This window comes from Coregonus clupeaformis, unplaced genomic scaffold (genome assembly GCF_020615455.1).
Source record: "Coregonus clupeaformis isolate EN_2021a unplaced genomic scaffold, ASM2061545v1 scaf1080, whole genome shotgun sequence".
Classification (NCBI taxonomy): Eukaryota; Metazoa; Chordata; class Actinopteri; order Salmoniformes; family Salmonidae; genus Coregonus; species Coregonus clupeaformis.
The window spans coordinates 1-131,006 of record NW_025534534.1 but is presented as its reverse complement, the minus strand read 5'-3'; the positions used below and the strand labels follow the sequence as shown (position 1 = coordinate 131,006).

Genomic DNA, 131,006 nt, shown 5'->3' with positions numbered 1-131,006 from the left:
CTGCAGAGAGCTGGGACCAAAGTAACAAAGCCTACCATCAGTAACACACTACGCCGCCAGGGACTCAAATCCTGCAGTGCCAGACGTGTCCCCCTGCTTAAGCCAGTACATGTCCATGCCCGTCTGAAGTTTGCTAGAGTGCATTTGGATGATCCAGAAGAGGATTGGGAGAATGTCATATGGTCAGATGAAACCAAAATAGAACTTTTTGGTAAAAACTCAACTCGTCGTGTTTGGAGGACAAAGAATGCTGAGTTGCATCCAAAGAACACCATGCTTTGGGGCTGTTTTTCTGCAAAGGGACCAGGACGACTGATCCGTGTAAAGGAAAGAATGAATGGGGCCATGTATCGTGAGATTTTGAGTGAAAACCTCCTTCCATCAGCAAGGGCATTGAAGATGAAACGTGGCTGGGTCTTTCAGCATGACAATGATCCCAAACACACCGCCCGGGCAACGAAGGAGTGGCTTCGTAAGAAGCATTTCAAGGTCCTGGAGTGGCCTAGCCAGTCTCCAGATCTCAACCCCATAGAAAATCTTTGGAGGGAGTTGAAAGTCCGTGTTGCCCAGCGACAGCCCCAAAACATCACTGCTCTAGAGGAGATCTGCATGGAGGAATGGGCCAAAATACCAGCAACAGTGTGTGAAAACGTTTGACCTGTGTCATTTCCAACAAAGGGTATATAACAAAGTATTGAGAAACTTTTGTTATTGACCAAATACTTATTTTCCACCATAATTTGCAATTAAATTCATAAAAAATCCTACAATGTGATTTTCTGGATTTTTTTTCCTCATTTTGTCTGTCATAGTTGACGTGTACCTATGATGAAAAGTACAGGCCTCTCTCATCTTTTTAAGTGGGAGAACTTGCACAATTGGTGGCTGACTAAATACTTTTTTTCCCCACTGTATATCAGCATGTCAGAACTGTAACTGCATTTTTTATCAACGATTTAATGAAAACTTCTGTATCTTGTTGAAAACATATTTTGATGTTTTGATTGTATGCCAAAGTAAATGGCGGCATATTTAGAAAAACAAATAAATGGAAAATGCCACCTAATGTTCTATTCTCCTTTCATATTATACCGAACAAAGATATAAACCTAACATGTAAAATGTTGGTCCCATGGTTCATGAGCTGCGCCCCTGCCCAGTCGTGAAATCCATAGATTAGGGCCTAATTTATTAATTTCAATTGACAGATTTCCTTATATGAGCTGTAACTCAGTAAAATCTTTGAAATTGTTGCATGACGCATTTATATTTTTGTTCAGTATAGTTGTTCGATATCTACCAGCCAGAGGGTAACCTTTATTCTGCACCTTTTGAGGACAGAATTTGCCTATTTTAAGACTTGTTTAATTTCTCAAGACACGCAGCTCTTTACTATTCAGTATGTGCCATGGGATCTTTAAGTCAACTGTGCAATAAGCACATTTTTTTTATTATCCACCTTTAAAAATAGCTTGTTCCCGTCACTGGGATACAGAGTAGTGATGGGTCATGCGCACAAGCATCGGCTCTGAGAGCCGGCTCTTTGTAGTGAATCAGAAGAGCCGGCTCGCATCGAGTGAGAGCCGGCTCCCAGTTTTTTGCCCATTCGCTGCTTAGGTTTCACTTTCACAGAGGTCTGTTATGATTGGCCAGCATGGCGACCAGCATGCGGCATTCACGTGAGAATTAAGGATGTGTAAACAGAGAGGGGGCGGGGCAGACACACCACTTGACTCCACTGCAAGTGAAGAGAGAGACAGAGCGGACTGAGGAGCGTGTGTGCGTCTTGCATTGTCGTGTCGTTTAACTATGAGTGACACTAGAAAGCGAAGCAGCATCTGGCTGCAGTTTAAAGATATTGGGAACAAGAAAGCAGAGTGCCTTCACTGCAAAACGAAGGTCACTATAAGAGCAGGTTCCACCACAAACCTGCATAGACATACAAGAACTGTCCATCCTACAGTGCAGTTAGAGGAGAGAGGGCAAGCCAGCTCACCATCTACTGATCCTGGTGTGTCTCATACCAGAACAACAGCTGCTGTAACGTCTACTGCCATCCCCATGCGTGCAAGTATAACCTCTCCTACTGCAACTGATGTGATGGAGGGGAGACTATGTATTGTTGCCACATCAGTTCCTTCTGAGAGAATCTTCTCCAAAACAGGGCAGATACTCACGGAGAGGCGAAATCGTATCAGGCCTATCAGCCCATCCAAGCTGAGGCATCTGATCTTCCTGAATGCCAACCTGCCCTGAGGACTAATGCTGTTTGCTGGAGTTTGGTTCTGGTTTTGATTCTGTTCTGTGGATTTGTTTGAAGTTTATTGTTAATTTGTGCAATAAAAAAGTTTAATTGAAATAAACAAATGTAAGAGTGGTTTTGTCACAGAATAAATGCACAGAATTAGGCATTATAAGGTCTCTCATAAAAACACTGAAAGCAAAAGGGTTTTCAACACATAAACCATGATTTTTTTTCAAAGTTAAGGTAAAATATAGGCTACAAAAGATCCTAAATAAAGAGCCGTTCGGGAGTCGAAAGAGCCGGCTCTTCTTTGGGAGCCGAGTCAAAAGAGCCGGCTCTCAGAAAAGAGCCGAACTTCCCATCATTAATACAGAGATTTTGTTTGACCACAATTAACACTGCCTACATATTGGCTGTGTTCGAGCGCATCAAATCAGTGATGCATTGTTAGTCAATTCAGACTAATTCTAAACCCTAACTTCATGTCCACCTCCCAGTTCAACCCTAACCCTAGCCTTAATCCTAACCCTAGCTTTATGTCCGCACCCTGGCTCAACCATAACCCTAGCTATGACTTTATGTTCAACCCTAATCTTGGTATATCATATTTTTATCCTACTTTTCTCTTTGGACGTGTAAGGTGCTGGAGTTCGGCTCCGCCTAGCTCTCCCTTTGACCCAAAATGCAGGAGCCTGTCCTGTTAGCTCCGGCCCAAATAACCACTGGCTGTAATGCAGATTCCTTCCAGTGGGTGGCATTGAAACACTTGACGGTTGATCATCACACTTGCACAGTTTACACATTGTTACAATGTTAGGATGCAGTTGTTACGTGGTGTCACAGAAGCTTGATCATTTTATAGACAGCTCATTGGTCTGATCATACATTAGGCCATTTGTTGATTCACATTAGTCTTTCAAGCAATCTGTAACTTTCAAGTAACTAACTTTCAAGTTCCCTCTACAAATTTTACAACCTTCACTTGGTAAAGCAGATAACTAGACGTAGATGCCAACTTATTACAAGCTTCTACTTCCCTTCTCTGTTTGTTTGCATCTCAAGTGAGTCAGTGGTGCAAATAATTATGCACGTTATGCATTAAATGTTGAGGTTTAGGCATTAACATAAGCGCTGTGATACACACTACTAGTTCCACAGATGAGAGCGCCAGCTGTTTCGGACGACTGTGTGATCACGCTCTCCATCCACAGATGACTCAATCGCACTCCACACTGCCCTTTCCCACCTGGACAAAAGGAATACCTATGTGAGAATGCTGTTCATGCTGACTACAGCTCAGTGTTCAACACCATAGTGACCACAAAGCTAATCACTAAGATAAGGACCCTGGGACTAAACACCTCCCTCTGCAACTGGATCCTGGACTTCCTGACGGGCTGCCCCCTGCCACGCTGATCCTCAACACTGGGGCCCCTCCTGTACTCCCTGTTCACCCACGACTGCATGGCCAAGCACAACTCCAACACCATCATTATGTTTACTGACTACACAACGGTGGTAGGCCTGATCACCGACAACGATGAGACAGCCTATAGGGAGGTCAGAGACCTGGTAGTGTGGTGCCAGGACAACAACCTGTCGCTCAACATGAGCAAGACAAAGGAGCTGATCGGGGACTACAGGAAAAGGAAAGCCGAACACGCCCCCATTCACATCAACGGGGTTGTAGACAACACCTTTTCCCCCTCAGGAGACTGAAAAGATTTGGCATAGGTCCCCAGGTCCTCAAAGTGTTCTACAGCTGCACCATCGAGAGCATCCTGACCGGTTGCATCACCGCCTGGTATGGCAACTGCGCGGCATCCAACCGTAAGGCGCTACAGAGGGTAGTGCGTACGGCCCAGTACATCACTGGGGCCAAGCTTCCTGCCATCCAGGACCTATATGCTTGGCAGTGTCAGAGGAAGGTCCAAAAAATTGTCAAAGACTACAGTCACCCAAGTCATAGACTGTTCTCTCTGCTACCGCACGGCAAGCGGTACCAGATCGCCAAGTCTAGGTCCAAAAGGCTCCTTAACAGCTTCTACCCCAAAGCCATAAGCCTGCTGAACAATTAATCAAAAGGCCACCCAGACTATTTACGTTGACCCCCCCCATTGACACTGCTGCTACTCGCTGTTTATTATCTATGCGTAGTCACTTTTCCCCTACCTACATGTACAAATTACCTTATTTTATTTTCAACTTTAGTTTATTTAGTAAATATTTAACTCTATTTCTTGAACTGCATTGTTGGTTAAGGGCTTGTAAGTAAGCATTTCACGGTAAGGTCTACACCTGTTGTATTCAGCGCTTGTGACAAATAAGATCGGATTTGATTTGAATAAGCTAAGAAGCTTTAAAATCTGTTCTCGGCAGTCAACACAAGTAAGTGAATGGAAAGCCTCCCCTTTAAAGCAGGCAGGGCCCATTCATATGATTCAGCTTAACCACAACTGTCCTGTTTTCCCCAACCCCCAAAGTGCTGGCCGAAGGGTCATGTGGTAGGTCACACTATTCAGGCCAGTCTTTTGGACGCTGCTGGGGTCGGTGAGGATGGGTCTGTATGGGAGCAGGATGACACTGGGCTTATCCAATAGCAGAAGCCCCCCCCCCCCCTTTATTTCATTGATCTGGCCCCAGAGCTCGACCTCCGTCCATGTGCAGCTCTATCTTCACTCCACCCCCAAACAGTGTCATGTTGGCAGGTGCCCAAAACCAATTCTTAATCGAACACCCTCAAGAGACCACCCCCCCCCCCCCGTGAGCGGTCACCATAAATTAGGCTGCATATTCACTTTCACATGCTATGTAAGAGCAGAAGCCATAAGGTTAGCTTGGGCCACAAACAAACATTTTTCTTTCTAATACAATGATTTGTCAGGACACTACTGAAGTATATCTCTATGCAGCCTACTGGGTGTTAAAAGGTTGTCATGATGGATCACATGGTTGTAGTAATATCACATAAGAGGATCATAGTATGTCCACATTGATTGTTCAGATCAACAAACAATATTAGGCTGTGATTTTAGTTATTACACAGTCATAAGGCACTATACATTGTAAATTAATGTGTGTTCAAAATTAGCAGATCTTCAATTATAAAAAAAAATTCCAGTGAAAAATCATAAGTCCTTGCACTTGCATTTTCATTTGAAATATTTCACGAGTTCAGTTATATTTCCTAAAGTAGCCATTGCATTTCCACTCCATGTTTTGTATCACCACTTTTACACCTTAACTTTCATCAATTTTCTCTGTGTTGAAGTGCACACCTTGATCCTTGACTGTGAGAATCAGCTTTTGGTTTGGTTATATTTTGTGCTGGGGGATTCTCAAGGAAACAACAGCTGGGCCTCGACCCTGCTGCTGAATGAGAGTCCGGAGCGGGGGAGGAAGGTCAAACTCACTCCATAATAAAACATGGACACTGGATCAATATCTGCATTTTCTGCATTTATGCAGCAGCTGTCCTGCTCCTACCAATGCTTTGTGGTAATTGCTGAGCCCAGTTCTCAGTGGTAGAGAGTGCCTCATTTCCATAAACAGTTTTTTCTCCTCCAGAGTGACCATTTGCAGTGCAGTTGCCCTCTTTGACATGGAGTGACTATTACCGGCCCACATATGTTGAAGCAAACACAAATGAATCTCTCTCTTTACCCATATGCCTTAATAAAGGTCTATGTGACCGAAACATTTTAATTTGTCAATTGTTTAATTATGAAAGTATTTTCAGTGTGTGAGTCCTTCTACCAGTTCTCTATCTCCATGTCATCACTTCAAAGTGGGAACATTAGTCAAGATGTTTTATGGACAATTTTCTCAACACCTTCTTTCCGTTGGTCAAGTGTCCCTGAGTTGTCTTGATTGCATCATACTGGTGTTGGAATAGAGCCGTGTCCTTGAGAGCCATTAAAAATAAATGCATGGTGTAAATAGTATATGGCATTGGCAACTGATAGTTTGTAAGGCCAATATGCCAAGAGCTTTTAAAAGCTTTAAGATGTCCATAAGTGTCTGTGCATTACGCAATGGAGGTTGCTTTTGTAATGACACTTCAGAGTTATGTTGTGGGATTACTCAATAATCAAGTTACTAAATGATTGAGACTAACTGGGAATTGTTATGATGCTCTGTCAACCTAAACACTTATGATAGGTAAGTATCCTCTTTTCCTCTTCCACTGTTCATCTTCTTCTGTCAGTTTGTTCTCTAACTGCGGCTATTAGCAGTCTAAACTGCAGCTCATTTGTGTTAGAATACAGCCTCGTCATTGAGGGGCATTAAAGATAAATGCATGCTTGGAAGACAACATGATAACTCACCTTGTCAGGTGTAAAATATGTTATCTTGCTTATAATCATCATGATTTGTTGGACCAATAACCTTTTGGTTATACAGTATCTGAAATTAAATGCAATACCTTGGATGGAGTGGGAATTTGATCTATAGTCCAGCTAGCTGGTAGACGATGTTTCTGAGTATGTGAATGGACTTTTGAATAGACAATTGTTGGAACAGCCTAGGGATCCCTAATATAATAAACACACACTAAGCCAACAATATAACACATTGCCCTGGTTCTTTTTACAGACAGCATGAGAAATGATTTCTTGCAAATCCAAACTATTCACATGAACTACAACTCCAAAGCCATTTCCACACAAACTTTTCCTGAGGAACTGATGCTTCCCAGGAATTACATTCTGAGTAAGCAGTAGACCCTAGTCACACCTTGCACATGAACAACTGTGAGCTTCATGGTGGGTTTCCTCTAGTCATCATTCAGCACTGCACTCAGGCCATGATAGCTGTGCATAATGCTCCCCAGACCTATGAGGGCATGTGGATCATATTTAATGATACTCAATCATGTTCCTTGGTTGAAACTCTATATCCTTCTTTATACATGTGTCTATGTCCATGTGCATTATCATTCTAATTCCCACGCCTCTTAGTTATCATTGAATTATCATTGATCCTGATGAGTCATCAAAGGAAAGGTCTGCTCCATGTTTCCAAAAGGCATAAGGGAAATGAATAAAACTATATGCATTAATCACACAGATGTGTTGTATGCATTAACTTTCGTGTATTAACTTTGCACTAATACCAGTAACACCTGACCAAATTTTACCTGCTATGGCACTCATAAAAAAATAGAATTGATCAGATGTTGGCCTGTGTATTAATTAGCCGACTGATGGTGGCGGAGGAACTCTCCCATACATTTCCCCCATGAATTACTCAACCGTAGAACGCAGCAATGGGTGGGGTGATGTCCATCTGCTCCGAGAAAAAAAGTAATCCCTGCTGTGATCAGGAGCGCAGTCACTTTCCTCTTAGATTAGCACGTAGTTCGACTGGAGGTAGGGGCTGAGAGAGTTAGTATGCGAGAACAATTTGAATAGATGGAGTATTTTAAAAGGAAATTATATCAGCGCTTGCTGTTTTTTGCGTTTTTTCTTCCAATCTCAGGTAAGAAAGGTAATATTTTGTTTGAGTTTATGTAAAATTGAAATTATAGTGACTGGTTTAGTGGGGGGGGAATACCGAACTGGACATCGGATGTGTGACCATACTCATGCTCCTATACTAATAGGGTTTGCTATTTACACTGAAAAATAGTAAGTTAGTTGAAGTGTTCTGTACTAACGAATATTCAATATTGAAGTGTTTAGCCAATAGCCTATGTTGCGACTTCTATAGCTGAGTGGACGCACTGCCAGTGCCCGGAGTTTAGGGGGCAACGAAATGGCCACGATGACCACTGACTGCTTCGACTATTGCCCGATGTAGGCTATACATTTAGATAAGCACAGAACCTATACAAGTTTATGTTTGATTTTTGCTTTTGTCTCGAGTTACACGATAACCCGGGTTTCTGCATGAATTTGTATACGTGCAGCACAACACAGCAATCAGATACACGTGGATTGTACAATATTGCCAGCCCTGCTTTGAGATATTGATAAACGCGAAAACATATAGGTTAGCTATTCCCTACTCATGTTCGCTTCATTCAGTACATAAAAATGAATTATTATATCAATAGAAAAACTGGCTACTGATTTTCTTTCCATAAATAATCCACTTTGACAGTTAACATAGGCAATTAACAATTAATATAATGTTGTGTAAATTGCTGTTTGAAGTAGCTACTCTGAACATGGTGATCAGCTCAATGTTTAAAAAAATATATATAATCTACATTTAAATTGATTTCCAACAATTTAATTAGTGATTTTTTTATTCTAGTAGCCTACATCAAACCTTTTTGACAGCTTGTATTTTTCCCCTTAAGCAAATGTGTAGGCCAATTTGATTATCAAAGTGCATGTGGTATTTCAGAAATATATATAGTAGGCTATACTCTCCTATAATTTAAATAGGACATGCTTTCATCTATTCATTTACCTCATCTTAAGCGTTGGAGCATAGAGGGTCCTAGAGCTCAGATGGAACTTGGCCAGATCAAGTATAGTGTTTGTTTATTTGAGAATATAGAACGTGTTATGTGAAGTCTTATACTGCTGAACATGGCTCAAAACATGTGAATTCTGATAAACCAAAGGAAGGCTACAAGGTTTGCAGTCTAAAGTGTTAAATGAAATGGTAATAAGCTATTTGCATACAAAAGGCACGTAAAATGATTGTGTGAAGGTAGTGTGAATCCCATAGTTTCACAATAAATGAGGAATTGTTTAACATGAAACGATTAGTAGCCAACAGAGCCATTAACATTTCCATTAGGACATTAGACGTGTATAGCCATCACATTTGATTTGGAAAATTATAAAGGCTTTTGCTTCCTGTCTGGATTGTAACTTTTTTACAGCTGGGAGTCTTATCATTGAAAGGGGAGCTACTTATGAATTTCATGCTGGTGGTGCAATAAAACATTTGTGACTGAATGGAGCCATGGAATCAGTGACGTCACAGCTTTATGAGACATGAGTAACAGGATTAAATTGGAGCAGAAAGAAATCAAATAGGAGTACTATACCTCAGTACAATGAGAGCTGCTGTTGGATGGGATCCAAGCCCCTCTCTGTAGGCACTATGATGTTAACATGCTTTCAAGTTTAGATCCTACCAATGCAATATGCCTATGGAAAACGTAGAATAGTTGTAAGCCCTTGCCTAGTATTGTCGCTAATTTCATCACATTGCTTCTTCTCCCACTCCAGCCAGGCACTGACTCTGTTCTCTTCTCTTCCCCACAGGTGTTTTATGTTTTAGTGAGTTATTTTTTATCAAGGAGCCCCACGATGTTACTGTCATGCGGAAGGATGCCGTTATATTGGACTGTCAAGCGCACGGAGAGTCGCCTATTGCCATCAGGTGGCTTAAAAATGGAGTAAAAGTTGCAGAGAACGACCGCATCTACATTCTCTCCAACGGCTCCCTTTATATTTCGGAGGTGGAGAGTAGGAGAGGAGACAAATCAGATGAAGGGTTTTACCAGTGCCTCGCTCAGAACAAGTATGGAGCCATCCTGAGCCAGAAAGTCTGTCTTACAATCGCAAGTAAGTATCATACTGGAGTTGTGTATAGGCATCACATGGAATAATGGATAGTTTATGCAGGGCCTCCAACCTTTGGGCCACAGAAGATGGACCTCCTAATATGTCTCATTGTACATAATTGGTCATGTTTGTACCTGGTCATGGGAACATCCTAAACACAGTAGAAAAGTAGACAACATTGGATGTACATGGCATGTGTACATGGTGACTTAAGATAAGTAACATAAACCATCCACGTTCTCTTTCGAATCTCTTAGTTACTGTGTAGTTACATATAATTACAATTTAATGTAACTGCATGGGATCTGTGTGCCCTACACTGAGGATGTTATGTCATAGCAATAATAATAATAATATGCCATTTAGCAGACGCTTTTATCCAAAGCGACTTACAGTCATGTGTGCATACATTTTTATGTATGGGTGGTCCCGGGGATCGAACCCACTACCCTGGCGTTACAAGCGCCATGCTCTACCAATTGAGCTACAGAGGACCACAATGAAGTGATCCACATGACAGGACAACAGATACTATGCCCCTCGAAATAACATTTACTTGATGAACAGAGGAACTCCTGTGTTTTCATCTTGAAAGCATGGTAATGATATCCACTTTAGAGGTGAGCTTAGTACAAGCCCCGCACTATCAGCACAAGTTCTTAACTTCTTAGCAGGTATACAACTGGACAAAAGGTTTGATGTACACTCTTAGAAAAAAGGGTTCCAAAAAGGTTCTTCGGCTGTCCCCATAGGAGAACCCTTTTTGGTTCCAGGTAGAACCCATTTTGGCTCCAGGTAGAACCCTTTTGGGTTCCATGTAGAACCCTCACTGGAAAGGGTTCTACATGGAACCCAAATGGGTTCATCAAAGGGTTCTCCTATGGGCACCTTTTTTTCTAAGAGTGTAGAGCCACAATCTCTGTGTTGAAATGATAATTAAACAAAGTGAGAGATCTTACTTGTAGTTATCTGCTAAAATGTTTGAAGCTGACATAGTCATTGGGGAGTAGATAGAGACTTTACACTCTTAACAGGCATAAAATAGGCCTTTCCCACCTCTGAAATCAAGGGAAAAAGGGTATTTCTCTCATCACCAGCAGGGTGCTATCATTTTCTATGTAGTCTGGTGCGTCTAATCTCTCTTCTTTCTTCGCCAGTGTAATGCCCAATGTTGCGTTTTGGGCATTCCGGTTCTCTAATCCACCTAATAGCTGAGGAAGGGAAGGCATTGGATGCTTCAGTGGTGGCATTGGGGGGAGGGGGGTACAGCCTTCAAAGTTCGAGGCCTGAAGCCAAAAAGATACTCTGAGTGGAGGAGAATATGTCCATTGGTGTGTAAATGAGGGAGATGCAGGTTTGAAAGGTTAGGAGCTGTCCAGGATGCCGGTTACACCAGTGCTAAAGAGCAGATGACCCTTATTCACTGGACTGGGCTTTCATGTCGTTGCTCCATGATCACTGGGGAATTGTTCTTTTGGAATGCTTTTTTTTCTCCCAGTGGCACGTATATGAGCCTGCTGCCTATTCTTTTAAAGGGCCAGTGGAGCTGCTCTTTAGGGACCCTGTTCCCGGGTGACACCACCCCCCAGGCCATATTTTTTGCTGTGCTTCTTTTGCACAAAAGAATGTGTCTTTTTTTCCCTCCCTTGCATTCCCTTTCACAGGGAAACCTGAGGTTTTACGTGGCACTTAAGACAGAAAATGGCCCCTCCATGCACTCGTCCAAGAATATTGTGATTGTCTCTAATTCGAATTGTACATGGAAAAGTTAAGTCCTGATACATGTCAAATTGGGCAGGATTGTTGTGAAATGATTTAGTTGTGAAATTGTTCAAATTTACCACTGTGAGGTTCCTGAAGAGCCCACCGGTTGGAATACTATTCTTTAGGAGCACATCTCCTGTCTGATATGATCCTGACAATCCACTGACAAGTAGATGTTGAGAGACAACAATGTGTCTGTCCTGGTTCAGTTCCCTAAGCTGAATTCTACTGAAGACCTCTAAAACAAACAGACACCATTGATAACATTTTTGCTTTCCAGATAGGCCTAGATTTATATGTAAAAGATAAAAAGTTACAATTTTTTTTATTTTTGGGCCTTTACAAGCACTTTTGAAATTACTATCAGGGTAATCTCTTGTGGACAGATCTACGTAAACATAACCGATACCGTAGAATCTGTGGGGAAGGAATGGGAATCATTCCGGTTCCGCTCCTCGTTCTAGCATCTCTTGATCCCTTCTCTTAACATGTATGGACCCAAAACTTAATCGAGCAGCTGACCAATTACTTTAGTTCTGGGTTAACCGAGATTACTATCAAGACAATTGAGTGCAATACAACATCAATCTTTTTTTGTTTTGGAAGATGCCACACAGACTTGTAGATGCTATACCAATAAAATACAGAGTTAATGAGCCTAGATTTGCATGAGGTCCATGAAAACAGTGACTGCCTTAAAGCCACTAAAACTACTCTGACCCTCTCACATGCTATACAGCCAGTTTCAGCCCGGTATTACAGTGGCCTGTGTCCTTACTGTGATTTTTACAGGATGCTATGTTTGTAGTTTTATTAATTGAGAGGGTTTTCTGTTTTATATTATGAACTTAAGAGGTGATAAAGGCTGCCAGCGGAGTTTACAGGCTTGTTTTAAAGGGACACTTAGACCTGCTTGACGGTCTATCTGGAAGCTCATAAAATTTGCACGTACCTGAGAAATGCTCAGTGGTAGAAAACAAAGGTGGCAGCGGGGGTTGTCGAGAATCACACACACACACACACACACACACACACACACACACACACACACACAAATGTGAATTTGCCGTTCCCTCATACCACAGCCTTTCCTTGACTGTCTAAATGGCCTAACTTTATTGCATGGCCAGCCAGTGAGGCAGAGGCTAGTGGTCTCCTCACTATGATTTTCTGCTCTGCTACTCTGAAGAATTCATGAAAAGCTTTTCACTCTGGCCTTCTTTGTCCGCCTTGCCCCAAACTGCCCCCTGACTAAAATGAGTTATTTGGGGGGCATTTGTATGTCCAGAGATCAATGGTTAGGACAGCTGGGCCTATTCACCGCTGGAAGGGTAATTATGAGAATGGCACTGCAGAGTTTGATTAAACTTTTTTAATTTAGATTTTGTTTTTGGAAATCAAAATCTAATTTGATTATCCTAACTTCAATTATGCTTTTTCAATCAACTCTTTTTAAAGTTGAGAAAGTGACTTTTTGTAAATGATATCACTTTCCGACATGGCCTATTTGTTTTAACATACAGTGTATCCTTAGGTCTTAAGATGCTTTTTATTTATGTTACTGTGCCCTAGGTGGGGTTTATGACGCCCCTGTTTGCATTGAAAAAACACTCCTCATTGAATGCTGTGAAAAGATTTCAGAGTGAGCGTTACTATGGCTCAGGGAGCTTTTCATGTGCATCCTTCACCAGGAAGATTGATAGTGCAACATGTGGGGACCTTTTGCACCTTCTGCCCAGAGGCTCTTCTCACCTCTGGCCTTAAAAGATATCCCTCATTATCAGTCATGCTGCCAAGTCCTTTCTGACTCTGGCCTTTAGAAAGACAGTGGCATTATTTAACAAAAAATAACAACAAATTGAGTTTATTGTTTTATGTTATAAATGTGGGAAGACCATCCCTAACACCATCTTAGGCTAGTTCTGTTTTAAGATCTGGTTTCTACAATTTGAAAATCCCTTTGTCCTCGGAGCAGATGCTCCCACTTTGAAGCCAGGACTTCCTTTTTTACCTGGTATTTTTCTGAACAAGTAAATGTTACAGTGTTGAGTCAGAGAGAATGATTTAAGTCGACCATTACAGGCAGGAAATGGAGGGTTTGAGAAACATTCAATGTCAGTTGCCCTGAGGGAAACGATGAGAGGGGATTGTGTCTTGATCAACGGCCATGTGACTTGGTAGCTAACCACATGAGTGCTGTCAATAGGCCTCCTCAAAATGATGGGGTTCTCCGTAGAGACATGGTCTCGTGTATGATCCCTCCAGGCCTCCTATACCATGTTTCCAGAGGTTCACAGGGTGTTATGCAATACACATACATTGTAAAACCATATCCATGTCCTTGCCCATATCCTTATCCATCGGTTCCGATGCAAGGTCTTACCGTGAGAGTGCTGGGATGTTTTTAGTTGATTCGAAAATCAGCTCCCAGTTATGTTTTTTCGAGGTTACAAAACCAGTGGAGAGAATATATCTCGCTCATTGATGTCATAAGAGAGGATAGATAAGGATAGATAAATGTTTTTGCTGGTGACCAGCTTTACCTGTAATTTTACTGGTGACCAGCCTTCGCTGTGTTTTTGCTGGTGACCAGTCTTTGCTGTGTTTTGGACACACAGATCAGCTTGACCAGCTAAAACCAGCTTAGTCACCAATATACCAGCAACACCAGCATAAGCTGGTATGTGTCCAAAACACAGTGAAGACTGGTCACCAGTGTCCAAAACACAGCGAAGGCTGATCACCAGCAAAACCAGCTATACCATGCTGGCCAACCAGCATAACCAGCTAGACCATGCTGGCCAACCAGCATAACCAGCTAGACCATGCTGGTCAAACCAGCTTGACCAACATCTGACCAGCATAGACAAGCATGGACCAGCAAATATGCCATTTTTTTCCAACAGGGATTTGGGACCATTTTTGACTACCCCAATAAATGACAAGCATGTAGTGCAAAGACACTTTGCCTCTGGAGTAAGCATACAGAATACAGGTTTAAAAAAACTGAGTAAATGGTTGAAAAGATTCCTAATGCTGAACAGTTTACTAACTTCATATTGTGGTCCACAATAGAGCACCCAAATGACTATTCCACAGCATACTTTGTGACTCCAACAAAATGGTTGTTTGACCCCACCAGCTCTCTCCTTGTGTGACCACAACCCCAGTGTTTATTTTGGTTGTTAAGGAATGTATTAGACCTACAGAGGCTCTGCAGCATTAGGGTCACAATAAAGGAAAAGCAAACCTAAAGGCACAGTAATGGATTGACGTGAATGTTTGAAATAATTCTTTAAGAGGAATAAGTCTCTGAGCATGGCTTATTTTTTCCCTCATCTGCATCTGTGGGAGATGAATGGTTTCCATGGTTTCCTTGGACCGAAGTTCCAGAGGTCCAAGGTTTCTTTAGATTGCCCAATAGATGTTAGGTACTGAGAGTACTCACAATTTAAATCCTCCCTGCAATAATGCTAGACATTCCTTCTCATTTATCAATTACTTCAACAGTCCCCTATCAGTGTCCACCCAATCTATGTCTAGCCAAAAAATGTGTTATGCTTTCAAGATTTACTCCATTGGCACCATCTCCTATTGGATTTTGAGCACAAAGCCTTATTTTGTGGTGACTTGTTTTCATTTTAGAGAAACAAAGCATGACACGATAATTAAGTAGAAGACTGTACTGATTTGAAAATGGACTGTTTAAAACCAGCACTCTGATGAAGAGATCAGACACAATGAAAGCACTGTCTCTGGTGGGTGAAGGGCTGATGTTGAATGATTGGAGAACTTTGACACCAGATAAGAGATGGGAGGAGGGGGCAAGTGTCCCTCTCCTAACCCCACGCCCCCACTGCCCAGGGGACTTCGAGGTCACAGTGCTCATGGGGTATGTGCTTTGTTTGGCCTGGGCCAATGACCACTGGGCCCTCCAGCAGCCTGCTGCCCGGCCCAGCCCAGCCCAACTCGCCCGGCCAATGATTGATTTGTGGGGCTTTTCAGCATTGCATTCTTCCCCTCAGTTGCCAGGCTGAGCATTCTTTTTCAGGAGCCCTTATTATTTATTAAAGGGGGAGAAGACAAACGTGGTGTTGGGTCATTGAACATTATGAAGGAGCTCATCACTCAAGAGTTTCTTGGGTTCTGTTCCATTGGAGGCATTCAATTTGAAACTCAAGAAATAGCCTCCTTTAAAGCAACACAAGGAAACAAAGCAAATGATCGATTTGACAACAAGCTCCTTTTGTTTCCACTCAGAGTTAAGGTTACGAGGGAGAGAGACTAGCCTGAGCTATTCTTGTTACATTGTGTTAAATACATAGAACTCATTCTGATGTGTGATGCATTCCAATGTACAGAAAAAGACCCAAGCACTACATGACTTAAAATAGAGACAGACCTGGGTGTTCCTCTTATCTTAATGGATAGTTTCTGGTATTTTCTGGGATCCTACTTTTGACCTTTCATAAAATGTGGGCAGCAACCCAAGGCAGTGACCATTTACATGAAACCTCAACAGTTTGATATTTATTGCTTGCTTCCTAAACTGTTTCCTCATTCCCAGCATTAGGCCATTCATGGTTCATTTGCATAAGAAGTCATGAAAGGAGCAGTCCTCCCCACCCACTCACCCTCCCATGCTGAACCCTTCACTGCCCACTCTGTCCACAGCCCACGACACAGATCTGCTGTCCCTCATTTGAAATAATAGCATGAATCAATATCACTATACCAAACATTTGTCACATCATAGTAATTATCACTGAATGAAATGTTTCTGGAAATTGGTTGAAATGAAATGTTATGACTCTTGATGAGCCCTCTGACAGGTCTGATGACGTTGAACGCTTAAGTGGTTAAATGTTCTGTTGGGTTCAGTACGGAACTGTTCAGAACTGTCAGTATTAGGACCTTGAGGTCGAGGCCAAGGATTTTTGTTGAAGTCATAAATAGATGTCTCCTTCTTACTCTCTCTTGCAATGCTATTCAAAGAAAGCATCCTTCAGTCCTACTGTTTAACACTTGCAGTAATGTTATTTGTCCTGTCACTTATGACTCATAAGGGTGGGAGTTTTAAATACTCCCCTATACTTTAATTGATAACTGTAGATCTCCTTGTGGACATACTGCCTGCTAGTGTTATGAGTAGGGTCAAGAGTGTTTCCTGACCACATGACCTGACCAGGACCAACTCCAGTCCCTACCCATTCATGCGTAGTGAAGCTGCAGGCCTGGCCCAGGTCATCTGCAGGATTAGGGCCAGTGTTTCCACTCAATTGCTCTGCAGATCGCCTTAGACAAAGCTGCCAGAGCAGATCCCTGACCAGCCACTCTGGATCTGGCCTCAGTGCTCATCCACCTTGTTCCAATCAGGAGCGAGGAGAAGCCACACACGTAGCCAGGGCCTTGGAGTGGATAGAAAAGCTTCAGCGCTGTCTCCTGCTTGACCACTTACTGCGTTTGTCTACCACTGGGAACCAAGAGGCCTGGAGGAAATTAGTGCTGCAGAGCAGAGCGCAGCAGCAGCCATTGACCTGTTGACAGACGCCCTGGCTAAACTCTGAGCTCCTCTGCCCCTAAAGAACAAAACAAAAAAACATGGAATGTTTCTGAGTTACAGCTTAGAGAACAACAAAGTCAACCCCTGACCACAGAGGGATATATCTGAACGCACACATATACTGACTCTGCACACTATAAACATTTGCTTTACTATGAAGATATTAATAATAATATGCCATTTAGCAGACGCTTTTATCCAAAGCGACTTACAGTCATGTGTGCATACATTTTTACGTATGGGTGGTCCCGGGGATCGAACCCACTACCCTGGCGTTACAAGCGCCATGCTCTACCAATTGAGCTACAAAGGACCACCCATATGTATATTCTTTGCTTTTTATTATTAGTGGATTATTAATGCTCATTGGGCATGCTCAGTGGCTGTGTTGAACATTTCCATAACAATACCTCTCCATACAGCACGTATAGAACACATTCTTTCCACCACATTTTGAGAATTGTTTTAACCAACATAGTAGTGAGGTAGAATTTGTGCCTGCAGTGTGATCGTTCAAGCTATAGTAATTAGAAGAGAGCATACAACTACTCTGAATATTGGATTCCCATATGTTAAAGAGCATGTCCTCAGGGTGGGGTGGGAAGGGGGGGTTTGGGTTGATAACCCTGCACTTTGGCAGGACGTTTAGCTGGAGTGACCAGGGGGAAGGGGGACAGAGCTGGCCCCTGAAGTTTCTAAGGGAACCTTTGTCCGGGCTTGACCCGTCCACTGACCTGATGTTTGCTGAGCTTTTGGCTTCAGCAGGCCCGTCTGCCACTGGAAGACAAAGAGATTGGCCAGCTGGGAGGCAGGGCACTGAATAATTCTATAGTTTAGTTCGGACATTGGTGAAAGTGTTTTCAGTGGTCACTCACTGATTTTTTTGTTGCTGTCAAACTTGTTTCTGTTTCTTAGGATAAGGGTGCAAAGTCTGCATGCCGCAAAACCTTAGACAAGGTTTTAAATGGTCATTACTAATAATGGAACGCCCTTCATTATGTTTTGTGTTAGAGATGTGATTTATTGTGAATCACCACTTTGTTCATGATCAATAGTAACAGATTTGTTTTTGCAACTCCGCACCAGCCCCAACATCTCCCATCTGCACAGTAACTAAATGAAGAAAAGCATTATGCAAAGCATTGTTCTACTGTGCCAGTATGGAATGGCAGTGGACAGGGTTGAAGAGAAAGAGGATGTTAGTGGGGGCATTTCGTATCTGTAGGAAGGCAGAGTCCCCTCCCAGTTTTAGGAGGCTCTGAGTAATTGATTGGCAGTTTGCAGAGAGCCAGCAGGGGAGCATTAGCGTTGCAGCAGTGCTGGGGTGGCCTTGCAGGGCTCTGCCTGGATGGGCGGTGTGCCAGCCAGGATTTGTGGAGGTTGGAGGTCAGAGGTGGGGTCACTGCAAGGGGCAGATGGCCAGATCCTCTTTTTGTGCTGCTTGGAGCAGGCATTCACCCCCTCATTAGAAACAAGCTGGGCAAAACAGCCGGGTAAACAATACATTATTCAACCGATCGATTCTGCTTTTACATTTTAAGCTAGGTGGGTTTGATAGTTATATATTCTCTATGTGGTTGAATGAAATCATTAAGTAACAGAAACAAATTGTGAAAGGGGGAGAATAGTCAAGTCACCTTTTCATTCATGGAGGCCTTGCTCAATAACTGGACACCCAAAGCTCCAGGGGGGAGGTGCATATGATGAGCATTTACTGGCAATGCAGAGCATTTGATTCTTAATGTGTTTCAAAGGTCATCTGGAAGGTGACTGGAAGAGGTAAATGTGTCACGATCGTCTGAAGAAGCGGACCAATACGCAGCGCGTGGAGTGAACATGATGACTTTATTTATTTAAAGCAACCACGAAAAACAACAAATGACGATAGTGAAGTCCTCTGTAACACTGACAGAAACATGGAACATCTATCGGTGGCAGCTAGAATTCCGGAGACGACGAGCGCCGAAGCCTGCCCGAACAAGGAGGAGAGGCAGCCTCGGCCGAAACCGTGACAAAATGGGCAGACAGAGGTAGTTGAAGGTATAATCTAGTCCTTGTAGTGTGAGCCTCAGCTCATCTGCTTTAATATTTCATTTAGGAGCATTAGGTGCCGCCTCTGGCAACCATCATCACTCAAAGGAGACGGTCAATCGCGTATTTTGAGCAGCCACGGCAGTGACCACAGCTCGACAAGCCCTAGCAGAATTGATTTTAGACCGAGACTTAGTAGTTAATCAATAATCAATAAAGATCTCTCTGTTTGTCAATCCAGCATTTTTTGACTATTCAGAGAGACAGAGTATCTGGGAAGCTCATCCTCTCATGGCCCCAGGCCCCGGGCTACTGGGACGGATGCCTCCATGTTGCATTGCTGCTGTTGTGCAACACTTAGGAATGTGTTTGATGTTGATTAGAGGTTCCACATTTTGTTGCTCCGTGGGAGCGTGTTGCTGAGGGATGGGCCCCTGTATCCGTTCAATGACGCTCCCAATCCAATGCCTGCCTGCACTTCTCTCCACAGCAAATATTCCTCTGCAGAGGACTGCACTGGCCCTGATGCACAAGAGGCCTTACAGCTCACAACTCATTCAATTAAAAATGCCCAAAGCAAAGTGGCAAGGGGCTCAGTGAAAGGATAACTTTACACAAAGAAATGGGACTCTACAGCAACTGGTTGCACACAACCCATTAGAGAAGTTAGCCTTCCATTTGGAAGTCTAATACTAGAAGTAAAGTGCTCTGCAAATAAAAGTTCAAGGCAAAGTGGCGCAACTCTCTAAAACTGGTCAGGGTAGAGAATGTAGGTTATGGATCCCACATTAATTGGGTTCCTTTTGGCTTTGCCCATGAACGGTGCATGCCCTGCCCCTGGCCAGTGAAAAAAACGAGGAGGTCTTTACCTTGACATGTCAGAGGGTCAGCTGCGTTTAGGAGGGACAGAATTCCCCTTGCCGCCTTCCTAAAGACGACACAGAGTGGCTGTCAGAGTGCAGTGCGCTGATCAGGATTCACAGAGAGCCCAGTCTGGCAGTTAGGGCTTTCCCGCTGTTCAGCACCACAACACCTGGAAACCCAGGTTACGTCCAGCTATCCATCATGGCCGTTATAGAGGCCAGGACACAATCCAGTGTTTTTATGACAGGGTGGAGTTTACCTTTAGGCAAGGTTTCTGGAGAACAGTGCTTGAGATTTACGTTGCTTTTAAGTAGTACTCTGAGAAAGGTTTGCTAAGGATACAGCTAGAAGCACACCACCTGTGCTGTGTGCTGATTGTCAGTTAAATTTGTTGAGTGGTAATAGTTCATGTTCAATTATTCAGACAATGACTAAAGGTGCAAGATTGGGGTCCTCTCTGATGTCAGTGGCAACAGCTGTTCAATCAGAAACTATGAACCTTGCACCTAGTGAGGATTTGCCTCGCTTTAAATCTGAGCTCCTTGTAATCTTTGCACGGCTCCTCTTATGTTTTCATCATCTGTTGGCTCTTCCCACTCTCTCTTCTCCCCTGGCAAGCCTGCTGTGTTTGATGTGCGTTCAGGGTTTTTTGTGTGCAGAATGTAGAGAAGAGGGGTCATTTCTGTGATAAAGTTAGTGGGGGAGCCTCCAAAGGGAAACACTGAGGAGAGCATCTCACTGTTACTCTGGGCTAGCGAGATACAGTGAGGGAAAAAAGTATTTGATCCCCTGCTGATTTTGTACGTTTGCCCACTGACAAAGAAATGATTAGTCTATAATTTTAATGGTAGGTTTATTTGAACAGTGAGAGACAGAATAACAACAAAACAATCCAGAAAAATGCATGTAAAAAATGTTAGAAATGTATTTGCATTTTAATGAGGGAAATAAGTATTTGACCCCCTCTCAATCAGAAAGATTTCTGGCTCCCAGGTGTCTTTTATACAGGTAACAAACTGAGATTAGGAGCACACCGTTAAAGGGAGTACTCCTAATCTCAGTTTGTTACCTGTATAAAAGACACCTGTCCACAGAAGCAATCAATCAATCAGATTCCAAACTCTCCACCATGGCCAAGACCAAAGAGCTCTCCAAGGATGTCAGGGACAAGATTGTAGACCTACACAAGACTGGAATGGGCTACAAGACCATCGCCAAGCAGCTTGGTGAGAAGGTGACAACAGTTGGTGCGATTATTCGCAAATGGAAGAAACACAAAAGAACTGTCAATCTCCCTCGGCCTGGGGCTCCATACAAGATCTCACCTCGTGGAGTTGCAATGATCATGAGAACGGTGAGGAATCAGCCCAGAACTACACGGGAGGATCTTGTCAATGATCTCAAGGCAGCTGGGTCCATAGTCACCAAGAAAACAATTGGTAACACACTACGCTGTGAAGGACTGAAATCCTGCAGCGGCCGCAAGGTCCCCCTGCTCAAGAAAGCACATATACAGGGCCGTCTGAAGTTTGCCAATGAACATCTGAATGATTCAGAGGAGAACTGCGTGAAAGTGTTGTGGTCAGATGAGACCAAAATGGAGCTCTTTGGCATCAACTCAACTCGCCGTGTTTGGAGGAGGAGGAATGCTGCCTATGACCCCAAGAACACCATCCCCACCGTCAAACATGGAGGTGGAAACATTATGCTTTGGGGGTGTTTTTCTGCTAAGGGGACAGGACAACTTCACCGCATCAAAGGGACGATGGATGGGGCCATGTACCGTCAAATCTTGGGTGAGAACCTCCTTCCCTCAGCCAGGGCATTGGAAATGGGTCATGGATGGGTATTCCAGCATGACAATGACCCAAAACACACGATCAAGGCAACAAAGGAGTGGCTCAAGAAGGAGCACATTAAGGTCCTGGAGTGGCCTAGCCAGTCTCCAGACCTTAATCCCATAGAAAATCTGTGGAGGGAGCTGAAGGTTCGATTTGCCAAACGTCAGCCTCGAAACCTTAATGACTTGGAGAAGATCTGCAAAGAGGAGTGGGACAAAATCCCTCCTGAGATGTGTGCAAACCTGGTGGCCAACTACAAGAAACGTCGGACCTCTGTGATTGCCAACAAGGGTTTTGCCACCAAGTACTAAGTCATGTCTTGCAGAGGGGTCAAATACTTATTTCCCTCATTAAAATGCAAATCAATTTATAACATTTTTGACATGCGTTTTTCTGGATTTTGTTGTTGTTATTCTGTCCCTCACAGTTCAAATAAACCTACCATTAAAATTATAGACTGATCATTTCTTTGTCAGTGGGCAAACGTACAAAATCAGCAGGGGATCAAATACTTTTTTCCCTCACTGTAACTGAGCCAAGGGAGGGGGGGGGGAGTTGGATAGAGAGAGAGAGAGCCCTTAAATTGAAATTTAATTGAGAGAGAGAGCCCAGGAGAGATACTCTGATGCCCCTCTCCCCTCCCCTCAGACTGCCTCTTCATCTGTGAGTGCTGATGGCTCCTCGCCCCTTCAGCACAAACAGCATTGGATGTGTGCAGAGAGGTCAAAGAGCACTGCAGTCTGTTTGTTTACCCATTTCTTAAGTGGTGTGCATTGCATTCTGAAAACATGCAGCTGTTTTTAATCTGAAAACACATGTCACGTGTATCTTTGAATTATGTGATTCCTTTTTCTCTGAGTAATAAATGAGTGAAGAGGGTTTTGTGGTACTTGTTTTGGGTATTTCTGATGTAGTCTTCTTTATATAGTCATTCACTGATGTAGCCTAGTCCGTTGGTTGCACTGGGTCCCAGCTGTGCCAGGAGTGGTTTGATTTGTTTATGATAATTAAGTTGATGTTATCCAGCCCTGGGGCTTTTTGGTAAAGATTTTATTTATCTCAGTCCTTCCAAAAATTTGATTTAAATTGAGGTCTGTATCAAGAGCAGCAGCACCATCATTTATTGTAAAGTAACTGTCCAGTGTTTCCAGATTTCTATGAAATATGACGTATTATTAATTACAATATGAGTTAAATAGTTTTCCTTTCAAAAAATGGTGATTAAGTGTGTTAAAAAGCAGCTTTTCTGTGTTGGAATGGTGTGGGCGTGGGACACACTCTTTTCACGCCACTTCGATACAAAATGATTTTTTTCCTAACCCTAACCTTAACCCTTTTCCTAACCTTAACCTCAGTCTCCTTATCTGCTACGTTAATTATCCTAATCTGATGCGTAAATGCTCCTAAACTGCTATGAAAAAGTCACTTCGGTATCGAAGTGGCATGAAAAGAGTGTTTCCCGTGTGGGCGTACCCCAACAACAGAGTAGACTGCTGATTGGCCATCTCATCATTACATTTACATTTACGTCATTTAGCAGACGCTCTTATCCAGAGCGACTTACAAATAGGTGCATTCACCTTATAGCCAGTGGGATCACCACTTTACAATGTTATTTATTTATTTTTATTTTTTATTTTTTGGGTTGGGGTTTGGGTTGGGGTAAGGGGGGGGGTAGAAGGATTACTTTATCCTATCCCAGGTATTCCTTAAAGAGGTGGGGTTTCAAATGTCTCCGGAAGGTGGTGAGTGACTCCGCTGTCCTGGCGTCGTGAGGGAGCTTGTTCCACCATTGGGGTGCCAGAGCAGCGAACAGTTTTGACTGGGCTGAGCGGGAACTATGCTTCCGCAGAGGTAGGGGAGCCAGCAGGCCAGAGGTGGATGAACGCAATGCCCTCGTTTGGGTGTAGGGACTGATCAGAGCCATGAGGAAATAGAAAGCATTTTTGAAACGGTCTGTTTGAGATACAAATTTGATGTGGGGTTTTTTAAGTGTTTTTTCTCCAATTTATGCTTGGGCCACAAATACGAGTATAGGATCGTGAGTCAACACCATTATTCGGTTATGAGTTAACATAATATTAACTTTTAAAAGTGATATTTTCACTGGACAGTAACTTTAACAAACTATTGACCTGAGGCTTCATTAGTTGAGACGGGGGATGGGAGTGTGACACTCTGGCTCCACGGACCTTGATATTTGAGCCAGGGTTGTTTAGTTTCATTGTTTGGGGTGTATTTCTATGTTGGGGATTTCTGGTTGTGCATTTTCTATGTTTGGTTAATTGTTCTTGATTAGTCGTATGACTCCCAATCGGAGGTAACGAGTGTCAGCTGTCGGCTCGTTATCTCTGATTGGGAGCCATATTTATACTGTGTGAGTTCACTTTGTGTTGTGGGTTATTGTTTCTTTGTTGCTGTTTGTCGTATTTCAGTATAGAACTTTACGTATCGTCTTTTGTTGTTTTTCGTGGTTGCTTTGATTAATAAAGTCATCATGTTCACTCGCAACGCTGCGCATTGGTCCAATCCTTCAGACGAGCGTGACAGAATAACCCACCAAAAAAGGACCAAGCAGCGCGTCCAGGAGCAAGGGGTCTGGACACAGGAGTTATGGATGCCTCCTAAGGACTTTTGGACATGGGAGGAGATTCGGGCTGGAAAGGGTCCTTGGGCACAACCGGAGGAACATCATCGCCCTCGTGAAGAGCTGGAGGCAGCTGCAGCCGAGAGGAGGTGGTCTGAGGAGGAATATCACCGCCCTCGTGAAGAGCTGGAGGCAGCTGCAGCCGAGAGGAGGTGGTATGAAGAGGAAGCGCGGAGTCGAGGCTGGAAGCCCGTGGTTACTCCCCAAAAAATTTTTTGGGGGGCACATGGCTTGGGCGCCTGGGCAGCAGGAGGCTGCCACAGGGAGAAAAGGAGAGAAGGCTATCGGATTACGGGAGCCATTGGCGAGTAGAGGGAGGGAAGTTGTTGTGGCACGGCATGAGAGACTGAAGTGTGTTCCCAGTCTGGTCCGGTCCGTTCTTGATCCCCAGTTAAGGCCAGTGGTGGGTGTTCCCTGCACGGTCCGGCCTGTTCCTACTCCACGCACCAGGTCCACGATGTGCGTCGCCAGCCGGCCTGAACTGCCCGTCTGCCCAACGCCGTCTGAACTGCCCGTCTGCCCAACGCCGTCTGAACTGCCCGTCTGCCCAACGGCGCCTGAACTGCCCGTCTGCCCAACGGCGCCTGAACTGCCCGTCTGCCCAACGCCGTCTGAACTGTCCGTCTGCCCAACGCCGTCTGAACTGCCCGTCTGTACTGAGCCTGCAAAGCCGCCCGTCGGCCATGAGCCTTCAGAGCCGTCCGCCAGACCGGAGCCGCTAGAGCTCTCCGCCAGACAGGATCAGCCAGAGCCTTCCGCCAGACAGGATCAGCCAGAGCCTTCCGCCAGACAGGATCAGCCAGAGCCTTCCGCCAGACAGGAGCAGCCAGAGCCTTCCGCCAGACAGGAGCAGCCAGAGCCTTCCGCCAGACAGGATCAGCCAGAGCCTTCCGCCAGACAGGATCAGCCAGAGCCTTCCGCCAGCCATGAGCAGCCAGACCCGTCAGCCAGCCATGAGCAGCCAGATCCGTCAGCCAGCTATGAGCAGCCAGATCCGTCAGCCAGCCATGAGCAGCCAGATCCGTCAGCCAGCCATGAGCAGCCAGATCCGTCAGCCAGCCATGAGCAGCCAGATCCGTCAGCCAGCCATGAGCAACCAGACCCGTCAGCCAGCCATGAGCAGCCAGACCCGTCAGCCAGCCATGAGCAGCCAGATCCGTCAGCCAGCCATGAGCAGCCAGATCCGTCAGCCAGCCATGAGCAGCCAGATCCGTCAGCCAGCCATGAGCAGCCAGATCCGTCAGCCAGCCAGGATCCGCCAGATCCGTCAGCCAGCCAGGATCCGCCAGATCCGTCAGCCAGCCAGGATCCGCCAGAGCCGTCCAGCCAGGATCCGCCAGAGCCGTCCAGCAAGGATCCGCCAGAGCCGTCCAGCCAGGATCCGCCAGAGCCGTCCAGCCAGGATCCGCCAGAGCCGTCCAGCCAGGATCCGCCAGAGCCGTCCAGCCAGGATCCGCCAGAGCCGTCCAGCCTGGATCCGCCAGAGCCGTCCCGCCAGGATCCGCCAGAGCCGTCCCGCCAGGATCCGCCAGAGCCGTCCCGGCCAGGATCCGCCAGAGCCAGCCAGCCAGGATCCGCCATCTAGTCAGGTACTGCCCCTTAGTCCGGTACTGCCCCGTAGTCCGGTGCCGCCCCTTAATCCAGTGGGGTTTAGTTGGGGGGTGGTCATGAGGAAGGGAATACGGAAGCGGATAGTGACTAAGGTGGGGTGGGGACCACGACCTGGGCCAGAGCCGCCACCAGGGACAGACGCCCACCCAGACCCTCCCCGAGACTGTATGCTGGTGCGCCCGGAGGTCGCACCTTTAGGGGGGGGTAATGTGACACTCTGGCTCCACGGACCTTGATATTTGAGCCAGGGTTGTTTAGTTTCATTGTTTGGGGTGTATTTCTATGTTGGGGATTTCTGGTTGTGCATTTTCTATGTTTGGTTAATTGTTCTTGATTAGTCGTATGACTCCCAATCGGAGGTAACGAGTGTCAGCTGTCGGCTCGTTATCTCTGATTGGGAGCCATATTTATACTGTGTGAGTTCACTTTGTGTTGTGGGTTATTGTTTCTTTGTTGCTGTTTGTCGTATTTCAGTATAGAACTTTACGTATCGTCTTTTGTTGTTTTTCGTGGTTGCTTTGATTAATAAAGTCATCATGTTCACTCGCAACGCTGCGCATTGGTCCAATCCTTCAGACGAGCGTGACAGGGAGTGGATAGCAGTGGATGACTTTAATGACTTTTGGGTTTTTTATTGCTTAGTGACTGAAAAGGGGGGGGAAACATAATGTTCTAGATAATTTTTTATTAATCTTTTGAAACGATTAACAATCTATTCTAGACATTGAACTACTTGCAACATCATTCTTAACGGTGGATAAGGTTTAGGTGAAATCAGTAATGGGACACACACTGTGTACATTAGGTTTCTCATGGAGTTTAGTTTCCATACAGTTCAGGTGGTGTCTGACAACCAATCAGTTTCAGGGAAACCCAATCCAAGCAGGATGTTGCCGGACCTCTCCACCAATCATCACCGTCCGGCTGCACTCAGCAGGGCAACACTTTTAGATATATCTGTCATCAGGGGTCCTCTTTATCTCAGGGGGATTAAAGTATGGAATCAGTGGCAAATAATTTGTTGGTAACACTTGACTTAAAGGCAACAGTTATAATGATGGATTAATTGCTATAAGCATATGAGCCTTATAATATATATTGTCTCTCTAGGAATAGACCTACAGGTAGGCCTAATTAGGAATTAGATGCTGTGAAGAGGTAGCACGATTCCCAAAAGGACTGTGTGTCTGTGAGGGTTGGTTACATGTGATGTTGTCCTTTAATGCTACTGTTAGCATAGAGCAGTCCGTTTAGGTTCCCACTGGCTGGCCATTCATCTGGCCTGTCAAAGGCCTCACTTACAGTATCATCTTTCACTGACGGATCTTCCCTAACTCTGCTGCTCCATGAGGGGGAAATTAATCAATGATCTCAAACAAAATGGATCAAGCTTCCCCTCCTCCTCCACATGGCCTCATCACCATTTGTGGGCTTAATTATTAATTGTTAGATATTACTTGTTAGATATTACTGCACTGTTGGAGCTAGAAGCACAAGCATTTCGCTACACCCGCAATAACATCTGCTAAACACGTGAATGTGACCAATAAAATTTGATTTGATTTATTTGATTTGATTTGATTGTTCAAATATAAAGAGTTTTACAGCAAGCGTATGAAGTATTTTATTTAAGTTGAAGTATTTAAGTAGTCATTAGGTGGGCCACTAAAAGTTTGTGTGCACGGCACACATTTGACTGATTGACCTCTGCTCATGTGCGTAGATGTGCATTGTAGAGGAGCTAATTAATAAGATGGGCCTAGCGGAGATTTCCTCTGCTCTCTGATCTCCTCAGGGTTTATTGTGCTCCAGCCAGGATGAGCTGACAGGTACATGTAACATGCTGGTTTGTTTAGGTTAGTTAGGGCCTCGGGAACCCCGTCTGATATCCGATGTCTGGTGCTTGTATAACACCTCATCTGAGGGAGAACTGGAGCTTATGCATTTTCAAAGAAAAGGTGAGAGACAGGGCAAGGTTTTGTAAGGGGGAAAAAACAACAGCTGATTTCAATAGTGGACTAACCTACATCTCAGGGCAAAGGGGCTTCCTGTTACTTTGTCTTGATTACATTTACATTTTAGTCATTTAGCAGACGCTCTTATCCAGAGCGACTTACAGTTAGTGATTGCATACATTTTTTTCATTTTTTTCCCCCATACTGATGGCAATGCATCAACACATGAACTCTGTCTAGGCTGTAAGGAGAGGAGGTCAGGGAGATAATTTGTCTTGGAGGGGTAGGGTTGGATGGATTGTGGGGCTCTTCAGATCTTGCTGTCAACAGCCCTTATGATTATTCTTGGCAAATGTTCAATCTCAGTGCTAATGTACAGCATTTAGGTTGATTTGAATAGGATAGAGCTTTCTTGTTGGGACATGGCAGCTCATTGGCAAGTAGTTTCATGGACAATTATATGAATGAAGGGGATGGCAGTTGGGGTAGTGATCATTTCGGTATTATTGTGCACATAGATTTCCCTATTTTCAATGAAAATTCAAAGAATGAGGTTCAGCTTCACAGCACTGCATTCTCACTATCAGACAGAGACTGAAGTGGGATGGCCTTTGCTGAGGATAGGCTTTAGTGAGATGGTAACCTGAAAGTGAAGTAATTTATATTTATAAGATATGCCTGGTAGCTCAATATATTCCCTTATTTCCATAAATGTCATTGATTTCCATTTTAACTGAATAGTGCCCTTAAGTCCTAAGATACAGAGGCTTAGTTTGACTGATAGAAATACATTTAACCTTATCCACCAAGATGAGCTGCCGAGCAAGAGAGGATAGTGGGCCATGAACATACATTTTTGTGATGATTGGTCTTATAGATCTAAATGAGGGAAAATACAATATTAGAAACACATAATTTCACAGTTCTTGCTTTCTAATGGCTGCATTGCTAGTAATCATCTCTTTGGAAACATGTACTGTACATTAGAGAATGTGTCTACTCTTGTAGTACACAGTGTCTCACCGTTCCTTGTTTTGTTCTGTAGGTATCTCCCCCTTTATAAATCAGCCAACATCCATTGTAGTGACAGAAGGATCAGTCGCCCGTTTCACCTGCAAAGTCACTGCAAGCCCTCCTCCCATCATCACCTGGGAGTTCAATCGGGTCACATTACCCCTGGCAACTAAAAGGTATGCATTCTCATTATTTAATTATCATGCCATGTCATTAACTTTATCTTTAGAGGGTGTTTGAGAGTATTGTAGAAGTGTATTACGATTTTAAACTGTACTTGTCAGAGGGATAGAAATATCAGAGCTGTGTGCTCATCCACTAATATCTATGATGTCAATTGTATTGATTGTCTTTGTGTTCTTGTCTCTCCCAGAATCACAGTCTTGCCCAGCGGCGTTTTGCAGATCCACGGGGTGGAAAAAGGGGATGCTGGGAACTATCGTTGTGTGGCAACCAACATTGCTAACCGTCGCCGGAGTACAGAGGCAACCCTCACTGTCACTCCAGGTGGGCGATAGTGGAGAATTAGCACTCTTTTCAGATTTAAACATAATATATTCACAAGCATTGCATCAAACATTATAAGCCTAATAAAAGCCAAGTTATATTTATGTTGAGTAGTGAAGTGGGCACCCTGGTAAATCCTGTCTCCCCTCCACAGCTCCAAGCCCCAAACTGCCTCAGAGGCCTCGTATCATCGCCGGGCCCCAGAATGCCACTGTGTCCCTGCACCAAAGTGCCATCCTGGAATGCATGGCTACAGGGAACCCCCGACCTCTCATATCCTGGAGCCGAGCCGACAGCAAGTCCATCGATGTGTTCAACACCAAGGTGCTGGGCAATGGCAACCTCATCATCTCTGACATCAAACCCCAACACGGAGGAGTGTACATGTGCAGAGCCACTACCCCTGGCACGCGCAACTATACAATCGCCACAGCCAACATCACTGTGCTAGGTAAACACGTTAGTCGTCTGTGTAGAGCTGCTAAAAGTGTCAGTTGTTATTACAGACATCATTGTTGGTGTTTGTTACATCTAAGACGTTTCCCTTATCCAGCGCCTCCGTCCTTGGTGGAGTGGCCGGAGAGCCTGACCCGTCCACGTGCGGGCACGGCCCGCTTTGTGTGCCAGGCTGAGGGAGTTCCCCTGCCCCACATCACCTGGCTGAAGAATGGAGAGAAGGTCCACTCCAACGGACGCATCAAGATGTACAACAGGTCTGAGCTCTAACACCAGATCTACTCTAGCTAATATCTCTCTGCTCCTGTTTGTCTCCCTCGCTGTTGTTTATTTATATGATCATCCCATTGTTTTAGAAATCCCTGCCTCCTAACCACCAACCATATTGTATGTTCTGCTGTATGCTAATTGAAACAGAATCGCTAATTCCTTTACCCTACAGATAGTTGTCTTGGTTGACTGGAAACTCAGTCCCAATGAAAAATTCATCAGCCCTTCCCTACAGTAGAAAGGAAACTGAATAATTTACAAACGTGCTAATGGCATTTCAGTGGATTTCCCACTAATTTGCTGCCTCTGCTCTTACCACTGCCTTGGCTTGTTAACGGTTTCTGATTTGAAAGGGAATGATAGAGCTGGTAAGCGACGGGTTAAGTATTGGTAGGGGAAGCTGGAGGAGGGACAGAAGTCTAATATGGCCATCTGTGTGTTTTGTCCCACAGTAAACTGGTGATCAACCAGATCATCCCTGAGGATGATGCCATCTACCAGTGCCAGGTGGAGAATGAGCAGGGCTCTGTGCTGTCCATGGCCCGGCTCATAGTGGTGATGTCAGAGGACCGGCCCAGCGCGCCCAGGGACATCCGGGCTAACACTGTATCTAGCTCCGCCATCTTGCTGGCCTGGGAGAGGCCCCTGTACAACTCAGACAAAGTAATCGCCTACTCTGTGCACTACATGAAGGCTGAAGGTGAGATATGATGGCCAGCTCAGGGGGAGCCTCTTCTATGTCTTGTACCTTTTCAAACAGAAACTCTTTTTGATGTTGGCAGGAAATAGTTAATGTATTGGGGCATTCCATATGAATGGCCTTGGTAACCCCAGGAGTTAACAGTTAACACTGTTTAGAGTCCTGAATGCTCCCGCTTCCTCCTTGCCCCCAGAACGGAATGTGGGAGATTGACCATCTGTTGTTAATAGTTGGTCGCTGGGCAGAGGTCAAGGAAAATAATGATTACCGCAGCTTACTCTGTACAAACAGGACTGGCCTTCCATTGGCGATCTCTAGCCCTGTGCATGAGTTTTAAAGGTGCAGCACCCCCTACACTAGATGAGATGCAGGATAGACAGGAACCGTTCACGAGAATACAAGGGCTGCACTGTAGTCACTAAATCCCAGTCATTGACTGCTGGACCTTTATCTTTCCTGGGAACCTGTATTGTTGATGAAGAGGCACCAAGAGTCACATTCAAACAATGTAACAGTTCAGCACAAATGTTATCCAGTTCATTCAGGCACTGTTGTTCATTGCCGGCTATGGAATTCCATTGTATAGGCCAAATGTACAAAATCCATGCAGCAAAAGAAACACCTGCTAGGCTATGTAAGGATAAGGACATTAACGGAAGCAAGTTAGAAAATCTGCTCCTTTCTCCTTAAATAACTGCCGTCTGTCAAGGATTTGGTGCACTTGATTAAGATTACGTGACACATTCTGTCCGGTCCCAGAGAATGACTGGCCATTGAGATTGACAGGAGTGGTAGCACCGGAGCATTCTGCACCTGAGGTTTCAGACACAGAGCATTGGCACTAAATGGAGGTTCTAATGAAAGGAGGAACTAATTAGTCTGTGTGTTGGAATGTGCTAATCCAACAGAGGAGATTCTGTCAAGGCACTGGGACAGTGTGAGCTGGACTGGGAGGGAGGCTTTGTGTGTCTTTTCAGGGAGGTTTGCTGGGCCATTCAGGCCCCTGGACAAGGCCTTTTCTGTTTACTCTCAAGGATCTTGTTTTCCAGGTCAGAAATCAGGCCGAACGATTCAATACGTCCTGGCTACAAGGGAGTCTTTTGTGGGACCTTCCTAATCTGTGCTAATTAAACTGCTATTAGGCGTAGCCAGCAATGTGGGAAAATTGAATGCTGGAATTTGGCTTGAGCAATGTTGATGAAATTGTCTATAAAAGGGGAAGGAACCAGTTTGATTGAGTTGACACTTTTTTTTATATTGTCCATGCTGAATGGACCAGAAGCCCACTGTTAGAGACAGGTGTACAGCATATCTTTGTAAGAATCAGGCGCCTCAGACAAGGAGGTTCCTAAAGCCAAAGTGATTATGTTCTAATTGCTCTGCATACTGAGAGAAATCATTGAATGATGATTATGGGAAGTTATCAAAAGTTGTCTTTGTACTCAGAATGTATGCAAATCTTCATAGGCCCTTTTAGGCCCCTTTCCCCCTTTAGCGCCCTAAAGAGTTTGCATTGAAGGACCAGATCCCCTCTGAACTTGCCTGTACATGCAGCTTACAACAACTAGAACTCTGTGGGTGGTAATTGATTAAATGTGTGCCCTTTTCTTCCCTCAAACCAGGCTTGAACAACGAGGAATATCAGGTTGTCATTGGCAACGACACAACCCGGTACATTATTGATGACCTGGAGTCAGCGCGGAACTACACCTTCTACATCGTGGCCTACATGCCCATGGGAGCCAGCCGCATGTCGGACCATGTGTTCCAGCACACCCTGGAGGATGGTGAGGCCTCGTCGTTAGCTCCCACATACACAAACATACAGTCCACCCTGGCCTTTATCAGGCTGTAACCCAAGGGAACCAGAGGTCATGTGCAGCCATAACTGTCACCCCATGATGGATAAAAACACCCCCAGATGAATAGTAAAGAGAATGCTTCATATTGATCCTGTACTGCTTCTGTAAGGTCTTCTATCACTCTAATGGAGGACTCAGAGGATGTTTTCCAGTGTGTTTAAACTGTAATGAATAGGCTGTAGAGAGTGGGCAGTATTGTAGGTCCTGTAATGAATCTAGTGGGGCTGACCCCTGGCTGTCTAATTGGGGTCGTCTCTAAGAGGGCCGCCAGAGGAATAGGGGAGTCTAATAAGGAAGGATTAGATGGGGGACCACTCGGCTGGTTAAACATTAGTCAGGCTGATATTTAGAGATCAGGAATGACCCTCTCTTCTATAATCTAACTCCCCACAAGGGCCCTTCACAGTTCACACCACCCCATGAAATGTTTCTGCACTGTGCAACCGTGACCACCACTTATGATCAAGGAAAATTACATTTCTTACATATTCCACAGAAAATAACTGCTCTATTGTCCTTGACTAAGGGAACATCTGTCACATGATTGATACCAGTCTAAATCAGATCACATCTATTTATTGTGTACACTTTCAGACTAACTGAATAGATTTTCCAGTATGACTGAGTGTGATGCACAGTGAGCTGATTTGTGTCTCTGGGTTTATTCATTATAATCTCAGTAACTAGCTGTTACTTTAGCAACCACAACTCTTCCTTTGGTCCCCACCAAAACATGATACAAAACAACCATAAATAAAGACAGAAACCACAATACAGAGACAGTAACACAGTAATGAACAAGTTGGTGACTGTATAAGCCTCTACATGATGGCTCTGTCTCCCTCTCCACAGTGCCCCTGCGTGCCCCAGAGCTCAGCCTCACCAGCCGCAGCCCCACAGACATCCAGGTGTCCTGGCAGCCCCTTGCAGCCAAGCTAAGCCGCGGCCGGGTGTCGGCCTACCGCCTGTCCTATCGTACCAGCGCCGACCAGACCGTCACCCAGCTGGAGCTTCCTGGGGAGAAGACCCAGTATCTCCTGGAGGGCCTGCAGCCCGACACCATCTACCTCCTTCGTATCGCTGCAGCCACTAGTGTGGGATGGGGGGAACAGACAGCCTGGACCTCCCACCGCACCCCTAAGGCGTCCAGCGCCAAAGGTACTTACACGTGCTCCTCAGTAGTAGCGATAAGTTATTGGCTGCTCCCTGATGGTCCGATGCTTCAGGCATGCACATGATCAATTATTTTTCTGAAGTTAAACATGTGCTCTGTGTGTCCCAGTCTTATGACTAGGTTTCTGCGTGCACATATGATGTTTGTACAGATATGAGTACAACTGTATGACTTCTAATCAATCAAAGTCAAAAGACATGTAAACAAGAACAAGATAAGTAAGCCAAAACATCTTTGATGAACCGGAATTTCAACCTTAGATTTGTAAAGCTACCAGCCAGCCACATCACCAAAATAAACATGTAAGTCCTTACTTCCTCTACTGACTTATCATGCACACTAAAACCATCATGCCTTGCAGGCGCACAGTGAGAGCACACTTCCCTCTGCACATAGTCAATATAGGAGCAAAGAGGCTGGATTATCTCTAAACCTTTCTTCTTCCCAGTCCTCTGCCTAGTGTGTGAGAGAGAGCCATGAGAAGAGCTTGCTCTAATAATCCTGTTAAGGCATTGCGTTTGTTACTCCATGACCTTTGGCCCTCTCTGTCAGTAACATCGGAATGGCTTCAGTCATGGGTCATAAAAGAGAGGGACCCAGGCCTCCGGGTGGGAGGAAGAGTAGTGCTGTTTAGGGCTCCATCTAAGCCTTAGGGGTGGGGGAGGGGACTGCTGCCCCCTCTCTCTCTCTCTCTGTCCTTTGGAAACAAACAGGATCTTTTCTAGGATTCTCCCAGGATCATGTCGGCTGAATAGGTATTCTGTCAGTAGAACTGAGGACCTGGCTCATCTCTGCTAGTGTGTGTTTGTGCCTGGCTGTGTATCTGTGTGTCAGGCTGGGGCATGGTATGGATGGGCCTCTGGTTGGGGGCTGCAGGCTGGGAGCCTGTTATTTCCATCAGATAAAGCCAGTGAGCAGCTGGGTAGAGAGCATTCCTATTTTCAAGGAAGAAGACAAGCTACAGAGTCAACTTGCTCCCAGCCTGCCACCCTGCATCTCTTACAATATAATACTTTTTGGCGACTTTGCCCCTATTTGTCCAGCAAATTATTTCTGGGAAATCTAAATTAGCATGTTTCTGCCATGTTAAGTGGTTTACTCCTAATAATTTGGGTGTCCCAAACAAATTTGTTCCTGAACAAGTCCTTAATTTGTTCAGGACTAGCTAACCTTTCTTTATAAATAGTTTTAGACTGTCAATAGTAGCAAGGCTCTGAATGGTATCTGAATATGAAGCAAATTGAGCTTCTTGAACACAATGGTATGGCCATTGGGCTTAAGACAAAGAAGGCCTGATAGGGTAGCAGGGTTTGGGTGTGGGTGGGTTTCATATTCCCCCTTGACTTGGAACTATTTCAGATGAGCTGGTTAAAATAAAGACATCTGAATAAAAATGAATATTCATGCAGGTTGAGCTCTGTAAATAAGTAGTACACATGGCTCTGCTAAATGACTAAAAAAAATAAAAATAAAAAGACAGATTCTGTTTGAACCTTACCTCAGACCTGTACTCAATAAATAAAATAAAATGTTATTGGTCACATACACATATTTAGCAGATGTTATTGCGGGTGTAGCGCAATGCTTGTAATAAGAAATAACACACAAAAAAAACTAAATACTACAAAGTTGCTTAGGAGCTAGAAGCAGAGCTGCCATGTCTGTCGGCGCAATCTTCACAAAAATATATAACAAAATACTCTGATGTTTACTGTGACTCTAACCACAGATCTCTCTCTTCTTGTCTCCCCACAGTGACCTAACCACAGATCTCTCTCTCTTCTTGTCTCCCCACAGTGACTCTAACCACAGATCTCTCTCTCTTCTTGTCTCCCCACAGTGACTCTAACCACAGATCTCTCTCTCTTCTTGTCTCCCCACAGTGACTCTAATCACAGATCTCTCTCTTCTTGTCTCCCCACAGTGACTCTAACCACAGATCTCTCTCTCTTTTTGTCTCCCCACAGTGACTCTAACCACAGATCTCTCTCTCTTTTTGTCTCCCCACAGTGACTCTAACCACAGATCTCTCTCTTCTTGTCTCCCCACAGTGACCTAACCACAGATCTCTCTCTCTTTTTGTCTCCCCACAGTGACTCTAACCACAGATCTCTCTCTTTTTGTCTCCCCACAGTGATTCTAACCACAGATCTCTCTCTCTTCTTGTCTCCCCACAGTGACCTAACCACAGATCTCTCTCTCTTTTTGTCTCCCCACAGTGACTCTAACCACAGATCTCTCTCTCTTATTGTCTCCCCACAGTGACTCTAACCACAGATCTCTCTATCTTTTTGTCTCCCCACAATGACTCTAACCACAGATCTCTCTCTCTTTTTGTCTCCCCACAGTGACTGTAACCACAGATATCTCTCTCTTCGTGTCTCCCCACAGTGACTCTAACCACAGATCTCTCTCTTCTTCGTGTCTCCCCACAGTGACTCTAACCACAGATCTCTCTCTTCTTCGTGTCTCCCCACAGTGACTCTAACCACAGATCTCTCTCTTCTTCGTGTCTCCCCACAGTGACTCTAACCACAGATCTCTCTCTTCTTCGTGTCTCCCCACAGTGACTCTAACCACAGATCTCTCTCTTCTTCGTGTCTCCCCACAGTGACTCTAACCACAGATCTCTCTCTTCTTCGTGTCTCCCCACAGTGCCTCTGGCCCCTGAGCTACAGTTGGAGCCTCTGAATTGCACCACCATCATAGTGCGCTGGCAGCTGGCACCAGGAAACTCTGTCAGCGTCCAGGGCTACAGGCTGTTCTACCACGAGGAGAGCCAGGCTGAGAGTTCCCCCATCCAGCTGCGTGCCCAGGACAACAGGCACACAATTGGAGGCCTGGGTGAGTAGACCACACCTAGTACACCCTTCCTATGATGCAATTGTTGCTGATGACATTTGTCTTGATTTTGGATTTCAATTGTAAGATTAAGAATATGTTCTAGTCAATGCATGCTTACACATTGAAAGTGCAAGTCCTCCTTAAACTGGATTCGGATCAAAGATGCTCTTTGGTTTATTGACTAAAATGTCTGGTCGCTATCATCTGCCACTAGACTTCCATATTAGTAGACATAAATCAAGACCAGTCCCGGTAAGATCTTAAAAACATATTCTGTGTCCTCAGCAGGCATGTTTAAGGTATTTTTAGGATCAGAAAAGCCCATTAGTTTGGGAAGGACAAAGTATTTTCATGTGAGTTGTGGGGGCTCATGTCCAGAGGTCCAGAAAGGAGCCAACCCCCCCAATGACCTAACGGCCCCGGCCTGGGTTCCAATGTATGTCCCCCCAACAGCTTTAGAAATAGCTGCTAGCTGGGACTGAGGAAGGGGTGTTGGGCATATGCTGGTTCTCTGGCCTCTGGGTCAAATTCATTTTGCCACGTTGGAGAGTGTGGAAGGAAAGGGAGTCCCACACCACTGCAGTGGATAACTGACCATCTGTGGCCAGAGGAGGTCAGCCAGGTGGCCAGCAGCTGAATTTTGAATCAGGAAGCGAAGCTCTGGCACTAAACCAGGATTATAAAGCATAAAGAGGGGGGGTTAAATACAGTATGTGTCCCATTGTACCTTTTAGTTTTCTTGCTACAGTATGTGTTCTGTTTTGTCATGGAGTGGTCTTACTGTGAGGGGGGCGATAAATATGACTGCTGAAACTTCCTCCATTTTGGCAACAGCTGTTGTTTAGAATGACACAAGGCTACAGTAGTGAGTAGGTTTTAAAGTGCTGTACTTTATGAATATATTTGTTGTTTTGAATGGATAATAATTTTTCAATATAGAGTATTTTTATAAAGCTTGAGGTTAAACCTATTGGAAAGATAAGAGAAAGAACATATGAAGTCTGGCTTTGTGTGTACATTCTCCTTTTCCTCATGAACCACATTTCCGTCCTGGAATAATGAACATGGTTGACAAACAAGTTGTAGTAATGTGATATAGATAGATATCACCAAAACACACTTACTATGCCTTGGTTTTTCATTAGTTTCTCATTGAAACGGTTTAATGACCTCAATTGTGCTTGTTTGATAGAAGAGCTTGCAGAGGTGTATTCCAGGGCTGTCTTTAGAGGAGGGGGAAGCTGTTATTGTGGAGCAGATTTATGGTGTGTTTTATGACTGCTGTGAGCAGAGCTATTGGAGGAGCATTCACATCAAAGGCTTTCATTGTGTTAGGCTTTGAGGGCCACAAAAGAGACTTCATTGACCAAGAGTCAACCAAATTCAGCCCCTCACTACTGGTAACCAAGCTTTTAAAGGCTTTCTGCTAGTTTCTGTAAATACATATCCATGGAATGTGACATGTAGTATGACATGTTGAAGAGGAGGATGCATCACATTTATCTTCCCAAAGGTTTCCCCCCTCAGGGGAGAGACTTCCTGATGGAGAGGAGACACAGCAGTTTAATTTGTCACATATTACTGTCAGTGTCAGATAGGTTTTAGGTATGATTTCAGTGCCTGTCCATGGCACCACATTTTAACAACGTTGATTTCAGTTAGTGGAGAGTTAAACAGAGAAACAGCTTCAGATAGAAATACTGACTTGACTCAGTTTTCACTTCAGATATGCTTTGGTCAGTTTGGTGTGACATAGATAATAAAACATGAGAAGTGTAACATTAAGTCATTTTTTCTTTTTGTGGATGTGACCCACATCTCAAAACGGGGTATTTTAATTAAAACTGGGTATTCTCATCAATTTGGGTCTGCTTTAATGTCCATGTTTGCCCATAATTGAGTATTCCCTGTCTCGATTTGACCTCCCACGGACAGAACAACAGTGGAAAGGGCATTTCCCTATTGATATTGTTCACTGTTGTTTGAGTGGCAAACTATTACTTATGTCCCTTAATAAACTATCCTGATGAGAAGAGGTGGATGGCCCTTCAATTTGCTCTGCAACCAATCTGAGCAGACAGTCACAAAACAAGCATAAGCGGTGGGATACATATTGTGCCCAATATGACATTGTTTTCTCACTCTCACTTTTAATCAGTCTACTTACTATTGCATTGATGAAGTGTTTTATCCATTAGAAAACACTCTGGATACTTCTCATAACAAGATTATTTACCCTCCATGGCATGTCTGAAGTACAGAGCAAAATGGAGCTTCAATTAAAATGTTAATTGGATTTTATCCAGGATAAGGGAATACGCTGTAATGTCTCTGATAGTAATGCAATTAACAGAGGCTTTAACTTTAACTCTTTACTTCACCCAAGGACACTTGTGACAGTCACACGGGTTTGGAAACCACAACCACACACAGCCTAGAGAATGTGTTCGATCAGTCAGGGATTATGAATAACACCAATCTCACTGAGTGACTTGATAAGTATTTCAGATCTCTGGGATCTAAATTCACTTAGCTTTGATGTGGTAAAGACAACAAGCCAACCGTTACTGTATTATCGAGTCTAACAGAAAAAAAACATTAACATGGTTGGGTTATAAATCTGTAATAGAAACAGACCAGCTCTGCTCTGGCGATTACTAAATTATGTCTTAAGACCATTCCACATGACTGAAAGGACTCTCTAAGTGAGGAATGTGAGAGGTTGTAGCTCAGTGTATAAATGGACATGGTGTTGAAATACTGAGGTCCTCCCATTCATGTTTATTCTTCTTGTGACACAGTCAGGGTTGAAATACCTCCCATACCTGTTGGCACCAGGACTGTATGGTCTGTAGTAGATTTATCTCATAGCTTGGGGCCACCATGCCCATCGTGGAGTGGTCTTTTCTCTGGGAAAACGTTCATTATTGCATGCCTGGTGTCAGATAAAAGATAGATGGGTATTAGTGGGCCCACTACATCAATAAACTGTGTGTGTGTGTGTGTGTGTGTGTGTGTGTGTGTGTGTGTGTGTGTGTGTGTGTGTGTGTGTGTGTGTGTCAGAGGGAGATATACACTCCCCCTATGATATATGCTGTTGTGTGGATCAGTGTGGGAGTTGACATTTATGGCCCTGGCTCAGACCCTGCTTGCTGTGGCCTGGGGGGCCATTCTCAGGGCAGAACAAAGCCTTAGGGGCCTGCAGGATCTGCAAAACGGCTGTAAAAAATCAGGTGACCACAAACAGCTCAAGAATGTCCACTCAAATACAAACTGGCATCATAATTTATGGGGAGAGCAAAGCCTTGCAAGATTAACCCAATGGGAATGATTAACCCAATGGGAATGATGGGAAAATGAACCAGCTTCACTTTGGTGTGTCTTTACGCAATGGCAGTAAGGGTTAGGCAGATTGTGTATTATTCTGAGGAAATTAGTTTTTAACTTTTCTCAAGCAAAGTGAGTAAGGCACAACAAGTTTGAGTGATGTTAGTTTTTGTGATTGAGTGATATTAGTTTATGTGATATCAAAGAAGAAACATTTGGCCTTGAAGCCACACACAGGGTGATTATTGCCCATTATTATGTGGCAACTGAAGCATATCTTATGTTTGTGAGGGATTTGGTGTTGTTGAATGAGCCAGGGCTAATACACATTTCCTTTTGACCAGGGTTTATTGTGAGTGGCGGTTAGTGCAAGCATGGGTGACTCCATACAGAGGGGGAGGTTTGTGTGGACACCTTTTATCTTCAACCATGGAGATCCTTGATAACCTTACCCAAACCATGTGGAAAATGAACACTTCAATACATTTCCATGAAGTAAAATTCCATATTTTCTCCTAAATTGCTTACAGAAAACTTTTGCAAGTTTTTAATTTATTCTAGGTCAGAAAAACAATATTTGTAACAAAGTATAACCTTAGGACACTCCTAGGTTACAAAGAGCAGTTAAGCTGAACAATTGAGCTTGCCATATCTAATCATGCTTTCATTATATCGGCTATGAAATTGCCCATTGAAGAGTTCTGCTCTCTCTCTTCACCATTTCCTCCTATTGGCACTATTTATCATCATTTATTAAGTGGCTTTTTATTTTTGTCTCTTGGTGTTTTTCCCTCTTTTCTGCTCAGTTTCCCTGCTTGACCCTCCCCCGCTAAGAGCGGTGTCCATAACCCCTCCTTTGGCAGGATTTAGCTTGCCCAGATTCCATGTCAAAGTTCATGGCCCAGATGTCACAGCCTGCCCCCTCTCCCAGCCCCTCTCCTGCATAATTACGGCGGGCTCATTGTGCTGTGGACCTGGGCAGGGGTGGGACTGTGGGACCCTGACTGCTCCTTTTCAGAGATGGACACTGAGGCCGAACAAAAGCCCCTGGGTCTGTCCAAAGCCAGCCTGACTGTGGACACCACAGTGGACATGGGACAGGAGGAAGCTATGCTAGTGTACACTAATTTATTGTCTTTTACTAGAGAAAGTAAAGATATAGGAACCTCAAAAATATGTGCAGTTATTTTCCTGTTGTTGTTTTCAACAAACAACAACTCATTAGCATAACTACATGTTTTCTGTAATAAATGACTTCAGTAGCCTAGTCATTGACCCATCTATAATGTAGAAATATAAATAGAGAAGCTTCGTATTTTTATGCAATCAGTAATATTTCCGTTGATCTACTCTTTAGAGGATACTACATAGCTTCAAATACACTTTTAAGTCGTTTTTCTCCCCTCCTGCAAGTCACTTCTTTATCTTTCCCCATTAAGGCTTAGGGCACAGAGAAAGGGGAAGGATTCTGAGGGAGAAAAAAAAAGAGGCTCAACTCGTATTCCACACCCATGACCTCAGATTCCTTCTGAGTTGTATCTAGGCCTGACCTGCTGGCTCCATTGAGACTCCTCAGGGCTAGGGGTCTTAGTGGCTCAAACCACAGACTCTCCTCCTCCCCATCCCCCTGCCTCCCATGGCCCTGACTCCACCCCCTGGAACCTCCCGTAGCCTCAAGGCCCTCAGATCGATCCTAGAAAAAACACCGTTGTTTTAGCTCTTGGAGCATAGTAAACATGATGAGACGGTTGTTCAACAAAGTGGTTGGATTTTTCACAATGACTGTAATTGCTTTTTTGATATGTTCAACTCTTTTGAAGATATAGAACCTGCTCACCATTACAACATATATTTTCACATACATGCAGTGAATATGTCCCTCTAGCAGTTTGTCAGATGATCAACATGGGTTACCCTGGGGTTTAGATCATCTAATTTAAGGTTTCCAAACTCGGTCCTGGGGCCCCTCCTGGGTGCACGTTTTGTTTTTTTGCCGTAGCACTACACAGCTGATTCAAATAATCAAAGCTTGATGATAATTTGGAATCAGCTGTGTAGTGCTAGGGCAAAAATCTAAACAGGGGGCAGGACTTTTATTCATCTCTGTTGAGACATGACCACAGAAGCTGTTAGTAACATAGAACTCATAAATGACTGCTTCTGTGACTGGAACTGAGGATACGTAAAAATTTATGCACACATGACTGTAAGTCGCTTTGGATGAAAGTGTCTGCTAAATGGCATATTATTATTTATTTATTATTTATTATAGACGTGACCTCAGTTTGAATCCACACTCCTGTGCTCCTCTCAACATCTGTGTCCTGGAGCACAACCTAGTGGTCATGTTATACACTGCATTACTGTTCCATGGTGAAAGGGAAAGGGGGATACCTAGTCAGTTGTACAACTGAATGCATTGAACTGAAATGTGTCTTCCGCATTTAACCCAACCCCTCTGAATCAGAGGTGCGGGGGGCTGCCTTAATCGACATCCACATCTTCGGCACCCGGGGAACAGTGGGTTAACTGCCTTGCTCAGGGGCAGAACGACAGATTTTTACCTTGTCAGCTCGGGGATTCGATGCAGCAACCTTTCGGTTACTGTTGCTCACTATTCCACTGACTATAGTTTTGTTATTAGTACCTGTACTCTGTACATCTTCTTGTGAAGTACTGCAGTCTAACTATATAATTCTGTAAAGCATAGATTACTTTCTATACAGCCACCTGCACTTACCCACCCTCTTCAAAATCTGCTCCAGTTGGATAATGATGTCTCATCCCACAGCCTCTTACGTAGGCCTATGATGTGCTGTAAGATCTCATGTAAGGCTGTGCAGCAGTTCAGTTTCCTCTAGACTAGAGTATACTGTATTTCAGTGCTGTTTCAACAACTGACGACTGAAATGCAAATCAATATGTCCCACAGTGTTTTTCAAAATAAACGTATTGAATTAACACTCACAGATTGAAGATCATTTGCTCAGATTCCTCTGCATACTCTGTGGGTAATGATGGGTGACATACTTTGAAATATTGAAGAGCCTTGGAATTCCTAGGAGGCAGTAAGTCATTAGTTTGATAGATCCTCAGCTATTTCAGCCAGGTCCTCAAGGTTGCAGCAGGAGCTTCCTGTAATTGCCTGTGTAATGATATTTTAATACACTGCAGCCGGTTCACCCAATACAGTCATACTCTAGCTCAGACAATTTTTCTGGAATGAGTTATACTATTGTTACGAACAAGACAGGGTAATAACACATTAATATGATTAAAGTATTACCTTTCCAACCCCATCCTCCTCTTCTGAATATGTCATGCACAGTAACCTGGTTATTCCAGGATGACAAGAGATCATAGTCTAGGAGACAAATGAGGCAATCAAAGCAGATATGAAGTGAAACATTTGGATAGTGTTTGGCCTGAACTCTTTATCAGTGGCCTTTTGGGTACAGAGAGGACATTTGACTTAGCAGCGTTTGTTCTACCTGGGGTATGTAAGGCCACTGAATCTGGCCATGTGACTGACCGCTCTGTCTTTCCTAGGGGGGGGGGGGACCATTGTCCTGTGGTTTAACCCCCCTGTCCTGGAGCTGAATAGGACTGACCACTGGCCAGCAGCCCTGGGTGGGGGAAGGGCTCCCCTATTCTCCCTGAAAAGGCCCAGTGACAGAGTGATGGATAGAGGAGCACCTCTATTGTGTGCCCTGCTCCCAGCACTCTCTCCCCCACACAGCCAAACGCCAACCCTCACTGACCTCTCAGCCATGCTCTTTCTGTTCCAGCACCCTCACAGCCCACTGGTTGGAGAAATCACACAGCCTCTGGTTCAGTGTAATGCCCCCTAGTGGACAGACACACTCACTTCCACTTTAGATCACATTGCAAAAAAGGATACTATACCCATTGGCCTACAGTGAAAGATATGTAAATGTTGTAATTTTTTTAGACCCAAGGAAGAAGTACCATGTGAAGCTCCTGGCGTTCAGTTTCATAGGAGATGGCTACCAGGCAGACCAGACTATCAGCACCCCTGGATGTGTCTGTAAGTTCTTCACATAATGCAAGCAACCATTGTCTATAATGATAGATGAAAGCTATGATAATGATCGTTCTGATAGATGATAGTTCTGATAGATGATAGTTATCAATCCTTCGATGCATGAGTACCTCTAACATTGTTTTTTGTTTTTTCTGTGCGTGTCAGCGGTTCGTGATCGTATGGTGCCCCCTCCGCCACCCCCTCACCACGTGTATGCCAAGGCCAACAGCTCGTCTGCCGTGTTCCTCCACTGGGGGCGTCCAGCCTTCACCTCCAGCCAGACCGTCAACTACACCATCCGCTATAACCCTGTGGGCCTTCAGAACGCCTCCCTGGTGCTCTACCTGCAGACGTGAGGGTCCTATATAATACTTTCCTCTTCATACCCCATAGCACATAGTCATATAACTGGATAGAGGGTGCTTAGTATGGCCATATGACTCAGGGTAGCACTTAGTACGGGTTTAAGCATTTGCAGGTCAATGGCCAAAGTATTGGATCTGATTAATAATCTCCATATACAGTATATGTTCTAAATACATTTTTATCATTGTGGTTCTCCTCTACAGTACTGAGAAGAACATCCTGGTCCCGGACTTAGAGCCCAACACCAGGTATGAGTTTGCTGTCCGCCTGCACCTTGACCAGCTGTCCAGCCCCTGGAGCCCTGTGGTCTACCAGAGCACTCTGCCTGAAGGTGAGCACCAACATGGCTTCATACAGCAGCACATGCTGTATAGATGAGTAGAATATACTCTCAACCTTTTTGGGCTCCGATGGTATTTCCTAGCCTACTGAAATAGAATACTTACTGAAATTATTGTGCCTGTCTTAAGACTGCTTATTTGCCCAGGACTCTCGCATTCTGCAAACAAATCACAACTAGAGTGCAACCACTTGACAGAGCCTTGACAATGAGCTCTCATTTTCCCTCTAATGGGGATTTGCTCTTGAAAGGATTAGAAAAATACACACAGGAGCAAATTCATTGAACTGCACAGTACTCTATATGCTCAGTCTCCCACTGCATTATTACACATATCTACACATCTCTGTCGTAGCCGGCCGCGACCGGGAGACCCATGGGGCGGCGCACAATTGGCCCAGTGTTGTCCAGGGTAGGGGAGGGAATGGCCGGCAGGGATATAGCTCAGTTGGTAGAGCATGGCGTTTGCAACGCCAGGGTTGTGGGTTCGATTCACACGGGGGGCCAGTATGAAAACTGAAAAATAATGTATGCACTCACTAACTGTAAGTCGCTCTGGATAAGAGCGTCTACTAAAATGTAAATGTAATAATCAAGGGCCACAGCTTGTGAGATGTAGTTATCCTTTTTAGTGACATCAAAGAAGCTACTCTGATTGAAATGTTGCTTTGGTCTAGGCCCTGGTTCAGACTTTAATTTTCAGTATTCCTCAAAACTCATTACCAGTTACGAAGAGCAAATATTTTTTTATGACAGTTTTTATGACATTTAGCCTCAGGGGTAAAACTGTCATTTTTTCTTCCCCAGCACCTACTCTGCCACCGTCAAGTGTGAAAGTGACTCTGATCGAGGACGACACAGCGCTGGTGTCATGGAAACTTCCAGATGAACCCAACTTGGCGGTGACACGTTATACCATCCTCTACGCTTCCAGGAAGGCCTGGGTAGCTGGAGAGTGGAAGGTGCTGCAGAGAGAAGGTGAGCTGAAGAGAGAGTAAGAGAGAGTAAGAGAGAGTAAGAGAGAGTAAGAGAGAGAGAGAGAGAGAGAGAGAGAGAGAGAAAGGAGCCGCAGGCTAAACTGGGCTGAAGAGACAGAGAGCCCTGCCCCAGCTCCACACCATAAAGGCCATTGGAAATCAATTCATTTCATCCTCCGATCCATTTCTGTATTTGTCACTAATCATTGTGATCTCTGGTTGTTCCTAGATAACCCCCTCCTGTTGTCTTACCAATCAAAGGATGGATTCTATACTGGGAGCTTTGATTTAACACTGGGGGGGGAGAGTATGATCTGTCTTTGTGGCTTTAGGTCCAATATTATCATTCTCCTCTTCTAAGTGAGTGAAGTGAAGGACTTCAATCACTCAATATTGTAATCATTAAACCTGAAACACACTGGTCAAGAGCGCTGTAGTTACTATGGACTACTGCCATACAGTTAATGTGGCCATAGCAACACACATACATGTTTTCTGTACCCAAAGGCCTCACGTGTGGCAGTAAGTAATACTGTCCAGCTCCTGGGTAAAGAACACAGATTCTGGGTAGCATAGGCATAATTGAGAGCAGATGACTCCAGGAAATGTGAGGCATCTGATCTTTCCTTCTAAGCCACAGGTGAGGGGGTCAAAGGTGAGGCTGTTCACAAAGCCATCCTACCCTGCCCCAGCCCCCCACCACTGTAAATCAACCCTGTCACCCCAACCGTTACTGCTGGGACCTCAGTGGAGCTGGGTGGTACTGGGGGGGGTGTTAGATCCCCCTGATCCCTGACCCTCCGTCCTTTGCCTGACAATCTGGTCACAAATAGCCCTTCATATGCCTCAGGTTTTTTATGTGTGTTTTTTTCCACTGAGTTGTAAACCCCTGTTCTTCATGGGTCAGTTAAAAATGGGAGAGAGGAGCAAAAAAAGTCAGGCCTGACATATTTCCTCCAGTTCCACAGTTAATTTATTTAGAGATTAATTTGAACAGCTATGTTTAGGAACACATGGAGAATGACAACACCGCAGCGTGTTGAAACAATATTCCCATTTACATTTCCTTTTATTGCTGAGGCTCAAATGGGTTGACATAGGTCACTAATCACTTATTTCTCTGTGATAGGGAGCATCACCATGGCTCTCCTAGAGAACCTACAGCCGGGGAACATCTACCTGGTCAAGGTGTCTGCGTCCAACGATATGGGAGACGGGCCGTTTTCACACACCGTGGAACTGGCCGTGCAGAACGATGGCTCCACCTCCGGTCACATCCCCAGGCGCTCCCATGGCTCAGCTACAGGTTAGTGACTAATGTTGTGTGTACTTGGTCTTTCTTTCATTGACTTTCATGACAGGATTCCTCTTGTTGTCATCACTTGACCTACTAGATGTACTTCAAATTCAATAGCTTTGCCTGCAGCCTTGGCCTCCTGCTAAATTATTTACACTGTAATACATCTCTGTGAATGTCAGGGGAGGTGATTGTCAGCTTTATTGATTTTGATACACAGTGTGGAGATGTAGTACCCACACAGAGCCTATATAGAAGTGTATGACTTGTCTCCAGTGGCTGTCTCATCACTTGTGACAACTGTCTTGCAGTGTTCTCTGGTGGCTTCTACCACCTGGACCAGAAGTCGATGACAGGGATCATCGTGGGGGTTTGCATTGCACTGATCTGCATCATCATCTGTGCCTTCATCATTGTCTGCAGAGGCAAAAACAGGTAACAGATTCAGTGTGCTTTTTGTTTTTGTAATAGTTGTTGTAACTTGATATGAGATTACTTTTCTGACAGCCCAGTGGTTTGGATAGAATATTTCTATATTAATATTGTATGATTGTTTGACAGGAAATCGTCAGCTACTAAAGCCATCAGGCAGGGGGCTGGTCAGGTCCCCTCTGCTGCAGTCCACCTGGGTTCTGAGGGCCAGGCTGAGAATGCTGATGTCACGGAGCCAATGATGAGGGCAGACCACTTCATTGATGCCAAGGTAAGGGGATATGGCTCAGTTACGCCCTTCCTTTCCTCTAACATTTCCTATTGCATTATGTCTTCAAAGCACATTGAAAATAACCAATGTAGACAGATTCAGAGCATTGCGAATTTCATTTAATTTCCAGGGTGGAACAAATCTGATCATCAATAGCCTCGGACCAGTTTACCCAATCACTGAGAAGAAAAATAAGTGGTTTCCCTTCAGTAATCAGAAAAAACTGAATGTTAAGAAAAGCCAGGTAAGAAAGATAACAAACAAAAGTGTTCAAGTAATATAACATTACTTCAATAGAACATAATAGAGGTGAGACCAGCAGATATTCCTCCCTTTATCCATATTAATAACCTTCTTTGTTCACCCTTTCCTACTTACTCAGACCCAGAGGAAGAGCCATGGAATCTGCTCGTACCAGCCAGGAGTAACAGTGCTGTGCTACGAGGATGAGTCTCTGTCGTCACCCAACCAGCCCACCTCCCTGCAGGTCCTGTTTGGCCCACCTGTTGACACAGAGGGCTCCTCCAACAGCGAGGGCAGCCACGAGACAGGCGACTCGGGCCGTTACTCTCACGACGAGACAGAAATGACCAACCTGTCCTCTGGTCCCAGCAGCAACCCTGCGTCTCTGAGAGAGGAGGAGAGCGGGGGGTCAGGCTGCAGCCCTGCCCAGGAGAGTGAGGGGGAGCTGGGGGAGCAGTCTCACCTCGACCTGGAGATTGGAGACTCCATGGAGAAACCGTGCCACCATCACTACTATCAGGCCCCAGACAATTCCCAGCCTGCACTTTCTCTCTAGCAGTGTGTGTGACCTCCCATCAATCCCCCAACCCTAAACCCACTCCACTGTTCTAAAAGACAATGAGCAGAAATCCAAAAATCCAGGTCTTTGGAAGAACTAGGCTCTGGTTTGGGCTCTGGTGATTTCTATCAAAGAATCTTCTTCTAGTGAATGTGTACCTTTTTTCATTTTATTTTTATTCTAAATGTTTGATTGTATGTGTTTGAAAGAAAAATCTCACCCACCATGAATGTTTCAAGAGATTGTAAAAAATGTGAAATGTGACTGTTACATTTCTGACATTATTTAAGAGTTTATCACTGGAGCAAAGTGTAGAGTGAGCCCTTCTTTTGCTGATTATCTACCTCAGTTTACCTCTCGGTAAACTCCAACTATATATTTAATAATAACGACTTATACCTGAGTTATGTAAGGGGTCTCTTCCTTTATGTAACAACTGATACTTCCTGATGGCAATAATTTGTTTTTGCTAGGTAAGATTCGTCCTGTATTCATTTTCTTCCTTGTTTGTAATGAAGTACGGGATTGTAAGGGTACTGCAGATCTCACTTAAAGCTTTGTTATTTATTTTTTAAATCACAGGTTAATTTGACTATTTCTCAGGTTACTTTACAATAAGCTTTGAGTGTTTGGCTATGGTAGATTGAAGGCCAGTACAATTTACTACATAAGATGCTGAAATTCGATAAAAAGCCAGTATGACACAATGTACTTTTCAGGTTATCCATAGTAATAATGGTTAACAAATTATAATTTTTTGTTTTCTTTGTCAATGTGCAGTTGCCCTTGCAATTCCTGTTTTATACTACCTCTTTTTAAGCATTATTTTGTTGTGTTATTATTCTCCTAAACTCAGGGAACAAGGTTTAGTACATTTGAAAAGCCATGCATTGTGTAATGTACCATGGTTGACTGACAGGGTATCTTCTTAGTGCTGAACTGCTCATTGTAGAGGGTAGTTGCCATAGATCTGTTATGAATGTATCTCTAGAACAAGGTCAGTTACGGTTCAGAGCCTTGTGATGCCCTACTCACAGGTGGAAAAACCTTCTCAGTTTTAATTCAGTTGGAATTATGTGTCTGTGGTATGGCAGGCTATCCTTTGTTGGTTGATTTCTATCTTTTTGGTTATTTTGGGAAAGAACTTACCAAAAATGCTTGTGTCGACCTGTATCAATACAGCAGACCTTAAAAGCTTTATAAATGGCCTTAATGGGGAAAGAGTCCCTCAGATGTCGGAGATAAACAGAAAGGCTCCTATACCAAAGTCCGATCCATCTGAGGTCCAACTCTTTGACACATGGGGATGGGAGAAGTGTGAAGAATGATTGTTGAAAACCAAAAGCGTTAAATCAGTGCGATGGAAGTGAATGGAATGAACACCAAAAAAAACTTTTATCTCTAAAGATATCTATATTTTTGTCGCCTGTTATGTACTACTGAGTACAGATTCTAGTTACTTTTGTTCTTTAAGTAGTTGATACATTTTCATAGAGTAGAAAAATAAATTTAGCACTTGTCAGATTAGTTTGATTTGTTGATCACAGCCAATGTGCAGCGGTGACTGATGCTATCATACAAAATAATTGTTTGCTCCCTCAAGTTTGTTTTTGATCTCTCAGCGGGTCCCTGGGAAAATTACAATGATGAGGTTTTTCTCATGTATTAGACCAAAAATCAAATGCAGATCAGCTGAGATGCTGCTTCTAAGACAAAGCCTTGCACATGTGTGCCCCCGTTCTGTGACCAACTGAGTTGAGATGCGGGTTCTCTCTCAGAAAGTGCCCCCAGGATTTTGGGCCCTTGATAATGGTTAAAGTGACAATTATAATCAATGTCATGCACACTAACCAAATCATCCTATTATTGGTTTTCTTTAGAGCTTTACTGTTGCAACTAGATATGTGTACATTGTACGGGGAAATTATATGCAGAGCTATATACAGTATATTATATTGATTCTCATCCTACATTGCAACAGTATTTTCAATCAACAGTTTTCTGACTAATAGGATGACAGTTTGCATGAAGTGTGACACAATCAGTTTTACTTTCTTTTGAATGGCAAACAATGTATACCAAAGAATTCAGGTCACTGTTGCGCATTGGCAAGAGATCCATTTTAGACACATATCTTTGCATGATATTTTGTTATTTGATATGGTTCCAAAAGCTTTATCCCCATTTAGGTTTTGATTACTACATAATAAATGGGTGTCTATTAGACCACAAACCAAGATGAAAGTGGTACACCGTTAGTGCTTTTAAACATTCGTTGTTATTTGTCATTGAAGCAAAAAATAGACCGATTTTTCTACATTCTTTTTTACTTTTTCTCACTGGAGGAGATATTATATATTATCGTTATTTCAATGGGGTTTCGTATACCCCAGTTTTGAGAAAGTACCAACTGAATTTAGTTTTTCCTAGATGCCTAAAATGTATTAATCTTTGATACGAATGTGAATACCCCTTTAAACTGTTGTTGATGAGCATTAGTCTGAAAAGCTGTGTTAAAATGTCAAGTTCATATTGTATATGGAATATTTTAGTTGTTTTTTCTTTTTATTTACATGTGTAATCCTCTTTATTGTTATAATGCCCGGTGACTGCAATCCAACTCTCTGATAACAACTAAAAGCTGGAATAGTCTAGTTATTATTGAGCAGGTGCAGTAACAGTATTGTTTTTGTATTTTCAATTGTGATGGAGTAACCATAGGGTTCTCATTCTTATATATGTTTTCAGAATCAGAATGTTTGAGAGGGTTCTGCCTTCTCGTATTGGTTGTGAATGTCCAATAAGTGATATACCGTTGTCTACCTCAGGTTCCTCTTCCAGCTTTTGACAGAGATGTGATGGATGCTATAGTCAGAGGGGGTCAGTGTTATGCAAGAGATGGAAGAACGAGTCCTGTGTCTCTTAAATTTGAAGAGTTGTGTTCTCTCTTTGTTGAAATGTTTTTTTTTTTTCTGAACATGTGAATATAAAGGGATGAAGTGGAGGACTTGGTTTGAATCATCATTCTCTGGTGCTCTGAGTCCTCTTTTCTTCTGCAGTCACGTTTTTCTGTAAAGGCTGTGCTGCTGGCTTTAGCTGCAATGGTGGAGCGCTGTGGGTCATTTACAGTTAAACTCAGGGGAACCCACAGCTGCTCCACAGTTGTAGTGAGAGTCACTTTGGGACACAACATTGGGAGTCTGTGTAACCAATACACAGACTCTCGTTGTTGTGTTCCAAAGTTATAGTGAGAGCAGGCACAGGCCTTGAAATTGAATGTACCTTTTGTCATTATTTTGTGTTAATGTTTTGTTTTCCTTTTTTCTGTTGGCTCTTTGTCTTTGATCACAACACCAACTGCTTTTCTTCAAGGTATTCAGGGAAGCCTTGGTCCTTACTACAACTTTCTTCATGACAAAAATGTTATAGCCTACTTGTCCAATTAAAGTTAAAAATGATTTAAACAATAAATAATTTCGGAAAATTACTGATCCTGAGTTATATATACAGTGGGGAAAAAATGTATTTAGTCAGCCACCAATTGTGCAAGTTCTCCCACTTAAAAAGATGAGAGAGGCCTGTAATTTTCATCATAGGTACACGTCAACTATGACAGACAAAATGAGGAAAAAAAATCCTGAAAATCACATTGTAGGATTTTCTATGAATTTATTTGCAAATTATGGTGGAAAATAAGTATTTGGTCAATAACAAAAGTTTCTCAATACTTTGTTATATACCCTTTGTTGGCAATGACACAGGTCAAACGTTTTCTGTAAGTCTTCACAAGGTTGTCACACACTGTTGCTGGTATTTTGGCCCATTCCTCCATGCAGATCTCCTCTAGAGCAGTGATGTTTTGGGGCTGTCGCTGGAGCAACACAGACTTTCAACTCCCTCCAAAGATTTTCTATGGGGTTGAGATCTGGAGACTGGCTAGGCCACTCCAGGACCTTGAAATGCTTCGTACGAAGCCACTCCTTCGTTGCCCGGGTGGTGTGTTTGGGATCATTGTCATGCTGAAAGACCCAGCCACGTTTCATCTTCAATGCCCTTGCTGACGGAAGGAGGTTTTCACTCAAAATCTCACGATACATGGCCCCATTCATTCTTTCCTTTACACGGATCAGTCGTCCTGGTCCCTTTGCAGAAAAACAGCCCCAAAGCATGATGTTTCCACCCCCATGCTTCACAGTAGGTATGGTGTTCTTTGGATGCAACTCAGCATTCTTTGTCCTCCAAACACGACGAGTTGAGTTTTTACCAAAAAGTTATATTTTGGTTTCATATGACATTCTCCCAATCCTCTTCTGGATCATCCAAATGCACTCTAGCAAACTTCAGACGGGCCTGGACATGTACTGGCTTAAGCAGGGGGACACGTCTTGCACTGCAGGATTTGAGTCCCTGGCGGCGTAGTGTGTTACTGATGGTAGGCTTTGTTACTTTGGTCCCAGCTCTCTGCAGGTCATTCACTAGGTCCCCCCGTGTGGTTCTGGGATTTTTGCTCACCGTTCTTGTGATCATTTTGACCCCATGGGGTGAGATCTTGCGTGGAGCCCCAGATCGAGGGAGATTATCAGTGGTCTTGTATGTCTTCCATTTCCTAATAATTGCTCCCACAGTTGATTTCTTAAAACCAAGCTGCTTACCTATTGCAGATTCAGTCTTCCCAGCCTGGTGCAGGTCTACAATTTTGTTTCTGGTGTCCTTTGACAGCTCTTTGGTCTTGGCCATAGTGGAGTTTGGAGTGTGACTGTTTGAGGTTGTGAACAGGTGTATTTTATACTGATAACAAGTTCAAACAGGTGCCATTAATACAGGTAACAAGTGGAGGACAGAGGAGCCTCTTAAAGAAGAAGTTACAGGTCTGTGAGAGGCAGAAATCTTGCTTGTTTATAGGTGACCAAATACTTATTTTCCACCATAATTTGCAAATAAATTCATAAAAAATCCTACAATGTGATTTTCTGGATTTTTTTTTCTCAATTTGTCTGTCATAGTTGACGTGTACCTATGATGAAAATTACAGGCCTCTCTCATCTTTTTAAGTGGGAGAACTTGCACAATTGGTGGCTGACTAAATACTTTTTTTCCCCACTGTATATAAAATATATATATATATACACTTTCTTGCATGTATTGGTATGTCTGTTCTTATCGTTACTCTAATACAGTCTCTAATAGTTTTATAATAATACTCTAATATTTGTTTGTATTAGCAGTTTCTTATAATAACCTTCTTTGTAACTCACACATTTGCCATATTTGATCACACAATCCATATTTCCATGAATTTGTGTTTGCTATTAATTCTTGAAGGTGAACTTATTGTATCACGGAGTGTGGGGCATGGAAGGGACACATCAGGCTTACCTGGACGGTCCATGTACGTTTCGTCATTTTGATTTCTGAGTCAAAACAGAGAGTGGAAAAAACGTTTTTTGTTTTTGAATTTGACATGGAATAACGGAAAACAAATCACAAAAAAATAAAAAAAATAATCAGATTTCCATTATTTCTGTAGCAAACTTACCTAGATCTTCTGTCGACTTATGGTGTTTATTGACTAAGTACAAATTAACAGCAGTTACTGTAAATGGTTACCTATCTGGAACTTTGCGTAGCTAACATAGCTATTGCATACACCTACAACAATATCCAATTAAGCTATAGTCAGTGCTGATGTGTGGCTGTGTGTGTGTGTGTGAGTTCTGAATGTTCCCGCAGGAGAAAAGCACAGTATGGCATCTCAGCTAATCATCATGAACTTCATGTAGTTACATCAGCCAATAAAGTAAGTTAAAATAAGCCTTTTTATTGGTATGGGTATACTTCACCAACATCCTTTCCTGCTGACTGAAAGGCAGACGGATGCTATACTCTTCAGTTGTGAACACGGGGGGGTAGATCAGCTTTAATATTGCAGATAGATTGTACAGTGCCTTCATCCCCCTTGGCGTTTTACCTATTTTGTTGCATTACAACCTGTAATTTAAATGGATTTTTATTTGGATTTCATGTAATGGACATACACAAAATAGTCCAAATTGGTGAAGTTAAATAAAAAAAATAACTTGTTTCAAAAAATTCTAAAAAATGTATAATGGAAAAGTGGTGCGTGCATATGTATTCACCCCCTTTGCTATGAAGCCCCTGTAGTGTCGAGTCAATGCTGGTAATTATTGCTGTAACAAAGGAGTCCGCTCATACTGAACCTTTGATCATAAGTTTTATTCATATCACAAGATTCCAGCATAAGGTTACGGATGTCATGACCACCCGGAGAGCGGCGTCCCAGATTGCAATGGCCGCTCTAACCTCTTCTTCGTTTTTACCCAGTATATATAATCTTCCCAAGATATGGGTGGCTCCCTCTACTGTCCAATCCCCTGTCTACAACACACACTTCCTGTCTGTTGTATGTGGCGTCACACTAAAACATTCCCTCTTGACACTAAAATAAACATCCTCTCAGGTTCCACTTAAAACCATTAACAAAATCATAATCTTAATACACTACATATTCCCCCCTTCGAGACTAACTAAAAGTCACGAAAACAAAAAGAATAGGATTATGACAAGTAACAATTTATCTTATTGAGTATCTTTACCAATAAACCAAAACCATTTCCCTCTGGAGTGTAAATACCTTTCTATGAAATATGAACAAATCTTTATGAAGTGTGACTACATTACTATGAAATATGAACAAATCTTTATGGAGTGTGAGAGCGAAAAACCTGTCTGGCAGCCTTCTTTCCAAATATCCATCCATCAATCAAGACAGTAATATTCTCTCACGGTCCCTCTGCCCCAGGCAACCACCTAGGTACTCCAGATCAATTCATAAATCTTTATCAATGCATTTGAAACTATGATGCCATTAAATACACATGTAAGCCCCTGCAAACAAAATACTATCCAAAAAATATCCACACTAAGTCTGGTCGACCCATCGGACCCTACAGTGGATCTCTATCCCTGCCTAGACTCCCTGTCCCTAAGCATTCACGAAATAAACAAAAACATCTAAGATCCCCACATGTATTCAATAACATCAAATATCATTCTACAAAAAGTAATACCTAAGAATATGACACAAATTATGTATTACACATGCAAATATGTCTATATTTCATTGCAGACACTGGAATGTAGTCCACTACACTTCATCTCCTCAGCAGTGTCGATCCAATGCATCGTTGATGATGGAATCGGAACCTTTCCACACCTTCCTTGTTCCATCTCCTCCAGTCATTCTCCTTTCATATTGTCCCTTCATATTGTCCTTGTTTGAGTATTTCAATCTCTACATATTCCCCCAAATGCTTCTGGAAGAAAAGAAAAGACCAAACAATATATTTTGCAAAACAACACTTTCAAATTAAAACATCAATATCAACTAAGAATATAAAAAATGATATAAAATGATATATGAATCACATTTTCATATTTCCCCCCTTTGATTCATAACATCATACTAAAATCACACTAATATTGAAAAAAAAAATGAAAAATGATCAAATAATCCAAAAGGATATTTATCCATCAATACTCCATCCAGTCCCACTTGTCCCTCTTCATCCAGATCAGGAACCGTCAACAACGGCATCTGAGTGTTGTCTCCAGGCATCACAACTCCAACCTATCTCAATATCATAGCTTTCTCAAAGGTCAGTAACAAATTACAAAAGCAAAATATCACACACAGTGCTATCAAAACTGCTATTAAAATCTGAACCATCACTGCTCCCACTGGGCCTAACTGATCTTGCAACCAAGACTTCACTGACCATCCAGCTCCTTCAGATCTACCAAATGCATCCCTTATATTCTTCAATGCATCTATAACCCTTGTGATATTATCTGAACTATCTGGACTCAAAGTATAACTAATATTATCAATATGATCTTCCCAAATTTTACACCATACCATGGAAAAATCCCAGTCCCCACTTCTCTCCTAGACTTATCCTCCAATGGTAGGCTTCCCAGACTATGAAATGTCGCCATGTCTCTTTTCACCCTATTTCCAAACCTAGATTCAGATTTATCTGTGTCCGGTGCTACCCCTCTTTTAATGGTAAAAACCTCATATGGAAGCTTCAACGTTGACATGTAACAACATCCTGTCCATCCATAGGGTAAGAATATATATGCTTTATCACCACAAACCCACCAAATATCTCTAAAATTCCCAATAGTCACATTGCCAGGCAAAATCTGATCTTCCACCATCAAAGTCCTGCTGTTCTTACTAACGGGAACATAAAAAGTAACATTATATTTCTCATCTCTAACCTTATGTTCATGCTTACCCAAAGTCATCATATAATCATCACAATCTGATATTCCCATGAACATACCCTTTCCATCATATGTTTTATTAGAACAAAAACAACTTTTAGCCCTCACTGGTTTCACCTCCAATGCTTCAGGGTTCACTGTTAACTGATTTTCCTTCCCATCTAACAAATTCACATAGGGTAATTCATTTAACCAAGAACACCTAAACCTAGGCTTAAACAAATGTTTTGACCACGACATTATTTTATCTGTTAATGATTGTTGCTGATACAACAGCCATGACAAAGCAAAAGATTGACACGTACTTGATAGAGGTTGAGCGACCGTCTCTAAAATGGAACCCCACGTGCCTGGTGCTGGAATTCTCAACAGACATGGACCCTCAAGATTCCTCACTGATCTTACAGAATGAGTTAACTGTTGGAACCAAAGATTCCTACCTGCCCATTCATCTTTAATCTTCAAAACAGAAGAATCAAATCCATATGCCTTCCATTTAGTTTCTCTTTTCCCTAACGAGCGGTATTGATCAGATGTATCTTCTGATGTTATGTTGAAATCAAAGAACTCATCCTGTACCTCCATGATAGTATCTTGTACTATTTCAGATGAATCTATATTCTTCTCTACCACCATCTGCTCTCCTATTTTACCCCTATCCTTACTACCATTGACAGCACTCTCCATCCGTACCATAAACTCCTGAGTCACTCTTGCTACATCCTTTAATTTCAGAAAAGTTGTTGTTGGTGTCTGTGTCATACTTCCTACATTTGTTATCGCCGTCGTACCATTAATCCCTTTCAAAGTTACCCTTAAAGTAGTTGATTTAGTTGATGTATTAACACCCTTAACTACTTCTAGTGGGAAAGCTACCGATATCCTCTGTGTATTATTTACTGTTGGAGTGGCTACTGTAATATACTTCTCCTGAACTCCTTCGGTGACTGTGGAAGCTTCAACAGACTTTAACTCTTCCATTATAAGCGTCACTTTACGAATTACATAGCCTTTTAACCAATAATTCTTAACCGGAACAAATTTTAATGCTTGCACTAGATAAGTACACATATATTCTCCCTGATCTTTCTCTGTAACATTACGCAAAATAAGTGAACAATCACTCATAACCCTCTTCCACGTCATATCGTTGTACAAAATATACTTCCTTTGACTAGGGGGCACAGCTTCTACATCTGGTCCTGATAACAATACTTCTTCTCCATAATTATCTCTCCATGTGGGAGGAACGTCCCCTCCCCCACTCCATCTCTCACAGCTACAAGGAAGATGAGCTGTATCACCCATCCTAACCCTAATAACAGTCTTTTTCTCTAAAATTGGTGCTGGAGCTATTGGTTCCCTTGTAATCAAATGCGATATATTTATGGCTTTAATAACTATCAATGTTGAAAGAGTTAAATTGCTTCCCACTGTTGTTATAATAGACTGAAGTGTTGATGTCATTGGCGTTGTTTCATCTAGTTTCCCCAAAGCTTTGAACTCTTTACTTGTACTTCCATCTATCACCACTAGTGTCACTACATTCACTCTCTCTTCCTACTCTAAACCCTCACTTTCAAACTTTTGATTATAAAAAATACACCTACAATTACCTTGATCTTCCTGCTGGGAATTGTAAATATAGATACTCAATCAGCCTCAATCTTCTCTTATCATTCAGCAACGCATACTTTCTCAATGCATCTGCTCCTAACAGATCTAAACTCCTACCATATCTATCTTCCCACTAAACTCTAAAATGTCCTTCACCACTGTTCTCTTTCTCTTACTACTAACTTTGAAACTTAGCTTACTGTCCTAGAGTTCCTTCAATCTTAGTTTTCTTAACTTTTTTATCTAATCTTTTCTCCTAACTTTTAAAAAACTTCTTCCACTGATTTATTCACAAAATCCTTTACCACCAAATTTTTTAGAATATGTGATTGGGTAATCCCCACCTGCTTCTGACTTCTTTACACACAGACTTGGCAAACGATCAAACATCTTTTAGCCTAGTTTGAAATCTCTTTCCCCTCTTGGTGTAGGAATGTAACCAAGAATAACAGTCACCCCTTTTAACTTTATTTTTCAGACAGATTGTCTAATAGGCAGTCCAATAGATTGTCATAGGAAGGAGGACATTATCTTTTTAAGCAAATATGATTCCCAAAAACCCTACTCTTTTAAAATCTTCTACCAGACAGCCGTCTAGTGTACATCTTATTGTACAGTTCAATTTACACAATGCATCTCTTCCCAACAATGCAATAGGTATATGTTCTGATACCAGTATGTGTATTTTAATTTCTCTTTGATTTTTTATAGCAGATCTCAATTGGTTCCTTAAGAGTGATCAGCTGTTTTACCTTCTCAAATCCCTATCCTAATTAGTTAATTTTACATAGTGAGATGTTTAACCTCTTTAGGCTCAACACAGATAAAAGCTTTTCCACTATCACTTCTCCTAGTCCTTTTTATTTTCACTTCGATTGTTGGATATTTTTCTTCTCTAATCGGTGCTATCAGCTGACACCCCCCTTCGGATCTTCTAGGCACTCTAGAATCCTTGCTCCTTTAAGGGTTCACCTGTCCTCCAGATGATCTTCACTTGCTCCTTTATCTTCCTCAGAAATTCCCTCTTTCCAGAAACTATCTATGGATATGATAACAACTTTTACCTCTAGTTGTGGCTGATACAATTGCATTTGACCTTGTTCAGTTGAAGCTGTAGCAGTGATTGTTGATTTGATTCACTCTGATTCTTCATAACCAAAGCTTCTCTTTTCCTTCTTCTTCTCCCCCAGCTGTATTTGATTGAGTTTTCTGAGAGTTTCTTGGTCCTGTTCTTTCTGGTTGTGTTCCTTTTTTCTGTACAAATCCACTTGATGGGCTATATGATCTGTATTGACACCTTTTGTCATGCTTCCAAGTCCAACCACCTCTGCCAGTTTACTCCTTACTGGTGAGGGCAGTCCCATCTGCAATTTTGCTCTCAAAATTGACTGCTCAATTTGACTCACATCTGGATCATTTCCAGTAATATTTCTCCACACTTGATGAACTCTTGACACATAGGCTCTCGGATTTTCTTGTTGTCCTAGTGGGTCAATCAGAATGTTATCAGGATGCACATTTGTTGGAAATGTATCTTTCAATGCTCTCCACAGACGATTCCTACTTGCAGCCAACAATTCAGGGTCGTTCACTGCAGTCCCCACATATCTATTCAGTCCCGCTCTCTGAAAAATGTCTTCCATTCCTGGAATCCCCAGGAGATTAGCCAAAAGTCTCTTAATGTCTCCTATAGCAGACTGTGTTCCCACCGGTAATTTCTTCCAATTTTGAAATCCAAGGATAGGCTCCATCTTGAAGAGTAGGCAGCTTCTCAAGTATATCTGACATATCGGTACTTTGCAAAGGCTTATATTCTAAGTTTTGACCTCGAATGATCACCGGCATAATTTTCTTACTAGTGCCCTCTTTCATTGGCCTCAATGTATATTTTTTCTCAGATTCTTGGGATTCTTTTCTCAGCAGTTTCTTCTTCTGTATCTTCAGCTTATTGAGTTGTTCCTCCAGTTCTTTTACTTCTCCTAAACTATTCGCTTTATCCAGGCATGATACGCATCGGTCTATATCTCTTTCTATTTCTTCTGTGCTAGTCATTGCTGGATAAAATCCTCTTGAATATGAAGCACCTTTACTCTCCCACTCTTTATTGCTGTCTTCATCTTTACTTTTATCAGAACTCGAATCTCTTGTATTCTTCTTCTTCAAACATCCATCACCCCTTTTTTCCTCTCTTGCCAACCTCCGTCTGATCACAGGGTCATATCCACCCATGATCTCTTCTGAATCACTCTGATCATCATCATCATCATCATCATCATCAGGTTCCATTCTCCTGAACCTCATTCTACCCTTAGTTTCCAGACATCTCGGTTTTTTCTTACTTCTGGAGTTTGGAGTCATTTTTATGGTCGTTTCTGCTTGTCCTCTCTCTATTATTCGTTCATCTTCATCTCTGATGCAATAATCACCCTCCTGAACGATCACTGGAAGCTGAGGATAGACGTCCTTAAGCTCTACTTCTTCCTCATAAGGTGGGGGTATTTTTGCTGAATCCGTATGTGAGAAAGGTGTACTGACTTCTGCCATTAGTTTTTCTGTCGCCTTTCCTTGTTTTACCATTTTCTCTATACCTTTGTTTATTTTATCGCTGGCATCTTTTATCCGTTTTTGTCCTTCATTCTCAAACAGCTTAAGAACACCCAGCTCTCTTTGTCTATTTTCTTTACGTTGTTCCCTTTTTTTCCCTTTCTTTTGATCTGCTTTATGAATTGACAGAAGCACTTTCATTATGTTGATTACATCAGGGTTAAGAGTCCCTTCCACTGGCCATGGTTGTTCAACGTCAGGCCAACGTTTGTTCCATTTGCCGGATAACCTAGCAATACCATTAACTAAAGGATTACTATTTTGTACTATATCTGTAACGATCCCGGCTGTCTGAGTCGGGTCCTGTCTGGTGACTAGTTTTTCCTGTTCGTAATCTCCAGTTTCCCGAGGGTTCGGGAACGCTCCGGGGAGCGCTCTGGTTTTCCGCACCTGCATCCCATCAGCAATCTGCACACCTGGTCCTGATCATCACCCTTCTTAGGCTCTGGCCGAACATCCAGTTCCTGCCGGATCGTTAGCTATGAACAGTATGTTTGTCAGCGTGTCAGCCTCTGAGCCCTTAGTTAGTTTTGTTGTTTTGCACCTTGTTACTTGCTGTGTACTGACCTCCGTTTTTGTTCTGTCTGCAGTCTCTCACCCGGAGCCTTCACCCAACCTCTGCCTGATGGTCGGCGGCTGCCGAGCCAGTACCGGACCAACCACTGCACCCTCAACAACCCATCCACGCCACCCGCTCTGTTCCCTGGATTATTCAGCCTCACTCGGAATCTACTAAATAAACACTCACCTTTCTCTCAACGTACCTTGTCCTTGTCTGCTTCTGGGTTCTGGCATAGTAAACCGTGACAATATCAACAGGTGTAATTACCTTCATAGTCCTTATGTCCTTTTTCCCCATTGTAACAACTCTTTTATATTCCTTTATTGTGAATTATTTTATTATTTTAGAATATATAGCTTATAGTGTCCTCCCTTTAATTATTAATATAAACTAAAAAAAAAAATATTTATTTTATTTTTTAAATTATTTTATTTTCTTCTAAATAATAAAAATTAATCAATAAAAATATGAATATTCAAAAATAATTTTTTATTTTATTTTACTAATTTATCAATTAGTGGCTATCTTACCACCTCCAATCAGGAAAAGTACAGGAAAGTAGACAATTTCAGAGCAATCCAAAAAGAAAATACCTATAATCCAGCAACACTACAGTACTCATAAACCAATTATTTAATAAGCATCCAATTATCTTAATTTTACAGAATAATGTCAGTACTCGATTCCCAACACAACTCTAATCAAACCCACTCATGCACAGAAACTCCAAAATGCAATTTTTATTTTCATCAATTGATCAGTCTGTTGCCAAGTCCCTGCCAAATTGTCATAACATCAAATATCCTGTAGGGGAAGACTTTGTAAACAGAACAGCACTAGCCTGATTCTCTTTTGACTTGATCCTGTCGCAGCAGCCTCTTGTCGCGTCACACCCTGTCACATGATGTACACGTCAGCACTTCCGCTCTCTTCCTCTTACCGTCTCTCATATGACAGAAGAACAAAGAAACAGACAAGAATTTAGTAGTTTATGCAATCACTGAGCTACTTCAACCATTCAATATTCCTCCAGTCACATTCGCTCTAAGAATTAACTCAATAACATTTTTTATTTATTTATTTAATTATTTTTATTTTTAATCTGTCAACATCTCTCTCTCATTTATCAATTCAATAGGTCTCAAGAAAACAGTTTCATCTTCAAACAACAGCCGATGTAACAACCAGAATACACCATTAGACTCTAAATCTCTATGTATTTTGTTCCTTCGTTCATCTACGCCTCCCCCCTTGCACAGTGTAGCAGAGGAGTGACCTATGTACCCCTACGTCACTCTAGTGTCGTAAAATCACACGCATGCGCAGTACATTCATCACTACGATTTCACAGTGGAAGTAACTCTCTCTCAGCTCTCTTCACTCCAGACAACAGAATGTTAGCATTCTGCTATACCTCCTCTCTTTTCCCCTTATAGACAAACAATAACACTTAACAGAGCTCACAAAACATAGGGCACCAAACCCAAACTATCTAAACACACCTTTTGGTGGCTCGTCCCATTCCAATGGACCACCAAGGAAAAAATATTAAACATAACCCGCATCAAAATTGGCATGTAGCAAGAATTAGCATTTAGCATTAGCATTAGCATGAAGCATAATTAGCAGGCCACGTTTAGCATTTCTCCCTCCGCCGTGCCGTAAAATTTCTTTGTTTGCTAAATTTGTGCTACCACGAGATCCCTGTGGAATTGAAACGAGTGGTTACATCAATCAAACAATTCGTCAACTGTCAGCTGAGAGGTAACATACAATATCAATATACCACGGCCTCCAGTCCCCAGGACTCACCTAACTACACCTAACGCGTTATTAGGATTTTTGGCCCACCTTAGAGGTCTTTATAAAAGGGCTTCCGTTGATTCACGACGGTTCTAAGTTACATACATATGCCTAGGCCTTTCTTATTCCTCTCAATCGATTGTTCTTGAATTCTTATTCAAGCAAAATATCTCTATAGACACTCTATAGACACTCCCCCCTTTTGCGCTGTTTACCAGTGCAAAGAAATTTAGAATGGTTAGGCCAGACCCCTAGTCCACAGCAATAAAAGCAACACAAGCACACACCGGTCCCTTACGGTACATCTCCTGAGCGCACACCCAAAAGCTGACGAAGGAAACACACACAAGACCGTGAGAAATCTCACCTTAAGCCGGCGTCTTGAGCGAGAGTCACGTCGTTGCTCATGAATATAACACTGAAGAGACGCAGACCCGCCTCATCACTCGTCGCCAAATTTGTAGTGTCGAGTCAATGTTGCTAATTATGCTGTAACAAAGGAGTCCGCTCATACTGAACCTTTGATCATAAGTTTTATTCATATCACAAGATTCCAGCATAAGGTTACGGATGTCATGACCACCCGGAGAGCGGCGTCCCAGATTGCAATGGCCGCTCTAACCTCTTCTTCGTTTTTACCCAGTATATATAATCTTCCCAAGATATGGGTGGCTCCCTCTACTGTCCAATCCCCTGTCTACAACACACACTTCCTGTCTGTTGTATGTGGCGTCACACTAAAACATTCCCTCTTGACACTAAAATAAACATCCTCTCAGGTTCCACTTAAAACCATTAACAAAGTCATAATCTTAATACACTACACCCCTAAATAAGATCTGGTGCAACCAATTACCTTCAGAAGTCACATAATTAGTTAAATAAAGTCCACCTGTGTGCAATCTAAGTGTCACATGATCTCAGTTTATATCCACCTGTTCTGAAAGGCCCCAGAGTCTGCAACACCACTAAGCAAGGGGCACCACCAAGCAAGCAGCACCATGAAGACCAAGGAGCTCTCCAAACAGGTCAGGGACAAAGTTGTGGAGAAGTACAGATCAGGGTTGGGTTACAAAAAAATATCAGAAACGTCCCACGGAGCACCATTAAATCCATTTTTTTTAAATGGAAAGAATATGGCACCACAACAAACCTGCCAAGAGAGGGCCGCCCACCAAAACTCACGGACCAGGCAAGGAGGGCATTAATCAGAGAGGCAACAAAGAGACCAAAGATAACCCTGAAGGAGCTGCAAAGCTCCACAGCGGAGATTGGAGTATCTGTCCATAGGACCACTTTAAGCCGTACAATCCACAGAGCTGGGCTTTACGGAAGAGTGGCCAGAAAAAAGCCATTGCTTAAAGAAAAAAATAAGCAAACACGTTTGGTGTTCGCCAAAAGGCATGTGGGAGACTCCCCAAACATATGGAAGAAGGTACTCTGGTCAGATGAGAGTAAAATTGAGCTTTTTGGCCATCAAGGAAAACGCTATGTCTGGCACAAACCCAACACATTTTTGTCATTTAGCAGACGCTCTTATCCAGAGCGACTTACAGTTAGTGAGTGCATACATTTTTGTATTTCTTTTTCAACACCTCTCATCACCCCGAGAACACCATCCCCACAGTGAAGCATGGTGGTGGCAGCATCATGCTGTGGGGATGTTTTTCATCGGCAGAGACTGGAAAACTGGTCAGAATTGAAGGAATGATGGATGGCGCTAAATACTGGGAAATTCTTGAGGGAAACCTGTTTCAGTCTTCCAGAGATTTCAGACTAGGATGGAGGTTCACCTTCCAGCAGAACAATGACCCTAAGCATACTGCTAAAGCAACACTCGAGTGGTTTAAGGGGAAACATTGAAATGTCTTGGAATGGCCTAGTCAAAGCCCAGACCTCAATCCAATTGAGAATCTGTGGTATGACTTAAAGATTGCTGTACACCAGCGGAACCCATCCAACTTGAAGGAGCTGGAGCAGTTTTGCCTTGAAGAATGGGCAAAAATCCCAGTGGCTAGATGTGCCAAGCTTATAGAGACATACCCCAAGAGACTTGCAGCTGTAATTGCTGTAAAAGGTGGCTCTACAATGTATTGACTTTGGGGGGGTGAATAGTTATGCACGCTCAAGTTTTCAGTTTTTTTGTCTTATTTCTTGTTTGTTTCACAATAAAAAATATTTTGCATCTTCAAAGTGGTAGGCATGTTGTGTAAATGAAATGATCAATTTTAATTCCAGGTTGTAAGGCAACAAAATAGGAAAAATGCCAAGGGGGGGGGGGTGAATACTTTCGCAAGCCACTGTAGCTTCCATCAATGTACTTGTCTGCATCATTTTTTGTAAATATATACAGTACCAGTCAAACGTTTGGACACACCTACTAATTTTTCTTTATTTTTACTATTTTCTACATTGTAGAATAATAGGAAAGACATCAAAACTATGAAATAACACATATGGAATCATGTAGTAACCAAAAAAGTGTTAAACAGATCTAAATATATGTTATTTTGGAGATTCTTCAAATTGCCACCCTTTGACTTGATGACCGCTTCGCACACTCTTAGCATTCTATCAACCAGCTTCACCTGGAATGCTTTTCCAACAGTCTTGAAGGAGTTCCCACATATGCTTAGCACTTGTTGGCTGCTTTTCCTTCACTCTGCTGTCCGACTCATCCCAAACTATCTCAATTGGGTTGAGGTCGGGGGATTGTGGAGGCCAGGTCATCTGATGCAGCACTCCATCACTCTCCTTCTTGGAACTAAGCCAGATGGGATGGCATATCGCTGCAGAATGCTGTGGTAGTCATGCTGGTTAAGTGTGCCTTGAATTCTAAATAAATCACAGACAGTGTCACCAGCAAAGCACCCCCACACCATAACACCTCCTCCTCTATGCTCCTTCAAGACTGTTGGAAAAGCATTCCAGGTGAAGCTGGTTGAGAGAATGCCAAAAGTGTGCAAAGCTGTCATCAAGGCAAACGGTGGCTATTTGAAATATATTTTGATTTGTTTAACACTTTTTTGGTTACTACATGATTCCATATGTGTTATTTCATAGTTTTGATGTCTTCACTATTATTCTACAATGTAGAAAATAGTACAAATAAAGAAAAACCCTTGAATGAGTAGGTGTGTCCAAACTTTTGACTGGTACTGTATATATATATATATATATACAGTGGGGAGAACAAATATTTGATACACTGCCGATTTTGCAGGTTTTCCTACTTACAAAGCATGTAGAGGTCTGTAATTGTTATCATAGGTACACTTTAACATTGTATGACTTTTAAGTAATTAATTTGTATTTTATTGCATGACATAAGTATTTGATACATCAGAAAAGCAGAACTTAATATTTGGTACAGAAACCTTTGTTTGCAATTACAGAGATCATACGTTTCCTGTAGGTCTTGACCAGGTTTGCACACACTGCAGCAGGGATTTTGGCCCACTCCTCCATACAGACCTTCTCCAGATCCTTCAGGTTTCGGGGCTGTCGCTGGGCAATACGGACTTTCAGCTCCCTCCAAAGATTTTCTATTGGGTTCAGGTCTGGAGACTGGCTAGGCCACTCCAGGACCTTGAGATGCTTCTTACGGAGCCACTCCTTAGTTGCCCTGGCTGTGTGTTTCGGGTCGTTGTCATGCTGGAAGACCCAGCCACGACCCATCTTCAATGCTCTTACTGAGGGAAGGAGGTTGTTGGCCAAGATCTCGCAATACATGGCCCCATCCATCCTCCCCTCAATATGGTGCAGTCGTCCTGTCCCCTTTGCAGAAAAGCATCCCCAAAGAATGATGTTTCCACCTCCATGCTTCACGGTTGGGATGGTGTTCTTGGGGTTGTACTCATCCTTCTTCTTCCTCCAAACATGGCGAGTGGAGTTTAGACCAAAAAGCTCTATTTTTGTCTCATCAGACCACATGACCTTCTCCCATTCCTCCTCTGGATCATCCAGATGGTCATTGGCAAACTTCAGACGGGCCTGGACATGCACTGGCTTGAGCAGGGGGACCTTGCTTGCGCTGCAGGATTTTAATCCATGACGGCGTAGTGTGTTACTAATGGTTTTCTTTGAGACTGTGGTCCCAGCTCTCTTCAGGTCATTGACCAGGTCCTGCCGTGTAGTTCTGGGCTGATCCCTCACCTTCCTCATGATCATTGATGCTCCACGAGGTGAGATCTTGCATGGAGCCCCAGACCGAGGGTGATTGACCGTCATCTTGAACTTCTTCCATTTTCGAATAATTGCGCCAACAGTTGTTGCCTTCTCACCAAGCTGCTTGCCTATTGTCCTGTAGCCCATCCCAGCCTTGTGCAGGTCTACAATTTTATCCCTGATGTCCTTACACAGCTCTCTGGTCTTGGCCATTGTGGAGAGGTTGGAGTCTGTTTGATTGAGTGTGTGGACAGGTGTTTTTATACAGGCAACAAGTTCAAACAGGTGCAGTTAATACAGGTAATGAGTGGAGAACAGGAGGGCTTCTTAAAGAAAAACTAACAGGTCTGTGAAGGCCGGAATTCTTACTGGTTGGTAGGTGATCAAATACTTATGTCATGCAATAAAATGCAAATTAATTACTTAAAAATCATACAATGTGATTTTCTGGATTTTTGTTTTAGATTCCGTCTCTCACAGTTGAAGTGTACCTATGATAAAAATGACAGACCTCTACATGCTTTGTAAGTAGGAAAACCTGCAAAATCGGCAGTGTATCAAATACTTGTTCTCCCCACTGTACACACATATATTTTTTAAATATATTTTCCTTTATTATTTTCTGCTAACCCTACCACCCCTCCCCTAATTGGAGTAAACTAATGAACAACAACATTTAGGCTTCTACTTCCAGCTTATACTTACTATATACATTTTACGGACACAATCTATTTTACAATAGTTATATTCTGTTTGTTTTTAGTCCTGTCCTTCCTCTACCCTCAATCTCTCCCATCTATTTCTGATGTCCATCCAGTTTGATTTCTATTTGCCATTTTTTTTTAACTGTGCTGTTTCACAAAAGTTCTGAACCTATATACATTTTACAGACACAGTATATTTTACATTTGTTATCTTGTTGTTATTAGTCCCACCCTTCAGCGCCATTCAACTCCTCCCATATATCTCTTAACACCATCCATATTGGATTTCTATTTGCCATATATTTTTCAACTGTGCTGTGATGCTTCACAAAAGTTATGAACCTTTCTATTCCCATAGTTTCTACAGATTGTAAATTAAAGATAACATTTTTTGCTAAAAGTATTATTATATTATTGATCGATTGACTATGACTTTTCAAATCACCCAGTATATGCTATCTGCAGCATTAGCTCCAGGTAAATGTTGAAATTCTTCAGCCATTCCTGGACCTGTGACCAAAAACAAGCTACAGTGGGGGGAAAAAGTATTTAGTCAGCCACCAATTGTGCAAGTTCTCCCACTTAAAAAGATGAGAGAGGCCTGTAATTTTCATCATAGGTACACGTCAACTATGACAGACAAAATGAGAAAAGAAATCCAGAAAATCACATTGTAGGATTTTTAATGAATTTATTTGCAAATTATGGTGGAAAATAAGTATTTGGTCAATAACAAAAGTTTCTCAATACTTTGTTATATACCCTTTGTTGGCAATGACACAGGTCAAACGTTTTCTGTAAGTCTTCACAAGGTTTTCACACACTGTTGCTGGTATTTTGGCCCATTCCTCCATGCAGATCTCCTCTAGAGCAGTGATGTTTTGGGGCTGTCGCTGGGCAACACGGACTTTCAACTCCCTCCAAAGATTTTCTATGGGGTTGAGATCTGGAGACTGGCTAGGCCACTGGAGACTGGCTAGGACACACACACTTCTTACGAAGCCACTCCTTCGTTGCCCGGGCGGTGTGTTTGGGATCATTGTCATGCTGAAAGACCCAGCCACGTTTCATCTTCAATGCCCTTGCTGATGGAAGGAGGTTTTCACTCAAAATCTCACGATACATGGCCCCATTCATTCTTTCCTTTACACGGATCAGTCGTCCTGGTCCCTTTGCAGAAAAACAGCCCCAAAGCATGATGTTTCCACCCCCATGCTTCACAGTAGGTATGGTGTTCTTTGGATGCAACTCAGCATTCTTTGTCCTCCAAACACGACGAGTTGAGTTTTTACCAAAAAGTTATATTTTGGTTTCATCTGACCATATGACATTCTCCCAATCCTCTTCTGGATCATCCAAATGCACTCTAGCAAACTTCAGATGGGCCTGGACATGTACTGGCTTAAGCAGGGGGACACGTCTTGCACTGCAGGATTTGAGTCCCTGGCGGCGTAGTGTGTTACTGATGGTAGGCTTTGTTACTTCGGTCCCAGCTCTCTGCAGGTCATTCACTAGGTCCCCCCGTGTGGTTCTGGGATTTTTGCTCACCGTTCTTGTGATCATTTTGACCCCATGGGGTGAGATCTTGCGTGGAGCCCGAGATCGAGGGAGATTATCAGTGGTCTTGTATGTCTTCCATTTCCTAATAATTGCTCCCACAGTTGATTTCTTCAAATCAAGCTGCTTACCTATTGCAGATTCAGTCTTCCCAGCCTGGTGCAGGTCTACAATTTTGTTTCTGGTGTCCTTTGACAGCTCTTTGGTCTTGGCCATTGTGGAGTTTGGAGTGTGACTGTTTGAGGTTGTGGACAGGTGTCTTTTATACTGATAACAAGTTCAAACAGGTGCCATTAATACAGGTAACGAATGGAGGACAGAGGACCCTCTTAAAGAAGAAGTTACAGGTCTGTGAGAGCCAGAAATCTTGCTTGTTTGTAGGTGACCAAATACTTATTTTCCACCATAATTTGCAAATAAATTCATTACAAATCCTACAATGTGATTTTCTGGATTTTCTTTTCTCAATTTGTCTGTCATAGTTGACGTGTACCTATGATGAAAATTACAGGCCTCTCTCATCTTTTTAAGTGGGAGAACTTGCACAATTGGTGGCTGACTAAATACTTTTTTCCCCCACTGTATATATGGACAGTACCAAAATAAATGATCTAATGACTAATGACAAAATCTGCAGAGCTGGGAAGGTTGTATCCCCCATATACAGTGAGGGAAAAAAGTATTTGATCCCCTGCTGATTTTGTACATTTGTCCACTGACAAATAAATGATCAGTCTATAATTTTAATGGTAGGTTTATTTGAACAGTGAGAGACAGAATAACAACAACAAAATCCAGAAAAACGCATGTCAAAAATGTTATAAATTGATTTGCATTTTAATGAGGGAAATAAGTATTTGACCCCCTCTCAATCAGAAAGATTTCTGGCTCCCAGGTGTCTTTTATACAGGTAACGAGCTGAGATTAGGAGCACACTCTTAAAGGGAGTGCTCCTAATCTCAGCTTGTTACCTGTATAAAAGACACCTGTCCACAGAAGCAATCAATCAATCAGATTCCAAACTCTTGTGGTATCTGAGGAATTTATGACTTTGCTAATGGTTTCAAATGGTTTTAGAGGATGTTGACTCAGCTTAAAGGGAGCATCTGGGGAGTAGTTCTATAGGGGCACCCTAAAGCCGAGGAAGTCTGTTAGGTGGCCTCCTGGGATTGGTCTGTAGGGAAAACACCCATATTATGTTACATAGGGCATAGGATATAAATACTTGGTTAAAACAAAGGAGGACAGAACAACATATTACAGATTGGGGTCGTTGTTCTCCAGATATTCTGCAGATATCTGTAAATTGAAGCTGTAACCCTTTGATATAAATAAACCTTTATAATCAAAGTACAGTGTCAGCGGAATTCTTGTTCTCACAGCATAATTAGCAACGTTTTCTCGACACCACACTCTCCACCATGGCCAAGACCAAAGAGCTCTCCAAGGATGTCAGGGACAAGATTGTAGACCTACACAAGGCTGGAATGGGCTACAAAACCATCGCCAAGCAGCTTGGTGAGAAGGTGACAACAGTTGGTGCGATTATTCGCAAATGGAAGAAACACAAAATAACTGTCAATCTCCCTCTGCCTGGGGCTCCATGCAAGATCTCACCTCGTGGAGTTGCAATGATCATGAGAACGGTGAGGAATCAGCCCAGAACTACACGGGAGGATATTGTCAATGATCTCAAGGCAGCTGGGACCATAGTCACCAAGAAAACAATTGGTAACACACTACGCCGTGAAGAACTGAAATCCTGCAGCGCCCGCAAGGTCCCCCTGCTCAAGAAAGCACATATACAGGGCCGTCTGAAGTTTGCCAATGAACATCTGAATGATTCAGAGGAGAACTGGGTGAAAGTGTTGTGGTCAGATGAGACCAAAATCGAGCTCTTTGGCATCAACTCAACTCGCCGTGTTTGGAGGAGGAGGAATGATGCCTATGACCCCAAGAACACCATCCCCACCGTCAAACATGGAGGTGGAAACATTATGCTTTGGGGGTGTTTTTCTGCTAAGGGGACAGGACAACTTCACCGCATCAAAGGGACGATGGACGGGGCCATGTACCGTCAAATCTTGGGTGAGAACCTCCTTCCCTCAGCCAGGGCATTGAAAATGGGTCGTGGATGGGTATTCCAGCATGACAATGACCCAAAACACACGGCCAAGGCAACAAAGGAGTGGCTCAAGAAGAAGCACATTAAGGTCCTGGAGTGGCCTAGCCAGTCTCCAGACCTTAATCCCTTAGACAATCTGTGGAGGGAGCTGAAGGTTCGAATTGCCAAACGTCAGCCTCGAAACCTTAATGACTTGGAGAAGATATGCAAAGAGGAGTGGAACAAAATCCCTCTTGAGATGTGTGCAAACCTGGTGGCCAACTACAAGAAACGTCTGACCTCTGTGATTGCCAACAAGGGGTTTAACACCAAGTACTAAGTCATGTTTTGCAGAGGAGTCAAATACTTATTTCACTCATTAAAATGCAAATCAATTTATAACATTTTTGACATGCGTTTCTCTGGATTTTTTTGTTGTTACTCTGTCTCTCACTGTTCAAATAAACCTACCATTAAAATTATAGACTGATCATGTCTTTGTCAGTGGGCAAACGTACAAAATAAGCAGGGGATCAAATACTTTTTCCCCTCACTGTATATAACATTCTATTGGTTGCAAGAATGTTGTATAATAATTTTAATAGAAACAATTGTACGTTTTGAATCCGGCGTCGTTTTGCGTATATCAGTTCATAATCCATGTGCCATGGAATCGGTACATCTCTGTACCAACTATTTTGCAATCTATATGGCACAGCTTTAATTTTTTTGTCCTTAAATGAAACTGGTATATTTTTTGATTCATCAGAATTTTCTTTAACCAATTTTGGTCTTTAATGCAGGGCCGACCCACAAGTTCCTTACTTTTTCCCCCTTCCACTTGCCACTTCCATTTTTGCGGTAATGCTGCAATTAGTTGGTTGTAATTTTGGGTAGAGCAGACATTTCCATATATTTTTGTTAGCTGCATGTGTGACATAACTCCGCCAGTCCTATTTATGATATCATTTACAAAGATGATACTTTTTTAAACATTTTATCGAAAAATACTGTTTTTTTATGAATTAGTATATTTGAGTTTAACCACAACACTTTCTTTGTGCTACCAACCTAGGCTGTAAACACCCCCCCTAAGACCATGAATATTCTATGAGGGGGTGTGTACTTCCGGTATTAAGAAAATAAAAACAAAAATCCCAAAATGGAATACATTTTGTTGTTATTTGTTTTCTGTTATTCTATGTCCAATTTTGACACAATAAATGAGAAAACAAGTCGATTTTCTGTTTTCCCACTCTCCATTTTCACTCGGAAATCAAAATAATGAAACGTACACGGACCCTTGAGTGCACTTGTGAGGTCATGTCCTTTGGTCCATGTTGTGACAATGGTTGTCTTCCCCACTGAACATTTGGGGCCAAAGATTGAAGGCTTCCTCTTGTAGTCAGTAAAGGCCCCTGTGGCATTATCTTCAGTTATTACAGTCCACCCAATCATTGGTCTTCCCCTATCTGAAAAAGCAGCAATTAGTTACTGTTAATGGATGAGAGAAGTCAATTTAGATTTTTTAACCCCATGTTTGGAGAGATCTGTAACCTACAAAAAAAATGGTGTGGTATCCACAGATGGCTGTGAATAAGAAACAAAAAAAGGTATAGTGTAGCCTATACAACAACTTTATTATTTTAGTTTAGTACAATATTTTGCTTTTTTCAAATACTGTAGCCTATTCCTACAGTAAAAACAACTTTTGAAGTGTGTAGTGTAGTAGCTAGGCCTATTAGGCTGCAACTCCTTATCATGACTAAGCAGAAATGAATATGAATAGCGCAAAACCCATCCAAAAGAGAGTGGTAAGTATAGTTGAATTCGGAAGTTTACATACACTTAGGCTGGAGTCATTAAAACTAGTTTTTTCAACCACTCCACAAATTTCTTGTTAACAAACTATAGTTTTGGCAAGTCGGTTAGGACATCTACCTTGTGCATGACACAAGTAATTTTTCCAACAATTGTTTACAGACAGATTATTTCACTTATAATTTACTGTATCACAATTCCAGTGGGTCAGAAGTTTACATACACTAAGTTGACTGTGCCTTTAAACAGCTTGGAAAATTCCGGAAAATGATGTCATGGCTTTAGAAGCTTCTGATAGGCTACCTTCAAACTCAGTGCCTCTTTGCTTGACTTCATGGGAAAATCAAAAGAAATCAGCCAAGACCTCAGAAAGAAAATTGTAGACCTCCACAAGTCTGGTTCATCCTTGGGAGCAATTTCCAAACGCCTGAAGGTACCACGTTCATCTGTACAAACAATAGTGTGCAAGTATAAACACCATGGGACCACGCAGCCATCATACCGCTCAGGAAGGAGACGCGTTCTGTCTCCTAGAGATGAAGTGTACTTTGGTGTGAAAAGTGCAAATCAATCCCAGAACAACAGCAAAGGACCTTGTGAAGATGCTGGAGGAAACAGGTACAAAAGTATCTATATCCACAGTAAAACGAGTCCTATATCGACATAACCTGAAAGGCCGCTCAGCAAGCAAGAAGCCACTGCTCCAAAACCGCCATAAAAAATCCAGACTACGGTTTGCAACTGCACATGGGGACAAAGATCGTACTTTTTGGAGAAATGTCCTCTGGTCTGATGAAACAAAAATAGAACTGTTTGGCCATAATGTCCATTGTTATGTTTGGAGGAAAAGTGGGGTTGCTTGCTAGCCGAAGAACACTATCCCAAACGTGAAGCACGGGGGTGGCAGCATCATGTTGTGGGGGTGCTTTGCTGCAGGAGGGACTGGTGCACTTCACAAAATAGATGGCATCATGAGGAAGGAAAATGATGTGGATATATTGAAGCAACATCTCAAAGAAGTTAAAGCTTGGTCGCAAATGGGTCTTCCAAATGGACAATGACCCTAAGCATACTTCCAAAGTTGTGGCAAAATGGCTTAAGGACAACAAAGTCAAGGTATTGGAGTGGCCATCACAAAGCCCTGACCTCAATCCTATAGAAAATTTGTCGGCAGAACTGAAAAAGCGTGTGCGAGCAAGGAGGCCTACAAACCTGACTCAGTTACACTAGCTCTGTCAGGAGGAATTGGCCAAAATTCACCCAACTTATTGTGGGAAGCTTGTGGAAGGCTACCCGAAACGTTTGACCCAAGTTTAAATTGTTTAAGGCAATGCTACCAAATACTAATTGAGTGTATGTAAACTTCTGACCCACTGGGAATGTGATGAAAGGAATAAAAGCTGAAATAAATCATTCTCGCTACTATTATTCTGACATTTCACATTCTTAAAATAAAGTGGTGATCCTAACTGACTATATACTACCCACCACTGTGACCTGTACGCTCTTGTTGGCTGGTCCTCACTACATATTCGTCGCCAAACCCACTGGCTCCAGGCCATCTATAAATCACTGCTAGGCAAATCCCCGCCTTATCTTAGCTCATTGGTCACCATAGCAACACCCACCCGTAGTATGCGCTCCAGCAGGTATATCTCACTGGTCATCCCCAAAGCCAACACCTCCTTTGGCCGCCATTCCTTCCAGTTCTCTGCTGCCAATGACTGGAACAAATTGCAAAAATCTCTGAAGCTGGAGACACTTATCTCCCTCACTAACTTTAAGCATCAGTTGTCAGAGCACCTTACCGATCACTGCACCTGTACACAGCCCATCTGAAATTAGCCCGCCCAACTACCTCATCCCTATATTGTTATTTATTTTGCTAATTTGTACCCCAGTATCTCTATTTGCACATCATCTCTTGCACATCTATCATTCCAGTGTTCAAAATAATTACAATTAGTATTCACTATAGCCTATTTATTGCCTTACCTCCATAACTTGCTACATTTGCACACACTGTATATATATTTTATGTTGTATTTTTGACTTTGTTTTGTTTTACCCCATATGTAACTCTGTGTTGTTGTTTTTATCGCACTGCTTTGCTTTATCTTGGCCAGGTCGCAGTTGTAGATGAGAACTTGTTCTCAACTGGCTTACCTGGTTAAATAAAGGTGAAATAAATAAATTAAATAAACTGACCTAAAACAGGGTATTTTTACTAGGATTAAATGTCAGGAATTGTGAAAAACTGAGTTTAAATGTATTTGGCTAAGGTGTATGTAAACTTCCGACTTCAACTGTATGTAATAAACCTCAAACAATTATTTGACTCTAAATATCTAGACTGGATTTATTAGCTTCCGCCCCAGTCGCATCATTACATCAGCGGTTCATCGCAGGACACCGCGACACTTCTGATCGAGCTGCAGTGCAGACACACTCAACATGCCAATGTGGAGGGGTTTCTGTGCTGTCACACAAAGGTTCCGTTTGTCAAAATCTAATATTAACCGTGCTTTACAAGTGCCAGTCATGTGCCACGTGGAGAAATAAGTGACAATGATACAACGTTAACAATAATTTCCCCGCGTGACACAGGATATAATGAAGTTGAATTTGTCTGCTCCTCCCAAACTTTGCAAACGATTGCAGCTTTCCTCGTCACACAGATAGCTGTGATTGCTGCTGGAGGGGAGAGAGCGGTCGGCTACTGTTACCTTTTCAGCACAATTTTGCACGTTTAAGTCATGTAAGGAGCTCTGTAATGTCAAAAGAACAGGATAAAGATACCTTCTCGCTCAAAAGAAACCGAGGTAATGCGCGTTTTCGATATTTTTCCCTTCTGCGCGTGATATGTTGCTGTGTGTGGGGGCACGATACGCTGCACACAAGTCTCGACCATAATTACGACTTTGAAGGAGCTTATCGGCCTACCTCAAGGCCTTTGAAGTGTTGAATGAAACTCAAAATAAATAGACAGCGCTGGCATTTTCAGTTTAAAAAAAAATAGCGTAAGCTATTCTAATCTAATTTACCTTGCTGACGTGGAAAGTTAATAAACTTTCACTGTAGGAATGTGTTCGCAAATTTGGAACTGCCACGAACTTTTTTAAATGTAGCCAGCTGACGTTTTCTTATTGATGTGAACTAATAGAAAGTACATTTAGGTGACAGCTCAGCAGTCAAAATCTGACCAGTCTTTTAATTTAGTTAACCGACTGTCTGAGACTTGAGTTTTACTTCTGTAGGACAAATTATGTTGCATAAACTGTAGGCCCCATTTATTTATAACAAGATATAGGCTACAGAAAGGAAAAACATTGATGAGCATTCATCACATGCGCCAGTAGCCTACTGTAGGCTATCATACAAGAACTAGCCTACTGTTTTGCAATGTATTTCTTTTTTATAACAATTACACAAACTAGCCCACCAATGGAGAAGATTTGGGTGGTTTTAATAGCATTGAACAACTGTTAAATGTTTGACTTATTTACAGAGCTGTGTGTAAAGGCTAATAGATATCAGGCCAGTATGACCCCCCCCAGACCCAGTAGGTAATAGATACCAGACCAGTATGACCCCCCCGGATCCAGTAAATAATAGATACCAGGCCAGTATGACCCCCAGACCCAGTAGATAATAGATACCAGCCAGTATGACCCCCAGACCCAGTATATAATAGATATCAGCCAGTATGACCCCCAGACCCAGTAGATAATAGATACCAGGCCAGTATGACACCCCAGACCAAGGAGATAATAGATACCAGCCAGTATGACCCCCAGACCCAGTAGATAATAGATACCAGGCCAGTATCATCCCCAGACCCAGTAGATAATAGATACCAGGCCAGTATGACCGCCAAACCCAGTAGATAATAGATACCAGGCCAGTTTGACCCATAGACCCAGTAGATAATAGATACCAGGCCAGTATGATCCCCCCCCCCAGACCCAGTAGATAATAAATACCAGGTCAGTATGACACCCCAGACCAAGGAGATAATAGATACCAGCCAGTATGACCCCCAGACCCAGTAGATAATAGATACCAGGCCAGTATGACCCACAGACCCAGTAGATAATAAATACCAGCCATCGTAGTGGCATAACAATCCAACACTTCTTTGTGATTGAGCCTTTAATGTACCTTTGCATCCTTGAGGAGCCTTTAGAAGGATGTTGGTTATCGACCGTGTATGAAGACTGGGAGGCTGTCAGGAGCTCCAGGCAGGCGTCCTGTCAGGAGCTTCAGGCAGGCGTCCAGTCTATAGACCAGGGTTAGGCCCCAAATGGCATCCTATTGCCTATTTAGTGCACTACTTTAAAGGGGTTAGGTCCAGAGTTCCACTATATTGATCTATTGTGGTAATAGACCCTGGAGAGGAGAGGAGAGGAGAGGAGAGGAGAGGAGAGGAGAGGAGAGGAGAGGAGAGGAGGGGAGGTTACTGCTGAGTTCTGGTAATTTGATTCTGGTTACCAAGTATACTAACTATACCATACTTAGGTTACATAAATTTACAGCTTATCATAGGGGCAACCTGGACAATGTGATAGGGGCAGCAAGCTGCCAAACATTTTAGATTCTTCTCAATGGAGAATATTTCAGTGACTGGACCATTGAAATTGGCTTAAACAACAAGAAAACAGTGTGCAGCCAGCCTTTCTTAAAATGTAATCCTGACACTGCTTGCACGTGGACTTCACGAAGGTATATGCAATAAGCCATTCAAGAATGAGAAAAGTCAACAAGTTCTGTGTTGTTCAACAGATTGACATGCCGCAAGTACGTTTTCTATACAATGTTTGTCCGAGTGAAAAGTGTGCCTTGTAATTTAATGGGGAATTTGCATTTTATGTGGCTGGATAATAATAATAATAATAATAATAATAATATGCCATTTAGCAGACGCTTTTATCCAAAGCGACTTACAGTCGTGCATGCATACATTTTTGTGTATGGGTGGTCCCGGGGATCGAACCCACTACCTTGGCGTTACAAGCGCCGTGCTCTACCAGCTGAGCTACTAATGTGACCCTATAACATTTTGTGTGGTTTTCTTTTTCAGGTGGAGATGGTGGGCTTGATGATCTAGGAGGGCCGGGTGTTCTGCTGGGTAGCCCAGACAAGAAAAAGTGCAAGTCGAACACACAGGTAAAATACCAGCACAGTAATCTGACTTTCTGAGATTCCCTTTATTTGTTATAGGTCGAAAATCTTGTGGTTTCCGATATTGACCAACCTCATTTAGTCAAACAATGCTATTTCAAAACTAATATGCTGCTCACTTATTCAACAAACTTTTGAGAAGTCAAGTGTTTGACGCTGCTTGCATAGTTCTGTATCAACTACCTTTATCATTGCCTTTTCATGTGTGTCCCCAGGCTCCCTCCTTCGCTCCCCTATCTGAGTATGCTCCACCACCAAACCGAAGTGCTGACCACCTAGTGGCTGCCAATCCTTTTGATGACGACTACAACACACCATCTTTCAAGCCTCTGTCCTCTGGGAACCCATATTTTGGCCACCCGCACTACCCTGGCTTCAGTGGCTATGGCCCTCCCAGGATGGACCCCCTCATGCCCAATAGGATGCCCTCTTCTTACAGGGGTCTCTACCAGATACGAAACCAGCTCCACCCTTTTGCCCAGACTCAAATGGGCATGGGGTTCAGTCGACCCCCCGATTTTAACTATGGGTACCATGAAAATCCCAATTACGGTAACCATCCACCATTAAGCAACAACAACAGTAACATGCCACTTCCACCCAATCAGCCTTTTAGACCAGGTCTCCGTGACAACTTGAATCAGGTGCATCTGCATAATGTGACCCAAAGCACTTCTCCTGACATGGGCCCGAGCTTTAGATCAGCAGTCAACCCAATTGGGAATCCACCTCTCCGACCCGGCATGGACTCTAGTCCTGGTTTTACCCGGCAGCAGCAAAACAACAGCTTTACCCAGTCCAAGACACCCACACCTAAACAGGACTTGAGTGAGGTGGATTCAAGCAAAAGTACATCCCAGAACACATCTCCACGGAAACGAAGCCATGGCTCAGAGGAGATCATGGGTCAGAAAAACTCTGTTGACCTGAAATCAAAGAATAGAGGCGCCCTGGTTTGTCAGGGTGCAAGTCAGCCTAACACCACAGAGAAAATCAACGGCATCATCCTCCCCAATAATGATTCCCTGAAGAAGTCACCACAGTCAGGCAGGCACATGGAGGCAACCCCCCTGGAGCGGAGTAGAAGCAGTGGAGGTGGTGGTGTGGCCAGCAATAAGACACTGATGCATCCCAACAGGCCTAGCCACTCCTCCACGGAGCCTGTGTTTCCATGTGGAATATGCCTGAATGAAGTGAATGATGACCAGGAAGCTATCCTGTGTGAGGCCTCATGTCAAAAATGGTTCCACAGGGTTTGTACTGGAATGACTGAGACAGCTTATAACCTGTTGACAGCAGAGGTGTCGGCAGTGTGGGGCTGTGACGTCTGCATGGAGGAGAAGGGGGCACAACTCCTTAGAACAAAGGAGCTAACAGGGCAGCCAGCAGGGCAGCAGCCAACAGTTAACAGCGAGTGATATGGTCATGAATATGGGCCATCGGTAACATTATTCTATCTTATACTGGTCATTTTCTTTGGTATGCTTCCTTTGTAGGTTAATTTTCCTTACGTTTTTACGTAGGGTTTACGAAGGGTTACATTTTTACCATTGTTGTTTTATTTGACATTTGGTATAATTTGGATAGCAGTTTGTCCCGTGCTTAGGCCAATGCAAAAGCTAGACTGAAGTTATCTTTAATGTCATATGTATTCCCTATTTTTGGGCAGGTACCATTGGCCATGTTGACCACAATAATGTCATTCTCTTAACGAGGTCCTTACTGTTCCTCCCAACCTTCCTGGCCTAGTTTATATAACTTATTACAACATCAGTATGAGTAAGCTCTCTCCGGAAAGGTTAACTGATTGACGGATGCAAACGTATTCAACGTTTTAATCAGATATTTTTTGCAACTGCTGTTATAGTTTTTGAGCAGTATGATTTTTTCCCAAAAAGTTGAGTCTCAGCTGGAGTGGTGCTCCAAAGCCATACACCTGTACTGTATGCTATACAACCAGAATTGGATCTTATAAAAAAATTTTTTAAATGATTCGATACACGTGGGTCGTTCCACCAATTCGATGTGTAACTTGGTGAATGATTTTGTTTTTGAAAGTAACAGGGTTGAAGATTATCTTAAATCAGCCATAAATCCCCTCGTGACAGGGGAAATGAAAGCATTGTGTGTGCAACAGGGAGGGGCAATTGAATGCAAGCTTAACAAAAAAATATATAAATGTTCAAACATTTTTAGCCTGTCTAATTTATCTATGGGTAACAGGGTTGACATGTTATTTTTTTTATTTTTTGTTTTTTAACCTTTATTTAACCAGGTAAGCCAGTTGAGAACAAGTTCTCATTTACAACTGCGACCTGGCCAAGATAAAGCAAATGTTATGCTCAACCCACTCAGTTTTCCACCACAAAACACCAGAAAATGGCCAAAAAGAGTAGAACCAGCTCACCTGCTTCTACACTATAATTTGACTATTAGATGTTAAATGTTTCTTTTGTAAAAAAAATTTTTAAAGGAATCGTTTAACCATATTAAAACAAAAGTTCTGTTCACGTAACAGGGTTGACCTTAAAATTAGGGACAGGTTTTTTTAAACCTTGAAATGAATCACTAATCACATTAAATAAATAATAATCTTCAGAAATGACTTTGTCAAAGAATCAAAATAACTAGGGCTTTACAATGATGGTGAAAACTTAGAGAAATGTTAGGGTTAAGTGGGTTAAAATCTTCCAGGAAGTCAGAGAGTGCACGGAGGAACATGTCAAAATGCAGAATTTTGGCACTTTAGCGAGTATATTAATATAAAAAAATCTGATTTGTTGAATTTTCCATGTGGTCTATATTAAAAGGGCACATCATTGAATATAACAGGCTTTTAAAATTCAATATTGGTGCACAATTTCTACGTAGAATATCAAAGGGCACTAATTTCGTGGAACGATCCATGTGTGTTTTTCTAACTGTTGATATTGAATGTATTTTGAGCCTTAATGAAGTTACTTTATAAAACATTATACAGATTAACCTCATTTAAATGAACCTATTATATAAAAGACATGTTATGCTCTAAATATGTTTTTAGTATGTGTGCACTTTGCTTTGCTCTCATTTGATTATTGTGCCTTTCCTGTTTTTGCGCAAACATGATGCATTTAAAATCAACATTTCTTTATATTTTGAAACAAGTGTTTTCATTTTGGAAAGTTAAAATAATATGATAATTAGTACTAAGAGACATGCTTACTGCATAAAGGTAAAATAACCTTGGTTCAAAGTAAACTTTTTTTTCAATTTATAGTTTCATGCATGGCTTCCATTTTTGCTACTAGGGAAGGCAGTTTTAGAAGTAGCTTAAAGTAAACTAAATATATTTTTCAAATAATTTGCTTTTCTCATGTAGATTTATCTTATTGTTTGGATAACTTATTTTTCATTAAGTTCGATACTGCAATATTTTGGTGATTCAACTATTTTCACAATTTCAAATAAATCTATCACACCTACTTTCGATGGGAAGACATTTCTCAAGTTAGGCTTCGGCCCATCAGACATAAATATTGGTAGTTGATATTGCTCAGAAATTAGTTTTCATATTGTCAGTCATTTAAAAAATTGTCCAAAGTCTGCTATAAAACAAATCAAAACTACTGATCAAAACTACTCAACTTTTAAAACTACTCAATGTGGCATTGTGAATGTATACAGTACTGTGCTCAATTTTGTATAATGTCATTGTATCAATGTTTGCTTCCTTTTTGAATTGGTATGAACAAGCAGTTAATATTTACTATTGATTCAGTGTTAACATCAGGATCAACAGCCTTACAAGTGTTTTGATACATCATCACCTCCAGATATTTTGCTTAATATATCAAGTGAAAAAACTGCATTTGTATGTTGTTGACTGTTAATTTATTAGCTATTTGTGATGTAGCTGAATATTGTGTGATCAAAATATTGATAAAGTTAATAGGAATAATATATTATTACCCCATTCCTAATTAATTGATAATGGTTTTGAATCCGGTTTTATTCGATTTAACACAAATGGTCATGTACAAAAATGTTATTTAATTTCATAAGTACATTCCTTACAGAATAACAACTCCACTTACATATCTCATTGTTTGCAAAGTGCAGTTAGCTTGATTTTCAAGTAAAAAAATTCATACTAGATGACTGTTGACACCAGATGCCTTATTTTCTTGACAGTTGAAAATGTTGTTTATTAGTAAATGTAATGTATTAATAATCTGGATTCTCATTGTACATGCACATTGTACATCCTTTTCCCACATCGATTGGCCACCAAAAATGCTATAATTTTCAGATGAGCACCTGATTATATTGCCTGTAGGATATTGAATGTACCGGTACATGATCTCAAATGTTAATTTCACTCATAGTTACAACAATGTGATTGTGGTTTTATGAAAATTGTGCAGAGGTAAAAATAAATAAAATTAAAGGCAAACAAGACTCAGTTGTGAGGTCTGGTAATAGATTAGATATATGAGCCTCTGTAGTATGAACAATATGGTTTAATTTCTTCAATGACCTAAAGCTTATCTGTTACTGAAAGACCAAGCTAACTTTCAGTAATTAAACTATCAGAATAATTTGTTTTGTATTCTGTTCTTTATAATGAATGTATGCAATAATATTACTGATGCCACAAACTATTTTTTCTAAATTGAAAGATTTTATTGCAAAACGTATTTTAATAAATACAACTTTGAAATCGTGTCATCGCTTTTATGTGTGAAAATGTTGGGCTATCAGATTTACACCTTCAAAAATAGCCCCTTAGATATTCTTTGCTTCAACCCTTCAAGCCCAGCTGGGCTCTAGGATCTGAATGTAGGCTGGCCTGGCAGTGGCCCTTTAACTAGCGCCAAACTTTGAGACAGGAAGTACATCAATCGTTCGCTGTAACAACTTTACTTTTTCCTTGGCAACCGCCAATGTTGTAGCTACCACCACACACTCGCAGAAATTTAGCAACCGAAAGTTAACTATAAATTGGTTTGAAATGCCTTTGATTGTCAAAGATTACACATGGACACAGACAGAATCGATTGTTTACATAAATGTACCATTAAAAGGAGTAAAGGTTGGGAAAGTAGACATCTTTTCTACAGACGAATATCTGAAGGTAAACGTTTTTTTGGAAACACCCTAAAGCTAGCTAGCTAACGTTAGCTAGCTACCTATCTAAATGTTGTCAACAGTAGTAAATGGGCAATTGCTTTGGTAATCAGTTTGCTTTGGCTTGCCTCCTTCATTTAGGTACATTTCCCCCCATTTTTATTTGAAGCCTTCCTGTCTGAGCCAATAGATGATGACAAAAGCACAGCAAAAATTGGAAATGGAGTTGCAGTTTTCACATTGCAGAAAAAGAAGGAGAGACTGTGGGAGCACCTTGTGATTAATAACAGTAAGTCATTAGCTAACATCAATATAGATATTAGTCTAGTTAGCTAAGTAAGGGATAATCAACGAGGGTCTTTGCATTGGAAAATAATGAATGACATTGAAGATGCGCTGGCAGAGTGGAACAAACCTTCCATGGAGTTGCATTATTTTCCAGAGAACGCATAGAGCCCCGAGTTGATTATAACCCTTACATACCATGGCTATAATTTAACACATTTGCTGCTGGAAATGTGTTCAACATCCACTGACGTAGCTAGCAAGTTTACTAGATAGGCTAGCTACAGTAGTTGCCTTGGTAACCAAACAAACAGACTTGCTAGTTTAGCTAACCAAACCATCAGTCCTAGCTTGCTATTATTGAAATCGAATTCAGCAATGCCAATAATGTTTTCAATTCGACTTTTGCTTTCAAAAGCAGCTCAAACATAGAACATGTAAGAATGAACTAAAGCCATTGAATTCTACCCTGCTGATAGACCGTGCCTTATAGGTAATTAATGCACGCTCTAGAATGCCCTTCAAGCCAATCAGAAACAAGTATTCAACAATGCCATGGTATAGCAGCTGCTATACATTATGCAAAGTAGTCACAGTGTTTTTACAACTTAATTATATGTATTACATTTGACCCTGATTGGTATTATTCCACAAAGAAGATATTATAATGATCTTGTGTGTATCTGTTTTAGATGACAAAGACAAATTGAGAGAGATCAGGGAAAGAGAACTCCTGAAAGCCCAGGAAAAGCTTGCTGCTGAGTCGAAAGCCAAAGCTACAAAGACACAAGAAGAAAGGAAATATGCACTTGAGACCATGATGAAGGTGAGATACACTTGTAAAATATATTCTGTGTAATTTGTGTTAAGAATACATCTTCATTTTCAGTTATTTGATATTTTCAGCTTGAAGAAGAAGAGAGAGCCAGGATCCAGAAAATGAAGGATGATGAACGTGAGAAAGCAACAGCAGAGTTGGAGGCATGGAAACTGAAGCAGAGGCAAATAGCAGAGGAGGAGGCCCAACTAAAGCTACAAAGTCAGAGAATCAAGGTTGACAAACAAAGCAGATCGGAAAAGATACATGTACCCAGAACATCAGACAGATGCAAGGTCAAGCATGGTAAATAAAACTCTGGTACAATCGAATTGTACATTCTGCAATCATATGTTTGATTGGTTGAGTATTCCGTAATGAATATCATCTGCTTGTTTCTTACATAGATCAGAAAACCAGTGTTCAATCAATCAGCAAGAAAAAACAGGTGGATTTGCCAGCTCCAAGATCCACAGGCAACATTCAAATCAAGTTCACACCGCGAGTGTTTCCCACGGCCCTACGAGAATCAAGAGTACCAGAGGAGGAAGAGGTGTAAACTCATCCTTTACCTTTCCACTTTCAAGTATTAACCAGGTTTTTTCATCAGTGAATCTTTGGTTTATTAAAGGGCAATTCCGCCACTTTTCAACCTCATATTCATTATCTGCAGCACCATACCAGTGTCTACATACTGTATGTGAAAACGGCACGTTTCTATGATCCGTGGTTAAAAAGATAAGAACAGTCCTAAAAAATGATTCTCTGTGACATCACAGGGTAGGATTAAAAGTCAGAAAAACTGTGATTTTCAAAACCTGCAACGAGTTTCTTGCCAGAGGGAAGGTATATTCTTGCTCCCCACGTCACTGTGAATCTCAGTGTTTGAAAATCACAGTTTTTAAAATGTTTTAACTTTTGATTATGTCATCGGGTAGAACATTTTAACTTAGAAACGTAGAAATGCGCCGTTTTCACATACAGTGGGGAGAGCAAGTATTTGATACACTGCCAATTTTGCAGGTTTTCCTACTTACAAAGCATGTAGAGGTCTGTAATTTGTATCATAGGTACACTTCAACTGTGATAGACGGAATCTAAAACAAAAATCCAGAAAATCACATTGTATGATTTTTAAGTAATTAATTTGCATTTTATTGCATGACATACGTATTTGATCACCTACCAACCAGTAAGAATTCCGTCTCTCACAGACCTGTTAGTTTTTCTTTAAGAAGCCCTCCTGTTCTCCACTCATTACCTGTATTAACTGCACCTGTTTGAACTTGTTACCTGTATAAAATACACCTGTCCACACACTCAATCAAACAGACTCCAACCTCTCCACAATGGCCAATACCAGAGAGCTGTGTAAGGACATCAGGGATAAAATTGTAGACCTGCACAAGGCTGGGATGGGCTACAGGACAATAGGCAAGCAGCTTGGTGAGAAGGCAACAACTGTTGGCGCAATTATTCGAAAATGGAAGAAGTTCAAGATGACGGTCAATCACCCTCGGTCTGGGGCTCCAAGCAAGATCTCACCTCATGGGGCATCAATGATCATGAGGAAGGTGAGGGATCAGCCCAGAACTACACGGCAGGACCTGGTCAATGACCTGAAGAGAGCTGGGACCACAGTCTCAAAGAAAACCATTAGTAACACACTACTAAAATCCTGAAATCCTGCAGCGCACGCAAGGTCCCTCTGCTCAAGCCAGCGCATGTCCAGGCCCGTCTGAAGTTTGCCAATGACCATCTGGATGATCCAGAGGAGGAATGGGAGAAGGTCATGTGGTTTGATGAGACAAAAATAGAGCTTTTTGGTCTAAACTCCACTCGCCGTGTTTGGAGGAAGAAGGATGAGTACAACCCCAAGAACACCATCCCAACCGTGAAGCAAGGAGGTGGAAACATCATTCTTTGGGGATGCTTTTCTGCAAAGGGGACAGGACGACTGCACCGTATTGAGGGGAGGATGGATGGGGCATTGTATCGCGAGATCTTGGCCAACAACCTCCTTCCCTCAGTAAGAGCATTGAAGATGGGTCGTGGCTGGGTCTTCCAGCATGACAACGACCCGAAACACACAGCCAGGGCAACTAAGGAGTGGCTCCGTAAGAAGCATCTCAAGGTCCTGGAGTGGCCTAGCCAGTCTCCAGACCTGAACCCAATAGAACATCTTTGGAGGGAGCTGAAAGTCCGTATTGCCCAGCGACAACCCCGAAACCTGAAGGATCTGGAGAAGGTCTCTATGGAGGAGTGGGCCAAAATCCCTGCTGCAGTGTGTGCAAACCTGTTCAAGACCTAGAGGAAACATATGATGTCTGTAATTGCAAACAAAGGTTTCTGTACCAAATATTAAGTTCTGCTTTTCTGATGTATCAAATACTTATGTCATGCAATAAAATGCAAATTAATTACTTAAAAATCATACAATGTGATTTTCTGGATTTTTGTTTTAGATTCCGTCTCTCACAGTTGAAGTGTACCTATGATAAAAATTACAGACCTCTACATGCTTTGTAAGTAGGAAAACCTTCAAAATCTGCAGTGTATCAAATACTTGTTCTCCCCACTGTATGTAGACACTGGTATTATGCTGAAGATAAGGAAAAGGAAGTTGAAAAGTGGTGGAATTGCCCTTAAATATGGGTATTGACTGCTTTGTCTTTACTTTAAGCTATGGACACGGGATATGTAAGAGTTGCGTTTGTCCATTCTCGGTTCCCTATTGGGAGGTAGCGTCATGTTGTTGTGTTTTATTTTTTACATTTTATCAAGCCAACCCAATCATATGAATGTGTTCTGTTGGAACAGTGGCTTCAGAAGCAGGCCGAGGCCAGAAGGGCAATAAATGCAGACCTGGCAGAGCTGAAGGACCTGACAGAAGAAGAGAGGAACCCTGACTGGTTAAAGGAGAAAGGCGAGTAAGTAGGCTAATATTGTCAAAATCAGTGATCATCAAACAATGAAGCAGTTTTAATATTAAATGTCTTCCCTCCATGTTTTTCAGCAAATTGTTTGCAACTGGTAACTACTTGGCTGCAATCAATGCTTACAGCCTTGGCATAAAGCTTAACAGAGCGATTCCTGCCATATATTCAAACCGTGCTGCTTGTCACTTGAAACTAAGGAATCTTCATAAAGCCATTGAGGATTCCTCTTGGGTCAGTATTCATCTTCCTTGTGTAAATGTTTCCTTTTACTCAACAGCGTTGGTAAAAGAGCTGGTTGTATAGAATATGACATTACAATGTTTCCTCATACCCACAATCTTTCATTGCAGGCACTTGATCTGTTGACGCCACCCGTGGCTGGCAATGCAGGTGCCAGAACAAGAGCCCATGTAAGACGAGGCACAGCTTTTTGTGAACTGGAGCTCTATACTGAAGGTCTGTGCAACGTTTAACAAGGGCATTTCTCAAGCCTCAATGCTACATGGCTCCCCTTGGCACTTCTATTTTAGTTTTAGACCTCATTGTCATTCATACTTGGACAAGTGAAATGCAAAAAAGAGAAAAGACAACTGAATTTAACAAATTAGTATAGTTATAGCACCTTTGACTTTTTTCTACAGATTTAAACAAAAAGTTCCACGTGTAAAGAAAAGGAGCTAATGTATTTAAGTACTGTAGCCCCAGAGATGGGTGTTTTGTGCTTTACCCTGTGTAACACCGACCTCTGCTGGCTAAAAAGTAGATTATATTTTGTTTGTTCTGCCCAGAATGAAAAGCCTACTTTCGCCTTGTGACTGAAATAATGCTGCTGTGGATATCCTAGGCTAGGGAGTAGGGACAGCTGGTTTAGCAGACTATGCCTACCATGGCCTATGCAGTCAGTTAAACTTTTTTTCTCATTTGGAAATATTTTCATAGGTCTTGAAGATTACCAGGCTGCTTTGAAGATTGATCCTCAAAATGAAACTCTACAAGCCGACACACACAAAATCAGACAAATCATCCAAGGGAGTGCACCCTGTCCTGAATTAATAAAACAATAATTTAAAAGACATTTGTATAAATTTTTGCAATGAGGAACACTTTACAATGAATGCTGATAGCCCACTTGTTCAATGTAGCCTAATGTGTTTATAGTGATACAATATTTTTTTTCTCAAGACAAACATTGTAATTTGCTCCCGCTATTAGTGTGTTTCTGTATAATGTCACAAATAACATAAGTGCAAGTAAAAATATTATTTACTTTGTGTGTATGTAGAATGATACAACAAGTATATTGTAGAACTTAAATGTACAGCTTTTATGCGTTTTCGGGACACCAATCATTGTCCATGGAGTGAAGGTCCAACAGGTAGTTTAATCAACACCAAGACAATGTTATACCATGTCAATCAAATCAGATAGTGTTTTGCAAGTTAGGGCAGTCATATACCCTGCTTCGATCAAGACTTGTATTGAAGGAGTTGTCACGGAACATCCCACAGTTCCCAAGGTCTTCTGTGAATCTTTGTGAAAGTGGGTGGTAGGTACAGGGTGATGATTCAAATGTTGGAGGACTAACACCATAGTCACTTGAGGTGGTCTTGTAGAAGGGGCTTTGAGGCTTCGCCCATGGCACAGAAGAAGTGTCTTTAACAACTGGGGTCATCATACATGAGAAAACAGGATTCCCAGGGTTTGCACACAGGGCTCTGCTTTGTTCCTGCTGTTGAGGAGCCGACATTGATAGGCCTACGCAACAGTCTACCTAGAAGGTCAGGTGATGACAAATAAAACATAAATATCAAATAGTCCAGGGTTTCCCAAACTCGGTTTTCCCAAAATATAACAAAGATTATGGATACTGACAAGCTACTGGTCTCTCTGCCCTAACAATGGGAGTCGTTGTCCAAAAAGCAGCACGCCTATCCTTTCTTTGGATTGGTGGATACATCTCATAATTGTAATACTTTTTAAAATAGTCGATGAGGGTTGTTGATGTCAACCGCCTGTATTTAATGGAGAGATGCTATGCTACTAGCCTCATACCATGAATATGCATAGCCATCTCGAGACAACTCCGATATAAAGTGTTTTTTGTCAAAGTTGCGGGGATGTCACGTGTCCTACTTCTATCAGTACACTGTAACAACCTAAGCATTACGAAACGTCTATTCAATCAAACAAACATAGCAAATAAGCCATTCATTTTTTGTTGACCAAATTCGAGTTTGGGCCTTTCTTTACCTCTTGCCTCTCTGAATATCAGCATACGTTATGGCTGGGTTTCCTAAACTCGATCCTGGGCCCTCCCCCCTGGTGCACGTTTTGGTTATTGCCCTAACACACACGCCCTAACACACAGCTGATTCAAATAATCAAAGCTTGATGATGAGTTGGTTATTTTAATCAGCTGTGTAGCGCTAGGGCAAAACCCAAAACACCCAGTGGGGCCCCAGGACCGAGTTTGGGAAACCCTGCTTTATGAAACAATACAAGGTTCAGACAAACTTTGTAAACTCCTAAAGTAAGACTTACCTTGATAATTGGTTGGGGAGGACAGACCATAGATTGTGTATAAAGGGACAGACCTCCGTCATGGATTCAGGATTTTGGTTACCCTAGCTACCCTCCTTAGCAACGGTTTTGACTCGACAGTTTACATAGATGTAGATGTACTAGACCGGAAGGATCATCCTCCTTCCTTCATAGCTCTTCATTCTAAGCCTTGTGTGTATTTTTATAAAAACCTTACATAAAAAGTTAGGCGTATTGAATAAAGCCAACCCACTGACATATTCATTGCAGTAGACTAAAATCACGAGTTTAGTATTTTGTTTACATCTACACATGTATTTCTCAGCTGATCAATCACGTGATCCAGAGACCATAGTATACTGGGAGCAGTAGTTTCCAACTTTGGCAAACGATATGTGCTCAATTCATGCAAACTCAAACTTAAAACTACACTTCTCTCTCATCACGTGTGACCACGCTGTTCAGCTTCGCAAAAGCTCTATGTTGTTATTAGCGTCATGGCAGCAACATTCGCGACCCAGTGGCAACATTAAGACTTCCGGATTTCCGATTTTTCCTTCAAAACAAAAGTCTGCGGTGAAGCGCTATCTGAATGAGTCATCGTGCATAATGTTACAATTGTTATAAAATTGTAACTACATCAGGGAAAATCTAAACTAAAGAGAATTACTACTCTATATATTTTTTTATGTCATTGTATATTATGTATATGACTGGTGCTATGCTTAAACGTTTTTCTTGGTTCTTACAGATCCTGTCACGGTTTTAATTTATTTCCAGTTTGCTTGAGCTGTATTCCTGGATTATTATATAGCCTAGTCTAGTGGCTTAAAGCCTCGTGTCTTATCCTAGTTCGGTGGAACCATAATGATATGTGCTGTGCCCAGCAGTTGTCTTATTATCTTTTGCTAATAAATACGAATTATTTGGTAATTCAGAGTTTGTAGCTCAGTTGGTAAAGCATGGCGCGTGCAACGCCAGGGTTGTGGGTTCGTTTCCGACGGGGGCACTCACTAACTGTAAGTCGCTCTGGATAAGAGCGTCTGCTAAATGGCTCAAATGTAAATGTGACTATTTACCCATGCAACAGAACATAGCCAGCAATGCAGTTCACTGTATATGGAATACATTTTGGATTGTATCACTGTAGAGGAAAAAGTTTACTGTCTCAGCTAAAATGAGGTGCAAAAGACTGTAGGTTCTCTACTAACCAAATACTGTACCTACCACTTCTCTCCAAATGGACCCTCTCCCATTCATTCCGAGTCAATGTAAACATACCATTATTTGGAGTGGTATGCCTGAACCATCCAAAATTAGCCTCATCTGACAAAACACATTTCAGTTTATCTTCGCTTATTTAGACATCAACCTCTCCAGTAACATGCTGTACATCTGAGTCAGTTGTCATAGAGCTTATGATTTCCTCATCTGATAAACCTGTATGACAACTTGTACCACAACTTTCTGTCTTTAAGTGGTAGTATTAATTCCCAATATCTTGGGTGTCTGAGATTTGATTTGAGCTGCACCACTGACACTTCGTTATACGAATTATTGGCTACATAAGGATGTAAATCAGAAGCAGGTTCTTTATCCTCAAAAGTGTGTACATTTTGCTTATTAAGTTGGCAGTCTGAGGGTCTTCTCTGAGCAGTTGACATTCCCTCATTTAAACTCTCCACAGGACAATAGGTTTTGAACCTGAGCCTCATTTACATTCTCTGTTTGTACCATTTTGTTTAATTTCACCTTGTTGTCACTAGCAATAGAATGTATAAAAGTGTCACAGTCCGCTTTAAGACTAAATCCATTTTGCAATGGCTGTACATGAACTCGACATGATTCTGAGTTGCATAGAAAAGTAACAAATTCTACATCCTTTTGACTATCTGGAGATAGGCCAGTGCAATCAAATTGATACCAATTTGCACATGCTAGCATTGCTCATTTACTGTTATTTGGTAATTTTCAGAAACAAAATAGTGTTTTGGGTTTCTTTTGCTGTGTGACCCATTCCTCACCATATTTACATTTCACTGCATTTCTCCTTCCCACTCTTGTGTTTGATTGGTGTTTTTGTATCAATTAGTGTAATGTCTTTGACTGTGTTGCACTGATTTAAGTTTGTGCTGTTGCACTGATTTAAGTTTGTGCTGTCACCCTTATCTCCTATGTCATTACATATGGGTGACAGGCTCAAAGGGTTGGTCAACTCAACCTGTTCCTCAATCTGATTAACAAGACTTTGAACTTTACTTCTATTCTTGTTCCACATATTCCTAAAAATGTTGATACTACGATTAGTGACAATGGTTGTTCCAGTTGGCCATTGCAAAGTTTTGACGACTTCCTCCCAAAATTGGAAATCAAATGTGTCATTATGCTGCATGATGGCATGTACTGCCATTGAAATAGCATGATCATCTTAACTTTGTTTTTCTTTCTTTTTTTGGCAAGTCTTAACTTTCTGGTGCTCCCCAACATCATGACCACCCCATACAATTTCTGTGTCAAATTTGGGGGTTATAATCTGTTGTGTCAAATTATTCTGATTCACATTTACATTTTAGTCATTTATCCAGAGCGACTTACAGTTAGTGAGAGCATACATTTTTATTTTTATTTTTTCATACTGATCTATGCCTTTATCAGTACGGTCAACTCCGCAGTTAACTTTATCACAACAGAGTCACTATCAGTACAGTCAACTCCTACTATAGCACTAGGTCCACCCTTTACTACTCCTTCCTGTGATTCAATTAATTCAAGCACCTGATTAACACGTAGCTCAATTGGTAGAGCATGGCGCTTGTAACGCCAGGGTAGTGGGTTCGATCCCCGGGACCACCCATACGTAAAAATTTATGCACACATAACTTTAAGTCGCTTTGGATAAAAGCGTCTGCTAAATGGCATATTATTATTATTATAACACCAGTGTCCGGCACAGACTCCACCACTTTACTATCCCTGCCTACTCCTTCCTTTAGCTGCATAACACAAGCACATAGGTCTATATCAACATTCTCATCTTTCCACTTAAGCCACCCGACATGAATCCTTTCTGTGTTTTTTGTAGCAGTTGACCATTGCAGAATTTGGGCAACTTCCTTCCAAAATGCATTATCAATCTCTTCATTGTGCTGCATAACAGAATTAATTGCAATTAAAATAGCAGAATAATCCAGAGGTCTTTGTGTCCTCTCTTTCAGTGTCTGAGCAAGCCCTGAATTTACCCTGCTGCCTGTCCCCTTCTCCCCCTGACCTTACCCTGCTGCCCCCTTCTCCCCCCCTGACCTTACCCAGCTGCCTGCCCCCTTCTCCCCCTGACCTTACCCTGCTGCCTGCCCCCTTCTCCCCCTGACCTTACCCTGCTGCCCCCTTCTCCCCCCTGACCTTACCCAGCTGCCTGCCCCCTTCTCCCCCTGACCTTACCTTGCTGCCTGCCCCCTTCTCCCCCTGACCTTACCCTGCTGCCTGCCCCCTTCATTGTTCATGTTTAAAGTTACTTTTCATATATCATGAATAAATACAAGTTATTGACACTTTTCTACAATTACGTGGGAGACTTTTATTTAGAACGTTTCCTAGATCCGGAAGTACTCTTTTTAGTGCTGCCGACGAGACGCTGATTGTGTTGTTGTTGAATTGAAATTGATGAAGCAATGAGTGCGCAATTGTGACTGCAATATCGAGAATCGTTTGCAGAAATTCATACTTTCTACGTTGGAAACTTACTGGGTAATGATATTACTGTCTGATGTTTTGTCAGGTTAGAGTGGTTTGTAAGTCATACTTCTTGTTTCTTGACGTTACAGAGTAGGATAACTTAGCTACTAGGATGTGTTAGCTAGCTAGTTTATCTAACTGTGCTAGCGGCTAGCTATTACTGGTAGGTAGCTAGCAAGAAGCTGTTTAAATGTCAGTCTATCCAGCAGCTGTTTGCAGAAAACACCCTTCCGTTCGCATTTTCACCTGATTGTCATTTCTTATCATGATAATTGTTAGTTATGTGCATATAATAACGTTACATAGCTACATATGTAGCTAGCTATATATTCAGGCATCCATTTGTTGAATAATCGATTGCGGATTGGACTCCTCATTTGCCAACTAGCTGGCGGCATCGCAGGGGCCGACAGCAGCTTTGCAATCCTGCACAGTGTAGCTACGCAGGCCCCCATGTATTGAACCATGCACACCAAACTGGGTTTGTAGAGAAATAATATCAACAATACTCACTATGCTTCGTTTTCGTTCACCAGTAAACTAGTTATGTGGTAAAGTAACAGTATACTAAAATGTTGTTGTTGTGGTGGGATTGACATTTGCCACCTACAACCCACGTTCTACACAACCACTACTGGGTACTCTGAAAGCTATATCAACTCTTTATCATGTTCTGCTGCTGAAAGATTAGGCCTATACAGAGAAACATACAAGTAGTTTTCGATCTCCCCAAAAAATGGGGCATGGGTGCAATCGTTCACCAGCAAAGGGGGTCAGCATGACATTCCCTACCCCATTCATAGACGCAAACTACTTTAGCACCTATTGACGATAGTATCTTCTGACGGGGGGGTTGTGTTAAGTGTCCCGACGCTTGCTCTAAACATTAACACGCATCGCTTGCGGTACTGTTTTGGAAACATAAGTAATGTATCTTTCATATCAGTAAAACATATTTGTCAAAAAACAAAAGGTTATTACTACACACCTTTTATAGGGTTAGTGTTCCCACACGGCCACATTACAGCGCTTGTTTATGGAAGACATAGTTCGCCACCTGTGCTAATGAGGTATCTAGTGTGTTCAGAACACCTGTGTGTAAGCAGAGAGGAAGATCGAGGCCCAACTCGGCAGAAAATCTGTCTCCCTCCTTTAGGTGGCGTTTTTTCGCCTACTGAGCAAGGAGTTTTTGTATGGAGGTCAATGAGAGTGTTGAATTTGGTCAACAAAAAAATGAATGGCTTATTTGCTCGAATATAAGTTTTGTGATGCATAAGTTGTTACAAGTGTACTGATATAAGTAGGACACGTGATATCCCGGCAACTTTGAGAAAAAACACTTTATATCAGAGTTGTCTCGAGATGGCTATGCATATTCATGGCATGAGGCTAGTAGCATAGCATCTCTCTCCATTGAATACAGGTGGTTGACGTCAACAACCCTCATCGAATATTGAAAAAAGGATTACAATAATAAGATGTATCCACCAACCCAAAGAATGGATAGACAGGAGCTAGACAGCCCGCCGTGCCGCTTTGTGGACAACGACTCCCATTGTTAGGGAGACGCGTATCTTGTCAGTATATCCATAATCTTTGGTGTAAGCTAACTGGGGAGGAAGTGTAGTTCGTCAACTGGAGGCACACACAGTGTATGAATCTGTGCAAAACTGCTACAGTAAGTGTCTCTTTTTTATTTGAAGAGTATTTCTTGCTGACATGGCATATCAGCATATGTTTCGAAAACCGTTTTGAAAGCGATGATTGACTTTTCTAAATGTTAAAACACAATGTCGGAATTGTAGTTTACATGGAGCCAAATGTAGTCGAATGTAATGGCTGAAAACCCTACATATGGAGAAGAAGGGTTTTCGAGAGCTAGACATTCCCCTGTCAGCAAGGCATGCATTATGCTGCAATGTCTGTGTACTGTTGTTGTGAACTCTCTTATCTCAATGTCATATCAGTGAACCGTGGTTTTATGCAGAATGATACATTTTGCATTTGAGTATTCAAATGTTCCTCTTGTGCAAAAAATAAAAAATCCCCATGCGTTTTTTTACAGTGTGCTCCATTGTTTTTACTAGCTGGCGGAGCCATGTCAGAGAGCTCAAGTGACACAGAGTCCTCCTGTGGGTGGACTATCATTAGTAATGAGGTAAGTCAAGTCTTCCTGACCCTACCTGGGTCCTTATTTGATTCCCCATCAGCCTGAGCACCTGAGTCCCTCTCAGGTAACCCTTGTAGGACCAATAGTCCAGTACTAGGAACCAGAGCCCTTGAAATTCCTCAGTGCACTCTAATGGGACTGGCCTATGGATATTACTGTTACAGTGACTTACTCTTTCAAAGTTTCATGTCATCTTAGTTACTTCTTGAGTGCCTTTTTGCCAGTCATTGCCATTATGCCGACTGTCTAGATTAATTTGAAAGTCTGATGGTTAATGCAGTGAACTGGAGACCATAGTACGGTATATCTTCATGTAGGGTTGTCTAAAATGTGGTAGGCTAATATGGTAGGCTTGTTTCTAAGGGTTCAGATATTGAGGCCCTGGGGCCAGAGAACGGCCTGGAATGTGGGCCTGATCTTCCAGAGAGTGCAGTGCTGGAGCCAGAGCTGCTGCAGAACCAACCCGCCTCTCTCTCTGGTAGGAGGAGTTACCATATGCCCTGTTGTGACAAATTAAGCCACTTTGAAAAATCGAGGCATATTTAAAAAAAAATCTCTTGACAACTGGGTTAAAACTGTTACAACATTGTAATATACATTTATCAGAAAAACACTACATAATTTGGTTTAACCATCTGTAATGAAACACATTTTATAGCGGTATTGAGATGTTATATGCTCACAGTAGATGGTGTGTATTCAACTTGTCTTCAAATGTTAAATGTCCTCTAAATATGTTTCAGCTGAGTGCACTGAGGAGAGGGGTGAGTTATCTCTTGATGCCACTCTGAAAGAAGAAACCTTAGACGAGACATTGTCTTCTTCTGAGGTGAGGGGTAAAAACAAAACATTCTTCAGCTGTATATTTGTATGATTCCGATGTCGCTATGTTTCCAGTCCCTATGCCAACCATGTGGAATATCCTCTGCAGGCTGGAGGTGAGGTGGCAGGGGACGAGCATGTGACTCTGTGCTCCTCCAGCGACCACTCTGACATTGTGACTCTGGGGGACACGAGGGAGTCTGAGCTCGGGCCTTGGGATGAGCAGACAGTGGAGGAGGAAGAGGGAGCAGCCAGTGAGGAGCTCTACCTGGGCACCTCCTCCAGCAGCCAATACACCTTCAGTGCTGCAGAGACTGGTAGGGCAACCCAACACACCCTTTAGGGGATGTTTAAATGAATTCCAGTATGAGATAAATTGGAGAATTGAGATACATTTGTATCTATCTTCACAGTTCAAAGTTAGAGATGTTTCCATGCAAGGTTTGATGGTCTGGTGATGATCAAGCAGCGTAAGTGGATTAGAGAACAGATAGGGCATGACGACAAACAGAAGAAACCAACAAAGCACTCCTTCCTATCCCTTTCCCTTCCCCTTGTCCTAAAGCCAGGCTGATGATGGGCCACTGGAAGCTTCCACAAAGTCTGTGGGACTTGGGCTGTCATCTGAAAGGGCAGATATCTGGCAGCTGTTCTCTCTCAGGTGGTATAAACTGGACTGGTGTGAATATGATAGTGTGCTGCTTGTCTTGCTCAACACAATGTAGCAGGCCTACCCTGGGAAGCTGTTGTCAGGGCAAATGCTGTCCGACGATGTAAACAAGTTCTGCTTCTTTTGAAGGGTGTTGCAACCGCCACTAAATGTGTGAAACAAAACACTTGCGTGGTATTTCAGCATGGTGTGTGTTTTTTTCGGCTTAACAACTGGAAGTTGTCCCAGTGATGATTTGGCAGAATGTCATTGGTTTGACTGATATACCTGATGTATAATTAGCCTAGCCTATATACAAACATTCTCAAATATAATCATCAGAATATTTGATTAGTTGTTAGTCTGTGTCTCCTGTATTTCTCTTTTAATTTTAGGCTAGGGGTCACCTCTGTGATCATGTAACCTAGATGAAACTTGATACTGAGGCATGTTGTTTACATGTTGCTCCCATTACCAGAGGGATGTCTTAATCAGATTTTGCAATCAATGGTTATTGGTTGTTAAGCAAAACATAAGCACAATAATTTTCACAGCAATGTGGGCCAGTTTTTCAGGTTTGGCATTTCCTCTGGAAGACTAAAGCATTATTTTTGTTTCCCCAGTTTAATGTGCACCAATGTCACGAAGCCTAGCTTTACAACAGGGGTCTCCAACCCTGTTCCTGGAGAGCTACCGTCCTGTAGGTTTTTGCGCCAACCTCTGTTGTAACTCACATGGGTCCCCTGTAGCTCAGTTGGTAGAGCATGGCGCTTGCAACGCCAGGGTTGTGGGTTCGTTTCCCACGGGGGGGCAGTATGAAAATGTATGCACTCACTAACTATAAGTCGCTCTGGATAAGAGCGTCTGCTAAATGACTAAAATGTAAATGTTCGGCTTTTCAACCAGCTAATTATTAGAATCAGGTGTGCTAAACTAGGGTTGGAGTGAACCTACAGGACGGTAGCTCTCCAGGAACAGGGTTGGAGAGCCCTGCTTTACAAACAACAATGTATAGGCTTTAAAGGGGGCTGAACTTCCTGTTTTGGCCTAGGTTTTGAGCGTGGTCATTGAGAAATGCAGCAGCCATGACCGAAGCCAAATAAGAGTTGCCTTGGGGGGGTGTGGTTTAATGTGGATGTCTCTTGTGTGTGTTTGCACATGGCAAGTGTTTGTACAATCACTCTGCCAACACAGTACACAAGCACTCACCCTTCTAGATAACTTGAAAGGCTAGCCAGGTCTTGTCTTGATGTCGCCTAGGCTAGTTTGTGCTAGCCAACTTATTTAGCCAATTAGCTTCAGCCGCTGGTGTGCCCTGGTGTGCCGCTGTGGCAAAGTTGGTTTGACATTGGATAACCTATAGCTAGGGCTAGTTAGGGACCGTCAATAAATTACACAATGTAAATGGGACAATATTTTCATGTTGCACATCTTTTAGTTGTCTCATTCAATTCTTTCAATATTTGAATTTCCACAATTTATAGCTGGTTTGAGGTATTTAAGTTTAAGTAAATTTTGAGCTATTGACATTTAAAAATATTGTCCCATGTACATTGTGTAATTTACTGAAGGTCACTAAATAGCCCCATAGGGATATCGAATGTCATACCAAATTGACCATGGGCATTACGATCGGGGCGCCTGCAGCTGAGCGCTGAATTGATGATTACTTGGGTGCTGCCAGCTGTGGGCAGGATGGAATTAACCCAACCCAAGGAAAACTGTTACGGTACCCTTCATTCTGTGACATTCTATTTTTTCCTATCATCTCACAAATCTTTGTTGACCAAAATTATCCCATTTACACTTTGTAGTCAATTTTGACAGTAGAATAACTGTTTCTGACTCATATCGATGCCACATAGGCTGTTTTCAAAACGAGAAGTTGCTTTTTAGGGGCAGTTGCTCTTTAATTAGAATTGAATGGAGACTTGATATATTGCCATGGACCGCACTTTGCTACTAGATCAATGAGGGCAATTAAAACAATATTTCAAGCAGCAATGTGCTTAATGATTTTAGCAGCATACGCATGGTTTACAAGCATGTCAACCTACTACGTATCTACCTTGTAATTATGGTTCAGTGCACTAATGATTGTTTGTGTGGGTGTGTGTATGTTGCAGTTTTCCCTGTGGAGCAGCCTGTGGTTGCAGACTCCAGCAGCAGTGAGGATGAGGAAGAACAGCAGGTCACCCCAGTAGTGCGGAGGCGCAGGGTGAGGAAGAGCACCACTAGCTCTGTGGCTGAGCCTGGAGAGGAGGTGCAGGAGTCTGACCACAGTGACCGAGAGGAGACTCTAGAGGAGGAGCAGAAGGAGGTACAGGAGGAGGAGGTGCAGCAAGAACCTCGCGTTGCTCCCCCACCTCAAGGCCATGTCAGCGGCACCCTCAACAAATGTATCCTAGTAGCCCTCCTCATTGCCATCAGCATGGGCTTTGGTCACTTCTATGGTAAGCATCATGGGAAAGTATTGGTACATACAGTACCAGTCAAAAGTTTGGACACACTTACTCATTCCAGGGTTTTTCTTTATTTTTATTATTTTCTACATTGTAGAATAATAGTGAAAACATCAAAACTATGAAATAACACATATGGAATCATGTAGTAACCAAAAAAAGTGTTAAACAAATCAAAATATATGTTATATTTGAGATTCTTCAAAGTAGCCACCCTTTGCCTTGATGACAGCTTTGCACACTCTTGGCATTCTCTCAACCAGCTTCATGAGGTAGTCACCTGGAATGCATTTCAATTAACAGGTGTGCCTTGTTAAGTTAATTTGTGGAATTTCTTTCCTTAATGCGTTTGAGCCAATCAGTTGTGTTGTGACAAGATAGAAGAAAAAAATAGGGTTGGTATACAGAAGATAGCCCTATTTGTTAAAAGACAAAGTCCATATTGTGGCAAGAACAGCTCAAATAAGCAAAGCGAAACGTCAATACGGAACATTTCAAGAACTTTGAAAGTTTCTTCAAGTGCAGTCGCAAAAACCATCAAGCGCTATGATGAAACTGGCTCTCATGAGGACCGCCACAGGAAAGGAAGACCCAGAGTTACCTCTGCTGCAGAGGATAAGTACATTAGAGTTACCATCCTCAGAAATTGCAGCCCAAATAAATGCTTCACTGAGTTCAAGTAACAGACACATCTCAACATCAACTGTTCAGAGGAGACTGCGTGAATCAGGCCTTCATGGTCGAATTGCTGCAAAGAAACCACTACTAAAGGACACCAATAAGAAGAAGAGACTTGCTTGGGCCAAGAAACACAAGCAATGGACATTAGACCGGTGGAAATCTGTCCTTTGGTCTGATGAGTCCAAATTTGAGATTTTTGGTTCCAACCGCCGTGTCTTTGTGAGACGCAGAGTAGGTGAACGGATGATCTCCACATGTCTGGTTCCCACCGTGTTAGCATGGAGGAGGAGGTGTGATGGTGTGGGGGTGCTTTGCTGGTGACTCTGTCAGTGATTTACTTAGAATTCAAGGCACACTTAACCAGCATGACTACCACAGCATTCTGCAGTGATACGCCATCCCATCTGGTTTGCACTTAGTGGGACTATCATTTGTTTTTCAACAGGACAATGACCCAACACACCTCCAGGCTGTGTAAGGGCTATTTGACCAAGAAGGAGAGTGATGGAGTGCTGCATCAGGTGACCTGGCCTCCAATCACCCGACTGCAACCCAATTGAGATGGTTTGGGATGAGTCGGACCGCAGAGTGAAGGAAAAGCAGCCAACAAGTGCTCAGTTTGTGGGAACTCCTTCAAGACTGTTGGAAAAGCATTCCAGGTGAAGCTGGTTGAGAGAATGCCAAGCTGTCAAAGGCAAAGGGTGGCTACTTTGATGAATCTAAAATGTAAAATATATTTTGATTTGTTGAAGACTTTTTTGGTTACTACATGATTCTATATGTGTTATTTCATAGTTTTGATGTCTTCACTATTATTCTACAATGTAGAAAATAGTAAAAAAAAAATAAGGAAAAACCCTTGAATGAGTGAGTAGGTGTTTCCAAACTTTTGACTGGTACTGTATGTGATGAAGAATTTCAATGTTGCTCATTATGAGTATGGAATCATTGGTAAAAGGAATTCACAAGGAGGGCTGTTTTAGCTGTTTTAACTTGTGTTGGTTTTGTGTTCTAGGAACATTTGAAGGTACAGTATGGAGTGGATGGTTTGAGGGTAATTGTCTAACTCAACTTGCTTAGGTGCATAAGTCATGATAATGTCATGTGAATGTCATGTGTCATCACCGCATAGTAGTTTTGAATAGCACAAACTAAACCTATGTGTGTTTAGTGGGATTATGCAAAGCATGTCAAGTGCCTACATGTAGATAGATGTGATCATATTGAAAGGATACACATCCTATTAAGATAGTGAAAAGAGAATTACAGTGCTTCTGTTGACCTCTTGAATCCATCCTCATCAGAATGTTTGTTATGTGCAGAAACAAATCATTCAGTCATAGGGCGGCAGGTAGCCTAGTGGTTAAGAGGGTTGGGCCAGTAACCGAAAGGACGCTGATTCGTATCCCCGAGCCGACTAGGTCAAAAATCTGTCTGTGCCTTTGAGCAAGGCACTTAACCCTAATCGCTCTTGTAAGTCACTCTGGATGAGTGTCTGCTAAATGGCTAAAATGTAAACATGTAATACAGTATCTGGGTTGTAGTCAATAAGCAATCAGTTTTCCAATGTTATTGGCAGCTCAGAGCTGGCTGAAAGTTGAAATTCTGAATATGACTGATAAACTTAATCATAGAGGTGTGGCACATTTTGTGAGTTGACTACAAACCCGATACTCATGATGGGTCACTTGACAAATGTAAGTCAATTTATTTTCTGTTTTTGTGTGTGGTTGTATATTACTTTCTTGTGCCGTCTTTGGTAAGGTGAGGTAACAATGGGTTCCCATTTTCCCAAGGGTCAGGGAATTTCAGGGACTTCCAACACCTGCATCCCACACATGGAAAGTCAGGGGTTTTCTAATTTGCCAGCGAGTGTGGTCATAAAAAGTCAATAACAATACACACAATAACAAATTGCTGTTATTGTGTACATTTTGCCACTGCTGATCAATGTCACCAAATAGTTTTGAATCTAGGAAATTCGAATTGGTCTGCATGGAAAAGTCTTGAAATGTTTGTTTGTCCAAGAATGGGAACACTTTTTATTGCACCTAACATGTGGACATTTCCCACAACTTTTTCTGCTTCTGCGTTACTATTCTTGAATGTGTGTTATCATCTGGTGAATCATGCCTATGCTTATGGAAAATGATGGGAGTGTCTAATATTTCATTCTAACACAGGCACAGTACAGTTTCAGGAGAGGCAGAAGATTGTGGAGAAGATCTGTGGAGTGAACGAGCTTGGTGATTCAAGAGATCTGCAGCATCAGTGTCATAAAGGACCAAATGTCATCAACAAGGTCTGCAAAGAGTTCTTGATACATACGGTTAGGTATCATAAGCCACCTCCCTCCTCATTATCCTTCACAAATAAATTAGCATAATTAAACAAAATACATGTTCTTTCCCTGTCTTAGAAACTGATTTCTTCCTAACTTTTCTGTTTCTTTTTGTGTTTTTTATATATCTTTGGTGAACTTTGTTTCAGCTATAGAATTCTCTCATTCTTTTTTGACTGAACACATTCTGATTTCAGCCATTAAAGTGCCAGTAGTCCTAGTCCTATCAGTATCGTATTTAAGGAAGTACTTTAAGCGTTTCAATTTTAGAAATATTAAATTGACGTATCCACAACTTTTACAGCAATGCTCAGTCAGTACACTCATTTCACTATTCTATCTCAAGAAAAGCGAACTTCTATGATAAGTATGCTTATGCCTCAACTAAAGCACACTATTGCTCCTTCCAGTGAGCAAATTGCTCGCAAAATAATGTATCTTCTTCACCACCAACCACACAGAAGGATGTTATTTTAATTTTTTATTATGTCTCAAAGGAAGTGGTCAAACACTATCTAACATGGTTACATTTTCCTCTGATCTCAAATAGTATGACACACAGTAGCAAAATGTTTCTTTAGGCAATGAGGTCATTGTATCGAAATACATTGTAGCCTATTCTTGTTTTTGTGAAACCTATTGTTATGCTTAGATATTTCTTTTCTTGACATGGTCAAATAACTTAAGCATTGATTGGTCACTTTTTTCCTAATTTGGCACACAGAAACTAGAGGTCATGAGTAACTTGGACAAAAATAATGGCACCGATTGGCCTAAAGGTGGCAGTGTTATAAGCAGTCTCACTTAAACCCTCATATCCGCCGCCCTGTTTGACCTAGAGACTTAACTTTGTATGTAGGTGTCTTTACTTATGCTGAACCAATTTGCCTCAAGGACCCATAAAGTCCATCAGGATAGATTTAGCTCCATCTTGAACATTTTGGAAAACTTTTAAACCAGAAGGGCCAACTTCGTTTGAGAAAAGCTAAGGGATTGGTTAAAAGATGGCTGAGTTATTAATAATCAGGAAATCAGATTTTATGTGTCCATTTTAAATCCTTTGTAAATCCACTTCACAATCGCCTATCAACTTTTTAGGGTCATCAAAGACATTACCATGATGAACCATGTTAAGTTTAGCATTGATATCTTTAAGAATAAGGAAACTTAACAATTTCACTTTTGACTAATGCTAATGCTTAAAATAATAATTAAAACATCTTCTCATGGACTAAAAGTCAGATTCACTCCAAATGTGGTCTTTGGACTCATCAAAATAGTCCCTAAAGAGTGAATAATGACTGTAAGTCGCTTTGGATAAAAGCGTCTGCTAAATGGCAAATTATTATTATTATTAATAACGTTGATGCATTCAAAGATGGCCACACTAGTAGATGCGTATACGCTAATATGCTAAAATATCTCAAAAACCAGGAAACTATTAACAACTCATTCTTTGCATATGTAATGCTAATGCTCAAAATCATCTGCAGTCATATTTTCCTCATGAACCATACATCAGATTCACTCCAGATGTTGTATTTAGACTCATTACATAAGGCTTTAATAGTTAACTTTTTTTTTGTTGCTGCATTCAAATATGTCCGCACTGTACCTATAGGTGCATGTTAGCACATATGCTAATGTTAAAAATACTTTCATAATCTTCTTCTCAATGCTTTCACTGATTGCACATAAAGGAAGATAGTGCTTCCTTTGTTATTCAACTGATATATATATATTTTTTTACCAGTTTTTCTCCCCAATTTCGTGGTATCCAATTGGTAGTTACAGTCTTGTCCCATCGCTGCAACTCCCGTACGGACACGGGAGAGGCGAAGGTCGAGAGCTGTGTGTCCTCCGAAACACAACCCAACCGAGCCGCACTGCTTCTTGACACAATGCATGCTTAACCCGGAAGCCAGCCGCACCAATGTGTCGGAGGAAATACTGTACACCTGGCGACTGTGTCAGCGTGCACTGCGCCCGGCCCGCCACAGGAGTCGCTAGTGCACGATGGGGCAATAACATCCCTGCCGGCCAAACCCTCCCCTAACCTGGACGACGCTGGGCCAATTGTGCGCCGCCCCATGGGTCTCCGGCTGCAACAGATTCTGGACTCGAACCAGGATCTCTAGTGGCACAGCTAGCACTGTGATGCAGTGCCTTAGACCACTGCACCACTCTGGAGGCCCCTTCAACTGATATTTTGTCCTTTCATCCTGTGAACCCCGTTCATTGCTGCTCGCAGCTATATTTTTGTGATCTCGCATTTAAACTCTCCATGTTACGTGACTATTCATCTTCAATAAATATTTTTATATGCAAGGATTCTCTACGATTTTGTTTTTGATGGCTTCTTGCCCCCTTGAACCATTTTTGCCACTCCACTTAACTGTAGAGTGAGATTAGGTTTAAGAGGGTTCTCATCTTATAGCAATGCTTTTGCTCACTTTGGTGATGCTGTTTCCACACGTTTAGGACGTGGTTAAGAGTCTGAGAGAAGACCTAAAGGACAAGAGTGACATGGTGCTGTCTCTCACAGGGATTATGGACAAGCTTACTAAAGAGAACCAGGATCTCAGATCCAAACAGGCCCAGCTACAGGTAACATGCAAGTACAAGTTACAGTTCAAATGTAACACTAGTGGTGGATCTTTCAATATAAATTGAATGTGGACTAATTTCTAAAGATTAAAATACTGCAACAAAATTCACCATTAATTGATTTGTCGTTTATTTGTCTGAATGTGAAGAAATATAATTTTGTTTCACTTTTAACCATCTTCATTATTAATTTAAGCCTTACGGTTCCCCTTGTTGTTCATACACTACCGTTCAAAAGTTTGGGGTCACTTAGAAATGTCCTTGTTTTCGAAAGAATATTTTTTTTTTGTCCATTTAAAATAACGTCAAATTATTCAGAAATACAGTGTAGACATTGTTAATGTAAATGGCTATTGTAGCTGGAAACTGCAGACTTTTAATGGAATATCTACATAGGCGTACAGAGGCCCATTATCAGCAACCATCAGTCCTGTGTTCCAATGGCACGTTATGTTTGCTAATCCAAATGTATCATTTTAAAAGGCTAATTGATCATTAGAAAGCCCTTTTGCAATTATGTTATCACAGCTGAAAATTGTTGTGCTGATTGATTAAAGAAGCAATAAAACTGGGCTTCTTGAGACAAAAAAAAAAAATGTCAAATGTAGTTGAGTATCTGGAGCATCAGCAATTGTGGGTTCAATTACAGGCTCAAAATGGCCAGAAACAAATAACTTTCTTCTGAAACTCGTCACCCCAAACTTTTGAACGGTAGTGTATGTTAAGCGTTTTGCTAATACTCCTTTTGTAGGTACATAACAAATTATGTATTTTTGTTTTGAAACAAGGCCCAGAAAGAAGACTTGGTCGTGAAACTGAAGCAGACTGGCGAGGAGAGGGTTAAGATTGAGTCTCAGCAGAATCACCTGATGGTGGAGAACCAGCTGCTGAAGAGCTCCCTGGAGCGTGAGGAGGAGTCCCTGTCCACCCTTCAGGAGGAGCTGAGGAACCTGCGCTCCCAGATCCGAGACCTGGAGGACACGGGGGCTGGGGCCGACTCCATACTGTCTGAGAACCAGAGGCTGAAGGACCACCTGGAGGAGGAGAAGCAGCGCCTCCGCAGCTTCCTGAGCCAGAGGGAGGCCCTGATGGCTGAGGCCCAGACGCTGAGGAGGGAGCTGGATAATGAGCGGAGGGTGACCAACCAGCTGAGGGAGCAGCTGAGCAGCCGCAACACCAGGGTCGGAGGAGAGGCCGACCCGGAGACAGAGGAGCTGCAGTCACGGCTCATGGAGTTGGAGAAGAAGCTGAGCTTTGAGCAGCAGCGCTCCGACCTTTGGGAGAGGCTCTATGTGGAAACCAAAGAGGAGAGGGCCAAGGGAGACAAGCAGGCCAAAGTCAAGAAGCCCAAGGACAGCGTGATAGGGAAGGTGAAAGACACTTTTGATGCAGTGAAGAACTCCACCAAGGAGTTTGTGCACCATCACAAAGAGCAGATAACGAAAGCCAAAGAGGCTGTGAAGGAGAATCTGAGGAAGTTCTCTGATTCTGTGAAATCCACCTTCCGCAACTTCAAGGACTCTGCTTCACGTATGATGGACAAGACTTACCGGCCTCACGATCGGAGGTTTCACGAGAGGAAGGATGCCAAGACTGAGCACCGTGAGCAGCAGGAGCATCATAGAGACCATGGAAACAAGCACTCAGACGAGGAACCATGGCAGCCCAGAACCCACAAGCCCCTGCATCGTCACCCTCGTAAATCCACTGACGACTCTTTCCAGGCACACCGTAACACCCGTAAGTCAGGGGGTAAAGTTGAGGAGGACCCAGACGCTGAGAACCAACAAAGAGGAGTGCCCAAAGGTTGCTCTGGGGTTTTCGACTGTGCCTACCAAGAATCCATGAGCCTCTTCAACAAAGCCATGGACCCCATAAGAGCAGATGAGTTCAACCAGCTGCTTCACAGCTACCTCCAGCAGGAGGTTGACCACTTCCACCACTGGACTGAGCTGGAGAGCTTTACTAACAATTTCTTTCACAACGGCATCTTCATCCACGATCAGATGCTGTTCACAGACTTTGTCAGTGGTGTGGAAGACTACCTGGAGGACATGGATGAATACCATGGCCACAACGATGACGTCTTTGAAGATCTTGACGAGTATGTCTACAGGCACTTCTTTGGAGATACCTACTCAAAACGTTATGGGTCAAGGTAAGTTTATAGTTTTCATAACTGTTTTTTCAAAAGGAAGTTGTGTTAACATATCATTTTGAGGGGGTAAAACTTTAACATATTCTGACATTTCTGTTTGTCAACTCACAGTAGACCCTTTGAGGGGCCAGATACGGATACTAAAGAGAGACTGGCCAAGCAGCAGCAGCGCAATCAACAGAGGGCCCGGCCCCGGCCACAAAGAGAGAGGAAGTGGAGCAGAGCAGGGCGGAACACAGACAGACACATGGCTGATGTAAAAATAGAGTTGGGTCCTATGCCCTTTGATCCCAAATATTGAGAATATTCTTACCTAATGAATCCGTTTTTATAATGGCTGATATTGTAGTTGCAAAGTCTATTTAGGATGTGTTTGATGGAAAGCCTTTTACTTCTTATTCTTCTGTTTTTGTGATTTTGCACAATGTTCTTTTAATGCTGCCTGAATGTTCCCTTGCTTCCTGTGTTGTGTAAGCAATCCTTAGGTTAGTGGCAATGGTGGTGTATCTGAATGCATCTAATCTCATGCGCACAAAGAAAATTATTGCTACAATGATTTATCCATAAATTGTCTTTAAATATGACTAACTAGAGCAATTAAACATGGGAATACAGTAAGTAAATGTTACAGTAGCTAACTCTGTAGTACACATTCATTGTAATCAGGTCAGCTGTTACATGTTATTTTTAAGAGCCATCACTGACTATGTAATTTGCACAAAATGTCTTCTCTTTGGGCCTTGTTTAAAAAAAATCTGTTTACCATTTTAATTGTCTAAATGTAGGCCTATTGTGAATTAATAATGATTCATTGGATGGATCCAACAATGGAAATAAATAGTATTTTTGTCAGTGGCATTGAGAAGTTATGCACTGACAAATACACTTTAATTTCAATTCCAAATTGTCAAAGGTGACAAGTTGATAATGGCAAAAACAATTGCTGACATTGATACTGTTGTGTGCAGTAAAACTTTAAAAGTAGCAAAATCACTGAGAAATACTTAATTTTTTCACATGGTGTTGAATAATGCAAGAAGCCGGTTCCACAGTCAATTTCTATAATTTGCAACTACGTTACATATGTTTAAAATGGTGAGATAAGGTGCAACTGTGTTGTAGTTTGCTTCCCAAGTGAAGTAGTTATTGTTCAGTAACATTCCAACTATGGCTTGTTTTACTAAGGCTGATTATTTCCTTTCATTTACAGATGTGCTGTTGAAAATGAATTGCAGCTTCCCAATAAAAAAAAGTGAATATTGACTGCTTTTTCCCCCCAAATATAGTGAACTGTCTGGCTAGGTGTTGCATTATTTTCAGCGTTTAAAAGATCAATCCGTTATTCCATTTGATAATTTATTCCTTTACAATACAGATCCATTTTGATTAACTTCCCAATGGCTCGTACCAATGGTCAAGATGGTTCTGTTCAGTGCATTTTGTAAACTAGGATACTTCTTCAAACTCGTCCTTAAGATACATGAGCAAGGAAAATCATTGTGCTTCTTACAAATGTATTCTCTTCAGTGTTTTGTGTTCAGTGCCTTTGATAAACTAGGATGCTTTTTCCAACTCGTCCTTCAGGAACATGAGTGTGGAATATTTCTGTACTTCTCATAAATCTACTCCCGTCCAAGAATGCAGAGATCTCCTGAGGACAGAAAAAGCAAATAATACAAATTATTGTAACAGTGAAGGAGCTTTCCATTAGTCATTATTAGTCTTGAATTACAAAATGCAGAGTATCTAACCTTCTCCAGAACATCAAAGAACACGAGGTGGGTTGGCAGCATTGACTTATAAGGGAATGAGGTCCTCAACCAATGATGAGGATCAGCAAAGAATCTCTCAGCTTCATCTACATAGCTCTTGTCTCCTGTGAGATCTGGTGGACATTCTAGGAAACGCATCTTCATTGGACAGTGGATGTGACTACAAAAACAATGTATATTGATTATTTACTGCACTGCCTCTGTAGCTAAGCTTGTCACAGCACTTACTCATGCAAAAGGTCCATCAGTAAATAAGGCAAAAACAACATGAAAAAAATGGACTGCCTACCTGTAGAAAGGTGTAGAGTGACAGGGCATTAGAAAGAGGACTTCAGGCAGTGGAGGGGTTGAGGGATCGCTGTCGTCACACAGGGTCTGGAGGTGACCCATGACATCCAGTGTGCCTCGCTGGTGAAGCAGACCTGTGTACAGGGCTGGGACTAGGTTGGAGACCAATAAGGCACATGCGGCAGGCCGTCTCCAGGTTCTCAGATTCACCAAAGCTATCCCTGCAATAAACGAGGACCCCATGTCGTGCATAGGGTATGACTGTACGTTAGCAGTTTGGTTACTTGCAGTCATTGGAATCTTTCTGGAAATTGTAGCACTCACCACAAAATACCATGCAGAAAGGCAAAACAGGGTAGATGAATCTGAACTCCTTGTGCGCAAGACAACTGCATGGAGAAGAAAAACATGCAAATTCTGAAATTCCTTATGATATGAACAGTCTAATGTACAGATGTTTTTGGCCCATAAATTACAGTAAGTGCATTTTACATGTTACACAACATAGAAAGACAAAAGAAAAAGACCATACCTGTAAACCATTAATGTCCAGACTACTGTTATTAACATGATTCTGTATCTTTTTGAAGCAAGTGTGCATCCATATAGGAAGAAAGGAAGATGAGGGCCAATGACGACCACAAAGCCCTGAGTAAAGTACCAGTGCCATGGATGAGAGCCATAGAACTCAGCCACGTTGTGAAAAACATTAAACATCAGGAAGTTGTACTGCACCAGGGTCCACTGCGAGAGAAAATGGTTTAAGGCACTTGTGTTAATTAACACAGACATTACATCTTCTGATTTATAATTACCTATTTTAAAATTTTATTTTTAAACAATGCTTTTCCTACCTTTCCATAAAACATGCAGTCAATCAGAGTTGAAATCCCAAGAGTTAAAGCCCTATATGAAGGAGAGGCTCATCCAATAATTGAAGAATACATTATGTATGTCGTGAAAACCTCACTCTGCAGCTAAGGCACAATGGTCTTTATCAAATCATAGCACTCACCCAATGGGAAGGCAATGGTGAGTTATGAGTTTCAGCTTGTTATCTTCCTGCCAGAAGTGGTACACCAACAGAGGAAGCCACACAATCAAGGCTGTCGGACGAACAATGACTGCCAAGGCAACCAGGATCAAATATTTTGTACTGCGAAAGAAAACAAGCAAAATCAGTTTTAAACAGAATGTTATTAACGGAGTGTTACTAAAAGGAATACTTTTTGTAAAGGTATTTTGTAACTTGCCGTGTAGTGGGAAATACTTACAGATGCACACTATGTGAAATGGTTTTATGTTGGAGTTGTGTAGGTCCTACCTGTTGTGTGTTTTAGAGCCAGGCAGAGGATAGTAATAGAGAGCCAGAGTTGTGAGTGTGGTCTCCATGGTGTTGGTCAGGGTCCTGGTGCAGCAGTACCATGTGAACCAAGAACAGAGCTGGCAGAGGTACTAGTGACAACAACAACAACAAAAAAGAGAAAGAGGCTTTGTAACAAGGTTTCAGCCCACAAACCCAGAATTACAATAAGTCAAAAGGATATGAGACACAAAGAAGTGCATGTTGTTTTTACCGTCCATTTGGCAACGTCAGAATGCTCCAGTGATAGGATAAGACAGTAGAGTTTAATATCAGCCAATGCAGAAAGCAGAGCCTGCACAACTCGAGGTAGCCATACCTGCAGAATCCACAATATATACCGTATAGATTTTTACAATGGGGTCACATCCAATGCATTTTGCATCAGCACTATAAGTTGCTGCAAAAGATGATGTACAAATATGTTCTTACCAAGAGTTGAACTGCATCATAGGTGAAGAAGTGCAATATCTTATATATAGCTCCAAAGAAGAGAGGGTAGGAGAACCCTCTTATACCTGCTGTCCACTCCCACGTCAAATAGCCATAGGTGAAGTTATTAAGGATTTAGCAGAATACACATACTATTGTCCAGAAGACAGTTATTAGAAGGTTACTACTTAAAGTTTCAAATTATTTTTGTTACAAGGATATTCAAAAACCATAAGGTGAGCGACTTCGAGGGACTGCCAGTATTCATCTGGGACAAAGCTGGTCTGGACCAGGAAGCAGTTAATGAGACGAAATGCCACAGTGAAGACACTGACCCCCAACACACCTAAGGAGAAGAAGAAAATAAAAACATGTCAGATATCTCTCCACCAGTTAGGCTGCCTGTGTTAGATGTGCATTGGTAATTAAATGCATTATCAACCAGTCATTTGAAAGACTGAAGCATTCTGAAACTGCAAGTACAATTGCATGCTCCTGGATCACCTGTTGCCTACTTCAATTTAAGTTGATGTAGCTAGCTAAGCTAGCGTTTCTCTTTCAAAATAAGCAATGTAAACTTCGCTTCCATTCATACTTTTATCATCAACATCAGTTTGACATTTGCTCAGTCTGCTAGAAATATGATAGCTGCTATACCAAACAGGGCATATACCATTATCAAGAGGACATGTATCTTCTTTACTATATAGTTGGGATTTTCGTTTCCTCAGTTTAACAGGCTCTGCTTTGCTTCCGATATTTAAGCGTGCACGAATCTTTTCCATCACTTAGATAAACTAAAACTAACTACATATTAGAGAATGTAGCTAATTCGAGCAGCACCAAAATCCACATTAGTTCCGTGTTTGTGCTCGTAGGTAGATGACGTCAGACGTTTCCTTGCAAAGGAAATGCGATTGTCAAGATAACATTCGTGTGTTACATATCGGTGATGTAAAGTTATACAGCTTAGAATGTTATCTGTACCACTTATAGAACATACAATTTATTTAATCAATTATGATATGCATTTTATTGGGAATCGCATTTCAGTTTATTGTTGTCGTTCATCTTGTCCCCTTTCATTCGCCGTAGATGCATGTTTGACCTTTACACTTAAACCAAATGTCGCTTGCTAGCCAACGTCAGTTGTTTAATTGTTGGAATTGCTAGACGTTTTGGTCTCCACACACTTCATAAAAGATCGTGGTGAGTTATGTTAAAGCAATAACAATTATGAAACCAATATAATATTTGTGTCTCACTAGCTAGTTAGCTAGCTGTGGCTAACAACCCACGGTTTTGTATAGAAGGCATAACGTTATAGCTTTTGGTAAAAAAAATATTTTTGTAACAGGTTAGAATTTACGCAGCAGGTTAGGATAACCAATTAGCATTCGTGTAAAAGTATAGTAGCGCATGATCTGGTTGTGTGTGAGTGGGGAGATTTGCAATGTCACATGTTACAAAGAATCTGACATACCACCACAGGGACATACAGGATTCATGTAATTATTATGGCATATGCTGTATCTAGCTGAGGTTCGAGTTTACATTACTAATACTGTATCATGCACACAATGTTTTACAAATGCTTACATTTCCTCCTCTGTATATGTAGCAGCTTGGTAATGTCACGTGATTTAAAATGTGGCATATCGTGTATGTCATGATAGGACATTCTACTGCACAATTGTGCCCTATGATGAAGGCTTTATGTGTGCTTCCTGCAAAAACGTAATGTACAACATCAGTGACAATGCAAGGCAAAGCTTTTGGGTAATCTCTTCTATTCTTCCAGGATCAACGATGCAAGTGTAGGTGGGACTCCTGATCCAGAGAGAACATGTTTCGACGAAGGATACCTTTTGCACAGATAGCCTTGGCCACTGTGCTAGGAGTTGCTGGGGGTGTTTATATATATAGACCCATGTTTGAGCCCCAGCACAATAACTATCTTCCAGAGACTTTGAGTCAACCGGAGGACAATTGGAGGCCCGAGAGCCAAGGACAGTCTGGAGACAGCAACAATGTGCCTGAGAGTCCTGGACAGTCTGAAGTCAATAGAACTGTGTAGGAGAATGTGGGACAGTCAGTGGCCTTAGCAGAAGTGTTTGTCAAGGAATAATTTCAGTTGATTTGTGGTTTTGTGTGTAAATTACAGATCATGTGAATTGAATGTCAAATAAAATCCCTTGTTCTACTATATGGCAGGGTAGGTTTGTAAATTTCAAGCCTACAGTATTGTCAGCAAGAATATCTTATCACCGCCACCACAGGTTGAACTTTGCTCAAGGAACCACTTGGTGTCCTCATTGTGCCCTTATTACTGTTAGAAGTAAAGCATCTGTGGACCAACCAGGCGATCAGGCAGGGAATTATATTATATGTACCACCCTCTGCAATCAAATAACGGAGGAAAATTATCCGACTGCAAGTTCTTTACAATCCACTACACATGTACCTTATAACATCCTTCCTAACTTTCTAACTTGTTTTTAACACCAGCATTTTAAAGGATGGACAGATCTTTTTCTCAAGCCACAACGTTCACATTTTAGTTCCAAAATAATACTCCTGCGCAGGAAAGGTATTTTTCCGTTCCGAACTCCCACGGAGGTCTTTTATGCGTTGGCGAGAGAGGGAGGGGCTGGCTTACTTCAACTGAACGGGAAGTGATGTTACATTGTGAAGAGTGTTAATGCAACAAATGGATCAAACAGGTTTAGTCAACTCAATTTAGTGAGCGCTTTTAAGAAATCAACCAATTGTCATCGCTTTTGATAGGGCGCTTCTACACGAAACACCAAGGAATAAAGTGAAGCGCAGACACTGGTAAGTTGAATTTTTCGAAAGTTACCGTAATAAATGTGTCTCCATATGGAGCTGTTTAGCGGATTTGTTTCTCTCGACAGCTGTAACTGCAACATGTTAAATTTTTCTCAGGATGGGGTTACATTATCGTATAACGACCACATATATTTTCACTGAGGCTGCAGTGAAACGAAGTTATTTCCTGCTCACATTTACTAGGCCTACTTGAAGCCAATACTACTGAAAGTGCAATGAGAGTTCTTGTGTTTTTACAACATGCGATGTATGCCATTTTTATAGTGAATCCGAACTCGGAGGTGAACTCTTAAATTAGATAGGCCTACATTGTAACACAGGATAGGCTTCTTGCAGCCTGTACTTGATATGGTAACAATACTACACTTCCATTGGGAATTGATGTCAACATTTCCTGATCACATTCGTTTTAAGCCTTCGGCATCAGTTAGAAAGGTAAGATTTATCTCCTGGTGGTGCACATTGCTTTCGCTACGTTGTCTTGTGTATCAATGTAATCCTCCCCTTCAAAACATTTATTTGATGACCCTTACAAAAAAAGATTGCAGTTTTGAAACTGCAGTAAAAGTGCATTAACTGCAGTCGACTGGTGTTTTTGGACGCAGTAATTGCAGAATAACTGCAATGCAGTTATACTGCACTCTAACTGCAATCTTTTTTGTAAGGGCACTGTTTGAGAGTGCAGTCAACTTAATGTAGTATGCTAATAAAGGCTACACAGGTCTGTGCCAACTAACACTGGCAAATAGGTTTTCACATTAGAATAGTGTTGAATACAGCACAACTTACAGTATTATTTAATAGTTTTCCCTCACACCTTGTTCCAGTTGAAGGAACAATGAAGAGGGAAACTGTAGACGTGTAATGGGACATCATAATTACTACCCTTGTATTGGCTACATATATCTATCCATAAACCTGTATCCATTTGGCTGGTGAAACATCACCAGGTGTCTACCTCCCTAACTTGGTGTGCATTTTAGTTGGAGATATGCCATGCAGGAAAAAACAGCTCAGACCAAACCAAGAATGAAAACGTTTTTAAGTAGTTGTAGGTCTCTGTTCATCTATTTTTATTTTCTCAAGGTTTAAACACATTCTGGACATGATTATCCAATACTTCATTTGGAATAAATTGGGTTGTCTTTAGTTTACTTTCCAGCTGTCAGCTATTCAAAGATGCAGCGACTTCTGTCTTGTCTGAGATTTGCGCAATTGAGCTTCAATTATGCTTATTAAACAGTGTCAATGGTAGAGTAAAACATTATCAGTCAAGACAACCACATGATGACAAACTGAGCTGAGGGTTATTAGATGTTGTATTATGTTTCAAGTAGGTTTTGTGTCAGTTAATCAATTTTCTTTGTGTGTGTGCCCAGGGACATGTGTTGTCTGAAATGTTTCTACTGATAACCGCAACCATAATCAAATAATAATTTGGTTGGTGTTTATATTTGTCGAATTGCACACATGTACAAGTGTGTATTAATATGCATGTGTGAATTGGAAATGTGTGTTTTGCATATCCAAACTCCACCTGAGACGCCCTCGGAGAGTGGGGTCATGGCCAGAGTCACTATTGTTCAGCACCCCTGGAGTAATTAGGGTTGCGTCTTCGAGCTAGCGACCTTCCAGTTACTAGCCCAATCCTCTAACCCAGGGGTGTCAAACGTACGGCCCGCGGGCCGGATTAGGCCCGCAAACGGGTTTAATCCGGCCCGCGAGATTATTAATAAAAACATTTTTTTTTTTTTTTTTTTAAAGTATAAAAATGCGCTTCAATTTTTTAATAAAATAAACTGCTGTTCCAATTGCGTCCACTGGATGGCGCAATAGCAATTGTGTTAAGCAAGCAAACTGTTTATACCGGGGCAGAGCAAGTAGGTCAAGCACGTGCAGCCAATGAGCTACTTTGTTTTGCCCGCGATATTTATTACGGCTTCTACTTTTAACATTATGTGCTTTGGCACCCTCATTGCCCCAATATGTCTCTGTCAAAAAGAGAAAAGTGGACGCAGAGTGCAGAGTGTTCCAAGAAAAATGGTCATCCTATTTATTCACGGAATTGAATGGGAAAGCTGTATGTTTGGTGTGTTCAGAGCATGTTGCAGTGCTGAAAGAATATAACCTTCGTCGCCACTATGTGAGTCTTCATGCCGACAAATATGACAACTTTCAAGGACAGCGGAGATGAGAGAAGGTGAATGAACTGTTGGCGGGTCTGAAGAAACAGCAGTCTGTGTTTACTCACAGCCGAGACATCAGTGACGCTGCAGTGAAAGCTAGCTACCTCATTGCTAATGAAATCGCAGTGGCTTCAAAACCATTTAGTGAGGGTGAATTTGTAAAAACATGCATGATGAAGGCAGCGGAGATTGTGTGCCCTGAAAAGCGGCAGGCTTTTGCAAATATCAGCCTGACAAGAAACACAGTTGCAGACAGGATTTCCGATCTTTCAGTGGATTTGGACAGCCAGTTGAAGCAAAAAGTAAAGTCATTTATTGCGTTTTCGGTTGCAATTGATGAAAGCACGGACATTACAGATGTTGCACAACTGGCCATTTTCATCCGCGGAGTTGATGACACATTGACCGTCACCGAGGAGTTCGTGGAGTTGGTGCCGATGACAGATACAACGACAGCAGCTGATATTTTTACCGCACTCGTCGGCGCGCTGGACAGGGTCGGAGTGGACTGGTCCCGCGCTTTCAGCCTGGCTACAGATGGTGCGCCCTCAATGATCGGGAAAAAAGCAGGCGTTGTGACAAAGTTCAGAGAGAAAGTGCAATCTGCAAATGGAGGATGTGATTTTTTGACTTTTCACTGTATTTGGCACCAGGAGGCTTTGTGTTGCAAGTCATTAAAGATGGATAATGTCATGAAGGTGGTCATCCAAACTGTTAATTTCATCCGATCCAGAAGCCTGAATCACCGTCAGTTTGACAGCCTTCTCAGAGAGAAAGACCACATCTATGGCCTGCCATACCACACTGAGGTAAGATGGTTAAGCCGAGGTGCTGTGCTGAGGCGTTTCTTTGATTTACGAGAAGAAATTGAACAGTTCATGGAAGAAAAGGGCAAACCAGTGTTAGAATTTCATTCCGCAGAATGGATGCAGGACCTTGCATTTATGGTGGATGTTACAGAGCACCTGAATAACTTGAACAAACAGCTGCAAGGGCGCAACAAAGTTGTCACGCAGTATTATGACCGCATACGTTCTTTCAAGTTGAAGCTGTCATTGTGGGAGATGCAACTTGCCGGTGGTGATGCAGCTCACTTCCCCTGTCTGAAAAATGTGTGCGCGACCCAACATGTGGCAGACATGAAGCGGTTCAAAGATAAAATAACGGGACTGTTACGGGAGTTTGAGCAACGCTTTCAGATTTATGTTTATGTTTTTATGTTGATGTGCTATTGTTTTTAATTGATTTTATTTGTATATTTAACCTATTCTTGACTCTGGTTCTTGCACTTGTTTGGGGAACAGGATTTCATTATTTTTATCTACATTTCTGCCTGAGAAATGACACCCTGATATAGTTCTGTGATCTGTGAAACAGTTCTGTGAATCACTGAGGCATTGTGTGTTTGTGTGTTCTTTTTCTTTAGAATTTTCAAATAAACTTGACGTGTTTTATGATTAATAGTGATGTTGTGCTTGTACTATTTTGGACACACTGTCCTCAGGCTCCAGCTTTATGTTGTATGTTGATCGTATTAAAACAAAGAAAACAATCTGAAGTTGTTGTTTTTAAGTTATATATATACCATGATTTTTCCAGTCCGGCCCACTTGGGAATAGATTTTCCTCCATGTGGCCCCTGAGCTAAAATGAGTTTGACACCCCTGCTCTAACCGCTAGGCTACCCGCCGCCCATCATAATCTGTAAACCGTTTCTCATCATCAAAATAACATCACTTCACTTACAGATGTATACAAAATTATGTTACAAAATAGTGCCTCCAGCCCTGAACATGATGAAGCCTGATAATATTTCAAATGCATGTTGGCAAGTCATTCTGTCAAAACATATCTGAGATGAGTGCTGTAGCATTGTGGTGCTGCAACACCCTTCATCTTGTGCAGTTTGCTTAAATTCATGTCATCTGCATATCCGCCTCCTCCTTCGATGAGTTCACCATTAGAGTTGGACAACTGCCCAGGGTGGGTACTTCAGCTCTACTGTTCTGAGAATGTCTGAAAGGCTTTGTTCTACTTGCTGGCTCATAATCTGGGTGGCCCTTCCTCTAACTAGTGTGAAATCAGCACCACCAGAGAACAAGGCTTTGCCTAAAGCCTTCTCTTTTAATCACTTTCACTTGAAGTTTAGGTTTGAAAGTAAACATACAATAACAACTTTGAAACACCTATTGGGAAGAGGACTAAGGCTGATCCTTGTTTGTGTAATAGCACAAAAAAGGCAATAGGGTCTTCTGTTTTAGAACCAGGCAGGGGCAGCGATGTGAATCAAATCATTTGTGAAGCATGTAATTCATGTAAGAACATTACATGCCAGGCAGGTGACCAGCCTCTCCTTGCTACTGAACAGCCTTTTTTATACAGAGTCAGACCGTAAACAACTTCCTTGATGTGGGAACAAATTCATGAACATAAGTGTAGGGAATCTGAATTAATGTTTACCTGATATCAGTGACAGGCAGTGAGGTAGAACTAGTCAGTCAGTGTATAGCTGTGATTTCACTCAAAAACAAGTGCAGAACGCCTACTCAAGATGCTGTAATGTCTAACTTGCAAGGTTGTATTTCACACCTTGTTAAAATATTTCATACTGCAGTCACTGTAGTAGGCTTCCTCCAACAACTTTCTTTTGCTGCTCATCAGCAACACATTTCATCAGTCGTTCAGGTTTCCTTATAGAAGCTGTGATAAGATTAGTCTCATGACATGACTTTTCTAGAAATTAGTTGTTTTATTTATTTTTAACTTTTTTTGTCCTATCCTACCTATTTAAACAAGCCTACTACTTGTTACCCCACACTTCAAAAAAATGATTTCAGTAAAAACAAACTAAACCACACTCATTTTGCATAATTAGATACAAATATGTAATTTAGGCTTTTGTTTATTGTCTACAGACTGTAGCTTAGGGAAGGATAGGCAGTTTGATGATACAGTGCCTAGTGAAAGTCTACACATCCCTTGCACAGTCTTCACATGTTGATGATTTCATTCCTGTGCTGTTTGTAACTACTCTGGTAGGTTGACTGATAACCTGAACCAGGTTGCAGGCACTGGTTGTGTAGATCAGTAAGATGTTTAAAAAAAATTGTTTTATCCCTTTTTAGATACAATTTTAAGGCTGCTAAATGTGCAAGGGGTCTGTAGACTTTCACTAGAGACTGTAAGCCTTTGGCCTACATGATTAGCATCCTCTGTAGCAGCCTGCTTTCACATGAACCTTTGCAGTTAATCTGATTACCATTGGCGGCGACTGGTGCCGCCTCAGTGATCCTAACCTTCGAAAAAGCAGGGCTGCCCGCAAGCCTGGGTGCCTGTTTCTCTGGGGAAAGCCTCTGTGAATGTGTCCCTGCTGGCCAGATGGTGTACACTTATAGCAGCATGAACTGCCTGGCGACCAAGAGATTTGAGACATATCATTTACTTGTACAATAACACAGTTGACTGTCCTTTTTGCTTGACGAGGTCAATCGATTAGTGTGTGCAGGTAGTACTGTGCAGTTGTGCGGTGAAGCCTAGTAAGTCTGTCCATATACAAGCCTTTTAGAATGTAAGCCTGGCTATTCCATTTCCCACTGGTGAACAGCTCAGAGAGGCTGGAGATGGGGTGCCGCTAGTCCAGTCACAGTGTGTTCATCACAGAACTTGATTTTGCTCCAGACTTTAAGCAGCTTATTGCTCAGGATGAGGGTTTTAGCGCTGGACAGAGTGAAAGAATGTGGGACGTGTCTGAATGCCTTTTCATGCTGTGGTCATATGATGGACTCTGCTTTCAGTGGGAATCACACCCAGCTTGTTCCCTTGAATATAATTTGATGGATGTCTGTGTTCAGCTCATCTTGTGTCCACGATATTCTTTCTCATTCACAGGCCTCAACTTTCTAGCTATGATATAATAACTCTGTAGTAATGCATGGCACTATAGCTTTGTGTAATACATTTTGTATCTATCAAAAACACATTGATTCATTCTGATTTATTTACACAAACTATTTATGGACCATGACCAATCATGCCAGTGAAAACTCCAGATGCCCAGACAACGCTCAATACAATTTGAACTCCATTTTGACAACTCTATGGAAGAACTAGTTTTTCTTGTGAATTTTTACAGTCCGTTGATCAATTGCGTAATTCTTGGTCTTATTTGCCTAATTACCGCCAATTAATCCTCTCATATAGAGTTTCAATCTGTAACAGTTGCCCCAAATAGGAGACTATCCACTTTTACCAAGCAAGCAGGTGAAAGTTTACTGCGGATGGGGCTATAGCAGGATCTGAGTTTGAGTATTTATTTTCTGTTTCCTTATTGAACATGCTTGGAGGCAAATTTAGTTTTCTTTCAGATAAAAAATGTGTGTTTCCTGTTACTGTGTCAGAATACTTACAACATGACCATGACAAAAGAGCTGTAGGCTAGACTCTCAAGACAGACAGAGGGGTGTCTGTCTCCAACATAGTTCTAAAATGTATCCTGCTAGCGGAAAAATCAACACTTTTTAAAGCAATGGGAACCGTTTTTTTATGTTGTGATTATGTAATAGAAACCCTTCAGAAAATGTGCTCATGATTTAATTAAATTTTTCTGAATTTGAAATACACTACATGACCAAAAGTATGTGGACACGTGCTCGTCCAACATCTCATTCCAAAATCATGGGCATTAATATGGAGTTGGTCCCCCCCTTTGCTGCTATAACAGCCTCCACTCTTCTGGGAAGCCTTCTTCTTCCTGCTCGCCTGTGCTGTGGCACAAATTCGAACTGCTCTCGGACTCACATATTGCTGTTCACTGGACCTTATGATCACTCAGCTGCACAGCTGATGCCTGCTGGACTGTTCCTTTACACGGTACCCTGTCCTGTTTATTTGTTTAGCCTCGGCCCAAACTTTATCGCCATTACCAGTTGTTGTCTTAGCTCTCTCTAATAACACCTGTGATTGCTTTATGCCTCTCCTATGTCAATATGCCTTGCCTATTGCTGTTCCAGTTAGTTCTTATTATACAATTTCACTGTAGAACCCCAAGTCCCTCTCAAACTGCCTCAAATAGTTCCTTTGTTCCACCCCCCATACACGCTGAGACCAGCTCAATCGGTGCCTCCAGTGATGCTATCTCTTTCATTGTTACCCAACACTTAGGTTTACCTCCACTGTACTCATATCCTTCCATATCCTTGTCTGTACATAATGCCCTGAATCTATTCTACAACGCCCGGAAATCTGCCCCCTTTATTCTCTGTACCCAACGCACTAGAAGACCAGTTCTTAAAGCCACAATCCAAACTAGATGCCCTCAATCTCACACAAATTATCAACAAACCTACCAGGTACAACCCTAAATCCGTAAACATGGGCACCCTCATAGATATCATCCTGACTAACTTACCCTCTAAATACACCTCTGCTGTCTTCAACCAGGATCTCAGCGATCACTGCCTTATTGCCTGCGTCCGTAACGGGTCCGCGGTCAAACGACCACCCCTCATCACTGTCAAACACTCCCTAAAACACTTTAGCGAGCAGGCCTTCCTAATTGACCTGGCCCAGGTATCCTGGATGGATATCGATCTCATTCCGTCAGTAGAGGATGCCTGGTTGTTCTTTAAAAGTAATTTCCTCTCAATCTTAAATAAGCATGCCCCATTCAAAAAATACAGAACTAAGAACAGATATAGCCCCTGGTTCTCCTCAGACTTGACTGCCCTTGACCAGCACAAAAACATCCTGTGGTGTACTGCATTAGCATCGAATAGCCCCAGCGATATGCAACTTTTCAGGGAAGTTAGGAACCAATATACACAAGCAGTTAGGAAAGCAAAGGCTAGCTTTTTCAAACAGAAATGTGCATCCTGTAGCACTAACTCCAAAAGGTTTTGGGACACTGTAAAGTCCATGGAGAATAAGAGCACCTCCTCCCAGCTGCCCACTGCACTGAGGCTAGGAAACACTATCACCACTGATAAATCTACAATAATCGAGAATTTCAACAATCATTTTGCTACGGCTGGCCATGCTTTCCACCTGGCTACCACTACCCCGGCCACCAGCTCTGCGCTCTGCACCCTCCGCTGCAACTTGCCCATGCCCCCCGCTTCTCCTTCACACAAATTCAGACAGCTGATGTTCTGAAAGAGCTGCAAAATCTGGACCCCTACAAATCATCTGGGCTAGACAATCTGGACCCTTTCTTTCTAAAATTAGCTGCCGAAATTGTCGCAACCCCTATTACTAGCCTGTTCAACCTCTCTTTCGTAACGTCTGAGATCCCCAGAGATTGGAAACCTGCTGCGGTCATCCCCCTCTTCAAAGGGGGTGACACTCTAGATCCAAACTGTTACAGACCTATATCCATCCTGCCCTGCCTTTCGAAAGTATTTGAAAGCCAAGTTAACAAACAGATCACCGACCATTTCGAATCCCAACATAACTTCTCCGCTATGCAATCCGGTTTCCGAGCTGGTTATGGGTGCACCTCAGCCACGCTCAAGGTCCTAAACGATATTATAACCGCGATCGATAATAGACAGTACTGTGCAGCCGTCTTCATCGACCTGGCCAAGGCTTTCGACTCTGTCAACCGCCGCATTCTTATTGGCAGACTAAATAGCCTTGGTCTCCAATCCAAAGTTAAATCTAGAATCGGCTTCCTATTTCGCAACAAAGCCTCCTTCACTTACAGTGGGGAAAAAAAGTATTTAGTCAGCCACCAATTGTGCAAGTTCTCCCACTTAAAAAGATGAGAGAGGCCTGTAATTTTCATCATAGGTACACGTCAACTTTGACAGACAAAATGAGGAGAAAAAATCCAGAAAATCACATTGTAGGATTTTTAATGAATTTATTTGCAAATTATGGTGGAAAATAAGTATTTGGTCAATAACAAAAGTTTCTCAATACTTTGTTATATACTCTTTGTTGACAATGACACAGGTCTAATGTTTTCTGTAAGTCTTCACAAGGTTTTCACACACTGTTGCTGGTATTTTGGCCCATTCCTCCATGCAGATCTCCTCTAGAGCAGTGATATTTTGGGGCTGTCGGTGGGCAACACGGATTTCAACTCCCTCCAAAGATTTTCTATGGGGTTGAGATCTGGAGACTGGCTAGGCCACTCCAGGACCTTGAAATGCTTCTTACGAAGCCACTCCTTCGTTGCCCGGGCGGTGTGTTTGGGATCATTGTCATGCTGAAAGACCCAGCCACGTTTCATCTTCAATGCCCTTGCAGATGGAAGGAGGTTTTCACTTAAAATCTCACGATACATGGCACCATTCATTCTTTCCTTTACACGGATCAGTCGTCCTGGTCCCTTTGCAGAAAAACAGCCCCAAAGCATGATGTTTCCACCCCCCATGCTTCACAGTAGGTATGGTGTTCTTTGGATGCAACTCAGCATTCTTTGTCCTCCAAACACGACGAGTTGAGTTTTTACCAAAAAGTTATATTTTGGTTTCATCTGACCATATGACATTCTCCCAATCCTCTTCTGGATCATCCAAATGCACTCTAGCAAACTTCAGACGGGCCTGGACATGTACTGGCTTAAGCAGGGGGGACACGTCTCGCACTGCAGGATTTGAGTCCCTGGCGGCGTAGTGTGTTACTGATGGTAGGCTTTGTTACTTTGGTCCCAGCTCTCTGCAGGTCATTCACTAGGTCCCCCCGTGTGGTTCTGGGATTTTTGCTCACCGTTCTTGTGATCATTTTGACCCCACGGGGTGAGATCTTGCGTGGAGCCCCAGATCGAGGGAGATTATCAGTGGTCTTGTATGTCTTCCATTTCCTAATAATTGCTCCCACAGTTGATTTCTTCAAACCAAGCTACTTACCTATTGCAGATTCAGTCTTCCCAGCCTGGTGCAGGTCTACAATTTTGTTTCTGGTGTCCTTTGACAGCTCTTTGGTCTTGGCCATAGTGGAGTTTGGAGTGTGACTGTTTGAGGTTGTGGACAGGTGTCTTTTATACTGATAACAAGTTCAAATAGGTGCCATTAATACAGGTAACGAGTGGAGGACAGAGAAACCTCTTAAAGAAGAAGTTACAGGTCTGTGAGAGCCAAAAATCTTGCTTGTTTGTAGGTGACCAAATACTTATTTTCCACCATAATTTGCAAATAAATTCATTAAAAATCCTACAATGTGATTTTCTGGATTTTTTTTCCTCAATTTGTCTGTCATAATTGATGTGTACCTATGATGAAAATTACAGGCCTCTCTCATCTTTTTAAGTGGGAGAACTTGCACAATTGGTGGCTGACTAAATACTTTTTTTCCCCACTGTATGCTGCCAAACATGCCCTCGTAAAACTGACTATCCTACCGATCCTTGACTTCGGCGATGTCATTTACAAAATAGCCCCCAACACTCTACTCAGCAAATTGGATGTAGTCTATCACAGTGCCATCCGTTTTGTCACCAAAGCCCCATATACTACCCACCACTGTGACCTGTACGCTCTTGTTGGCTGGTCCTCACTACATATTCGTCACCAAACCCACTGGCTCCAGGCCATCTATAAATCACTGCTAGGCAAATCCCCGCCTTATATTAGCTCATTGGTCACCATAGCAACACCCATCCGTAGTATGCGCTCCAGCAGGTATATCTCACTGGTCATCCCCAAAGCCAACACCTCCTTTGGCTGCCATTCCTTCCAGTTCTCTGCTGCCAATGACTGGAACGAATTGCAAAAATCTCTGAAGCTTGAGACACTTATCTCCCTCACTAACTTTAAGCATCAGTTGTCAGAGCACCTTACCGATCACTGCACCTGTACACAGCCCATCTGAAATTAGCCCGCCCAACTACCTCATCCCTAAATTGTTATTTATTTTGCTCATTTGTACCCCAGTATTTCTATTTGCACATCATCTCTTGCACATCTATCATTGCAGTGTTAATACTAATTGTAATTATTTTGCACTATGGCCTATTTATTGCCTTACCTCCATAACTTGCTACATTTGCACACACTGTATATATTTTCTGTTGTATTTTTGACTTTGTTTTGTTTTACCCCATATGTAACTCTGTGTTGTTGTTTTTATCGCACTGCTTTGCTTTATCTTGGCCAGGTCGCAGTTGTAAATGAGAACTTGTTCTCAACTGGCTTAACTGGTTAAATAAAGGTTAAATAAAAAAATTAAAAAGGCTTTCCACTAGATGTTGGAACATTGCTGCGGGGACTTGCTTCCATTCAGCCACAAGCATTAGTGAGGTCAGGCACTGATGTTGGGCGATTAGGCCTGGCTCACAGTCGGCATTCCAATTCATCCCAAAGGTATAAGATGGGGTTTAGGTCAGGGCTCTGTGCAGGCCAGTCAAGTTCTTCCACACCGATCTCGACAAACCATTTCTGTATGGACCTCGCTTTGTGCACAGGGGCATTGCCATGCTGAAACAGGAAAGGGCCTTCCCCAAACTGTTGCCACAAAGTTGAAGCACAGAATCGTCTGTAGCGTTAAGATTTCCCTTCACTGTGGAACTAAGGGACATAGTCCGAATCATGACAAACAGCCCCAGACCATTATTCCTCCTCCACAAACTTTACAGTTGGCACTATGCATTGGGGCAGGTAGCGTTCTCCTGGCATCCGCCAAACCCAGATTCGTCCGTCAGACTGCCAGATGGTGAAGCTTGATTCATCACTCTAGAGAACGTGTTTCCACTGCTCCAGAGTCCAATGGCGGCAAGTTGTACACCACTCCAGCTGACGCTTGGCATTGCTCATGGTGATCTTAGGCTTGTGTGCGGCTGCTCGGCCATGGAAACCCATTTCATGAAGCTCCCGACGAACAGTTCATGTGCTGACGTTGCTTCCAGAGGCAGTTTGGAACTCAGTAATGAGTGTTGCAACCGAGGACAGATGATTTTTATGGTCCCGTTCTCTGAGCTTGTGTGGCCTACCACTTTGCAGCTGAGCCATTGTTGCTCGTAGACGTTTCCACTTCACAATAACAGCACTTACAGTTGGCCGGGGCAGCTCTAGCATGGCAGAAATTTGACGAACTGACTTGTTGGAAAGGTGGCATCCTATGACGGTGCCACGTTGAAAGTCACTGAGCTCTTCAGTAAGGCCATTCTACTGCCAATGTTTGTCTATGGAGATTGCATGGCTGTGTGTTCGATTTTATACACCTGTCAGCAACGGGTGTGGCTGAAATGGCTGAATCCACTAATTTGAAGTGGTGTCCACATACTTTTCTGTATATATAGTGTAGTTTACAAATTATTATCTACAGTCTCTGTTTTAAATTTGCATCAGGATATGTGCACAGTTTGTAAATTGCTTCCTTCATTGTTTGGTTTCTTTGTCTGGTTTTCAGGTCTGAAATAAGCACTCACTATGTCTGATGGGGACTATGATTACCTCATCAAATTCCTAGCCCTTGGTGATTCTGGAGTGGGGAAAACCAGCTTTCTCTACCAGTACACAGACAAAAAGTTTAACTCTAAATTCATCACTACAGTGGGCATCGATTTCAGAGAAAAACGAGTGGTAAGTTGATTGCCCTAGTCATACAATTTGTCATTAAAAACATTTGCGTGTGTCTGATCATTAATTTAATTATTCACATACAGGTGCTCCCCTGCCACCCATAATGACCAATTAGTATGCTGCTTGGTTGAAAGAGTTAACATTTGAAATGGCCAATTATTCCATTCCATGTGAAATGTTTTGTAGTGCAGGTTTACTATTAATCATGGAAAGTAAGTAGCAGCTTCAAAACATTACTCCTCATAGTGCAAAAGATAGAGCGGTATATATATATTTTTTTGGGGGGGGCGGGTCTGAAACATATGAACCTGCAGATGTAGTATTATGTGTGGATGTTGCAGGAATCTGAGGAACTCCCAGACCAGGAAAGGATGACTAATATCACTTTAGTTCAGCAGCACCCTCCTAGAAAATAAACACTTCACACCACATAACCAAACACCAGGGTAATTTAGGCATAATCACTCATGCCGTGTATATTGTAGAGATTATCAGGGCAAACATTTTCCATCTAAATGTTTAGGTTCTCTTTGGGTTGCAAGATAGTATATGTAGGATGACTAATGGGAAAATATATTTTTAGGGCCTCATAGCCAGATGACCTCCCACTGCTTTATATGGGTATAATAACTCTCTCTCTGTCTGACAGGTATACAAATCAAATGGTCCAGACGGGGCAGCAGGCAGAGGACAGAGGATTCATGTTCAGCTGTGGGACACGGCAGGACAGGAGAGGTAAGCCAATTCAAAAACTCATCTCCCACTGACACTCTTGCTCAAGCCCTCACTGGCTCTCAGGTATTTGTTGGCAGCTTTCAAATGCTTACTTTCTCCAAGCTGAATGAAGCTCTTTACAAGGTGTTTTTTCTTGTGTGGTGTCAGGTTTCGGAGTTTGACAACAGCTTTCTTCCGAGATGCGATGGGCTTCCTCCTCCTGTTTGACCTCACCAATGAGCAGAGTTTCCTCAATGTCAGAAATTGGATGAGTAAGTCCTCTGTGGTTGTCAGAATCTACATGTACAATCTCTTGAGTCTCCTATTGACTTCTAAAGGTGTGTGCAGTGTCTTAACCACTATCTTTAAATCGCAACTGGTGGGCTGATGACTGGCTTATTCTCTTTTTCAGGCCAATTACAGATGCATGCTTACTGCGAGAATCCAGACATTGTACTCTGTGGCAACAAGTGTGACCTGCAGGAGCAGAGGGCAGTCCGTGAAGATGAGGCCCGTGAGCTGGCAGAGAAGTATGGGTATGTGTCCCTTACCTGTGCCTAACCCTCGCTGAAACATTTGCCAAGAAGGCAGTGGCTGATGTGTGTTTACACAAGACTGTGCAGGGCAATCTCGAACGATACTAAATGTTAGGCTAGGTTGGTCCTTCTGGAAAGGCAAATATTTACACACCCATGTAAAGTATCCTGCTTGTGACCTGAAGATACACATTTAGTGAATACAAAGGGATTATATATGGACCTCCTATGTTTTGCTAAAACTAACAAATGCACCATATTTGGGGTCAAAAGCCATGTTGTAAGAGACTATGGCCTTTATTTTAACAAACCTAACATGCTGACTAGACCTGGCATACACGAGTGGCATCGCACGCATGTTGATTTTGTCCATCCACACCAGACAAGATCAGGACACGCATGTTGAAATATCAAAACGAACTCTGAACCAACTATATTAATTTGGGGACTGGTCGAAACACATGAAACATTCATGGACATTTAGCTAGGTAGCTTGCTGTTGCTAGCTAATTTGCCCTGGGATATAAACATTGCACAATGCATAAGGTCCTTTTTTGTAGATCTTTGTAGAATTTTGACCCATTTTGAGTCACACAAAATCGTGTGTTACTCCAACAATTAATCCACAGATAAAAGGGGAAACCTAGTTAGTTTCTAGTAATCTTATATGGGGTTTGGCAACCAACTTTGACTGGAGTTCATCTTTCAATCACCCACGTGGGAATAAGCACCTAAAAAAACAATGAGGATATGGGAGAGGCGGGATTTGCAGCGCCTCAAGCATCAAAATAGAACCAAATTCTATTTTAGCACCTGGGTATGCAGGCGCTCATTGACGCACGCAACGCGGGCAGTGTGGTCAGCATGTAATGCAATGGTAAATGTAAGCGCTGGCGATAGCTCTATACTGTAGGTTGAGGGGTGTGTCAGAAATATTTTTGCTATTTTCACAGCTTATTATGAGTGCAATAGCTGGCGGTGGCAGGAAATGGCTGGGTTTTGATGAATAAACAAGTTGTAGGTGTGAGGATAACTTGGCCACTCACTGGCCAATCAAGACTGCATTTGTTTCTCAATTCTGTAGGTTATTGAAGGTCTTTGCATTGTCATCAACTCAACTCATCAATTCGGCTGGTGGCACGGAATATTCTGTCCTAGGCCATTGTAGATTAATACTACAGTTTATTCAATAGCATAAATAGGGAGTGATAGCAACAGGAGAAAAAAAAACATCCAGTGTTTGCTCAATATGTTTGGCGTGTTAAGTCAACATTGTTATAATTGGCTTCAATGAGTATAGGCCTTTAGGTATCGCACTTATAAAATAAAAAATACAAGGCTCCCTTAAATTGTATTGTTTGTGTGAGGCACATTCTCAATAAGCAAAATATAGCCTAGGCCTACGGTTGATCCTGCATTATAGGACAGAAACATTTTAATAAGTTTGAAGGAGCGTGTCTTTGGTAACTGGACAAGAGGCGCTCTTTGGAAATTGGGATGGATACAAGTCGAATGGAGCATGCACTGCAGGTAGGCCTATCTGAATTGTGAATAATGAATGCAAAAGCCTCATTAGTAGACCATTTAGAAACGTTTTATGTATAGGCGACTTGGCGAATGCATGGCCAGGATAAGAAAGACTTCATCAGATGTATTGCTGTTGAACCAGCTTTCGTTATAGTAGGGTAAGGGTAGCTTGTTTTTTAATCAAACGAAAGGGAAAACAAGCAATTGTTACACGGAAATAATTTAAATGTTTCTAAATACGAGTGTCAACTGATTATCTAATCTCTCGTTCCATGATGGGCATATAGCCTACATCCAAAATAATAACCGGACCTGGCTAAAATAATATAATAGGCAAAC

The 131,006-nt window shown here is 42.1% G+C and overlaps 6 protein-coding genes and 1 long non-coding RNA gene across 16 annotated transcripts; 5 read left to right on the top strand and 2 right to left on the bottom strand.

Moving 5' to 3' along the window:
* Nucleotides 1-7,623: 7,623 nt before the first annotated feature.
* Nucleotides 7,624-51,761, top strand: LOC121548292 (protogenin A-like). Its single transcript, XM_041859721.2, has 19 exons — nucleotides 7,624-7,726; nucleotides 9,475-9,777; nucleotides 29,099-29,243; nucleotides 29,441-29,574; nucleotides 29,729-30,025; nucleotides 30,128-30,287; nucleotides 30,753-31,000; nucleotides 32,623-32,787; nucleotides 33,715-34,020; nucleotides 36,692-36,880; nucleotides 44,160-44,255; nucleotides 44,418-44,604; nucleotides 44,822-44,949; nucleotides 45,766-45,936; nucleotides 47,065-47,241; nucleotides 47,544-47,667; nucleotides 47,794-47,935; nucleotides 48,066-48,179; nucleotides 48,318-51,761. Exons 1-19 carry the CDS (start codon nucleotides 7,660-7,662, stop codon nucleotides 48,732-48,734), a joined length of 3,570 nt encoding a protein of 1,189 aa, XP_041715655.2. The 5' UTR covers nucleotides 7,624-7,659; the 3' UTR covers nucleotides 48,735-51,761.
* A 24,883-nt stretch (nucleotides 51,762-76,644) lies between these two features.
* LOC121548426 (pygopus homolog 1) lies at nucleotides 76,645-81,446 on the top strand. Its single transcript, XM_041859859.2, has 3 exons — nucleotides 76,645-76,808; nucleotides 79,067-79,152; nucleotides 79,383-81,446. The coding sequence occupies exons 1-3, from the start codon at nucleotides 76,760-76,762 to the stop codon at nucleotides 80,583-80,585; spliced, it is 1,338 nt and encodes a 445-aa protein (XP_041715793.1). The 5' UTR covers nucleotides 76,645-76,759; the 3' UTR covers nucleotides 80,586-81,446.
* A 2,609-nt stretch (nucleotides 81,447-84,055) lies between these two features.
* On the top strand, nucleotides 84,056-89,390 carry LOC121548291 (dynein axonemal assembly factor 4). Of its 2 annotated transcripts, XM_041859719.2 has the most exons (9): nucleotides 84,056-84,283; nucleotides 84,418-84,565; nucleotides 85,254-85,387; nucleotides 85,468-85,684; nucleotides 85,786-85,931; nucleotides 88,199-88,308; nucleotides 88,395-88,548; nucleotides 88,668-88,773; nucleotides 89,257-89,390. In XM_041859719.2, the coding sequence occupies exons 1-9, from the start codon at nucleotides 84,161-84,163 to the stop codon at nucleotides 89,379-89,381; spliced, it is 1,263 nt and encodes a 420-aa protein (XP_041715653.1). In that variant the 5' UTR covers nucleotides 84,056-84,160; the 3' UTR covers nucleotides 89,382-89,390. The 2 variants fall into 2 exon arrangements, with proteins under 2 accessions (XP_041715653.1, XP_041715654.1); XM_041859720.2 differs by lacking the exon at nucleotides 84,418-84,565 and having other exon boundaries at nucleotides 84,074-84,283.
* A 288-nt stretch (nucleotides 89,391-89,678) lies between these two features.
* LOC123486234 lies at nucleotides 89,679-91,317 on the bottom strand. The gene is made up of 2 exons (XR_006659297.1): nucleotides 90,859-91,317; nucleotides 89,679-90,088 (listed from the first exon to the last, which is right to left on the bottom strand). It is a non-coding gene; the product is annotated as an uncharacterized LOC123486234 (long non-coding RNA).
* Nucleotides 91,318-94,485: 3,168 nt separating this feature from the next.
* LOC121548289 (cell cycle progression protein 1-like) lies at nucleotides 94,486-109,743 on the top strand. 6 transcript variants are annotated; one of them, XM_045217500.1, is made up of 11 exons: nucleotides 94,486-94,602; nucleotides 96,678-96,748; nucleotides 97,124-97,238; nucleotides 97,504-97,589; nucleotides 97,692-97,899; nucleotides 100,358-100,684; nucleotides 102,390-102,428; nucleotides 103,558-103,676; nucleotides 106,197-106,322; nucleotides 107,111-108,480; nucleotides 108,592-109,743. In XM_045217500.1, the coding sequence occupies exons 2-11, from the start codon at nucleotides 96,689-96,691 to the stop codon at nucleotides 108,779-108,781; spliced, it is 2,640 nt and encodes an 879-aa protein (XP_045073435.1). In that variant the 5' UTR covers nucleotides 94,486-94,602; nucleotides 96,678-96,688; the 3' UTR covers nucleotides 108,782-109,743. The 6 variants fall into 6 exon arrangements, with proteins under 6 accessions (XP_045073435.1, XP_045073436.1, XP_045073434.1 ...); XM_045217501.1 differs by having other exon boundaries at nucleotides 96,656-96,748; nucleotides 102,390-102,401; XM_045217499.1 differs by having other exon boundaries at nucleotides 96,656-96,748.
* Nucleotides 109,744-109,822: 79 nt separating this feature from the next.
* On the bottom strand, nucleotides 109,823-113,205 carry LOC121548290 (GPI mannosyltransferase 3-like). Of its 4 annotated transcripts, none has more exons than XM_041859715.2 (12): nucleotides 113,009-113,205; nucleotides 112,558-112,681; nucleotides 112,336-112,453; nucleotides 112,118-112,222; nucleotides 111,865-111,995; nucleotides 111,556-111,696; nucleotides 111,395-111,446; nucleotides 111,073-111,284; nucleotides 110,865-110,929; nucleotides 110,542-110,761; nucleotides 110,232-110,412; nucleotides 109,823-110,131 (listed from the first exon to the last, which is right to left on the bottom strand). In XM_041859715.2, the coding sequence occupies exons 1-12, from the start codon at nucleotides 113,118-113,120 to the stop codon at nucleotides 110,018-110,020; spliced, it is 1,575 nt and encodes a 524-aa protein (XP_041715649.2). In that variant the 5' UTR covers nucleotides 113,121-113,205; the 3' UTR covers nucleotides 109,823-110,017. The 4 variants fall into 4 exon arrangements, with proteins under 4 accessions (XP_041715649.2, XP_041715650.2, XP_041715652.2 ...); XM_041859716.2 differs by having other exon boundaries at nucleotides 111,202-111,284; XM_041859717.2 differs by lacking the exon at nucleotides 109,823-110,131 and having other exon boundaries at nucleotides 110,248-110,377.
* Nucleotides 113,206-114,417: 1,212 nt separating this feature from the next.
* Nucleotides 114,418-129,140, top strand: LOC121548288 (ras-related protein Rab-27A; the record flags this gene model as incomplete). The annotated part of the gene is given in 5 exon segments (XM_045217498.1): nucleotides 114,418-115,170; nucleotides 127,718-127,890; nucleotides 128,540-128,625; nucleotides 128,773-128,876; nucleotides 129,017-129,140. Coding segments are annotated over 4 exon segments (467 nt in total), but the record flags the coding sequence as incomplete, so codon positions are not given.
* Nucleotides 129,141-131,006: the final 1,866 nt, after the last annotated feature.

Bases quoted from the DNA above. Each gene is read 5' to 3' on its own strand.
- LOC121548292 (XM_041859721.2), top strand. From the start codon at position 7,660: ATGGAGTATTTTAAAAGGAAATTATATCAGCGCTTGCTGTTTTTTGCG. The intron at 44,605-44,821 runs GTGAGGGTCCTA...TCTCCTCTACAG, and splicing joins CTGGTGCTCTACCTGCAGAC to TACTGAGAAGAACATCCTGG. The intron at 48,180-48,317 runs GTAAGAAAGATA...CTACTTACTCAG, and splicing joins TGAATGTTAAGAAAAGCCAG to ACCCAGAGGAAGAGCCATGG.
- LOC121548426 (XM_041859859.2), top strand. From the start codon at position 76,760: ATGTCAAAAGAACAGGATAAAGATACCTTCTCGCTCAAAAGAAACCGA. The intron at 76,809-79,066 runs GTAATGCGCGTT...TTTCTTTTTCAG, and splicing joins CTCGCTCAAAAGAAACCGAG to GTGGAGATGGTGGGCTTGAT. The intron at 79,153-79,382 runs GTAAAATACCAG...GTGTGTCCCCAG, and splicing joins AGTGCAAGTCGAACACACAG to GCTCCCTCCTTCGCTCCCCT.
- LOC121548291 (XM_041859719.2), top strand. From the start codon at position 84,161: ATGCCTTTGATTGTCAAAGATTACACATGGACACAGACAGAATCGATT. The intron at 84,284-84,417 runs GTAAACGTTTTT...TCCTTCATTTAG, and splicing joins CTACAGACGAATATCTGAAG to GTACATTTCCCCCCATTTTT. The intron at 85,932-88,198 runs GTGTAAACTCAT...CTGTTGGAACAG, and splicing joins GAGTACCAGAGGAGGAAGAG to TGGCTTCAGAAGCAGGCCGA.
- LOC121548289 (XM_045217500.1), top strand. From the start codon at position 96,689: ATGTCAGAGAGCTCAAGTGACACAGAGTCCTCCTGTGGGTGGACTATC. The intron at 96,749-97,123 runs GTAAGTCAAGTC...CTTGTTTCTAAG, and splicing joins GGACTATCATTAGTAATGAG to GGTTCAGATATTGAGGCCCT. The intron at 102,429-103,557 runs GTAATTGTCTAA...ATTCTAACACAG, and splicing joins ATGGAGTGGATGGTTTGAGG to GCACAGTACAGTTTCAGGAG.
- LOC121548290 (XM_041859715.2), bottom strand. From the start codon at position 113,120: ATGGAAAAGATTCGTGCACGCTTAAATATCGGAAGCAAAGCAGAGCCT. The intron at 112,454-112,557 runs ATATCCTTGTAA...TAATAACTTCAC, and splicing joins GCTCACCTTATGGTTTTTGA to CTATGGCTATTTGACGTGGG. The intron at 111,285-111,394 runs GTAGGAAAAGCA...TTTCTCTCGCAG, and splicing joins ACTGCATGTTTTATGGAAAG to TGGACCCTGGTGCAGTACAA.